We start from the raw sequence: 115,999 nt of genomic DNA, 5'->3' as shown, positions 1-115,999 counted from the left end.
TTTGGTATTTTGGCTTCTTTTTCTGTCTCCAGGCATAATTAATTCCCTCCTTTGCACTTCAGTGGCCTGACCTTCTCCCTAGTTATCTTCCTGCTTTTAAGGCATGTATGAAATGCCTTAACATTACACTCACCAAGTACATTTCCACATCACACTAAGTCATTGAACTAAACAAACATAAAATATTGTTTGTATTAAAGGAACTGTAGGAGATCAAAAGAATTTTCTGAGCTTTAGCTTTATGTACACAGTATCTTAATTCTGTTCATAGAAACTCCATATCGAGGGCAAATATTAATTTCATTCCAAAGTAAATCTATTTTTAAGGTACATTTTCTATTTTTTGATACTTGTGCTTTTTTTATATGGCTCAAGTTGGTTTGCTCTGTGAAGCGTAATTATAGCTACTCATGTTTAAAGATGGAACAAGCAGTAGTGGAACAAAACAAAGCCTGAGTAACTAAGTTATGTTACAGGACAGCTATCTAAATTGTATAAATATGTAATGCAGGACATCTGTGAAGAATGAGAATAGGCTGAAGGTTGCTTATGCTGTATTTCAAGCTGAATTGTAGTCAAATCCCAAAACAGGAAATATATAAATAAAGTTGAAAGAGTACAGAGAAAATTTACAAGGATGTTGCCAGGTCTGGAGGACCAGAGTTATAATGAAAGATTGAAGACTTTATTCCTTGGAATGTAGAAGATTGAGAGGAGATTTTATAGAGGTATACAAAATTGAGGGGTATAAATAGGGTAAATGCAAGCAGGCTTTTTCCACTGAGGTTGGGTGGGACTACAACCAGAGGTCATGGGTTAAGGATGATACATGGGAAACATGAAGGGAAGCTTCTTCTCTCAGAAGGCGTGAGAGTGTGGAACAAACTGTTAGCACAAGTAGTGTATGCAAACTCAATTTCAATGTTTAAGAGAAGCTTGGATAGGTACATGGATGGTAGGAGCATGGTGAGCTATGGTCCCACTGCAGGTTGATGGGAGTGGGCAGTTTAAATGGTTTGGCATGGACTAGATAGGCTGAAGGGCCTGTTTCTGTTCTGTACTTATCTGTGAATCTATGATATGTATTGCATTGCTCATGCCTACCATCCACAGTTTTATTTATTTTCATCTAATAACTTACTGGAATCATTTTTTAGACTCAAAGGAAGGGAAAACCTAACTGAATGTAAATTTGTTTATCACCTACTTCAATCTAGTGGAATCTGTTAAAATTGACATCAAAATTAATTAAATTGTTCATTGTAATTTTGTCAGTGTATATTACACCTTTAATTTCAGACTATGAAAATAAATGGTCAGTAAATAGAAATATGTTAAAATAAATCTTTAATTTAAATTGAATTGAAAAGATATCAAATTATACCTACAACCATTTCTATGTGCATCACCATAACAACCATAAATTTGTTAATTACTTAACAATATGAGAGCCTATGAGAGTTTTCATTGACTTGGCACCATTCCTATTAATCAAACTTAACAATAAAGATTAGAGAATGATTACCAATGAATTTCACAATAGTTACTATAACTGGGTACAAAGTCACTGAATACCTTACTTACTGCCAGATAACATTAATTTATTAACTACTTTTGTCAAATTCTGAATAAATTAGATGGCAACTGGATATTAAAGCCAACAGTTGGACAAGTAGCATATGCTAAAACTTACTGACAGTCAGAAATGAACGAAATATATAACTTATACTATTCTACCCTATGTAGAGCATCTACTGGACAGATATTTCCAAATTCATTCTGTGGACCTTTGATGAATTCCATAATTTTGGAAACCAGCTGCTCCTTTTTGTCCCTTGTTCTCACAGAAACACCACGACACTTTAGCCAGGATTGGAGAGTAGCACTATTTACTTTAAACAGCTGTAGAGACAAATAAAGTGAGATGACCAAAACTATTTTTCCAGTTTTTAAATCATTATCTAATTGTTCAATTGTATAATTAAATTTCAAAAAGGAAAAAATAATTTTGCAAAATTTACATTAAGAGGCTTAAAGAACCTTCAGTGCTCATTATCACCACATATTAAATGGATACTCCACAATATCCAACTTGAAACATCCATTTACCAGAGTAAGTCACTTTTATTTCTCCTCTTTACATCAGTATAGCAATTCTAAAAGTAAATTTTCCACATCTAATATTGAATGTTGATGGAAACTCAAGAAGCAGAGTCATTCAGATTATTTCACTAAAGCTTCCATTGATCTTTTGCTGATTTTGTAATAGAAGTTCTACTTTAAAAACTCCTTGCATTCTACAATGACCTTCAATCACATCCCTCACTCTCCATACAATCCCCTCTAATGTACTAGTCATTGTTTTGCATTAGAACTATAAAAACATTACTCATCCAAGAAAGCAAAACAGCTGTAGCAGCAGCAGAAATGAAAGAACTTTAACCGTGCTTTGCCATTTAACATCGTTATATCATGTGTTCTATGCAGTTTTTCACTCATTTCTCATTCTCTCCAATTCCTTCTCAACCCTATTCTCCTGCTTTCTTCCTGTAACCTGTCAATCTCTGCTTTAAATATACCCAATGATTTGACCTTATTGTCCAAAGATGTTTATTTCCCCACCTTAAATGTACTTTTTATGCTTTAAATCAGTCTGGATTTATAAACTTCGATCTTATTTATTTAAAATACACAAGTGAATAAATGTATAAACATGCCCTTGCATAAAATCAGATAGTTTTTACATATTTTCCACTGCTTTGATATTTTTACTGAAACGAAACAAAATCAGTAAGCTAAATAGAACAGATAACCTATTGCCCTTGCAGTGCATATAGATAGATAGATAGATAGATACTTTATTCATCCCCATGTGGAAATTCAACATTTTTCCAATGTCCCATACACTTATTGTAGCAAAACTAATTACATACAATACTTAACTCAATATAAATACGCATCTAAAATCACCCTCTCAAAAAGCATTAATAAATAGCTTTTAAAAAGTTCTTAAATAGTTTACTAAGAAATACATTGAATGGTAACTTAAGCTCAGTCCTGACCCCGGCACTTTAACATATCCTACCCCTGGCGTTTGAATTGTAAAGCCGAATGGCATTGGGGAGTAATGATCTCTTCATCCTGTCTGAGGAGCATTGCATCAATAGCAACCTGCCGCTGAAGCTGCTTCTCTGTCTCTGGATGGTGCTATGCAGAGGATGTTCAGGGTTTTCCATGATTGACCGTAGCCTACTCAGCGCCCTTTGCTCTGCTACTGATGTCATACTCTCCAGTTCTGTGCCCACGACAGAGCCCGCCTTCCTTACCAGCTTATTAAGATGTGAGGCGTCCCTCTTCTTAATGCTGCCTCCCCAACACGCCACCACAAAGAAGAGGGCGCTCTCCACAACTGACCTATAGAACATCTTCAGCATCTCACTACAAACATTGAATGACGCCAACCTTCTAAGGAAGTACAGTCGACTCTGTGCCTTCCTGCACAAGGCATCTGTGTTGGCAGTCCAGTCTAGCTTCTCGTCTAACTGCACTCCCAGATACTTGTAGGTCTTAACCTGCTCCACACATTCTCCATTAATGATCATTGGCTCCTTATGAGGCCTAGATCTCCTAAAGTCCACCACCATCTCCTTGGTCTTGGTGATATTGAGACGCAGGTAATTTGAGTTGCACCATATCACAAAGTCCTGTATCAGTTTCCTATACTCTTCCTCTTGTCCATTCCTGACACACCCCACTATGGCCGTGTCATCAGCGAACTTCTGCACATGGCAGGACTCCGAGTTATATTGGAAGTCTGATGTGTACAGGGTGAACAGGACCGGAGAGAGCACGGTCCCCTGCGGCGCTCCTGTGCTGCTGACCACCGTGTCAGACCTACAGTCTCCCAACCGCACATACTGAGGTCTATCTGTCAAGTAGTCCACTATCCAAGCCACCATGTGAGAGTCTACTCCCATCTCCGTTAGTTTGTGCAAGGTTTGTGCATATGTACAAGGTTATGCAGTGAGTTAAACAGTTTCTCAAAAATCACTCAAGACAGAAGCTTTCTTCAGGAATTTTAATGAGATCTATCTTGTGAAACTGCAGAATTCAATATAGAATAGTCACACGCCTGAATATAGTAATACTGTTGATTATTCTCACAACTGGTGTGAACCAAGGTAACACACACACACACACACACTTCATAACTATGCTGTGTAAACAAAAGTAAGCTCATAGCGCAACAATATCTTGATAACAGTAAGCAATAAAAACAATACTTCCTTCAAAATATATCTACTAAATGTTTACTAGTATTAGCAAAGCTTAACTCTCACAGATATTAACATAAGGACATAGGAAATAGGAGCAGGAGTAGACCATCTGGCTTGTCAAGCCAGCTCTGCCATTCAATATAGACCATGGCTGATCTGGCCATGGACTCATCTCCATCTACCTTCCTTTTCCCCATAACTCTTAATAGCCCTACTATGCAAAAATCTATCCAACCTTGTCTTAAGTATATGTACTGAGGAGCCTCCACTGCTTCATTGGGCACAGAATTCCACAGATTCACCACTCTCTGGGAAAAGCAGTTCCTCCTCATCTGTGTCTTAAATCTACTCTGCCAAATCTTGAGGCTATGTCCCCTAGTGCTAGTCTCACCTACCAGTGGAAACAACTTTGCTGCCTCTATCTTATCTATCCCTTTCATAGTATTATTTGTTTCAATAAGATCTCCTCTCATTCTTCTGAATTCCAGCAAGTACAGTCCCAGGTCACTCAATCTCTCCTCTTAGTCTAACCCCCTTATCTCTGGAACCATCCTGGTGAACCTCCTCTGCACTGTCTCCAAAGCCATCCTTCCTCAAGTACGGAGACCAGAACTGCACACAGTACTCCAGGTGCAGCCTCACCAGTACCCTGTATAGTTGCAGCATGACATCCCTGCTCTTAAATTAATCCTTCTAGCAATGAACATTCCATTTGCCTTCTTGATAGTTGCACTTGAAAACCAGCCTTTTGTGATTCATGCACAACCATCCTCAAGTCCCTCTGCATAGCAGCATGCTGCAATTTTTTTACCATTTAAATAATAATCTGCTCTTCCATTTTCCTTCCAAAGTGGATGACTTCGCATTTACCAACATTGTACTCCATCTGCCAGACCCTTGCCCACTCACTTAACTTAATCTCCCTTCAGACTCTCCATATTTTCTTCACAATTTGCTTTTCCACTCAATTTAGTATCATCAGCAAACTTCAATACATTACACTTGGTCACTATTGGTACACTACTGCTGTTTTAAGGGCAAATGAAGAGAGAATGGAGATCGATGTCTTTTTACCGTGTGCTTCAAAAATTAATCCAAATTAACCAGCGCAGGCAATTACTTTAAAACAGCTTACGTACTAGAAGTGATATCCATACAAAATGAACTGCTCCTCTGGAGGACCTAACAACCCCACTTCCCCACCCCATCTGGCATCCATAGGATGTCAAGCTTAACGATTGAAATATTGAAAGTAAAAGTCCAAGGATCATTTGATTAAGTCTTTGATAAAGATGGATAGTTTCAAAGACTAGCCTTGAAAACAGTCTTACTGCTTAACTGTTTTCACATCGAAAATACCAGCTTTGATGATGTTCCTGGAAGAGATCAGCAAGAAATACAGGGCCAGTTATCCATGAAAAGAGGGTGAGCTGATCAGCTTGGAACCCTCTTGTGGCATGATCAGCCAGGTTGAGATCAGTAGGAACATAGTTTCATTTGCTCTTCTAAGTTGATTGTCTGACACGTTGGAATTTATTATGTATATGAACATAGAATCTCCTTGTTTCATTAAATATATAACCGAACACAACCTTGTTGTTGGTAAAGAACTTGAATTCATCTATTTCTGTGTCCAGATCTTCAGTTATCATCTCTGTCATCTCAACTGCTAGAACAGCAGCTCCAAGTTCAAGCCTTGGTATGATGAGATCTGGTTTGGAGCAAGCTTTGGCTTGCCCAGGATCCAACTTAACTATACCCAGCAGCATCTGTGACCTTCAGATATGCAACAACACTAATAGCTTTAATTGATGCATCATAGGAAATGTTGACCTCTTTCTTTTGAGCTGCAGATAGCAGAATTGTTGTGCAGGTTCTTGGAATCTTCCAACTTTTAAGATCCTTAAGGGAAGAACACTACTGCTGCCACTGCTCATGTTTCTCTTTAGGGAGTGGGACATGTCTTCCACAAGTGTCCAAGGTCAACTCTCTTAACATGAAACATCCCTGGATACTGACTGGAGCAGCAAATCCAAGAGGGTCAAAAAGACTGTTGATAGTCGATAGTACACCACAACGCATAAAGAGTATTTCAGTATCAGTGACCTGGAAAGGAAGGGTGTCAGTAATGAGGTCACATCCAAGGCCCAGACTATGCTGCATAGGAGGGAGGTAGTATTAAAATCAAGATTCTGTGGACTTTTGGCCAGGTCTTCAGATGGGAAATATTGCATGACCTCTGTGGTTGACACCAAGCTTGGGTGTTTAGTGGACAGTCAAAGATTGTCAGAGGTAACAGAGAGGCTGAGGAAGCAGATTTGTTCCCTGCTGCTTTCACTCATAAAAATGACAACACGAGGCAACAGTAAAAGCAATGCTGCTTTAAATGAAATGTAGCAGGCAGCTTTAAGGAATAAGTTAGCATCCTGGCTCACAGCATGATCACTGCACTGTTAAAATATGCTTTAACCTTTTTGATTGACCTGATTTCTGATACCTTATACACAAGAGATATCAATTGTAATTAGAAAATTCTGAGATATTTAATTACTGCAATTGTCCTATTAATTATATGCAAAAGTCTCTTCTGATCTACATATACTTTCATAGTTGATTAAAGTTTCAATGGAAATTTTAAGTTTCAAAGTATTTCTCAAAAACCTGATCATTTTTTGCATGCTTTTCCACATCAACATCCTGGATAACTGGCTTGGTCTTGGGTTTCTTAGGTTTTGAATCGGATACTTTCTCCTGTTTCTGAGAAACCACAAAAAAGGAAGATTTTTTTAATGCAGGGGTGGGGGTGAATAAATGATGGTTGCTCAGATTAAAGTCAAACAATACTAGAGCTAACATAAATGCTGCTTTAATGAGATTTCAGACTTTATTTCAAGTTAGGACCAACACAAACTACCAGATCGCTAGAACGTAGGTCTGCCAACCAAAAAAAAAGTTTATTTGCCTGTGTTAGACACAAATTAAATTTGTAGAGCAAGTCAAACAAAGTTAGGGCTGGGAGCATAAGAGAATCTGATGGAAACGGAGGAGTCTGGCAACAGACAATAATCAGTGCTGCCGCTTTCAGCAGTGTTGTCAGCTCTCAGAGTGTGATGACAATGTTAGCAATAACAGGAGGAGATGCATGCAGATGGCTGAGATGCTTATAATAATGACCTACTATACATTATCCTCCTATAAATCCAACAATAGCATCAAGTGATACTATGGCAAGTCTAAGCTCATAATCATTATGAACACAACATCATGACTTGAAAGGTTTGACCAGTGTTGGACTATTTTGTGTTTTATTGTCAGCTGAGATGCTTTTGGAAAAGTAATCTCAATTTTGAAATGACATGCAGGATTGCAAACATCAATCCATGCTTCATGTCCAGCTACTTGAGAAATGTCTGCCATTCAAAAGACATTGTTGGGATAAGAATTTCATAAGGTTAGAGATAGACATATCTGCTTATAGCAGATTGTTACATAGGTATAATGTATTTCTTTTATACAATTTTGTGTAAACATTATGACTCATGAGAGATATCAATATTTAATCTTAGGTTTCTAGTTTTACAGACTGATCTGCCAAATGGACTACAATGTTGAGGTACAATTGCAATTTTAAATAAAACCAATGAGTACATTTCTTCATCAAGTGAAATTATCATCATTGACATCTACTGCCTAAGTATTTCAAGAAGAGACTTGAAGTTTTCTTCTGACCTAATTGAACAGCTCTGCTATTTCATTTTGTTCTGTTCATTAATATCCATATTAACCACATCTGGCAATTGAAAAGTCTGGAAAAGTGAAGGTAATACATAGACAATGAGGAATTACATTCATATTTTGGCAAGCTTTGATGTTGATGAAAATCCTGACTAATTATTTGGTTCTAAATAAGATATTTTCAATATCTGCCTGACACTGACAACTAAAATGAGAGTTTCAGCCTGCTGTTTACAGCACAGTGTTTGTGGTCATTTTAAACTTAACTTACTTTCAGTAAACAATAATAGTTTCATTAACACACACAAAATTCTGGAGGAACTCAGCAGGCCAGGTAGCGTCTATGGAAAAGAGTAAACAGTCGACATTTCAGGCTGAGACCCTTCATCAATTTCATTAAGACTGCTCTATAAAGATAAAAAGCAATTAAGTAGTATTATATTAACTGAAGACTATGACACTGCACTTAAAGATGTCTTGCAGGGCATTGTGTATCCCCCTCCAATAGTCTTTGATAACAGGGCAGTCCCAAAAAATATGATAATGATTTACATTTTGATTTCCAGAATTTCTCCAGCAAACAGGGAGGTTACTATCATAATGGGATTTCTGAGAGGGTGTAATAAAATATTTTATCAAGTTTTTCCATCCAAACTCCCTCCATTTCTGTGAACTGGTACACTTCCATTGATACCTCCATATTATTGTCCATTCTTCCTCAGATATAATTATCCCTCCTTCCTTCTCCCATTTTGTTTTAATGTATAAAGTCGAATGCGTTTTAAGATTTGACAACCCCTTATACATGCTTGAAATGATTCTACTACCATTATCTGAATTATATGCTTTTCTAAATAGCTCTATCAAGTACATAGCTTTTTCCTTTTGCTTGTTTTTTCTTTCCACTCTTTTCTATAAGTGTATACCCCAGATAAATACTTTGTGGAGATTTGTGATATATATGATTATATGATATATATGTTCAATGTCTGAAATACATCTTATGGAAATGTTTGTTTGATGATGAACTTCAATAAAAAATTACAAAAAAAGACTATGACACTGCAGTGATTTAAATGACTAAACAAGTGTGATTGATTTTAGAATGGATATGCAAAAGTAGATGGATATTATGGGGCTCAAGTAAAACATCAAAGAAATGAAAACAATCTCTTTTGAATTTAACAGGAAAGGTTATCTGATATTATACAAGTGGGTGTTTATTTATTTATCCATTTGTGTAATGCAAGAAAATAAAATTAATGAGAACTATGATACAGAATGATTTAAAACAGATATGGATGAACATATAAGAGTACTCTATGCTCTTGGGCAATAAGAGAATCTTTACAGAATTTAGAATGGCATAGTAACGTAGTGGTTAGCGTATTGCTTCACAGCGTCAGCATTCACTGATCAGGGTTTAATTCCCACCACTGCCTGTAAGGAGTTTGTACATTCTCCCTATGACTACAAGAGTTTCCTCTGGGTATTCCTGTTTCCTCCCACATTCCAAAGACATAAGGTTAGGGATAGTGGGTTGTGGGTATGCTCTGTTGGCACTGGAAATGTGATGACACTTGTGAGCTGCCCATTACAATCCTCACCAATTTGATTTCATTCAAATTACGCATTTCACTCGATGTTTCAATGTGCATGTGACAAATAAACCCAATCTCTTTAAATGCCATGGAGGCTCTGTTGTTGAGGATATAAACTGATTGGCTCTTTGTCCTGATTTTCTTCTTGCTGCAGTTCCTCCATGTTCCTTTACCCTACAGATTCTGCTGTCTTGGCTGTTGGTTTTATGACTTACCCTATTTTGGCAGGTAATGGTGAGTTTGCTTGATGGTCAAATTATTCAATACACAGATCAGTGCAAGAAAAGACAGCTTGACTACTATGAAGTGTTATGAATGTACCACAGCTCTGATGGGCCGAAGGGTGCGAGGGTAGCCCCCTCCTTTGTGAGAATCGCAAGATCACTATTGAGTCAATTCAGGAGACCCAGGAAATGAGAGAGAGACATGCCGAATCCACAAGGCGTTGGAATGTGCCTTGGCCTCCGAGAGGCGGACCCATTGATGCCGGCTATTGTCTCTTGGAGACGGACTTGTGTATTGCATCCTGGACGATGCATCGACGCCCCAGGCAATGAACCAAGGAGGAGGTTGGTGGAGGGATTGCATCATCCCCAACCTGACTGACACCTGAGCCCCTGTGAGTCAGGATAAAAAGAGGGTCTGTGGGAACAGCCCCTCAGACGCACCAGAAGAAACGCTAGCGATCCCGTAATAGCGGGAAGCCATTTGAAGGAGGCCACGTGCGTTCAGTTCCGTTGCCTGGGACTGGTGGCTGGTACCATGGAAAACGGCTTTTAGCTAACAACGGGGAAACCAACTCCCCCGACTCAAACGGATTGGCATCATAAAAGACCTGGGCAAGTTTAAACCGTCTCTCTTAAACCCAAAACGCTGCAGCTTGAACGAACTAACAGTGACTGTTATATTTCCATCGGACAATACATTATCCCCTAGACGATAGAGCTATTTCTTATTGATTATTATTATACCCGCGCTTTTAGATTTAGTATTGATGACGTATATTATCTGTATGTTTGCATTAATCTTATTTTTGTGCCCCTTTATCAATAAATACTTTTAAAAATAGTACCATCAGACTTCAACGGACCTCTCTATCTTTGCTGGTAAGTGACCCAGTTACGGGGTACGTAACAGGAGTAATAGTAATCATACAGACAACACAAACCATGTTTTCAGCAGCCCTATTGTGGCACTTGGATAGTAATTGTGTGTGTAATATTCCTCGATAGAACTTTGCAGTTGTGAGTATAATGAATATCCATTTAAGGTGGTGGATAACCATGTTCCCCCAAAATCCATCCTTCAAAGGAGACAAAGGTGTGACAAGCTAATAATGAATATTTAGGCAAGATGTCAGTATATCTGGAATTTACCATTAGAAAGGTCCTCTGATGCTCTATGATACAAATTGATAAATTGGTTTATCATCACATGTAATGAGGTACTGTGAGAACTTTTTTTTTTGTATACTATCCATACGGATCATTTCATTATAACAGAAAATTGGGGTAGTGTTGGATGAATGCAGAAGTAGTACAGTGCAGGCCACAATGAGGTAGATTGTGAGGTCAACTGTCCATCTTACCATTGCACAGAGCTATTATAATAATGGGATAGAAGCTGTTGTTGATCCTGGTGGCACATTCTTTCAAGGTTTGTAGCTTTTCCCCAGTGTTTATTTTCTACAGTGCATCTATCAAACATGGTGAGGGTCAAAAGGGACAGGCCAAGTTTACTTTAGGAAGTATTCGAGGAAGTAGAGGCCTTGGTGAACTTTCTGGTTATATTCACTCATAGGAACCTGAAGCTCTCAATGTCAGCAATGCTCATATAAGAAGCATGTGTAATTCTCCCATTCAGAATGTTTGTTGAGAATGGCAGTTGTAATGATTATAAGTAGTGTCTATATTTTGTATTAGTGTGTTCTGTATTACTGTCTGTAATTTGGTGTAGCCTGCAACATCACAAATATCCATGTCTGACCTGGTTGCTTTAAGGCTTCAACTTGTCCCCAGTGTAGCAGTAATCAGCAAATTATGACAGACATGAGCATCTAAGGACTGGAATGATCTTGAGGCTAGAGATTACCCTTGACCATCATAGCAATGCAGGCATGTATGCAACTTGTACTTGAATTAGGAAGTCTAAAATAAAATCACTGTTAACTGTGGAAATTGCAAAGTGTAGAACTTAGCTCCATGAGAATTGTTCATAAGAATATGCCTCCCTGTGAAACCAGGGTGTGAAAGGTCTTGGGTTTTGTGGCTTTATATGCCTTTGGTAACGTGGTGCCTGGAAGGCAACATAATTCTGGAGAAGGACCATCAAGCTTAGGCTATTGCCATTTTAATTCTGCTTTAGTTGCAGATGGAACTGTGAGCAGTATGCAGAGTGCAGTACAGCTGTCTCTTTATTAATGCAAATTTATTGTGATTGAGATGGCCATTCCCCTCAGCAACAGGTATACCCCTTTGGATACTGCTGAGGGAGATGACCTATCTGGGCAAGGCAGCAGCAGCCAGACTAATAGCACTATTTTCGTCTTTGAGCCTCAGAAGGGTAGGGTGAAGTCAGGTGGAGCAATAGTCATAAGGGACTCAATAGTTAGGGGGACAGATAGGAGATTCTGCGGCAGCAAAAGAGACGCCAGGATAGTGTGTTGCCTCCCAGGTGCTAAGGTCCAGGATATCTCTGAGCAATTGCAGAATATACTCTTGAAGGGAAGGGTGACCAGCTGGAGGTCATAGTACATGTTGATACCAATGATGTAAGCAGGAGAGGGGAAGAGGTCCTGAGCAATAAGTTCAGGGAGTTAGGAAGGAGGATGAAGAGCAGTACCTCCAGAGTGGTAATCTCCAGATTACTCCCGGTGCCACAAGCTAGGGAAGGTCATAACAGTAAGATAGCACAGATGAATGAGTGGCTGCAAGGGGCAAGGTTTCAAGTTCTTGGATCAATGGAAACTTTTCTAGGGAAGGGGTGACCTTGTACAAGTGGGGCAGGTTGCACCTGAACTGGAGGGGAACCAATATCCTGGGATGGAGTTTGCTAATGCTGTTGGGGACGGTTTAAACTAGATTTGCAAGGGGGTGGGAACCAAAGTGAAGAGGCAGAGGATAGGGCAGTTGGCACACAAGTAGAGACAGCTTGTAGGGAGGTTGTGAGGAGGGATAGGTAGATGATAGAGCAAAGATACACTCAGTGTGATGGTTTGAGATGTGTCTATGTTAATGCAAGGAGTATCATAAACAAGGCAGATGAACTTAGAGCATGTTTCAATACGTGGAACTATGATGTTGTAGCCATTACAGAGACTTGGATGTCTCGGGGCAGGAATAGCTGCTGAATGTGTCAGGCTTTAGATGTTTCAAAAAGGACAGGGAGGGAGGCAAAAAAGTTGGGGCCATGTCATTGCTAATCAGGGATAGTGTCGGGCTGCAGAAAAGGAGGAAGTCATGAAGGGATTGTGGGTGGCAGTCAGAAACAGAAAGGGGGCAATAACTCCACTAAGTGTTTTTATAGACCGCCCCCCAATAGTAATAGAGACATTGAGTAGCAAATAGGGAGACAGATTCTAGAACGGCGCAATAATAATAGGGTTGCTGTGATGGGTGATATGTCCTAATATGGACTGGCATCTCCTCAGAGCAAGGGGTTTAGATGTGTTGGAATTTGTTAGGTTTATTCAGGAAGGTCTATCACCTTTACCATAGTGCTAGAGAGGTACAGAAGCGGACAACTTGGGAAAACATTTAATTGGGGTAGAAGGTAATATGGTAAGATGGGAGTAGACTCTCACATGGTGGATTGGATAGTGGACTACTTGACAGATAGACCTCAGTATGTGCGGTTGGGAGACTAGGTCTGACACGGTGGTCAGCAGCACAGGGGCGCCGCAGGGAACCGTACTCTCTCCGGTTCTGTTCACCTTGTACACATCAGACTTCCAATATAATTCAGAGTCCTGCCATGTGCAGAAGTTCGCTGATGACACGGCCATAGTGGGGTGTGTCAGGAATGGACAGGAGGAGGAGTATAGGAAACTGATACAGGACTTTGTGATATGGTGCAACTCAAACTACCTGCGTCTCAATATCACCAAGACCAAGGAGATGGTGGTGGACTTTAGGAGATCTAGGCCCCATATGGAGCCAGTGATCATTAATGGAGAACGTGTGGAGCAGGTTAAGACCTACAAGTATCTGGGAGTACAGTTAGACGAGAAGCTTGACTGGACTGCCAACACAGATGCCTTGTGCAGGAAGGCACAGAGTCGAATGTACTTCCTAAGAAGGCTGGTGTCATTCAATGTCTGTAGTGAGATGCTGAAGATGTTCTATAGGTCAGTTGTGGAGAGCGCCCTCTTCTTTGTGGTGGCGTGTTGGGGAGGAAGCATTAAGAAGAGGGACGCCTCACGTCTTGATAAGCTGGTAAGGAAGGCGGGCTCTGTCGTGGGCAAAGTACTGGAGAGTTTAACATCGGTAGCTGAACGAAGGGCGCTAAGTAGGCTACGGTCAATTATGGATAACTCTGAACATCCTCTACATAGCACCATCCAGAGACAGAGAAGCAGTTTCAGTGACAGGTTACTATCGATGCAATGCTCCTCAGACAGGATGAAGAGGTCAATACTCCCCAATGCCATTAGGCTTTACAATTCTACCTCCAGGACTTAAGAACTTTTTAAAGCTATTAATGCTTTTTGAGACGGTAATTTAGATGCATATCATATTTTTTTTTACTGAGTTAAGTATTGTATGTAATTAGTTTTGCTACAGCAAGTGTATGGGACATTGGAAAAAAAAGTTGAATTTCCCCATGGGGATGAATAAAGTATCTATCTATCTATCTATCTATCTATGATACTATTAGGCAAGAACTTGGGAACATAAATTGGGAGCAAATGTTCTCTGGGAAATGCAAGGCAGAAATGTGGCAAATGTTCAGGGAACACTTACATAGCATTCTGCATAAGTATGTTCCATTGAGGCAGGGAAAGGATGGTAGGGTAAAGGAATAATGGCGTACAAAGGATATAGAAAATTTAGTTAAGAAAAAGAGAAAAACTTATGAAAGGTTCAAGAAACTAGGTACTGTTAGAGCCTTAGAAAATTACAAGGGTGCCAGGAAGGAGCTCAAGGATGAAACTGGGAGAGCTAGAAGGAGCCAGGAGAAGGCCTTGGCAAACCCCAAGCAATACTTTACTTCAGTATTCACCAGTGAAAAGAACCTTGGCAATTGTGGGATAGACTTACAGCAGACTGAAACGCTTGAATGTATAGACATTAAGAAAGAGGATGTGCTGGAACTTTTGACAGGTATTAAGTTAGATAAGTTGCTGGGACTGGATGAGATATACTCCAACAACACACACAAAATACTGGAGGAACTCAGCAGGCCAGGCTGCATCTATGGAAAAAAGTACAGTTGATGTTTTGAGCATTTTGTGTGTGTTGCATGGATTTCCAGCATCTGCAACTTTTCTCTTATTTGAGATATACCCCAAGCTACTGTGGGAAGTGGGGGAGGAGATTGCTGAGCTTCTGGCAATGATCTTTGCATCATCAATAGGATGGGAGAAATACCAGAGGATTGGAAGATTGAAAACATTGTTAACCTATTCATGAAAGGGAGTAGAGATAACCCAAGAAATTATAGACCAATGGGTCTTACTTTAGTGGTGGGCAAGTTGTTAAGAGAAGATCCTGAGAGGCAGGATTGATGAGCACTTGGAGAGACATAATCTGATTAGGGACAGTAAGCATGGCTTTGTCAAGGGCAAGTCATGCCTTATGAACCTGACTGAATTCTTTAAGGATGTAACAAAACACATTGATGAAGGTTCCCCAATGTAAGGCTCATTCAGAAAGTATTGAGGCATAGGATCCAAGGAGACTTTGCTCTGTAGATCCAGAATTGGCTTGCCCACAGAAGGCAAAGGGTGGAGGCTGCATGGAGGATGGTGACCAGTGGTGTTCCACAAAGATCTGTTCTGGGGCACCTCCTGTTTTGATTTTTACAAATGACCTAGATGAGGAAGTAGAAGAGTGCGTTAGTAAATGACTCAAAAGTTGGGGGTGTTGTGGATAGTCTGGAGGGTTGTCAGAGGTTACAACGCGACATTGGTAGGATGCAGAACTGGGCTGAGAAGTGGCAGGTGGAGTTCAACCAGGAAAAGTGTGAAATAGTTCATTTCGGCAGGTCAAATTTGAAGAAAGAATATAATATTAATGGTAAGACTCTTGGCAGTGTGGTAAATCAGCGAGATCTTGGGATCCGTGTCCATAGGACACTCAAAGCTGCTGCGCAGGTTGACAGTGTCATTAAGAAGGAGTATGGTGTGTTGGTCTTCATCAACTGTGGTACTGAGTTCAAGAATAGTGAGGTAATGTTACAGCTATACAAGACCTTAGTTAGACTCCACTTGGAGTACTGTGTTCAATTCTGGTCACCTCACTAAGGAAGGATGTGGATACTTTAGAGAGAGTGCAGAGGCGACTTACAAGGAGCATGCCTTATGAGAATAGGTTGAGTGAACATGGCATTTTCTCCTTGGAGTGATGGAGGATGAGAGGTGACCTGATAGAGGTGTATAAGATGAATAACGGCATTAATTGTGTGGATAGCTAGAGAACATATTTACACAGTGAATGGCAATGATTTGAAATCTGCCACTGAAGAGATTTGTAAAAGGAGAAATGGCCAATGATTTTGAAAGTAAATTGGATAAGCAATTGGATAAACCACAATTTAGACTAGGCAAATGGAACTTGGCAGATTGATCTACAGAGAGTCAGTATAAACCTATTGGACTCCTTCACTGCCATAATCAATATGATTTTAACTATTAGAAAAATCTGAGTCACTAATGCCAAACAGTTTCTCAGTGAAGTTGTCTATTGAATGGGAGTCATTGAAGATTCTAAGGTCTATGTCCAGAAGGGTGTGAGAAAAAAATGTTAACAAGTTCAGATGTGAAAGAGAACTAAATGATTGCATTAACACAAACATTCTAAAGATGCTGGAAATCCAAAGCAACACACACAAAATGATGGAGGAACTCAGCAGGCCAGGCAGTATCTATGGAATGAATAAACAGTTGGTGATTCATCAGGGCTGAGAAGGAAGCGGGAAGATGCCAGAATAAAAAAGTGGGGGGGAAGAGGAAGGAGGCTAGCTAGAAGGTGATAGGTGATGCCAAATCAGTGGGAAAGGTAAAGGGCTGGAGATAAAGGAATCTGATAGGAAAGGAGAGTGGACAATAGGAGAAAGGGAAGGAGCAAGGTACTCAGGAGGAGGTGATAGGCAGGTGAAAAAAGGGAAGAGGCCAGAGTGGGGAATTGAAGATGAGGGGAGGAAGAAGGCTTTTTTAAACCAGGATGAGAAATCAATTTTTATGCCATCAGGTTGGAAAAGGAATATGAGATGTTGCTCCTCCACACTGTGGGTGGCCTTGTGGCACAAGAGGAGGTCATGTACTGAGATGTCAGAATGGGAATGGGAATTAGAATTAAAATGTTGGGACACTGGGAAGTTCTGCTTTTGGTGGATGGAGTGACAGTGCTTGACAAAGCAGTCTTCCAAATTATGTTGGGACTCACCAGTGCAGAGGAGGTTACATCAGGAGCATCAGATACAATAGATGAGCCCAGTAGATTCCCAGGTGAAGTGCTGCCTCACCTGGAAGGACTGTTTGGGGCCAGGAAGGGAGGAGGTGAATGGGTAAGTGCAGCACTTCAGCTGCTTGCAAGGATAAGTGTTGGTAGGTAATTAGTAGCAAGGGGAGAATGGAGAAGGGAATCTAGGAGGAAGCAATCCCTATGAAAAGCAGAAAGGTGGGGGAAAAGAGGTAGTATATGTTTGGTGGTACGATCCCTTTGGAGTCAGTGGCTGAGAATGATGTGTTGGAAGCAGAAGCTTGTAAGGTTGTAGGTAAGGACAATAGGAATTCTATCACTGTTAAAGCGGTGGGAAGATGGGGTGAGCGCAGATGTCTGGGAAATGAGATTTGTGTGAGGGCAGTAGCAATGATGGAGAAAGGGGAAACCCTATACTTCGAAGGAGGAGGACCTCTCTGATGTCCTGGAAAGGAAAGCCTCTTCCTGGGAACAGTTGCGGTGGAGATGAAGAAACCGGTGTGTGACATTGGGAACAATGCAGAGATTACACCCGTTGAGGTCCTGCTTTTTAATTTTCTATCTCCCTATATTGAGCTTGCAAGAACCTTGTTGCTTTTTCTTCCATCAGTACCATTCTGTACATTAACCTTTAGCTGGTCACCCTCCCCCTTGATAATGCCAGAGATTTCCATGACACTGGAACCCTGCAGGCAACATTTGCACCACAGCATCTTCTGTCTGTCCCCTAATGGTCGAGTCCCTATAATTACTGCTCTTCTTGAATCCACCCTCCCCTGCTGTGCATCAGAGCCAGTCATTGTGCCACAGATGTAGCTGCTGCTGCTCTTCTGTTACTCAGGGGATTAGTTACAGGGGAATCCTGAAACCTCTTACACCCTCAAGCTTTCCTAATCATCACCTAACCATCTGCTGCCTGGCCCTTCAGCATTACCACCTCACTAAAGCTCCTTCCATGATGTTCAACATCACAGATGCTCCTGAATGAGTTCAATTGCAGCTTCAGCCACTTAATCAGAAAATGCCATTTGAAAATTAAGTAAACAACAAATCACAGGCTCTGTACTTCTCCATCATTACCAATTGCATCTGCATTACTACAGCAGGAAACAGTAATGTATGCATATATACAGTAATTACAAGATGGTGATAAGGATGCAACAAATGGATTTTGTATGAAATAATAAAATAGATATGTCAAGTAGAAAGTTTTACTTGCAACAACAGTGATGTTGACCACAATGCTTACCTGAGAAACCTGAAACATTGCTAAGCACAAGGATAGCAAACTTTGAATGTGCATCAGCCAAGTGTGGGCATGGCAAAATGCAATACTTCAGATTTATTTAGATAGAAAGCCATCTGCCAATCCTCAGCCCATACACTTAGCTGACCAAGATTTCCTTGTAATATCTCCTTAGACACTATCCACAACACTATCTATTTTAGTATCATCCACAAACTTAGGAACTATGCTTGTACATTTACATCCAATCATTTATATAAATTAGTGACAACATAGGCTCTTGTGGCACACCACTTAGACACAAGTCTCCAGTCTCAGAAACAACCGTCAACCATCAGCTTCTGCTTCTTAGTACTGAGCCAATTATGAACCTTGGATCCCATGCGATCTAACTTTCCAGAGTAGCGTGCCATGTAGGGCTTGTCAGAGACTTTGCTAAAGTTTATATAGACCAAGTCTACTACTTTACCCTTGTCAGCCCTCTTGGTTACCTCTTTGAAGAACTCTGAGATTTGTCATACATGATTTCCCACCCACAAAGCTATGCTGACTGTCCCAAATCAGACATCGACTCTCCAAGTGTTGGCTGATCCTGTCCAGACACTGAGGTGGGATTAGGAGTGTGAAAAGGATACGAACACTGACAGAAATATATATATAGATTTGATGACCTGATGGAAGTGGTGAGGACTCATGACCTGGCAAATCAAACGGTATGGGTCTGAACATGGGTAGCTAAGGTTATATAGGGAATCAGAAAGCAGTGTTTCTAGTAGGGAGGAGCTTAGAAGGATGAAGGCGCCTAACACAACTCCTTTACTTGCATCTTCGGGAACAGCTCTATTTCTATCTTTGATATCTCTTTTTTTCCTTTTCAAGGTTCCTTTGAAGACCCTGACCTGGAGTTACACGTGGACTTTGGTTCTTTGTGAAAATGGGACCCGCTTTTGGGGCCTCACGAATGCCAAGGATGCAGCCTGGAAGACTAGTGTGCCTTCAGGATGCCAGATTTTCGTGGCTCTGGCAGGGCTGGTGGACTCAAGGTCAGTGCTGCCGCCTGATGCATCATGGGAGATGGAAGATTGTAAGAAATGAGCTGGCTGTGTGTCCAGAGACCCAAGGGCACAGAGGTCGGAAAAAATGACACAATAAGCCTTTAACACCATAAATCAACGAGTTGCTTTGTTATGTCTCCCCTCTCGCTGTGAAATGGGGACACCTCTTTTTCCCTTATTAGGGAGAGAGAGAGCCTGTGGTATGTCAAATACCAGGCGAACGAGTAGTCTTTGGGGTACTGCAACTGTCATTCATTTGTTGGGGCTCTCCTCCGTTTTCATGGATATTTGCAAAGAAAAAGAATTTCAGAATGAATATTGTACACATTTCTCTGACAGTAAATGTGCCTATTGAAGCCTATTGATGAATGAGCTGAAGGTTGAATTATAGTTCAGAAACTATGAAGATATCATGGTTAGGAATGTGACTGATAATGGAATTGGAGTTGATTTCCAAGATGGCGGCATGACACAGCTTGCAGCGGGCACTCTGGAGCTGATTATCTGTTATTTGTGAAGTGGGGTGTCGTGCGCAATCATAATTGATTGAAAACGGACGTGGGAGCACGGAGGAACATCGGGAAATCTCCAGGAAGACCTTCTTCGTTGCTGCTACTGCTGTGAGGTCCAGGTCTCTGCTGGGAAGAACAGGCCCCCAGACCTCGGGGTCGTGTTGCCGATGGCCGTTGGCGGGGCCATCTTAATACGCTCGGCAGAGGATGGTGCTCGGAGCAGCTGTGCCGGAGTGGATGGTTGTTGGCTCAGAGGTTCGGCGGACTCGGAGTCCGCTGCGGTCAGGTTGCTTTTGGTGTGTGCTGCGTCTGCGAGGCTGAGTCAGGCGGCGCCGTGGAAGTCCATAGCGGGGGTATTCCCTTCTGCCGCCGGCATGGGATGGCGAGTCTGTTGGGACCCTGGGGACTTGTGGAAACTGTGTGGTGATTTCTTTTGAACTTATAGTCCTTTAACATCTTTGGACTATTTTTACTGTGCCCATGGTCTTTTTTTTTATCAATTATGCTATTGTTCGCACTGTTGTAACTATGTGGTTTTGTGCAGGTCTTGTAGCTTTAGTTTTTGGTCTTGATTTGTCTGGTGAATTTGGAGCTCCTTTCCGGGGAACGCGCTAAGACGGTAGTGTGATATTAATACGCAGCAGCCTCTCCGGACTCTGGATTGGGGATTGCCAAACGTTATGTGGATTTTCTGGTGTAGTCTGTTTTGTCATATGCTTTTGTGATATCATTCTGGAGGAACATTGTCTCATTTTTTAACTGCATTGCATTTGTGGTTTCTAAATGACAATAAACTGAATCTGAATCTGAAAACAAAGATTTAAAAGAAGTGATTAATGGAAAACAGTGAGTTGTTCAAATAAGGAATCACAGAAATGGAGGAAATGACGAAGGTTAGATTTGGTAATAAGAGTCAATGAACTATCTTAGCAATGTTGACAGAGGTAGATAGATTCAGATAAGGAGGCCTCATTGAGGGAAAAGATGTTAGGTGATTTCACTGTATAGATTTGGTGAAATCAGCCAAGTTTTCACCAAGTCTATACAGTGGAATCACCTAGAATAAACATTTCGTTTTCACAAATGAATCGACATCTGTAGAGAAGATGCTGGGAGGGCAGTTAACTAATTCCTTGACTGAATCTACTGAGTCAGAAATTGAAGGTTTGAATAAATTGAGAAAGAGATTGTCAAGATTTCATAATGATTAAAAAAAACAATTAAAGAATTGTCACAATAGGTCAATGGCAGTCACAATCTCAATGGCTCTCCATTTGGCTTTAGACCACCTGGACAGCACAAGCACCTACGTCAGGATGCTGTTCATCGGCTATAGCTCAGCATTTAACACCATCATTCCCATAATGCTGGGTTGCAGAACCTGGCCTCTGTACCTCCCTCTGGATCCTCAACTTCCAAACCAGAAGACCACAGTCTGTGTGGATTGGTGATAACATATTCTCCTTGCAGATGAACAAGACTGGTGCACCTCAGGGGTGTGTGCTTAGCACACTACTCTACTCTCTATATACACATGACTGTGTGGCTAGGCATAGCTCAAATACCATCTATAAATTTGCTGACGATACAACCATTGTCGGTAGAATCTCAGGTGGCGACGAGTGGACGTACAGGAGTGAGATTTGCCAACTAGTGGAATGGTACCACAGCAATAACCTGGCACGTAATGCCAGTAAGACGAAAAAGCTGATTGTGGACTTCAGGAAGGGTAAGATGAAGGAACATACAAATCCTCATAGAAGGTTCAGAAGTGGAGAGAGTGAGCAGCTTCAAGTTCCTGGATGTCAAGATCTCTGAGGATCTAACCTGGTCCCAACATATTGATGTAGTTATTAAGAATGCAAAACAGCGGCTATACTTTATTAGGAGTTTGAAGAGATTTGGCATGTCAGCAAATACGCGCAAAAACTTCTATAGTTGTACCATGGCAAGCATTCTGACAGGCTGCATCCCTGTCTGGTATGGAGGGGCTACTGCACAGGACCAAAAGAAGCTGAAGAGGGTTGTAAATCTAGTCAGCTCCATCTTGGGTTCTAGCCTATAAAGTGTCCAGGATATCTTTAGGGAGTGGTGTCTCAGAAAGGCAGTGTCCATTATTAAGGACCTCCAGTACCCAGGGCATGCCCTTTTCTCACTGTTACCATCAGGTAGGAGGTATAGAAACCTCACTCAGTGATTCAGGAACAGCTTCTTCCCCACTGCCATCTGATTTCTAAAGGGACATTTAAGCTTTGTACACTACCTCACTATTTCTATTTTTGCACATTTTTTAATGATCTGTTCAATATACATAATTGATTTACTTGTTCATTTATCATTATGTTTTATTTTACTTATTATTATTTTTCTCTCTCTGCTAGATTATGTATCGCATTGAACTGCTGCTGCTAAGTTAACAAATTTCATGTCACATGCTGGTGATAGTAAACCTGATTCTGATCTCATCTTTCTCTATATTTTCAGTTTCTATGAGAACTACATGCAATCATGTGTACCCAAAACACCAACTATTTATTCCCCTCTATAGATGCTGCCTGACTTTCTGAGTTTCTCCAGCATTTTGTGTGTGCTGCAGTTAGGGTCTTAGTGTCATATAATTTAGGAGGCAATATACAGTGGCATGCAAAAGTTTGGGTACCCCAGTCAAAATTTCTGTTACTGTGAATAGCTAAGAGAGTAAAAGATTACCTGATTTCCAAAAGGCATAAAGTTAAAGATGACACATTTCTTTAATATTTTAAACAAGATTACTATTTAATTTCCATCTTTTACAGTTTCAAAATAACAAAAAAGGAAAAGGGCCTGAAGCAAAGGTTTGGGCACCCTGCATGGTCAGTTAGTAACACCCCCTTTGGCAAGTATCACAGCTTGTAACCGCTTTCTGTAGTCAGCTAAGAGTCTTTCAATTCTTGTTTGGGAGATTTTTGCGTATTCTTCTTTGCAAAAGGCTTCTAGTTCTGTGAGATTCTTGGGCCATCTTGCATGCACTGCTCTTTTGAGGTCTATCCACAGATTTTCGATGTTTAGGTCGGGGGATTGAGAGGGCCATGGCAAAACCTTCAGATTGCGCCTCTTGAGGTAGTCCATTACGGATTTTGAGGTGTGTTCAGGATTATTATCCTGTTGTAGAAGCCATCCTCTTTTCATCTTCAGCTTTTTTACAATGTGATGTTTGCTTCCAGAATTTGATGGTATTTAATTGAATTAATTCTTCCCTCCACCAGTGAAATGTTCCCTGTGCCACTGGCTGCAACAGAAGCCCAAAGCATGATCGATCCATCCCCAGGCTTAACAGTTGGCGAGGTGCTCTTTTCTTGAAATTCTACACCCTTTTTCCTCCAAACGTAACTTTGCTCATTGCAACCAAAAAGTTCTATTTTATCTTCAACAATCCACAGGACTTGTTTCCAAAATGCATCAAGTTTGCTTAGATGTTCCTTTGCAAACTTCTGACACTGAATTTTGTGGTGAGCACACAGTAAAGATTTTCTTCTGATGACTCTTCCATGAAGGTCATTTTTGTGCAGGTGTCACTACATAGTAGAACAGTGCACCACCACACCAGAGTCTGCTAAATCTTCCTGAAGGTCTTTTGCAGTCAAACAAGGGTTTTGATTTGCCTTTCTAGCAATCCTACGAATAGTTCTCTCAGAAAGTTTTCTTGGTCTTCCAGACCTCAACTTGACCTCCACCATTCCTGTTAACTGTCATTTCTTAATTACATTACGAACTGAGGAAAGGGCTTTGCTGTCTTCTTATAGCCCTCCCCTGCTTTGTGGGCATCATTTATTTTAATTTTCAGAGTGCTAGGCAGCTGCTTAGTGGAGCCCATGGCTGCTGATTGTTGGGTCAAGGTTTGAGGAGTCAGGGTATTTATAAAGCTTTGAAATTTACATCACTTGGCCTTTCCTAACGATGACTGTGAACAAGCCATAGCCCTAACAAGCTAATTAAGGTCTGAGACCTTGGTAAAAGCTATCCGAGAACTCAAATCTCTTGGGGTGCTCAAACTTTTGCACGGTGCTCCTTTCCTTCTTTTCACTCTATAATTATACAAAACAAAAATAATACACTAATCTTGCATAAAATGTTGAAAAGAATGTTTTATCTTTAACTTTATGACTTTCGGAGATCAGTTCATCTTCTACTCACTTAACTATTCACAGTAACATAAATTTTGACCGGGGTGCCCAAACTTTTGCATACCACTGTAATGGATGGGAGTGGTATGGAGGGCAATGGTTCAGGTGCAGGTCGATGGGACTTGCATTTTAAATGGTTTGGTACAAAGTGGATGGAGCAATGACTCTATAAAATGGAAACTGCCTTGCTGCATCCTCACACAGTTTCTCTACTTTACCAGCCTTCAGAACAATCATAGCATTTTATAATGTAAAAGAATGTCCATGAGTTTTACCTCCTACATCATATATGTTTGTTATTGAGTGTTTATGATGCTGCCTTCATCTGACCCTTTGGAAAATGATTTGATACAACATGCATTCTTCTGCTCTGGATAACTCTTTGGAGACTCTAATACAAAAACATAAGAAAATAGGAGCAGTAATAGGCTACTAGGGCCTCCCAAGATTGCCCTGCAATTGAAAATGATGATGGCTGATCTATGCTGTGCCAGTTCATCTCCTCAATGCCAGTTCCCCATAACCCTTAATTATTTGATATTCCATCTTAAATATATCTAATGACCTGAACACAACCACCTGTGGAGCAGAATCATCCAGATTCACTACCCTCTGAGAGAAGAAATTTCTGTGCTCCTCAGTTTTAAATAACTGGCCTCTTAGTTATTATCTCTCACTAATGAAAACATTGTAACATATTCTCTGTCAAGACCCATAGGATCATATACCTTTGAATAAGGTCACTCCAAAGAACACAAGAACAAACCGTCTAATCTTCCTTGATTGGACAATCCTCTCATTTATGAATTAGCCTTCTAGAGCTCTTTTAGCCTGCCTCCTATGCATCAATATTCTTTTTTTAAGGTAAAGGATCACAACTATGTGCAGTATTTCAATTGTGGCATCACCAAAACTTTGTACAACACTAAGCTAACCTTTTGTGATACATGTGCTAGAACATCTAGATCCCTCTCATCTTCACTCTTTGCAGATTCACTCCATTAATAGTAACTTGCCACAAATGTGAAATGTGGGTTAACTCCCAAGATTCAGCAGTTTGGCTAATTACTACATTGGAAAGCACAAACTTGATGAAAAGCAACATAATATTCTAAAATTAAATGCAAACATTGTTCAAAGAATGGAGCTTACTTCACATTTCCTTTTTTCTGTTCCTTTATCAGGATAATTCAATGCTGTCAGAGACTTTGAACTGAGCTGTTGAACATGTGTTTGTTTTTCTTGCTTCTTTATATCAAACACACCAGATACCTGAAGCACAAAATACAAATAAATAATAATACATGCTATAAATATTACTTAAAATTTAAAAAGATAGTTGGTGGATCCATATTCAGGAACTATTTGATACTGATTGCCTAATTAGGCTTAAGCTTTGTTTTATTAATTTCTATTTGTCTCTTTCATTTTGCTTCATTTGTGCTTAGTATGATGATAGGTACATTAAGTAAAATTGGGCTAATACAGAAAAATGGTGCTGATACAAAAAGTCATCGCAATGGTGCAACTAGTATAGCAGCACCCTCATTGCACCAGAGGTGAGTTCAGTGCTGATCTCAGGTGTTGACTGTATGGAATTTTCTCCCTGTGACCAAGTGAGTTTATCTTCGGTGCTCTCAATTTTCCCACATCTTAAAAGTATATGGTTTAGTCACCCATCTGCAGAAGATTGGCTATAGGGTGGAAGAGTGGCTGTGGTGGGGGGTGGGGGGTAACCTGATGAAGATACAGGTAAAATAAAAAAAATGGGTTAATGTAGGATCAGTGTAAATGGGTAATTTGATGGTAGGCAGAGATTCAGTGGGTCAAATGGCCTGTTTCAGTGCTGGATGTTTCTATGTCCTTATGAACAGATAATTTGCTTCCCTTTCTTATATTACAGATTGGTCATCTTTGATTCATAAGTTGGAGTTCACATGTTAGCATCAGAGTTTGGTGTTCAGCTGTGGCATCATCTGTAAGGAGTCCATATGTCCTTCCTGTGGAATGCGTGTGTTTTCCCCTAACATTCCAGTTTCCTCCCACAGTCCAACGATGTACCAGTTAGTAGGTTAATTGGTCATTGTAAGTTGTCCTACGATTAGGCTAAGGTTAAATCAGGGATTGCTAGGCGGCACGGCTCGAAAAGCCTGAAGGGCCTCTTCTGCGCTTTATTTCAATAAATACATTTTTTAAATGCTCCATGAATAACAATTAATTACTTAGTCCATATAAAATTTGGGACACTAACAGGTATTATACCTAGAAAATAAAATGGTATATGTTCCATCAGCTTGTGTTTTGTATGTCATTCATTATTTCTTTTAAACTGACAGAATAAATTAAATGATTAATTTTTTCATACCATGCGTTTCATGCAACATAATGTCCAACAAGGACTCTATTACTAAGTGGCCTGCACTCAGCCAATAAATCTAATTGTAGTAAGCATTGCCTGAGTTTAGTCAGAACTCAATTTACACCAGTATGGATTTTCAGATTGTTTTGCTCATGTAATGTACATTTTTAATATACTAAATTAAATATTTCTTTTTCTTTTTGCGTGTCGCACCAGACAGTCAGCCATTCTTGTCTGGTGCATGGTGTCAGGATTGGTCTCCTTTCAGATTAACCGGGTCACGATATGAACATTTCTGACTCGACCCTTGTTTTTTTTTAAACGAGGTCGAGTAGCTAGCTCAACACTCAACCCGGCATGGATAGAAAGCATGCTCAGGGGTGGCCCGCCTTTGATTCGAACTCGGGAGCCTTCGCTCCAGAGTCTGGAGCTGGTGACATTGCACCACCAGCCATTACTGCTAATGTAATGGTTTCTCTGTAGCAGCAGTGTTTGGGTTATGACTAGAGATAATGGGGGCTTAGGAATGTGCGCCATCCAATGAGAGGCATGTTATTTCTTTCTTGTGTGTCTGAGAGAAGGTATTCATGGTCTTTTGTCGGCGAGAGATGAAGAGAGAAGATGTGAGTGAAGAGCGTTGGAGTGAGGGTCCAGGGGTCGACGACGCTCAAAGGAGGTTGATGGGGAACAAATGAAAGGAAAATCATGAGCTCCCATGTGCACTTTAGACTGTTCCACTAAAATGGGCCCTTTTTCTTTTTGTTTTCTTTACTTACCCTATAGTCAAATTAAGAATTATAAAGCTCAATCATTTAATTGCATATGGTGTACTGTCTGATATTTTGTGGTAGGAATTTGTAACTGGGCAACACATCATGTAGCATCCACACAAACAAGATTTCTAAAGTTTGGCTGGGCTGGAGGCTGTCTTCCCCTAGACTCACACAAGCTAGCTGAACCCGAGAATTACAAAAAGAAATAAGAAAATTAAGCTATGGAAATGTTCAACTTCACCTGTATCAAGGATTTTAAAATTTACTAACAATTAAAGTGTGATTTTTAACCATACCTGTACTGATATTTTTATAATAGGTACATTACCAAATAGCTACTTTAAAGTAGTTACTTTCCAAACTTATCTATGAAAAATCTAATTATATATGGATAAGAAATTACTTGCATCATAAGTGCATCTAATTTTATAATATATTTAAAATAGCAAGCAAATTCAATGAAAGCAATAGAAAACTCAAATGATTTGAAATAAGAAAATATCTCACTTGTTTCTGTTCATTTCCCAATAGGTTATGAATCCACTTTGTACACACGTGATCAAAGGTTGTAGGACCTGGTGTTCTTTTATCTCCAAATTGTGTATTTATATTGCTCTGATCTTGGATATTTCTAATTGCTTTAAGTGTTGTATCTCCAGATTTTAGCATTCTTGGATTTGACTTGAGAAGCAAAGTATCCTTGCACATGTTTACCATGGAATCTGAACTTGAATTCTGTACCTGTGTAATAGTTGATGTTGTTACACTTGTATATGTATTTGTCTTTCGCTTTTGGGCTTTGTCAAACAAGTCCACTTTTTCATTACTGCATTCCCTCTCTTGCACATTCATTGGAGTTTTTCTATTTATATTAGCATTTGATAAATGTGATGTCTTTTTGGAATTTTCATCTTGCTTAGTTTTCTTCTCATTAATTCTTGAACTTAAGGAATTACCTTGTTTCAGAAGCCTGCTTTTAAATATGGGTATAATCCTGGAAGCCTGGTTAGTTGAACTAGAATGCATTTCTATCTGATGGTACGTGATTGACCCAGCAACCTGAATTGTTCCTTTTTGCAAATTCTGGAAAACCACTTCAGGTTTCTCTGTTGATTCGAATATACTTTCACATAGTCCAGTAGCATGTATTGATGCTGCATCTAAACTTGCTTTTATATCTAATTTCTGCTCATTGTCTAAAACTGTGGTTTTTTGACTTCCATTAATTGAATAAATAGAAGAGGTTTTACTGATAGTTACTTTGGCAGCTGGAATTCGTGTTAAGCTGTTCTTGAAGGTAGGCTTAGTTGTTAGGTTTGGAGGCCTTGCCTGAACTGCCTTATTTAAAAACACAAAGACAGAAAAATATCATCATGTTAGCCAACAGGTAGACACTATACAAGTATTTATATTTACTGAGATGATTCAGCAGATGAAAATCTACTTGAAGGAAACGTTAGACGAAAGAATAACAATGTTGTTGTAAGCTAAATTGCCACTCCCAGTGAGTAACTATTGATCCCTTCAGTTTAACAAAACATTTAAAATCGATTCATTGTACTGGGGGAAGGTAACTTCAATAAGACAAAGTGATGTGCTGACCTGTTCAGAAAAAGAAGAACACAGGCAGAACACACCAGAAATTCAAACAGCAAATATATGTATATAGAGTGAATGCCACGAGGTTTCCATTGTACAGTTAATTAGTAGCACAACATAATGGAGAGACTGAACCAAGCATTAAGCTCTTTGTTTCCTATTAGAATGTCCAAGAAGAAACTTCAGACATACATATTTTTGGTCCTGGTATAAGTATTTTGTCAAAGATACTGCAAGGGGCCTCCTGCTGTAAAAGAAAAGCTTATTTCTAGTCTTACCTGAGAAACACTGAGTTCATTGGTAGCATAGTAGGGTTTGCTGGTTATTTTTATTGGCAATCCACAGAGACTAGAGAATGTTATTTTTAAGTCAGAAAAGAATGTAGTTAGTACTGATTCCAAGTCCACTCTTGGGTAAAACTGAACAGGTGCATTTCTAATACAACAAAAAGGGTAACTGAATTATTATGTTAAGGATGTTCGCTGTGGAAGTATTTAACACATATTTACGAATCAGATACGTGAAGACGCTAAGTATTTTAACTTCTTTATGTCTACTTATATAACACTTTCTATATTTATGCTGTACTACTCTTCGGTCCATAAATTAACTTACCAAATCAAACAGTTTTCTTCTTTTTAACAGAACTGAATATTATCCTAAGTAGGACATCACTGAAGACCACCTATATCAAGAAGGAAACTTACCGTCCAATTTATCACCAGAGTACTAAAGCCTCATGAAAACACTAGTTAGCAAATCAGTAATAGTAATCTGAAAGTTTACCTAAACTAATTACACCACTATTTACGCTTAACTATAATAATTATGAAATATACATGGCTCTTCATAAACAAAATATTCTTGCTTTCATTTCTTCACACTCATTAGCTACAGGTGAGTTAAATGTCTGACAGGTCATGGTATCATACTCTTCTGCACAATATGGTAGAAGGATTCTATGGTCTTTTAAAACTATGCTGATAAGGGTGGAGAGAATATCTAATAAATGAGCTCGTCTCCTGAATATCAACACAAAACTCTGAGCTAGAAAATTCTGGAGTTAGTGTTCAAACTTTCTAACAGTATTGTCACAGGACTGAAGTCAATTATCAGTAAACATCTAAAGTAAGAACAATTAATACCGGAAGCAGTTAGGTCAAATAGAGTATGCGGAGGCAAGAAGTTACAGTTAGTCAGTCAGATCTTTTGGCAAAACACCGAAGGTCACTGGTCACCTGCCAATGGATCATGTGGTTTCCCAGGCACACTCTCCTGTTGAAAAACTGGATCCCAGCAGATCAGTAAGAGTCATGGGACAATTTGCTGGCTGATATTTCACTTCACTACGTTAGATGTAACGGTGTAACTATGGCAGTCACAAGGGTCCTGATGGGAGTCTCAGAGGAGGCCAGGAGGGAAAATTAAGAAAAGAGATAGAGAGAGCATGAAGGATTGGAACAATTGAAAATGCTCCAGTGAGGGGGAGGGGAGGAAGTTGTCTGAATATGGAATTCAGGAAACGGAATTGCTTCCATTCATGGTAAGTTCTTGGTCTTCTTTGTTGCAACCAATCCTGAAGTCTGACTTCTGTAAACTCAGGCCACCATGGGTCTTTATAAATGGATAAAGAATACCTCTTGTTGCTTATCATTATCTAAACTGCCAGATGATGCAATGCTGGCCAGCAAAGAATGCACTCATCTTGGCTATGATGCTGGTGCCTCGTTAATGCAAATAATGCCATAACCAAAATTGTTCAGACCATTTTGCACTTCTATAAAGGCTGTGTTCTACTAAATATCTTTCAGCATGAACATTATTTGGTTAAAATCCCACAAATCAGCACCTTAGAGAACTACTGAATTGGACAATTTTGACTACTTTCCTTGAAGGAGTTCATTTTATACTTTATAATTTAACAAATAAGTTTTGCATGGATTTGAAATATAAAACTCTATAATTTTAATTTAATTTTTTTACATTAAGGATACGTAAACAGTTTCTCTCCAATTAACTTGAAGTATACAGTATAGTAAAGAGCCATGTCATTATTAATCTCTGGGAGATTATAGCCATACTGCAAATAGAAAGAATAATTAGTACCATTCATTATTTTAGTCAACTTAGAATAAATTTATTATTAAATCAAGTAATAATTTTTGACTTGATTCAGCCCTATTTTGCTGGTTAAGGTAATTTGCAGAAAAATGAAAATAAGAAAGACACTTCTTTCAAGAAACGTAAGTGTGGTTTTTGCTCACCATTAATAAAGGTAAGAAGTCCTTTGCTGCATTACTGTTTATTACTATCGACTATACAAGTCTTTTACAATGGAGTTCTTTGCAAAGACATTCCCTTATGACAGTTAGAAATCAGAAAAATTATTGCTTGGAATAAATCTTTGTACAAATAGGGTAAAACATATTAAACTTATGTTAAAAGTGAATTGAAGTTACTACTGGCTATTATCTAGAAGATAGCCCTCAACTTTGATAGATCTGAACCGACTCAAGCTTTAAATTGTTCAAGAATGGATTCAGTACTGAAATAGCTCCCCTTTATTAGTGCATTCATGGCAACACAACCTATTTACACAACACGACAGTTCTTGTAACAAAAATTGGGTAGAGCTGTTTTTGGAATCAGATGCTGACACTGAAGAGATGCATTGCTAGATGCACTAGTTAAGATAACTTAAGCCAATGATCAATGACACTTCCATTTTCTATAGATGAAAATCAGGAAGTATAGGTCTCAATTTCTTAATGATTTAGGTGATAATCTTTCCACATCGATAACCATTGTGTCAAGAATAAGCTATTTATAAACTTAAACAAGTTACTATTTTGATTACAAAGAATAAACTCAATTGATTTCCAAAAATGCCACCAAAAGCATAATTAATTAATACAAGAAAATTTAGCTAGCCTGATGTTCAACAAAAGGTTTTGGGAAAAAAAAAGCTAAGTGGAGGTTGGAGAGGATATTTCAGAGAAAACTTTGCACCAAAGAGGAAATAAATTGTAAATGAAGCTGGTTGCATGAATATTGTTCAGAACCCAGCATTTCTGTGTGCTATCTATCTATGAATTTGGTCCTTTTTCCTGTTTCTATTCATAATGTCTAATCTTACTAGCAATGCATCACACAGACAATTAAGTACAATATTATTCTAATTGCAGCATTAACTCATTTGCCCTCACACTATCAGAGGCATTCACTTTGTAAATCCATCCTTCCCCCACCTTCTCTGCTTCTTTTATCTAATTTATTTTCTTTCTTACCCACTTCTGAAGAAAGGTCTCAACCTTAAACATCAACAGTTTTTCCTTCCACATACATTACCTGACATGTACCTATAGACTGTTCCTTTTTTAATTTCACATTTCAAACATCAGAAGTTTTTTATTCAAATTTAACATCCCTATGGAGTGTATGGGGTGTCAGGGAGGGGTAGCACCTCCGGTGGGGGAACAGGTCGCAGCCTTATCAGGCAGTTTATCCACCTTTGGTCCCCACCTGGCACTCAGCTCTCACCTGTGGCTCCCTGTAGCTGTTTGCATGCAACAACGGCCACACCCCAGGCAATGGCTTTGACAAGCTGGCTAAACCAGGTGAGGGTAGTTGACAGGTCTCAAACCCTCAGTGAGATAGGGAGTTGTCTATCCCAGCATGTGAAGACAGACTCCGGTGGATTTAGCAGACGAGACCAATGGAAGGTCCAACAGTACAACTCTACTGGTTGTCAATGTAGTAGCAGTGTTTTTATAGCTGCTCCTACTCTACTTAATTTACTGTTTCCAACTTGTTTTGAAAACTTACTTTTAAACGCAATATTGTTTTACGATGAGGGGCTCCAAAGCTACTAAAAAAGAAGAGAACCCTCCTATAACTTTGGAATCTATTATAGAGGCACTTCAGAAGCATAAAAAATGAACTTTCAGAGCAGTTCCAGCAGAAATTCTGGCAACTCAGTACTGAATTTAAACAAACGGATGTAAAATTGGATTCTATTCAAAAAAACTTTAAGTGAACATGATAAATGGATAAAAGAGAATGAAGACACTTTGATGATGTTGGATGCGAAGATTGATGACCTGGAAAAGATCTGTGATAAACATTCAAAGATTAATGAAAAATTAAGACAGAAGATTATCGACTTAGAAAATAGAAGCAGAAGAAATAATTTATGAATTCTGGGTTTTAAATGGAAGGCAATCAGCCTTCAGAATTTTTCGCAAAACTTTTGGCTAACTTATTTCTGAATATTTAAAAATCTCCACCTAAAATAGACCGAGCTTATAGATCGCTAGTACCGAGACCTCCTCCAGAAGAACAACCCCGTTCAGTGATGATCTGTCTTCACGATTTTCAAAGGAACTTTTAATTCGTGAATCTCATTGGAAAGGTATGATTGATTATGAAGGCCAGAAGATCAGAATTGTGGAGGATTTTTCACCCGAGGTGTTGAATGAACGCTTCAAGTTTAAAAAGTTGGTGTCTGAATTGTATAATACAGGTTTTAAACCTTCTCTTCATTACCCCACTCGTCTTAGAATCATTTTGAAAAATGGCTCTCAGAAATGGTTCTGTTCGACTCAAGAGGAGCAGGATTATTTACGGTAATTTCCGAATCAGTACCAGAAGTTTAACTGTTCAATAATTCCCTACATAAATCTACGTTGCATCTGCCCGAGGGATCCTTTTTTTAGAATCAGTAGTCTAACTGTTCATTACTTTCTTTTATGAATAATTGTTTTTTTTTACATTTGGTATACCTTCTTATATAATTTTTCTTTGTACTTTTATTTCTTTGCTTAGAAAATTAAGGATTTAACTTTAGTAAGTTTTCATTGAGTTAATACTTTTCAAGTTAATATGTTCTGAATTTTCTTCATTCTTTTTAATATTTTATACTATATTTTCTCGTGTGGTTTTATTAATAACTTTAATTTTGCTCTATTTTATGTTTTGTCTTGTTGGAAGCAGGTAGCCTTGAAAAAATTTTTGGAGCTCAGCCAGTAGATTGTTTTGGGAGGGTAACGTGGGTAGATTTAGCTGTCGACTGCCCTTTGGTCGACTTTCTCTCTTTGGGTGGGGGGTGGGGGGTGGATTTCTTCTTTTCTATCAGCTGTTTGGTTCTCTTAGCTTCATTTGTTGCTTGGTTACTTTATCTTAAAGCTCATTGTTTGGATTTAATATATATTCCAGTGGTTTTTATTCTAACCTCTTTTTTCTGTAATATTTTAAATGGATCATGCTATTAATTTACTTAGTTTTAATGTGAAAGGATTAAACCATCCTGTGAAACGTAGTGAGATATTTAATTATATTAAGAAAGTGAATGACTCAATTTTTTTTTACAAGAAACACGTTCGTAAATGTGATAATTTATGTCTTTTCAGCTGTTGGAAGGGCTTATTTTTTCTTTTGTCCTTTCAGGCTAAGGCCAGAGGAGTTTCGATTCTTATAGACAATTCAGTTTCTTTCGTTCAACATAATGTAGCATCTGATACCAATGGGCATTTTGTCACAGTCTCAGGGAAATTAGATAATAAATTAATGGTTTTTACTAATTTTTATGCCCCGAATATGATCCAGGTTTTTTTGAACGCTTTTTTTCACTTTTACCAGATATAAATCTGTATTCTCTAGTGTTAGGAGGAGACTTCAACTGTTGTTTAGATACTGTTTTAGATTGCTCATCTTTTAAATTATTGACTTTTAGTAGGTCTGCCTCCTTTATCGAATCTTTTCTGATGAAATGTGATATTGCTGATATTTGGCGCTACTCATTTTTTTTCTCATGTTCATCATACGTAATCCAGGATTGATTATTTTTTTGTTGATAGCCAATTGATTCCATTGGTTTGATCTTGTGAATATAAAGAAACTGCTGTTTCAGATCATGCTGTGTTTTTATCTTTCAATCTTCCAGGTGTCTCCAAAATAAACAGATTTTGGCATTTTAATCCAACTCTGTTATCTGATAAGGATTTTTTTTTAATTTTTGGAGAGACAAATTACTCTTTTTTCTGAAGAGAATATGCTAGAAGAGATTTCTAGTTTTATTTTATGGGATGCTTTTAAGGCTTATATTAGAGGACAGTTTTTAAAAGATAAAAGTCAGTTTTATATTCATGGAGATAAAACGGGTAAACTATTGGCTAACCAATTAAAGACCTTTATAGTTAAACACCAAATTAAAGAAATTTGTAAAGCTAATGGTGATAAAACATCTGATCATTTAGAAATAAACAATACTTTTAGAGAATTCTATTCTAAACTTTATAGTTCTGATCCTCCTAAAGATAATACTGTAATGAATAATTTCTTAGATCAATTAAACATTCCTACTTTCTGATGATAATCAAAAATTGCTGGATCAACCCATTTCTTAAGAGGAAATTGCTGAGTTTGTTTACTCTTTGCACTCAGGGAAGGGCCCAAGTCCTGATGGATTTTCTGGAGAGTTTTATAAGGCTTTTTTGCTTATACCTCACTTATATTCAGTCCTTTTGGACTCTTTTAAATTAGGTAGGTTGCCACAATCTTTTTATGAAGCTTCTATTTTGCTTATTCTTAAAATGAATAAGGATCCAGCTGAATGTTCTTCTTATAGACCAATTTCCTTACTTAATGTTAGTACTAAAATTTTATCTAAACTTTTGCCTCATAGGATTGAAAATATTTTGCCATCTATTGTTTCTGATGACCAGACTGGATTTATCAAAAATCAATACCCCCACATTAATATTCGTTGTTTATTGAATGTTATTTATTCTCCTTCTAAAGAGATATCGGAATGTGTGATATTCTTAGATGCTGAGAAAGCCTTTGATCAGATTAAATGAAATTATTTATTTAAGACTTTAGAAAAATTTAACTTTGGGCCCGATTTTATTCAATGGATTACTTTATCTATCTCCCTCCACTTAGGTTCTTACTAACTCTCAGAATTCTAAACCTTTTAAACTTCAACGTGGAACTAGACAAGGTTGTCCTTTGAGTCCTTTGCTTTTTGATTTGGTGTTAGAACCTTTAGCTATTGCTTTCCAGGAATCTAATGATATCACTGGTATTTTAAGAAGGGGTATTACCCATCATGAAGTTTTGCTTTATGCTGATGAACTTTTGCTCTACATTTCTAATGTGAAGTCCTCTTTACCTTCCATACTTTTTTTACTCACCTGCTTTAGTCAGTTTTCAGGATATAAACTTAACTTTCATAAGAGTGAACTTTTTCCTTTGAATAATTTGGCATTAGTTAACACTACCTTTCCTTTTAAAATTGTAAGAAATCAATTTACTTATCTGGGCGTAACAATTACAAGTAATTATAAATTCCCTTTTAAAGAGATTTTTTTACACTTCTGAATTATGTTAAGAAGGCACTATCAAATTGGTCACCCGTCTCTTTATCGTTGATTGGCCAAATTAATTCTATTAAAGTGAATACTTTGCCTAAATTTTTCTATTTATTTCAGGCTGTGCCTGTTTTTATTCCTAAATCCTTTTTTGATTCTCTGTATTCTATTATATCTTCTTATATATGGAAAAATAAAATTTCTCGATTAAATAAAGTTCCTCTTCAAAAAGCTAAAAAGAGTGGAGGTTTAGCCTTACCCAATTTTAGGTTTTATTACTGGGCAGTCAATATACAGAACCTTACATTTTGGTTGCATTATATTAATCGAGAGGACTGGCCGGTCTGGGTTTCTTTAGAAGCTAATTCTGTTAATAAATTTTCTATCATTTCTCTTCTTGGATCCTCAATTCCTTTATCTTTAAGTAATTTAACTGATAATTTTGTAGTTAAACACACTTTGAGGATTTGGGTACAATTTAGAAAATATTTTGGTTTATTGAATTTTTCACTTTCAAGTCCCATTTTTTCTATTTTTTTTAAACCTTCTATGACTGATGTAGTTTTTAAAGAGTGTAACAGTTTGAGTATTAAATATTTTCAGGATTTTTTTTGTTGGAGATAGTCTCTCTTCATTTGAACAACTGTCAGCTAAGTATAGTCTACCCAAAACCCACTTTTTGTGATATTTACAAATTAGAGACTTTTTGCATTCTCAAGTACAGTACATACATTTCCTAAAATTCCAGGTAAGAATTTACTTGATACAATTTTTAATTTGAAACCCTTCCATAATGGATCTATATCTAATATTTATGGTATGTTGTTGGGAACGAGAAATATTCCTTTAGACAAAATTAAAAATCTCTGGGAACAAGATTTAGATTCCAATTTCTGAGGATACTTGGAATGAAATTTTTAAATTGGTTAATACCTCATCGTTATGTGCCCATCATTCCCTTCTACAATTTAAAATGGTTCATAGGGCCCACATGACTCAAGATAAGCTGTCTTGTTTTTATTCTGATATATCTCCCTATTGTGATAGATGTAACAATGGAGAAGCTTCACTAATCCAAATCATGCGCTAGTCTTAATACCATCATCATCATCATAATGGTGTCGAGGTCTTCATCGATGACGATGGATGAACAACCAACATCTCTATATATTAATCAGATACAATCTATGACCTGAAATTTTGCTTGGATAAATATCTAGTTCAATAGCAGTATTTATGATTCTAATCATAACGCTTAGCCAGTTTTTCATAGATTTTGAGAAAAAATACTTGGAGTTAAAATTTTTCAAAGGGACAAGTACCAATCACTTATTGTCACTTCTTTGCATGTCACATCATGTCATTTTAGAAACTTGACTAGGTATTTTATGAGTCAGAAGCTCTGGGCAGGTCATGAAAGGTACCTTGAGCAGTTTGAAGGATAGCAACAAAGGCACAGAGGGAAGTTGTATGCTTGCTTAAGGGGGTGTCATGGAAAAGAAGTGATAGGAGAGTAGAAAAATCAATCAATACTGAAGAGTTGGGACTAAGATTTGGTTGGGCAGATCTAGAAAGCATAAAATGAAAAGAAAAATAAAATAGATGCCACAGCAGTGTAGTAGTTAAAGCAAGACTATTATAGCTCGAGGTGTCGGAATTTGGAGCTCAATTCTGGCATCCTCTGTAAGAAAGTCTGTACGTTCTTCCCGGAGCGTGTGGTATCTTCCCACAGCCTAAAGGCCTACCGGTTGGTGGATTAATTGGTCATTGTAAATCGTCCTGTGATTAACCTAGGGTTAAATAGGTGGGCTGCTGGGTAGGGTGGCTTGTTGAGCCAAAAGAGCCTGTTCTGCTAAATAAATAAAGATAGATAGATAAATAAATAAATAATCAATCAATCAAATGAATGAATGAATAATTAAATTAATATTTTGGAAAAAATAAGGCTCAATTCCAGAGCAGCAATCAAAACTTGCAAGGACAGGAAATAAAGTCAAGCTACATAGTGTAGTAATTGTGAGGGCAGGTACTGTTCGTTAATAAAAGGAAATAAACAAGGAGACCATCAGATTTCTATGAAATACTCATTCCACAAATTTCCTCCTGACAAAAATAAAGTTAGTTTTGTATGCTTTAAAGTTGTGGTATGGAAATTAATTAACTCAATGGGATAAACATTACATTTACTACAGGAATATTGAAGAAGCCCTGAAAATTATTGACAAATTGTTTTCTATGGAAATAAAAATAAGGTAGCTGTTACCATGAACAATTAACTCACACATGAGTAATAAATAGATATGTAGATAACCCCACTCTTCTTAAGCATTTCTATTTTCAATCATTGTCAAATAAAATAACGCCTACCAGTTATTCAAAATATGTAGCTCAGGAAAACATCAATTCCATTGTATTTTGTTAACATAGCTGCTTTACAGATAATTCTGTACTATTTGTTGATCATCAATGCATATAACGTGGCATGGAATCTTTTTCAAGGTAAATCAGCACAATTAGCTTTAGGGCATACCTTCAGAAGAATGTTGCTCAAAATTATTTTAATTTTGTGCAATAAAAAATTAATAAAATCAAGTAAGAATTTCTTTGAAATAACGTTAAATATGTTGCCTCACCATGTTTTTCCAATGTTTCTGAAAATCTCCATAAGACCGAAAAGGACAGTGTGGTGGAATCTCATGGCCGATGCTGACAATTTGCCCCTTCTTCATACTTCATTTAGAAAAAAGAAATTTGATGGCCAAAATAATCTCATTACTTTCTGAAACACTTTAGTAAGTACTGACACCTGAGAGAAAAGGCAAGTCCGCCTAAACATTCTACTGCACCATTTTGGGACTGGAGGAATAAAAAAGGCTGTGATTAAGAGGCTCAGCCTTCAGGATCATGACTGGTGGGTTGTTGTGATAGGATCGTTCAAAGGATCAAAGGGTAGCTCTTAACTTACATGCATTCTGATCTGAACTGCTTTACTAATACAAGACACGTGAATAATGATTGTCACTTCCAAGACAACTTGGTCTAAGATCAACCCCATCCCCCACCACACCACCCAACATTATCCTGAGGAAAGAAAAAAAAAGGTTAAGTAATTGAATCTCCAGCAGGCATATTTCAATGTTGATCGTTCTGAAGTCCATTAATCTTACAGAAATTTCTATGTTCAGATATCTGTTTTCCGGTAATATAAATGGTTTTAATTTTTATCCAAGGATAAGGGAGAAGTACTTAAGAAATTGGAAATGGAGCTTCGGTTATTACAACTCAGATTGTAGTTCAATCAGATAATAGTTCAGTAAGTGTGGTGACAACAAAGCAACTTTATTTCAGATTATTGATGATATATTATGTATTCGACTGCTTTATTATCTGAGGGCAAGTTTGGTGAAATCAACTTTTATTTAAACAAAGCATCATCTGTTGGATATCTATAGCCACAAGAAATAGCTTACAAGAAACACAGAAGCCAACTTTAAAAGCTTCTACATGTATATAAAAACGTGCCTTTGTTAGCCTACAACCAGTGCAGTAAAAATCTGGTAATATGTTACCTCACTTTTGGGAATCCCAAAGGTTTATCTTCTTGATCATTCCCGCTCACCCTCAGACTCACTGGGGCCCCATTTCCTGTTCCCACTCTGATACATTTGGCTCTAGTTTCCATACTCGCTCTAAACCACTTGGGGATTTGCTATCTACACTCTGTCTGAAATGTCCTAGTTCTGGTGTCATGCCTCAAAGTTTGCATAGTGCTGTTTCCCACTCTCCAATGAAACCTACTGTATTCTGTTTCCTGTGCTACCCTGAAATTTACAAGTTTCTCTGGAAAATGTAGTATTCCACTTTATGAAGAGCCTTGTAGATTTCAACCGCTTTGTGGTTGGAAAAAAAAATTCTTCCTCAAATCTCTTCTAAATATCCTATCCTTTGCCCTAAACCTGTGTACTCTGCTTATATATACTTTTGCTTAGATGAAAGAGTGTTCACTTGCTATGACCTGCATTTTTGACCATGAGAAAATATTTTTCAAGCTTGAATTTATGTTGTATTTTAAAAATGTCCCATGCATTTTATAGACCTTTTCTTTTATATTAAGTGTACATTTTTATCATTTTATTCATCCAAAAAGAAATACAGTGAATGGAAAGCTCAACAAAAAATCTAGAAAATGCAAAGGTACTTCATAAAAAAATACTCCAGTACATTCACAATAACAATTTACTGAGTTATATTGCCAACTTGTAAAACTGATAAAAAATTACCTGGGAAGCACATAGCACCAATTACTTGCAATAAAATGTTTTGGAATTATAGCAATCCTCTTGTTGTGGAAGTTCTTCAGTACTCCTGTTGTTATGTCAAAATCTTCAACCTATAGATTAGGGAAGATTTTCTTATTATAATCAATTAAATATGTAGTTAATCATTGTGGCCCTGTCCACTGTAAATCAGGACTGAATCTAGTCTTCCAGTAAATTAGGCAGTATGGAATAAGGGAACAGTTGTAAAGATACATGACTGGCATTATTTCGGAAGCAGAAGGATACAAAGCCAAGTTATTACTATTTCATAACAAACCAAGTATCAACATCATATGAAAAGGACACAAAAATTTCAAAATGGTTACAGAAATTTATATTGGAAAATATTTATATAAAATATGTCAAATTATAATAAGATTGATAAATTATACATAATAGGGTAATACAAACATATCTTTCATTAATGACTTGGTTGTGAATTGTTGGCAAAGTCCATTTCGTGGGTTAAGTCACCTTTGATTTCATTAGTCAAGAGGGGAAATGCAGGTCAGAGGTAGGTGATCTGATCTTGCTGTGTGCCTCCAGAGATACCACTGAGTCCAGGAGATAGAGGCCTAGGCCAGCCATCAGGGTTGGTTGGAACATATAGTACAATCCTGTTCTTTGAATGGAGTTATTGCCTTTAATTGAAAAGGAAATTTCAGATAGTGTGTATTGTTTTACTTTGTGCTTTAGTTCATTTTGCCTACTTGCAGGTATTTAAGTAAATTGATTCATTAGATTTTTTATTAATAATAATTATTTAAATCTATGTTGTTTTTTGAATTATTCTGATTATCAGAGGCATACTCATTTTTTTCAGAGGCCTTGGACTGTAACAAGCTGTCCTCAGTCTGAGATCAATATACCTCTGCCTCACAAAACAGCTATGGAATTGACACCTTCAGGTTATTTGTAACCACAGAGCTACAAAAAGTGACCAAGGGAGTGTGAGGAGGTGTGTGAAGCTAACAAACTAAATTAAGGCCCAATGTAGACATTATTCCTACAAATGGTTGAATCTGCAAAATGGATAACAGATTTCACTTAGAGGAACTAACTAGGAGGAATAATAGGAATATGTACAATAGTTAAGAAAGCCACATGTGTCATCTATATTCATTCAGAAAAATACAATGATTCCTATTTTTCTTATATGTACATAAAAATGTTTCAGATATACTGTGTGGTAATTTTATTAGGTACACCTGTATACCTGCACATTAATGCAAATATCTAATCAGCCAGCCAAACATGTGGCAGCAACTTAATGCATAAAAGTATACAGATATGGTCAAGAGATTCAGATGATGATCAGGTCAAACATCAGAATGGGGAAGAAATATGACCTAAGCAACTTTGACTGTGGAATGATTGTTGGTTCCAGACAGGGTTATTTGAGTATCTCAGAAATTGCTCATCTCCTGGGATTTTAATACACAACGATTTCTAGAGTTCACAGAGAATGGTGAGAAAAACAAAACCATCCAGTGAAGAGCAGTTCTGTGGGGGAAAATTCCTCGTTAATGAGAGAGGTCAGAAGAAAATAACTAGACTGGTTCAAGTAACTCAAATAACCATGCATTACAACAGTGGTGTGTAGAAGAGCAGCTCTGAATGCATAACATGTCAATCCCTGAAGAGGATGGGCTGCAGCAGCAGAAATTCACAATCATACACTTAATGACCACTTTATCAGGTACAGGATGTACTTAATAAATTGGCCACTCCGTCTATAAAAAGAGCAAGATCCTCAGAGATGCCTTCTAGTATTTACCTCCTGGTCGGGTCATCCATGGTAGAAAGGTCAAGGTGGAGGTTACAGACAAAAAGCGACCCAACTACGACCTCAGTTTTGGAGCTGGCTAAAGATGATGGCACATCACACCATCAGTGAAGGCAGAGGAAGTCAGCAACAGTGAAGTGTCCCCAGTCGTCTTGCACTCCATGCCATCAGATCCTAAACTTGACCTGTTAATTACCATATGGTGGCTGCCCATGCATCAGCCCACAGGTGTTCTCCATTAAGGAAATGCACCCTAATATCCCGGATTAAATCCCATGGTGATCAGCAAGTGGCAAAGGGGCAAGAATTGTGAGGTCTGGAAGCCCCTAGTCATGAACTGGGACGTTGGCCGGTAGGTGTTTGATTCAGTTGGTGGGGTTTTAGTCTGAGGGAGATAGAGCCCTTCGGCAGTTGCACCCATGGCTGAGCAGCCCTATTTAAGATCCACTCTGCTCACCCCACTGGGGGAAGGGGTTGGAAAAGGTGCCCTAAAAATAATCTGCTTTGAAACCTCCTGACTGGATTACTGCACCTAGAATGATCAAAAAGGATCAAAGACAAAGAAATATGACCTTTGGAGCTTGGAATGTGCACATTCTGATAGATAGTGTAACCAGTGATCAACCAGAGAGAAAAACTGGCAATCATTTCAGAGAACTGAGGAGATGCCTGATTGATCAAACTAGTCTTTCTGAAACCCATCTGGCAGACAAAGGACAACTAAGGAAGGAGAAGGGCGGTTGTACCTTCTTCTGGAAAAGGAAGGCAGCTGACAAGCCCAGGATCCATAGTGCTCTCTGAATTTCCAAGGGGGATCAGTGAACATCTCATGACAATCCATTTGTTGCTTGCCAAAAATTAGATGGCAATCATCGTGAGTGCTTATGCATCTACTCAGGATTCACGTGACAATGAAAAAGAGGCCTTCTACACTTGCCTAGATGCGACTCTGTCAAGCATCTTCAAGGAGGATAAGATAATTTTCTTAGGGGACTTCAATGCCAGTGTCAGTCAGGACTTCAAATTTTGGAAGGGTACCATAGAAAAGGAAGGCATTAGCAACATCAACTGAAATGGAGAACCACTTCTCACCATATGTACCTTCATAAACACTCTCTTTGCCAGAAAAACAAATTCAAGGGGTCTTGACAGGACCCCAATCTAAACAGTGACATCACATTATATTCCATTAGACTTATGATAAAGAGGAGAGGTCATAAGAAACAGACAAGGCCAAGACTAAAACTTGAGAGCCTGCTTGACAGTGCCATCCAACAGCACCTTCAGGCTTCATATGAGGAAAACCTCCAATGGGGATATCCGGATGATAGTGAAGAACACCAAGAAGTGCTTAAATCCACCATCCTTGCTACCTGCAAAAACACCCTTGGTACAAGTTCATAAAACATCAGGGCTGGTCTATCCAGCAGATGGTGAAGGAGCTAAATAATATTTGGTGGACTGAGAAAGCCCTAGAAATCAAGATACTGACAGACTCTGGTGACATGAGAGGCTTCATCAGTGCCACGAAAGCAATCTACAGTCCAAGTTGCTGCAGATCAGTTCCCATGGACTTAATGGATGGGAAGAACTTACAAAAAGATCAGAAGGATATTAACGACCAATGGAGAGAGCACTTTCAACAACCTCTTAACTGTGATAGCACTGCTGAACCAAATGTTACCAACCAAATCTTCCAGAGACCTAATGAGAAAAGATATGGGGGAAACCTCCCAGTATGAAAGAGGTCCAGAAAGCCATCAGGAGTCTGAAAAGCAACAAAGCCACTAGTCCTGATGATATCCCAGTAGAAATCCTTAAGGAAGGTGGACCAGCACTCCTGCATCACATACACACACTGTTCATGAAGATCTGGGAATAGAAACAACTGTCCTCAGAGCTCAGAGATGCTTCACTGACCATATTCGAGAACTGAGACAAGGCAGATTGTGACAATTATAGGGGCATCTCCCTCCTATCAACAACAGGCAGAGTCCTTGCATATCTCTTTGTCAACTGACTACTTCCGCGATCTAAGTACTCCCAGAATCACAGTGTGGTTTCCATCCATCTAGAGGTACCGCAGACATGATCTTCACAGAATTCCGATTTCCGAAAAAATGCCTTGTACTTGACTTTCATAGATTTGACAAATGCATTTAATACAGTAGACTGCAAAGCTCTCTGGCATATATATCATGACATGGCTGCCCTGACAACTGCATGATGACATGTCTCAATTGTGTATAGAATGGACAACAGGCTTTTCAATTTTAACCGATTCACGGGCAAGAACAAGGTCAGCACCACCACTATCAATATGGGGATGACAACATCATTGCAACACACTCTGAAGAAGACCTCCAACGTATCCTGAATGACTTTGCTATGGCATATAGAGCAATGGATCCTGTCTTGAATATAAAAGGTAAACAGGTCCTACATCAGCCATTGCCCAACCAGCCAGTTATCTACACCTTCATAAAAGTTGATGACATCACCCCTGAAAATGTAGACCACTTTCTCTACCTTGGCAGCATTCTCTTCTCAAAGGCAGACATTGATTTAGAGATCAACTACTGCTAGTGGAGCCTAAGCAAGATTAATGAAGAATCCTTGAAGACCACAACGTACAGATCCAAACAAGACTTTTGTTCTATAGAGCAGTCGTCTTTCCTACATTACTGCATGAAGATAAATCATGGAGCACCTACAGTAGGCACCTAAAAACTCTGGAACAATACCACCAAAGAGTTTTACGAAAGATTTTGGGGATCAGCTAGAAAAACAGACACACTAACACCAGCCAACTAGCATCTCCACCACAATAAAGTAATACCAACTCCAATGGATAGGTCATGTCATCATGTCATTCAGATGCCGAACTCACATCTCCCCAAACAGATCTTCTACTCCCAATTAAAGGAAATCAATTGAGCCCCTAGTGGGTAAAAGATAGCATCAAAATTAGCCTGAAGAAATGCAACATTATATTTAAAAACTGAGAAGACATTTCACTCAATATATACACCTGGAGGAAATTGGTTCAAGAAGGACCTGCATTACATGAGAGCGACCTCTGCTGTATCGCAGAGAAAAAGCAGCAGCTGTGAAAGGAGAGGTTGAACAACCAAACGATCCAACCACTAACCACAGCCACTACTTACTCATGCCCACACTGCACCAGATTATGTGGATCCCAGATTGACTTGTACAGCCCCGTGAAGACACATCAATAGACAACCCCTTGGGAGAACATCTTATTTGACTTGACTGATCACACGACAATAAGAGCAAGATGATAAGTAAATAAAGAATAAGGCTTTTTAAGATATCAAAAAGGCAACTTAAAAGTGGAAGTTTAAGTTCTGAGCATCACTGTTGATGATAACCAGATGACTGTAATTAAGGAGTGTTAAATATTGCATGGTGTAAATATTAACAACACAAGGACAGGTACAGGATTTTAGAATTTTTGAATGTCTATTCCTAAATGTACGTTGTCCAGACTGGATGAAATTTATTTACTTATTTATTTGTTTGTTTATTTAGCGATACAGAGATACTTCTGGCCCCACGAGCTGCCCAGAAACTCCACCTACTTAACCTAATGACAGGACTATATTGCAATAAACATTTAACCTACTAACCAGTGCATCTTTGGAATGTGGGGGGGGGGGGTGGGGGAGCCAGAGCACTGGAGGAAACCTACGTGTACAAACTCCTTACAGACAGTGTTGGAATTGAACTTCAAACACAGCGGCTCTAAGTATATCCCTGGTTAATAATGGAAACAATAATTGAATCTGTGGAAACTATACTTATTTTTTATCTTCACTGACTACATATGTACCTCCTGAAAACTGGAGAAGGTGAAAAGTTACATTGTTTCAAGGGATAAATGGGCAAAAAATACCAGGAAATTATAGCCTAATGCAAGTGGTGGACAAATTGGTGAAGAAGGCAAATGCAATGTTGGCATTCATTTCTAGAGGTAAGAGCAGGGATGTAATGTTGAGGCTCTATAAGGCACTCATGAGACCACACGGAGTATTGTGTGCGATTTTGGGCTTCTTATTTTAGAAAGGATATACTGACATTGGAGAAGGTTCAGAGAAGATTCACGAGAATGATTCCAGAAATGAAAGGGTTACTGTTTGAGGAACATTTGGCAGCTCTTGGACTGTATTCTCTGGAGTTCAGGAGAATGAGGGGGGATCTCATAGAAACATTCCGAATATTAAAAGGCCTGAACAGATTAGATATGGCAGTTATTTCCCATGGCAGGGGAGTCTAGGACAAGAGGTCACGACTTCAGGATTGAAGGACATCCATTTAGAACAGAGATGCGGAGAAATTACTTTAGTCAGAGGGTGGTAAATCTGTGGAATTTGCTGCCATGAGCGACAGTGGATGTCAAGTCACTGGGTGCATTGAAGGCAAAGATAGATAGGTTCTTGATTAGCCAGGGCATCAAAGTGTATGGGGAGAAGGCAGGGGAGTGGGGATGGCCGGAAGAACTGGATCAGCCTATAATTGAATAGCGGAGCAGGCTCGATGGGCTGAATGGCCTACTTCTGCTCTTATATCTTATGGTCTTATGGTCTAAGTTATCAGAGAAAGTTCTGACTGTCAGTATTAATCATCATTTATATTCCACTATGGTAGATATTGAACAACAATTCTAATCATTCCATGGCTCTTTGTGAAGTTAATTTCAGTTTTTAAAGAGTTCTTAATCTAGATTAAAAACTGTTTATCAATAAAAGAGATCATTGAGGTAACAAGTTGTATGAATCCCCAAGTAGTTCATTAATAATCTTCAATGGAAGATATCCTCCTTGCTTACTTCATGTTGATATATATAATTCCAAGCATGTACCAATCTTTAATAATCAGTCAACCCATTCATTTGTAGCACATTATTACAAAAAAGGGTAGGAGTAAAGCAGATACAAAATCCTGAAGCTATCTAGGTGTTAAGTTTGAATAAGGTGAGTCTATGGTGCAGGCACATTGCTTAAAAGTTTCCTTGCCAGTCACAAACCATTTTAGATATATTAATATTTATCATCATTGCAGGGTGAAGGTCCTACAACTCCCTATTCCAAGTGCTCTCTGGGAGCACATTCACCAGGTTGACAGCTAAAGGCATAAAAAGAAGGCTTATCAACACAGATACAGAATATACTTAAGACATGATGACATTTGCAAAATGCAACACATTTACATTCAAATAGATAACTTTGAACTAATGGATCCCAGAACTCTCCGTCTCCAACAATAAGTCTTCTTCAAGTCTTGGTTTCTTTCAAACCAAACAAAAACATTGATTGATTAACCAATAACTCTCCATAACAATTCTATAATATGTCAACCAGAACTTTCTTATAACAGGAATTCATAGCATTTAGGTTCACAACAGGTCCCTTAAGGTTGTCAAAGCCAGGAGAGGTAGGGAAGATAAGCTCCCACTATCTATTAAATGTTCCCAAAGGCATGTGCCTCAAATAGCCTCTTTTAACCAAGTTCAGTTCCTGGCCTTTGCATGTGGCTTAGCTACTAGGCATGGCAGAACCATTTCTACTGACAGGAGTAGGGGCAAAGGCGGGTTACCAGCTCCTTAAAATCAGTTGCTTCGGGCAGATGTGGTCAGTCGTGGTTGGCAATACATCTAGGAGAAGGAAAACTTACCTCAAACTTCTGCTGCCTTGCAGCTATACCCACTGATGAAGGTTTTGGGAATAACCCAGAGGAAAAGTCTTGAGCTGGAGTTTCTATGGCAGTCTTACATTGAGTTCAATGCTGACAGACAATCCCTGTGATGCTGCTGGTGCAGAACTGTATCAGTCTCTGCCCCTCCTTTGGATTAATCAGCTGCATGCAGAGGAGCTTGCTGCATGGGCAATAACCTGCTCTTCGTATCGTACTGCCTGGCTTATGTATCATGTAGATAGCTAGGATGCAACATCCATGGTCGACATCGACCATAGGAGGGCCTCAAGAAAGGTTCACAACCACAATTTTTGAACTTGAATAAAAATAAGTTTCCCACCTTATTACATAGAAAATAGAGTAACAAATAGATATTCTAAATCAAAGTTAAAGCTCCATTAACTATATTAACATTTAAAAAGAGATAAAGAAATTAATACCTTAGCCAGTGGCAATCGAATAGTAGAAGCTTCCACACTAATGCACACTTGAGTCTCTGAGACATTCAACTCCATAACTGTATTAGGAAGTATATTGTGTCACTGATTAGATTAATAACTGTTTGGTATCATAATTCCCTTACCTATCATAATTAAATTGCTTAGACAGTTCTTAAAATAGGAACAATATTAGTGATTAAGATTTTTAATGTTATCTCAGATTATTAACATACTGAAATAGAGTTATTGTAATCAAGGATATTTTTGGATATTCTGATATTCAGTAATTCAATTACAAAAATATTGCAACAATTTATAGATATTAAGAGCCAAAATTACAAAAAAAAATGACGAAAGGCATGTTGCATTTTAGACTTTGGGCAGGGAGTTCTGTTAACTTGTTACAGAGAGTGGTTGAACATTAGCTTTTATTGTTTTGTAAGCTAATTACCAGAACCATCTCCAAAGACATGCCTGAGAAATCAATTCTATATTTTGAGTGTGGGACCTGGAGCTCTGACAAGTGATTTGCATAATTGCTGATGAACTCTTAAAATCATGTGATGTTAGACAAAATGTGATGTCTTGAAGAAAAACACAATATCTGTGATATTGCTGTGATATTTTTACTCCAAAGTGTAATATGTTCTGGGTATCTGATTGACAAATAAAAGTGAGAAGATATGGATGCCTTATAAAATTACACACTGTAAAAGTTCACCTATCATATGAAGATCTGCAGTAGAAGAGCAGTTCTTCATAGTGACAACAACAAATAATGGCATTGCTTATTGGTTAAAAATTTATCTGTAAATAGAAAGTGGTTTCACTTGAGGTTTTTTTTAATGTTGAACGTCATTTCTAGCAGCCATGTAAGGACCACAAAATATCTCCCATGCAGTGAGGTAACTGTGATGTAACAACTTCAGTGTAAGTGAGGAATTTGTCAATTTTATCCTGAATGCAATGACTGGACAGAATCCCACACATTTATCATTTCAATAATAGTTTCCAAGTTCCTTAAAGTATAGAAGCAACAGATCTTATAAACATAGTGCAAGCTGACCCTTTTTTGAACTACTTTGATTGGTGATGTTTTGTCACAGCAAGTAACAACTACCGGTAGTTCAATTACATTTTCTGGAGAAAACTGCAGGATCTTGCCTAATCTGCCACAGCAGTAAAAGTCATTTTAAAATCCCTGTTATCTTTTATAGTTTCAGCTATGGCTATATTGGTAGTGCACTCAACTATAGTGAGCCGAATGTAACATTAATGACCAAATATCCAGATTGTATATATTACCATAAAAAGAATAATTTATATCAGTGCTGGTTTTATTGGGAAGTCCAGTGATGCACCATTCTCAAAATTTTGAACACCATCAGCTATCAAGCGAATGCAAACCTTGCAAGTAAAAAAGATGTATTCCTTGTTACCGTGAATAATAATTTCAGTAAAAATTAAAAAAGCAACTATAGAACACTTAAATTATACCACAAACATGGTTATAATATAAAAAATATACTAATATACCTTTAACTGTTGAAATCCAGCAATCTATTTTCAGACTGTAAATTCTCATAATTTAAAAGAAATATGAATGAGGATTTATTTTAGAATTGTTCATTAAGAGATAAATATTGGTCAAGACACTTGTTTCAATAAGATAGTGAGACTGACTTGCAATGTCTTCATTTAAAACCACTGGCTGTGCAGTCTTCACTCTGTGCTGTCTCGTCAGCTTGGGTTTTTACTTTCAAGACATCAGAGTGGAACTTAGTTTCACAACATTTAGATCAGAGGTGACTCTGGCAAAACCCTTACTGAAACTACAAAGAAGGATGGGGATTTTAAAAGAAATCACTTTCACAGATTAGATATGTTCTGCATTATTTTTTTCAGAAAATGCATTGAGCTTATTTTACACTATTCAGACAGTCAGGCACTAACAACCCAGGAAGTGGTCTAGGTTGTTTAAGCAAAGCATGTAATGAATAATGAGAGGGCACTCAATGAAAGTTCTGTTCTGCAAATTCTTACTTCTTATACAGTGCTTCAGGATTTAACAATAACCTGTTTTCACTCCAAGTCAGGAAACTGATTCTTTAGATTCTGCATCAGATAAGGCAGGAGAGGAATGATGCAGAAAGTGCAGATGTAACAGACAGACAGACATACTTTATTGATCCTGAGGGAAATTGGGTTTCATTACAGTTGCACCAACCAAGAATAGTGTAGAAATATAGCAATATAAAACCATAAATAATAATAAGTAAATTATTCCAAGTGGAATTAAGTCCAGGACCAGCCTATTGGCTCAGGGAGTCTGACACACCGAGGGAGGAGTTGTAAAGTTTAACGGCCACAGGCAGGAATGACTTCCTATGACGCTCAGTGTTGTATCTTGGTGGAATGAGTCTCTGGCTGAACGTACTCCTGTGCCTAAGCAGTTAGGGTTGTTACGAATGTGCCACAACTCTGAGGGGCCGAAGGGTACAAAGTCACCCCCTCCTTTTCGAGAATCGCAAGATCACTATTAATTCGGGTCTGGGACCCAGGAAATGAGAAGAGAATCCACAAGGTTTGGAATGTGTCCTGGCCTCCGCAAAACAAAAACCCCTGATAATGGCTATTGTCTCTTGGAGATGGAATTGTGTATTGAGTACTGTACTATTCATTGAAGCCCTCAGGAGACGACCAGAGTGGGCTGGTTGAGGGATTGCATCATCCCAACCTGATTGACATCTGAGACCCCGTGAGTAAGGATAAAAGAGGGTCTGGGGAACAACCCCTTCAGACACACCAGGAGAAACGCTAGAAATCCCGTGACAGCGTTTAATAGCGACAGCCGGTGGGGGGGCTCATGTGCGTTCTTTCCCGTTGCCTGGGATTGGCGGCCTCACCACGGAAGGATGGCTTTAGCTAAAGGAGAGGCCACAAGTGAACGGCCACACCAACGGGACTCCCGAAGGATCGAAATCATAAAGGTTGGAAAACCCGTAGCGGTACCTGTTCCCATTCTATTCCTATTTCTCTCTCTCTCCAACAAAGTGCAACACAGTGACAACCAAAAGGCTGCAGCCTGAATGAACTGAGTGACTTTTTATATTTCCATCGGACAATACATTATCCCCTAGACAACGATAGAGCTATTTCTTATTGATTATTATTATACCCGCACTTTTAGATTTAGTATTGATGACGTATATTATCTGTATGTTTGCATTGATATTGTTTTTGTGTATTTTTACTAATAAATACTGTTAAAAATAGTACCATCAGACTTCAATGGACCTCTCTATCTTTGCTGGTAAGTGACCCAGTTACGGGGTTCATAACAAAGTGGGGATCTCATCTCGGGATTTGATACCAAATTGGAGGGCCACTGAATTGGGCTTTTAAGTCCAAACTTGGATCTGGTTGCGCGGGTAGCCAGACAGGAAACCAGCAAAGATGGACGTGGATGAATTTATAGAAAACCCGACTCTGGAAGTGCTAGAGGCTGCCACAAAGTCGGAATTGATAAATATTGCGAAAGGACTAAACCTCGCAGAGGTGAGGTTGTCAATGAAAAAGCGGGAAGTGCGGAGGGCCATAACTCAGTATTATATTGTGAAGAATGTGTTTTCTGTTGAGGTATTGGAAAATATCCCTGAAAAGGTACCAGCCGGTGGGACGACTCAGTTAGAGTTGGAGAAATTGAGGCTGGATGTGGAACAGAGGAAGAGGGAGCATGAGCTCCAGCTAAAGGAGTTAGAGGTGAAAAGGGAGCAGGAAAGAGCTGAGAAACAAAAGGAGCATGAAATTTCTCAGCTGGAAGCAGCTGAGAAAGAGAAGGAAAGAGTTGAAAAGGAGAGGGAGGCGGAGAAACAGAGGCAACATGACTTGGACATGGAGAAGTTAAGGCAAGAGCGAAGAGCTCAAGGGTCAGACCGAGAGGAGCGGTTTAATGTTAGTCGGGAGTTGAGGGTAGTACCTCCGTTTGAGGAGACGGATGTTGATAGTTATTTCTTGCATTTTGAAAAGGTGGCAGTGAGTCAGAAGTGGCCCAAAGATCAGTGGGTGGCGTTGTTACAAAGTGTGTTAAAAGGGAAGGCACAATGGGCATATGCGGCATTGTCCATGGAGGAGGAAGAGTCGGAGAATTATGAGAAAGTAAAGGAGGCCATTCTTCGGACCTACGAATTGGTACCTGAAGCCTATAGACAAAAGTTCAGAAATCTAAAGAAAGGGTGGAATCAGACGTATACCGAGTTTGCCTATGAGAAGGGTGTGCTCTTGGATCGTTGGTGTGCAGCAGAAATCATGGAAGAAGATTTTTGGTGTCTCAGGGAGTTAATTCTGATTGAGGAATTTAAAGGTTGTGTTTCGGATGATATCTGGATGTATTTGAATGAGAAGCCGAATAAGTCCATCTCCGAATTTGCTAGGTTCGCAGATGAATATGCCCTAACCCACAAGACAAAGTTTTCCTCAAATAAAAGTTACCAGAGAGACCGTGGGAATGGTAGAGAAAGCCCACCGGCTGAGGCAGAGATCCCGCCGGGAGCTAGTGGTAAGTGACCCAGTTACGGGGTTCGTAACAGGGTATTGTGGATTCTGTTCATATAAGGCTATAGTTGCTCCTGTTGTGAAGACTCAAAAGATTCTCAATGCTTCTTCTCTATTTTGAATAGTAATAGGCCAGAACTCCTTTTCAATGAGCCTTTGAAAACATCCTTGAAACATTTTATTTCTTGCGTTCATGGAGTGTGGAGTTCTAGTTGGATATGCAGGTCCTGTGACCCACTCTTTGTGGTGGCTTCCGTATGGCCACAACCTCAATATAAGGACATTGAAATTGGTTCTCAATGGACTCGTAGAAATTTCGTGAAGACCACACTGGATGATATTTTCTGGTGCTTCAAGGCTCTTATTGTAGACTGCATAAGGGAGAACAAGGATCAATGTTCCTCAGTACACCAATAGCTTTGTGCTGGGCTTGAAATGTTGGGTATGCTAGGGGACCAGCAGCTATGATGAATTTCATTAATAATGTTTTCCTTCACTGAAACTTGCCTCCTAAGATATGGAAAATAATCTATGTTTACCAGAACCTGGCCTTGGATCCTAACGGTTAGTGGAGGTGTGTGACAAATCAGATTACAGAAAATCTTGGGAACCAAAGGACTGGGTCAGAAAGTGGAGAGATTGAGAGGAAGGTAAGTGTCATGAACACTAGATCTATAAGGAAGGACCGTCAGGAGCAAGGTAATATACATGATGGGGTGAAAGGGACGAGTGTGTTTATGTTAATGCAAGATGTATTAAGAGTAAGTGAAATGAACTTAGAGCATGGATCAATCCATGGAACTATGACGTAGTGACTATTACAGAGACTTGACTAAGAGAGGGACAAGATTGGCTGCATAATGTTCCAGGGTTTCAATCATCAGATGAGATAGAGAGGGAGGTAAAAGAGGTGAAAGAATTACACTACTAATCAGGGACCATATCACAGCTGTACTCAGAAGGGACATAACGGAGGCCTCTTCCACTGACTTGATATAGATAGAACTCAAAAACAAGAAAGCTGCAATCAGTCTGCTCAGGTTATAAGTCAGACTCCCTTCCCCCAATAGACACTGGGATATTAATGGACAGATTAAGGAAAGATGCAAAAATAACGGTTGTGTGGTGGGTAACTTCAACTTCCCCAATACAGACAGGGATTTCCTTAGTACAAAAAGGTTAGATGGGGTAAATTTATTAGGTGCATACAGCAGAGCCTCTTAAATATTGTCTAACTAGAGGAGAGATCACACTGGACTCTGTATTGGGAAATAGGCCAAGCTAGGTGATTGACTTTTCAGTTGAGAATCACTTAGGAAACTATGATCATATCTCCTTGCGCTTTAGAATAAGTACAAGGATAAAAATGGTAAAGTACTAAATTTGGACAGAGGGAAAATTACTGGAGTATTAGGCAGAAGTTACAGAGAGTTAATTAGGTATAGAAGTTTTGGGCAAGTCCATATCTGATATTTGGAAGGTGTTTGAAGACCAACTACAGAGTATAGGACTGATATGTTCTAGTCTGAAGGTAGGTTGAGAATAGCAAGATATGGGAATCTTGGATGACAAGGGAGGACTGACAAACTTATCAGTTGTTCAATATACTCTGAGACTTTAGTGCATCATCTCTCTTAATAATATTGGAAAAATAAAATATATCAGCTAATGTGCATTTTTCTTCATGGTCAATGAAACAGCCATACAACTTATGCTAGATTTTCAAGACTCAAGATTCTAAATTGTTTAATGTTATTTTGACTACACAAGTGTAAAGAAGAATTAAATAATTGTTACTCCAGATCTGGTGCAGCACAAAAAATACAATAATAATGAATACAAATATGTAAGATAAAGTGATGCAAAGCACAGGAGTATATGTACATAAGGTGACTGATAGGAAGTGATGGTTGTGGTGGTTGGGGGTGTGAAGGGGAGTATTGATCAGTCTTACTGCTTGGGGAAAGTAACTGCTTGTGGATGCTATGTAGCCTCCTCCCTGATGGGAGTGGGACAAACAGTCCATGAGAAGAGTGGGTGGGATCCTTCATGACATTACTAGTCCTTTTCAGGCACCTTTCTGTATGTATTTTCTTGACAGCGAGTAGGCTCGTGCCAGTGATACATTGGGTAGTTCTGACTACCCACTCTAGGACCTTCCTGTCCAATGCAGTGCAGTTTCTGTATGATGCAGCTTGTTAGGATGCTCTCTACTGTGCATCTGTAAATATAGATTTGCACAGTTCAGCTCTCTATAGCCTCCTCAGAAAGTAGAGGTAGTAGTTAGTTTTTCATATTGTGTACAACATATTCCGGGACCATGAGAGGTCGTGGAAGGTGATGGAAACTGCTTGCAGTTTCCACTGTTGTGCCACCAAAATGAAGTGGGGTGTGAGAGGTGTGAGTTCTCCTAAAGCCAATAACCTTTATCTTGTTGATATTGAGGAAGAGGTTATTTGCCTGGCACCAGGCCTCGAGCTCTTCCACTTGCTCTCTGTAGGTTGTCTCATCATTGTTGGTGATGAGCCTCACCACAGTTGTGTCCTTGGCGAACTTGACAGTGTGTGCAGCTATGCAGTCATGTGTAAGCAATGAGCTCAGCACATAGCCCTAGGGGCCACCTGTGATGAGGATGATGGGAAGGAGGAGTGATTGTGGATCCTGACTTTCTGAGGTCTGTTAGTTAGGAAATCCAACACCCAGTTCACAGTGGTGCACTTAGACAAAGGAGTGGGGTGGGGGGGGGGGGGGTCACCTGTGTTGCAGATGACAGGGCGGGAGGACAACTGGTGCATCCTGACTATCTGAGGTCTGTTGGTTAGAATATTGCTGCGGAGTATTTAGAGGAGAAAATCTACCTTATTCCAGGTTTCCTGTTATGTTATGATCTACAGAAAAGACACAAAACCTTTTTAATGAAGTTATAGAAATGGTTAATGAGGGAAATGTTGTTGATTTCGGATAAGTGGATTTCCAAAAGCCATATGTTAAAGTAGCATATAATATAACAATCATGAAGATTGAAGCCTATCCTATTGAAGGAATAAAAAAGATGGCAGCAGCATGGATAGAAAATTGAGAGTAGTATGGACCTGGGTAAACAGAGCACAATTTCCAAACTTATGGATGACTCAAAATTTGGTGCTGTAAACACAAGACAATAATAATAGACTCCAAGGAGGCATAAAGTGGTTGGTGGATTGGGCATAGGTGGCAGATGAAGAGCAATGCAAAATGTTACATTTTAGTAGGAAGAATAAGAAATTCACTGCAAAACAGGTGATATAATTTTAAAAGGTAAATAAGAATAGAATTAATCATTGATGAAGGTAGAGCAGTGGATGTAATGTATTTGGATTCCAGTAAGGCATTTGACAAGGTTCTCCATGCAAGACTCCTTCAGAAAGTAAGGAGGCATGGGATCCAAGGAGACCTTGCTTTGTGGATCCAGAATTGGCTTGCCCAGAGAAGGCAAAGGGTAGTTGAAGATGGTTCGTATTCTGCATGGAGGTTGGTGACCAGTGGTGTGCCTCAGGAATCTGTTCTGGGACCCCTCCTCTTTGTGATTTTTATAAGTAACCTGGTTGAAGAAGTAGAAAGGTGGGTTAGTAAGCTTGCTGATGACACAAAGGCTGGGAGTGTTGTGGATAAACTGGAGGGTTGTCAGAGGTTAGAGCAGGACATCAATAAGATGCAGAACTGGGCTGAGAAGTGACAGATAAGTGTGAAAGTTGGTATGTCAAATTTGGCAGTGTGGAGGATCTGAGACATCTTGGAGTCCATGTCCATAGGACACTTAAAGCTGCTGCGCAGGTTAAAAGTGTTGTTAAGAAGATGTATGGTGTGTTGGCCTTTGTCAACCGTAAGATTGAGTTCAAGAGCCGTGAGGTAATGTTACAGCTATACAAGACCTTAGTTAGACTCCACTTGGAGTACCGTGTTCCATTCTAGTCACCTCAGTACAGAAAGGATGTGGATACAAGAGAGAGTGCAGAAGAAATTTACAAGGATATTGCCTGGATCAGAAGGCATACCTTATGAGAATAGGTTAAGTGAACTTGGCCTTTTCTCCTTGGAGCAATGGAGAATAAGAGGTGGACCTGCTAGAGGTGTATAAGATGATGAGGGGCATTGATCATGTGGACAGCCAAGGGCTGAAATTACTAACATGAGGGGCATAGTTTTAATGTGCTCGGAAATAGGTATTGAGGGGATGTCAGGGGCAAGTTTTTCCAGAGAATGGTGAGTGCATGGAATGCACAGCCAGCAATGGTGGTGGAAGCGAATAGGGTCTTTTAAGAGACTCTTAAATAGGTATATAGAGCTTAGAAAATTAGAGAGTTATGTGCTATGGAAATTCTAGGCAGTTTCTGGAGTAGTTACATGGTTGGTACAACATTGTGGGTCGAGGGGCCTGTAATGTGCTGCAGATTTCTATGTTCCAGAAAGGTCTGAGAAAATATGTGCAGAGTTAATTGAAAGAGACTTGAGAAATGGGTAAGAAAAAAAAGTAGAATCCTAGGTTTTATAAACAGAGGCAGAATATACCTTCATAAAAATATAGGTTTGCCCACATCTGAGATGGTGGGTCCAGTTCTGCATGCCACTTTTGGAAATATATAAATACTTTCAAAACATTACAGAAAATATAACATAAATTATTCCTGTTGCTTATGTTGATTAGTTGGAGAAGCTGGGGTTGTTCTTGAAACAAGAGCAGATTAAAAGAAAGTCTGATAGAGTTTTTAAAAATCATGAAGTATAATAGAGAAAGCAAATGCTACCCTTGGTAGAAAGATGAATTAAGGAAAATAGAAATAAAAGCAACTGGCAAAAAAATAAGGAATTGAGAAAAAACAAAGTGTATTGCCAGAGATAATAGTAGAGGCAGTTACAATCACAGTATTTTCAAGAAAGCTGGATGATTTCTTTAATTATTTTTAGGTATCTGAGCAATGATGGCAAGGTCTGAATTTGTTAACCATCCCTAAATGCTCGTTTGAAAGTGAAATGCCTTCTTAAACTGCTGCAGTCTTTCAGAAACTGTTGGATATGGACTACCACAATTTAGACAGTGAAGTTGATAAAATGGCAATGCATTTCAGATTCAGAAAGAGTCTGCTTTGGGGGAGAACCTGAACACGGTGGTGCTCTATCAGCTTGTCCTTTATAGTGGTAGATGTTGTGGATTTGGGAGGTGTTGCTGAAATAGGATAAGTGAGTAACGTCAGTATATTTTTCAGCTTTGATATCAGTGGTGGAAGCAACAAAAGCATAGGGTGGGGGATATCATATCAATCAAGAGGGACTGCCTTGTGTCCGGATTCTTGAGATTTTGGAGCTGCACTCAGCGAGACAAGTCTTGATATTCCAACTTATTCTGGCTTATGTGTTGTAGATGGCGGGTGGTGTTAGGAGTGTCAGGAGGTTCGTCATTTGCTACAGTATGCCCTGCTACAGACTCTCACTTTCAGCCATAGCATTTATGTGGATACTCCAGTTGAGTTTCTGATCAATGGCGAGCCAGAACATAGATGATGGGGGATTGGGAGTGGTATATATCATGGGTAAGTAATTACTCATCTTTAAGATGATCATTGCCTGGCATTTCTATGGCACAAGTATCAGCTGTTGACAAATGTTGTCTCGGTTTTGTTAAATACAGGCCTGGGCTCCTTCATTTGGTGAGAGAACCAAACATTGTGTAAACATCCCTGCATCTGACCGAAGGAAGATCTTTAATTAAACGGTTGAAAATGGTTAGATCTACAACACTACTCTGACAAATTCCTTAGTCGGATCTTCAAGTTGGGATGATTGACCTTCAAAAACCACATGTATGCAGTCCAAAGTGGCTGGAATCCACTGAAACAAAAAAAGGACACACAGAGATGGCTGTGGAATGGAACTAGTTGGTTAGCTTTTCATTTAAACTTGGATGGACTTGATGGGGTGAATCTCAAAAAATTATGCAAGAAATAGCTAAACTCTGACTATATGCTGCTTTACATGTAACAGCAACTGTCTAGGATTTCAGCCTGAAGCCTATATTAATGATAATATCATCAAGATATTCTGGTTTAGCAGAATGCTCTTCCCAGGATTCTTCAATTTCTGCTTTATAGATATCTCTCACAGTCTCCCAACAGTGCCATTCCTATACAAATAACAAATATATCAAAAATTTATGTGAAAGCAACTCACCAACTGCATTCTGTTTTCCTTCATTCCTCAAAAAGTCCTTCCCTTAAGCAAAATTAATGTAACTGAGCAACGCATACAATAGCAATGTTTTATTAATAGCAATCATAATGTTCTATTAACTGTAACCAATACCATCAGTTAGGCAATGCAAATTAGTTTAAATTCTAAGTATGGGACCCCAATATCAAATATGTGTCAATCAAAATCACTAGTAAAATAAACAAATATTATTTTGCCTATAATATATTCTCTGCCTAAACCCTGCGAGTAATAATGGAACAAACAGCATGATACAACATTCTGTTGCAACTAACATTCATGTCACACCAAACACTAATGTTTAGTCACCCTACGTAAAGGGTACTCTCTGCAACACGCTGTGCTTTAATTACAGCTTTTTATTAAACTGATTTATATAAAGGGCTTGATTTTTTATTTTACTGTAAATAAATAGAAAAATCTACTTAATACATACTCAGTGGCCACATTATTAGATACAGGAATACAACCCAGTGTGGTCTTTCGCCACTGTGGAACATCGACTTTAAGGTTCAATATATTATGCATTCAGAGATGCTCTTCTGCACACCACTGTTGTAGCACGTGGGAATTTGAGTTACTGTCACCTTCCTGTCAACTTGAACCAGTGTGGCCATTCTTCTCTGACCCCTCTCATTAATGAGGTGTTTTTGCCCATAGAACTGCCACTTACTGCATGCATTTTGTTTTTAGCACTATTCCCTGTAAATTCTAGAGGACTGTTGTGCATCAAAATCCCAGGAGATTAGCAGTTTCTGAGATACTCAAACCACCTCATTTGGTATCAACAATCATTTTATGGTCAAAGTCACATAGGTCACATTTCTTCCCCATTGGTCTCAACAACAACTGAACCTCTTGACCATGTCTGCATGTTTCTATGCATCAAGTTTCTGCCACACGATTGGCTGATTAGATACTTGCATTAACAAGCAGGAGTACACATATACCTAATAAAGTGACCACTGAGTGTAAGTGAGTCAGACTATTGGTTATATTTTTCTAATTAAATATATTGCTTGGAAACATTGCCTTTTTCTAACCAGATCAAATTAATCAAACAACATGTCCTGGTAATTACCATGAATCAGTAAGTGTCCTGCTTTGTTCCAGCTGGGAGCAAGCCTCGCCACCAAAGTAAAGGACAAGCATATCTGCAGGACTGCAGGAATCACTCTTTGTGGTATATCTGCCTGTCATTATTGAAAAACAGTATTAAATATTTCACACAGACACAGTATCAGGCATTATGCCTCTCATGCATACTCCATTCTTCATTAACAAAGCTGATTTTTTACATCAGTCGCATTTTTCTTAGTATGTTTAAAACCCAAAAATCCTATTAAACTTGCCATCAAAGGTGCCACATGAAACTCAAAATGTAACACAAAATTCTGAACACCTCAATATACTGTAGATGATATTGGCAGAGCTTATCGAACTGAATTCATTTGTGATAACACGTTAGTTCTTTTTACCTCGTCATTTTCCGTGAATGCCCCAATTGAAAATGTGGAAATTGCTACTATTTTGGTAACAAGCTATTAACAAAATCATCATATACAGTTTAGAAAGTATCCTTATGTGCTTCACAAATAGGTACATGGAAAACAGATAAGTCAAGAAATAGTGAGAGTTTAGTTTTGAATGATCAAAATCTAAAACATGTATTTTGTGGCTTAATATGTTTTTCATGTTTGGGAACCTATACTTCTTTTTTTAAAGGGAAAAAGACTGCTTGGCAAAGCAAAGCACCTTTAGGGTGGAAAAATTTAAGACAATAAGACTGGTAACTGGTTATGCCTCCAGTATTACGACACAGCATTATAGCTGGGAAACATAATTTTCAAAAGGTTGGAGAGCACAGGATGTGGTGTCACAAAAGAACTCTCTAATCAAATTCTTTGTGGAGTCTTGATGATTAAATGCTTTGGTCACTGAGGATTTCATAAACCTTTTAAATTATATTTCAAAGTACTATCTGGTTCCATATACTATCATGATAATTATTTTCTTGCATGCATTTGCATGGAAAAAATAAATACAATTTTATGAAAAGCTGGACATGAACACACAAAAACTGACAAACAGCTAACTTGCAAGACAAACTGTGCACATAATACTGAGAACATACATTGTGAAGAGTCCTAGAAAGTGAGTCTGTAGGTCATAGAATTAGTTCAGAGTAGAGATAAATTAAGTCACCAGTTTGGGAATCTGATGGTTGAGGGGTAATGTGTTCCTGAACCTGGAGGTGTGGGACCTAAAGCTTTTGTACCTCTTGACCAATGGTAGTAGCGAAGAGAGCATGGCCTGGATCGTGGGAGCATTTGATGATAGATAAGAATCATGATCAAATTTAATATTACTGGCATATGTTGTGAAATCTGTTGCTTTGTGGCAGCAGTACAGTGAAATATGTAATAAAAAAACCCAATAAATTATAATAAGAAATCTGATGGTGGAGGGGAAGAATCTGTTCCTAAAATGCTGAGTGTATGTCTTCACACTCCAACATTTCCTGGGTGATGGTGATACCCCATTCTCTCACAAAAAAAAGTCCACTTAAAGTATGTTCCTTAATGATGGATGTTGCCTTTTTGAAGCATCACCTTTTGAAGATGTCCTTGATACTGGGGAGGCTAGTGCCCATGATGGAGCAAGCTGAGTTTGCAACTTTCTGCAGCATTTTCCAATCCTGTGCAGTGGCCCTTCCAGGCCTGATGGTGATACACCCAATTAGAATGCTCTCCACGGTACATCTAAAGAAATTTGCTAAAGTCTTTGGTGACATACCAAATCTCCTCAAAATCTTAATGAAATATAGTCACTGTTGTGCTTTCTTTGTAATTGCATCAATATGTTGAGCCCTGGATAGATCTTTAGAAAATGCTCACCCTTTCCATTGCTAATCCCTCGATGAGGACTGGTGTGCGGTTCCTCAACTGCCCCTTCCTGGAATCCACTATCAATTTGTTGGTCTTATTGATGCTGAGTGCAAGGTTGTTGTTGCACCACCACTCAATCAGCTGATCTATCTCCTCATCATCATCTGCAATTCTGCCATCAGTAGTTGTGTCATCAGTAAATTTATAGATGGTGTTTGAGCTGTGCCTACACACACAGTTGTGGGTGTAGGGAGAATACAGCAATGAGCTAAGCACACATCCTTGAGGTGCACCAGTACTGATTGTCAGCAAGGAGATGTTATTTCTGATCTGCACTGATTGTGGTCTCCCAAAGAGCAAGTCAAAGATGCCGTTTTCTTGCAGCAGTATTCTATGTAAATGTACTCAATGGTGGGGAAGGTTTTTCCTGTGCTGCAATGGGTTATAATCACCACTTTCTGTGGACTTTTCAATTCCTGGGCATTGATGTTTCCATAGCAGGGCATGATGCAAATAGGTCAGCTACTTTCCATTACACATCTATAGAAGACTGTCAAAGATTTTTGGTGACATACCAAATTTACACAAACTTCTAAGGAAGTAAAGGCACTGTTGTAGCCTTGTGATGACACTTACTGTATGTGCTCTTCCAAGGAAAAATCATCTAATGTGTTATTATCAAGGAATTTAAAGCTCCTGACCCTCTCCATCTCCATTTCTCTGATGAAGACTGGCTCATGGATCTGCAAGTCGGATAATCAACACTCTGGTTTTACTGATGTTGAGTGAAATAATTTCTTAAACTGATACAAATCCTTTACTTTTGTGATTTTGATCAGGTAACAGAGGCCAATTATCCACTTACTACTTACAAAGATGACTTGCTTCAACTCTACCCAATTATCAACCTTATCCCATAACTGAGCTTGAAATAGTGCTTCTTTCAGTAGTTTGGTGTCAGGTATGCAAACGTGATGGCCAATTCTAGGAAGCCATTTGAGTGTATCAAAATTCACAATGAAGTGAAATGCTGCCTGGGAGAGAAAGTTAGTTTGACAAAATCCTATTCATGGACCATTTTTGCAATTCAGAATCCACCTCTCAGTGATGGAAGATTGACTGTTCACTGCTGTCTTCAATGTGCCAATACAGTCTTTGGTCAAGTGGGGAAAAGGATATTTGAACTTTAAGCTCTTAACACAAAATTCAGTCTATCAGACATCAGTGAATCCTGTCTTTTAAAGTCTCCTGAGATGTGGACCACCTATTGCACTTAAAGACATTACTAATGTCACTTCTGCAATATCCTCCAAATTCAGTGGAACAATAAGCAAACCAATGTCAAGCCAGTTATAGCACTCTGATCCCCAGGTGAACTCAACACAGATTGCATCCTTAAAATGGATTATACCCATGATTTTTTAGTTCATTGAGCTCAGCCATTGACACAAAAGTAGCCTTGGAAAAGTTCTGAAGTTGAGGTTATTGTTGTATGCACAAGTACATGTGTGCACAGGTACAGTGAAAAACTAACTTGCAGCAGCATCATCAACATATGCCATATAAGCAGCATTCATTTAAAAAAACAAATTAAACATGAATAAGACACAATCTTTACAAGAAAGAACAAAGTTAGAACAAAACAATTGAGTGCAAAATAATCAAAGTAGTTATGGTGTTACTAAGGCAACACGAGTGAATCTGCAGATGCTGGAAATAAATAAAAACACAAAATGCTGGCAGAACTCAGCAGGCCAGACAGCATCTATGGGAGGAGGTAGTGACGACGTCGGGTCGAAACATCGTCACTAGCTCCTCCCATAGATGCTGTCTGGCCTGCTGAGTTCTGCCAGCATTTTGTGTTTTTATGGTGTTACTAAGCTCTAGTGATTAAGGTTGCACTGACTGGTTCAAGAACTAAATGGTTGAAGGGAAGTAGCTGTTCCTGTAGTGTGGGTCTCCAGGCTTCTGAACATCCTGCCCAATGTCAGGAGCAAGATGGGCAGGGTCCAGAAGGAGTGCCTGAAACATATTGGGTGGAGTTCACTTCTCTCTGCAGCTTCTCAAGTTCTTGCACATTTGAAATAAGACCATAGCACACAAGAACTAAATTAGAATATTCAGCCCAATATGTTTGTTCCACTATTTTATCATGGCTGATTTATTTTCCCTCTCCATCCCATTCTCCTGTCTTCTCCCCATAATGTTTGATGTCCTTACTAATCAAGAACCTAAAAGTCTCTGCTTTAAATATACCCAGTGACTTGGCCTCCAAAGCCGTCTGTCACAATGAATTTCACAGATTCAACACCCTCTGGCTAAAAATATTCATCATCTCTGTTCTAATGGGAATTCCTTCAATTCTGTGACTGTGCCCTCTGGTCCTAGACTCTCCCACTACTAGAAACATTCTATCCACGTATATCCTATCCAGGCCTTTCAATATTCAGTAGGTTTCAACGAGATCCGTCCCTCCCCTCTTTCTTCTAAACTCCAGTGTCTACGGGCCCAGAGCCATCAAGCGTTCCTCATACATTAACCCTTTCATTCCCAGATTTATTCTTGTAAACTTCCATTGGACCCTCTGTAATGCCAGCACAACTTTTCTTAGATATATGGTCCAAAACTACTCACAATACTCCAAATATGATCTTACCAATGTCTTATAAAGCCTTACCATTACAGTACATCCTTGCTTTTATATTGCAATCCTCTCAGAATGAATGCTAACATTGCACTTGCCTTCTTTACTATCAATTTGACGTTAACCTTGGGGAATTCTACACTAGGATTCCCAAGTCCCTTACGATTACAATATTCCATCTTCTCTTAGATGATGAATTAACACTCCCCCATGAATAAGAATAATTGGAAGTAGTACTTAAGCTAGCAGAAACACCAAGTGTGGTTTGGCGTCACCATCATTCTCAAAGTTGCTCAGGTCCTGAAGTTCAGAGATACCAGATTCAGTCTGCAGCAGGTCATGACCATACACATTTGGAGGGATAAGACTACTTGTATCAATCTACCAATGATACATCCATCCAGGCAATCACCACACAGTTCTTGTGAGTCGAAGTTCTGTCTTACAATCTATAATTGTGCTGTATTGCATAAACAGAATAGATCTGGCAATTCAAACCCGTCAATGCTTACATTTGTTCATTACACCTATTTTATTTAACTGCAGCATTTTGAAGACCTTTTATTTTGCATTGAGATTTACAAAACATGATCCCTATGATTACAGTAGAATATTAGAACTTCAATATACGATTCAATTCCTAAATTCCATGATAAAGAGCTTCACACATGAAAAACGGAAAGAGCAATGGACTGGGACCAATCATACAAAGCAAGCATTAACAAAACAGCAGCAGCCAACACAAGAACAAAAGTACTGTATTATGTAGCATCTTTCATAGCTTTGAAATGCCCCTTTAGACTTTACTTTTGAAGCTGAGCTTTTAAAGTCCTTATCTTGAATAAAGAACTCATGAAGTGCAATGACCAGATAATTGATTTTTGATGACAGTGACTGAAAAATAAATTCCAAATAAACATCCAGGTTAACTCCTGGATCAAGTATGGGCCCGAACATTACTCTTCTTTGAAACATGCTCATAGATTTTATACCCACTGATCATGTAGATCAGGGGTTCCCAACCTTTTCCATGCATGCACTCCCACCATTAACTGAGAGGTCTGTGGAACACAGGTTGAGAACCCCTGAATGGTTGGTTGTTTACTACTTTTTCAAATTTGGCATCTCCAACAGCACAAAATTCCTCAGTGCTCTGCCTTTGTTAGAATTATGTTTGTGTTTCTGCGTTGTCAATTCTCAACCTTTTTAACTCAAAGAATGCTGTTAATTGAATATAAAAGTCCAACTATTGATTGATAATGAGGACTTAAAATGTTGGCATACAAGAGTTAGAGTCTTAGTGCCATGGAGAGATATAACATGGGAACAGACCCCCTCAGCTCACTGCACTGATTATCAGCCACCTACCCACACCAATCCTACATTAACCCCTTTTTTAAATTGTCTCCACATTCTCAACTCTCCCTAGATTCTACCACTAACCTGCATTCCAGGGACAATATATAGTAGCTGGAAACTGGAATACAGTGGACACACACACAGCCACAGGGAGAATGTGCAGCTCAACACAGGCTCAACTCTGACCTTGGAGTGCTGTCTAAGTCTCTGGATTCGCAAGACATCAAATCTGATAGGCGCACCACAGTGTGGCCTTATTTGTAAGTTTCCTTTTTATACAATTATAGCTTTCAAAAAAGGACAAAAGTTGTTGCTAAATTATAGCATTCAGTTCCCTTTTCCTTCACTGTATCAAACCTAAAGTGACAGTGAGCACTGGCATACAGCACTTGAATTGAGTGATTTGTTTCCGTGTAGTATCCTGAGTAAACCTAATATAGCTGGAATATTTACCAGGATATTGCTACCTTATTTAGCGCAAATTAAGTATTACCATGGGATGCTAATGAAAAAATTTCTAGAAGTGGTTATTGTTGCACTATATACAGGAAGCTGGCAGAAACACCTACCTTGTCCACTGCAGCACATGCCATGAACCAAGCACGAATCTAGCAATGAATCAATCCAGGATTTGTGTAGAAAAATTGCCTTGAAGGGTGGTATGGAACTAGCTGGGTCATGCAATATAGGTGCCAAGACATGGGGCGCAGGGCTGCACACTAGGTTCCATAGATGAGAACTGCCAGCACCACCATTTCATGGTAAAAGAAACTAATGTTTCCTGCTTTCTTTGCTTGATCACACTCTTCTCCCAGCTTAGAAATCACAAAATAGTAGCTGAAAACAGCCTCCATCACTTGCAACAAGAGGGGATGAGAGTGCTTACAAATCCCAGAAATAGTCTATGCTCACCAACCCTGTCAGTGTGTAAAATTTGAGTCCCACACCTTAAATCTAAAAGACTATTTTACACACCGGAGTCCACTCAACACATGTCCTCTGTGACTGTCTGATCACACAATTGAGCCACGGGTCAATGCATTACAGTACCAGAGGAACATCAGAAGAGGGGAAAGATTTGTACCAGGTTCTAACATAGCCCTTAGGAGTTATCCTTAGTTTCTTCAATATCTATTTCTGAATCAACATTATCAAAAATGCTTATAGGTCCTCCAATCTGAACCTTCACAGGTGTGTAGCATTGTAATTTTAAAAAGATATCCACTAATGCTACGTGCTGCTATGATGTGTCGGCATTGTGCTTGGCAGATCTACATGGGCTACCACTGTAGCATCCAATATCTGTGAAGCATTGCCAGTAAAATGATGCATACATGAAATACTATTTAATATCTTACATGATTTCAATGATATTCTGCAATTTACCTTTCTTCTGTGTTTTTGAGCAAATGCCTGAATATTTCCACTCCTGTAAAATGCTATCTAAAAAACATGAAAAGCAACTTTTAGCAGTATGGGGAATAAAATATTACTTCTACAGTGTCAATGCCAATTATATCTTTCAGATCTATTGTCGTGCAAGATTAATATGCAATACCTAATTCATCAATATTCCTCAGTCTAGGTACAAACCTTTTGCTCCAAAAGTATACTTAATAAAATATGCAAATATACAATACATATTAATGTGTTCACATTCATGGTACATTAATACATAAGGAAATGAAATTTTACATATATTCTATGAACATCAAGTCTAAGAAGTTTTTATATAGTCCATAATAAACAGCTGGAACTCAAGCACAAAAAGGCAAAGAAAAATGTATCTGGTTTGCAAATAAATCCAATAAAGCAGAAAGGCTCTGAGCTGAATTCTCCGCAAGATGCTGCTGACACATATTCACTAACTATAAATACCTATTTCATAAATGATTTAAAGTATTAGGTCACTCTTGCTATAAATATATCCCTGACATATATATGGTCTACCCTTTCTTTTCATTATATTCAACTCCAAGATAGATACGGGGCAAAATGTAACCATGGAATACAACATGTACTCTTAAAACAAGAACTCCCTCCTGACATCGTGCACATGAAAGGTCACCTAGTTTTATTTGATAAATTAGATCTATGATCGTTGTAATGATTCCTGTGTGTTCTCAATATAAGTAAGCTGGTATCCAATTTTCTCAGTGGCCAACTGTTGACAGATAAACCTAAAAAAATCTTGATACTTGGCTGTTAAAATTTACCAGCTGTACTCTATGTTATTTTGTACCCTCCAGGAACAAATGATTCAGGAAATTTCCTGTACTGTAGTTTGTAAGACAGAATCATAAAGTGACTGTTCCTGAATTCACCACCTTCTCTGGCAATTCATTTCAGATACCAAATACACCCTATGTAAATATTGTACCTCTAAGATCCCTTTTAAACCTTCTCCCTCTCAAATTTATTTATGCTATCTAGTTTTGGACACCCTACCATGGGAAAGAGACATTTTCTATCTACCCATTAAATTCCTCTCATAATCTTACATACTTCAATGCTCGAGAGAACACAAAACCCCATAAATCCTGTTTCTCCTGATAACTCAAACTCTCTAATCCAGGCAACATCCCCGTGAATCTTATCTACATCCTTGCTACTTTAACCATGTCCTTCCTATAATATGGCTACCTAAAGTGCACACAGAAATTACACGTGGTATTGTGCAAAGAACCATTAACATCTTCCCCAGATAATCTATATCTGTGCTTGTTCCCAGGCACAACATCAAAACAATGATCTATATGAGTTTCCAGCCTGGCATCTCCTCAAATTTAAGATTCTCTGCTTTTGTTCAAATTTCTTGCCAGCCTCACTCCAGGCTATATCTGTGATCTCCTAGGTCCTTCAACCCACTGAGAAACATGTTCCTCTAGTTGTAGTCTCCTCTGCATTGCAGTGTTAGATCACTTCATTTTCCAAGTTCTGTCGTCAGTTGTTGTGCCCAATATCATGAGTCCGAGTGCCAAATTTAGCCTGAAGCAGCTTCTATGAAGCTTTTATTTTATTGTGTTAAAAGTAACAATATGCAGAAAAGTAAACCCAATTGGAATTTGGGGATTCATGAAGCTACTATTAAGGTTAAAGGTGAATTAGAGGAGGTTTAAAGAAGGCCTGAGAAATATTGTTTTCACACAAAGAGCAGTTGGTATCTGGAATGGGATTTTCTTTTAAAAAGAGAAATCTTGGATAATTTTGGCAAAGCTGTATTTTACATCCACAGTTTGACAATCCACTGCCTTCTATCCCACTTCAGAGACACGTAGAGCTTGCCAATGCTATATACACTATTGTTTTTGGAGTTGTGATCAGTTTAGGCTTGTTTTAATTAATCAGTTCAGCATTTAAAAAAAATGTCACCATTTCATGTGGCAAATAGGACTCAAATTATTGGAGATATTCATTCTCCACAGGCCCACTCCCTCAGTCAGTTTAGTCACATTTGAGAAGAACCATGTGCAGGATTATCCATGTGTCAGTCTGCTTTTAAAATGTGTTCCAATTTTGACTGTGCTATGTTCATTGATATTGCTTTCCTACAGGCAGATCATATGATAAAAGCACCTCCAAACATGCATCCTCAGTATTTCTTAACCAAAAGGTGAAATTAGGGAATAACTTGCAAATTTTTGGCATTGTTTTCTTAAGTAAATAAAGTGGTCTTGATCACAGGACAATAAAACAGAGGTAAGAGCCATCCAACGATTCAGCAATTAAGAGGCAGGTAAAACAAAGCAATGTCATCTGCACATGCTTTAAGAAATAGAAGTTGATAAATGTATTTACTTATTTACTCCTTTTACCGACATAATTTTCATAAAGCGAATTTCACTCCATATCTCAAAACTTGGATAGTGGTTTGTGAATTTTGCAAGGGCATGGAGGTGATCTATATCGGGATATATTTTCTGTTGCATTCCTGGCAATTATTGAAAGATATAAAGCAATGCAACACTAACATGAGAGTATAGGATTAAAATCCAAGACGTTATATCAACATAAGGTACCATCATGGCAGCCATCTTGGCATGTCTATTGAGATCATTAAGTTTTTGTTGTTTTATCCTCAAGCCAGTTAACAATATTAGTTGTGTTACATAAGTTGTCATCTTCTTCTTGGCATCCTGACCTACAGAGCCAAATGTACAATGGCCTGCCAGGAGAGAAAACTCATTTTCCATCAATAATGCTCCAGTAACAATTCTTCAGCCACATTGGAGAAGCAAAGAACATGGTCTATTCGTTTGGCTGTTGGTTGACATGGAAAAAGGATAACAATCATTTTTATTTAGCATTTCCCAAACATGCAAAAGTGCTCCTTTATATGATTGCAATCTTGTTAGTCTTGCAACTTCACTACTGATAGCCAAGCTAGTAGGTTCTTATCTATTTCTTGCCTAGAAATGCCAAACCATACTGAACTCATGGCTTCTCATACTTCCAACTACAAATCTAAATAGAACCCCACTATTTTTCAAGGAATGGAAGTACCAGAAACAAATTAATCTTTTCACTTATAACTTATATTTATATAGCAAGATGTCCTAAACTATTCCAAAGTATTATAATAACTAATACATCTACGTAGTTTCAATGACTTGATTTAGGTATAAACTTAATCACCTAATTCTTATCAAAGCTATATTTAGTTTTTACAGTTTTACAAATCTAGAGTACTAAGTATGCATACCATCTCTTCAAAATCCATCAAAAATAACACTGAAATTTATACTCACAGACATAATTACAATAATTTCTTTATGTTCTCCTGGAGCAACAAGAATGTCTGGATAAAGAAATAGCAATTCCCTGCAAAAGAGCAGCCTTGGTTCATTAGGTTGGCAATAAAGGACAAACTGACAATGTGGTTGAAAAGGACACAGCATTAATATTTTCATGTTGTCACTGTCCAAAATTTAGAATTTTACAGGAAGTATTTGCATAGGTTATATTTTAATTCCTAGTTGGTTACAGTCTGTCCCTGGGAAAGATGGTTTCTATCTTTATGTCCATAAATTTTGTTCAGAAGTCAGACAAGACAAACATCACTTGATTCGATATCCATACCTCCACTGTACTATAATTAATGGCATCAAATGCATGTTAAGACTGATAAGGAAAAAAAAGCTGTTAAAAAAAGGAAAGAGGAGACTGGTTCTATCATTCATTGGAATTAATTTTTGTATATATGAGACTTAAATTTAATATTATCGGAGCTCATTCATCTGTATTAGTGTTCATAACTGGGATGGACTGCAGAATGGAAAAGGATACTGTCATAGTGCTAAATAGCACGTCTTCTAAGTACTTGACTGAAAAACTCTGGAAATTTTAGACTCTTCTTTGGCTTTTGATTTGTTTATTATACACATACTTTATATGATTAATTCTATGGTAGAATCATTCAACAGTGTATAAGTGTATTTAATATCCAGCAAATTATACTTTAAATCAGGGGTGTCAAACTCATTTTAGGTCACGGGCCGAATTGAGCAAAATGCAGCTTCATGCGGGCCGGATCAGTCGGACGCGTGCGAACGTAGCTTTCGTTGCCTCCGTTTTTTCAGCCTGCTCTCATGTGTCTCAGTCTCTGCTATAACTACAAAGTGTTTCACTTTACAAATTCTGTTTCTTATGAAGACTGCCGAGCAAGACTGCCGCATAAACACTAAAAACCCTGAAAACCTGGTACCTGAATAAACTCAGCATTAGCCATATCATACGCCATAGGCGCTTCGATTACTGGGGACAGCTTTAATAGTAATTAGATATTTTCTTGCGGACCAAAGATAATTCCACCGCGGGCCTTGAGTTTGACATATATGCTTTAAATGAATCTCTAATTGAGAACTGTAAAATTTTAATTCCCCAAACTGTGAGGCACGTAATGTAGTCTTAGAGTTAACTCTCTTTCCACAGAAGCTACCTGAATCTTCGAGCGTTCCTGCGTCTGCAGTTTTTGATTTTCAACAACACAAAATGTATGTATAATAATGGAGAATCTGTTAATTTTAACAGTTCTGTGGCACTGTTAAAAAATGATGCACCATGTACTGGAAGCTACATTTTGATATTTGACTTGATGTTTTACACAAACAAACTGGAGAAGGCTGTTGACTGATATCAATGTCCCTTCATTTGTGGTAGAGGAAGATAGCAGAAGCAAACAAACATGAAATTGCACTCCAATTAGTACATATTATTTTAATATACTTGTTATACATGTTTTCAGACAGCACAGGCAGAAGTAGATTTCATGCCTAATACATTCCTTTTAAAGATCAAAATGCACAGTTTTAGTTTTGCTGTAAACCATGAGAATATTGAGAAGGCCAAAGCATTGAATAGTTTCAGCCCCAGGAAGTAGGTGAAAATTCCAAGTTTAACTACAAATTTACAAAGTTCTCACGATTCAGGCTTGATTTCTTTATATTGGAAAACACTGTATATTAATATGTAGGAAGATGTTAAAACCAAGAAAGTATTGCCTAGTCAGAATGCTCAAAGAACTCGTATTGAGGTACGATAAAGTTCAAATCACAACTCTTCCTCCAGGTTCCATACAAGAATCATTAATTTTCACTCTCTGAATAGAAATCAAATCAATCAAAGTTCAAAGTAAATTTATTCTCAGACTACATACAGTATAAGTCACTATAAACTACTTTGAGGTTCATTTTCTATTAGGCACTCACAGTAGAACAAAGAAATGCAATGAAGATCATTTTTTTTTTAAAACGCACACAAACACAGATGGGCAAACAACCAATGTGCAAAAGGCAAACTGTTGAAGCAAGCAAATAAATAAATAAACAAATACTAAGATTGAGCTGTAGAGTCCTAGAAAGTTAGTCCATTGGTTGTGGAGTAATTTCAGAGTTGAGGTGAGTGAAGTTATTCATGCTAGTTAGTGAGTTTTATGGTTGAAGGATAATAACTGTTTCCAAAACTGGTGGTGTGGCCATTAGGCTCCTGTATCTCCTTCTCGATAGCAGCAATGACAGGAGAGCATGGCGTGATTGGTGGGTGTCCTTGATGGTGGAAACTGCTTTCTTGCAGCAGTGCACCTTGTATATGTGCTCAATGGTGGGGTAGGGCTTTGCCTGTGATGGACTACGTTGTATCTAACACTTTTTGTTGGCTTTTCCATTCTTGGGCAATGGTGTTTCCATGCCAGACTGTGAGGCAACCAGTCAGCATTCTCTCCACTGTGTACCGACAGAAATTTGTCAAAGTTTTAGATAAAATGCCAAATCTGTGCAAACTTCTAAGAAAGGAGATGTGCTAACATCCCTTCTTTGTAATGCTTCTTAGGTGCTAGTCTCAGGTCAGATCCTTTAATATAACACCACCAAGGAATTTAAAGTTACTGATCCTCTCCACCTCCAATTCCCCCCCCCCCCATGAGGATTGGTTCATGGATCTCTATTTGCTTCTTGTAGTCAATAACCAGCTCTTTAGTTTTGCTAATGTTGAGAGAGGTTGTTGTAGCACCGTTCAACCAGATTTTCATTCCCTATTATATGCCAATTCATCAGCACCTTTGATTTGGCCAACAACAGTGATATCATCAGCAAACTTAAATATGGCATTGGAGTTGTACTTACCCACACAGCAACAAGTGTAAAATAATTACAGCAGGAGACTAAGCACACAACCTGGTGGTGCACCTGTGCTGATGGTGATTGTGGAGGAGTTGTTGCCAGTCTGTACTGACAAGGGTCTGCAAGCGTAGAAAGCAAGGACCAGTTCCATCAGGTATTGAGTCCCAGGTGCTGGACCTTAGTGATCAGCTTTGAGGGGATGATAATATTGAATGCTGAGCTGTAGTCAATGAAGAGCATCCTGAGGAATACATCGTCATTGTCCAGAGGTTCCAGAGCTGAGTGAAGAGCCAGTGAAATCATATTTGCTGTTGACCTGTTGTGACAATAGGCAAGTTGTAGCAGATCCAAGTCTTTCCTCTGGTAGGAGTCAATGTTTCATCACTAACATCTCAAAGCACTTCATCATGGTGAATGCAAGTGATACTGGATGACAGTCATTGAGGCAGGTTATCATGTATAATACCTTGGGCACTAATATTATTGAAGCCTAATTGAAGTAGGTGTGTACCTCAGATTGCCAAAGAAAAAGGCTGAAGATGTCATTAAACACTCCATCAAATAGTGTTGGGTTAAATATTCATTATTGACTCCTACAGCAGATTGACTCAATAAATAAAAACAAGCAGAACCAAGGACGACCATACACAACGCTGCAATGACGAGATTCAACATATATTCCTGAAGCCTCGCTTACAGCCAGGAGTGCTTCTTTCAGACAGTGTTATGTCAAGGCTTTATGGAACATGAAATATCTGAGATGATGCATCTGCACACTAGGTACAGAAACAAAGATAACCTGAGGACACCAATGTTGGACATCAACATAACACAATTCCTAAATTATTAGAAACATGCCTCACTGGACAGCCTACCTTTAATCAGTGGTTGCCAAACTGACTATAGTTATGATATTAGTTAACCAGAGGTTGAAAGGATATTAAGCAATACTGGGCACAATGTTGCCCTTGGTGTTGCTACTGCAAAGTAAACAGCACCACACAATCACTCATAATTACTTCTCAAAAGGAATGTAACAATACTTTCAAAAGGAGATGCCTTTTTTCACTACCTATGCCTTAAAGTAAGATGTTTCCTGGTGACCTCTATCCCAGTCGCATGGAGGAGCTCATCACCTTGCAATACAATGATTCATTTAATTCCATGTTTCAGGACCATTGATAAAGCATGACTCAATGATAAGTAATTCTTTTACTTTCCCTTATTCTGACACTTATCCAAATGATGCAATGATTGTACAAATGTTCCTAAATAACTAACATTTAGAATGCAGAAACTCCTGAAAAATTGACAGATTGGTTGAAGTATCCTTTGATGAAAGAACTCCCACATTAGAATCTGCAGATTACTCCTGTAGGGCCAAAACCAAGTGTTTGATGTATTATTGGCATACACTCTAGGTGATAACCTTTACTTCTGATGATGATAGCTCCCTTTCAATGTAATATCATGTGATACCAATATTTTCCGAACTGAATTACTTCACAAAGTACTGATGTGGTCATATCTAATCAAAGCCTTTTTCCAAGAGGCTTAACTTTGAACAAGGCTTCATGAAACTCACTGAAGGGGTTCTTTAGGATTCTGCCTTAGCCCAACAATCTAGATATTCTTTCAATAGCTTTTGTATCCCAAGGTCAGAAATGAGGATGTTCATTGTTGATTTTGCTTTTTGTACCACTGAGGGGCAAATATACAAAGGTTCCCCTCTCTCGCAACATTCCTTAGTAAATTATGACATTATGATAGAATAAAGTCATAGTGTGTAGGCCTAGTATGCAGGCCATTGTTGAATAAGCTGATGTTAGTTAAATCTACAATACTGTAGAACAATGTTTTAGGACAAGGACGATTAACTTCCAACCACCACAGCTACCATTATCTGCACTTGGTACGAGTTCAAACACAAATATCGACATAACACCTAAGGTGTCTTTTATGTCATAATTCAACAAATGCCTCTTTGAAGCCAAGGACTGCTATCCTTACCACCACCTCTGAAATTTAACTAGAGTTCGTTCTTGGATTAAGCCGATGATGTCTGGAGTTGAGTAAATTTGGTAAAATTTATTGCCACCACTAATCTCTCCTACCCCAGCATCTTCTTAGTCGGTCAAGATGACAGAACCTGCCTCTGCTTAAGTGATGCCCTCATGAGCTCCAAAACCCATAGGAAGTTGCATCTCCAAGACCATCTCAAGACAAAACAAGAAGTTGAGAGACTGCACTTCTGAAATTGTTCAGGGGCACAAGTACACACATTAAAAATACACCTTTATTCTTTAACAATTAAGATGTTGAACTAGGTCATCCTGGATCCAGTCCTAAAGGGTCAAAGTGACAGATCTGCAGAAAACAGAGAATATACCGAGACTCAAAGTCCTCCCCTCAAATGCCCCAGCAGTATTTAACCACTTTACCGAAGATTTTTTAATTAAGAACTTCCCATTGTCTCAGATGGAATTATTTAAATCCCTTTGATTACAAATTTTTAAATAAGTTTCACAAATAAAATTGTTTAAAGCATAGAAAAAACACTGATATTACTTTAAGGCTTTTTAAATTACAAGAAAAACATCAGCTTAATGATCTCCAGCACCTACAGATTTTCTTGTGTTTGTGATTCAAACAGTGTACACCATTTTACCAAAGTGGTAGCAAACTCATTCAAACTTGCATTTTCCTTGTCTGCGGTACATCATTGCTCCAACACCAGCCACAATGGTAAGCCCAGCCATAGAAGGGAATCATTGCACATATACACAAGGTCCAAAACATGCCAAGACACTAACAGCACTTACTGAGCAGGCAATCTGCAATCAGTCAGCATGAATTAAACCTATTTGTGGCACTCTATCAGTAACATCACTTTTATTAATTTTCAGAACTTTTTTCAACATGTGTGCTAGTTATTCATTATTTTTCTGCAGGGAAGTAACTCAAATTAGGATGATGGAAGGGGGTGAAGAGTTTGGGGAGAGAATCTAAAGATGTGGAAACTTCCTCCCCAGTGCATGAGTAAACAAGAGTTAAATGATATGTTTTAACAGTTTATCATGAATGTTTGTGGCATCTTCACCTTCCAGAAAAGCTTCTTCTCCTGTCGTCCACAAAGCTGATCATAAGCTCCTTACAGATGCAAACCCCACCTAAGTACAAACCTAATGCAGAGTTCTGCTGGTTTGTTCTGAAGGACAGCTCCTGATCTGTCTCAGGGCCAGGACTGTCTTCTCTATGCCAACCACTTACTAAGCTATCCAGTAGCTGTATCTCACCGGTACTATCAGCCAAATTAATAAGTATTCATTTGTCTCCTTGCAGTCACACCTTAAATGTGCTTCCAGGTGCAAAGTAATGGGACGTTTATCTGGTTTGTGGCAAATGACAGGCACTCTCACAACATGTTACCATTCAGCAATTTGGCAGCACACTCAGTCGCAGCAGGCTCACTGGGTCCAAATAAAGGTGTAATTGTTCATCCTTCACGCTTTTTTGCAATCACAAGACACTGCTACATATTAAGGACATCAAGTACTGCAGGTCTAGCCTATGAGTGAATTGCTCAATAGTGATGGAACTGGACTTGTTGCATACCGTGCTGCTGCCTGCTACAGCCACCCAAGAAGGGAAGTGTCAGAGCACATGTGTGGTCCAACAAACAGTGTCAATGGTTGTCTTGGGCAACTTTCTTGTGATCAGAAGACTCTGTTGGACATTGGCTATGTAGAATAGTATGTCCGATTCACTGGGGGAGCTGCATGTTCTGGGTTGTTGCACTGAGCAGGCCCTCGTGCTGAGGAGGTCACCTGTTGCAGTTGCTCAGGAGAGGAGATGCCAGAACTGATGTAGGAGAGAGCAGAGGTGTGGCGAGTGTGCTGGAGTATATGCTGGTTTTGGGACTGGCCATCCCATCGGTCCTGCCCTCCAGTTTTCGGTTGGCAGGCAAATCAAGCTGGATTGTGTTCATCTGCGGCGGCACTTGCGCAAGTTGAGGACTGCTGCATCCTTATTCATGCAGATCATCTATCTACAGGCTATGACACTCAGGGACTTGGGCTATGTATTTTTGGTAAATATGTTTTTCTGTAGTATTTATATGTACAACATGTACCTTGTGCTGTGTATGACTGTTGGTACTGTGTTTTGCACCTTGGCCCCAGAGGAACACTTGTTTTGTTTGGCTGTAATCATGTGTATGGTTGAATGACAATTAAACTTAACTTGAGAATGAACACTTGAAATGCTATGATTGGATTCACCAGGCTGCTGCCTGAAATAGAGCTGTAGTTATAAGGAGAAATTGAATTGATGGGTGTATTCTCATTGGGAGGCTGAGGGGTAACCTTACAGATACCTAGAAAATTATGAGGGACATAGATTAGATAGTCAGAATCTCTTCCTTCCGGTGAGGAGTAGTTTAGAACTAAAGGGCCCACATTTAAATGAAGATCAAGATTCATGTTTATTTATCATGACCTGCAATATTGAATTTCTCTCCAGTTGAAAACAAAAAAAACCATATAGTGCCCTGAAAAAGTATTCAGCCCCCACAACTATTTTCAGATTTTACCGTCTCATTTTCTAAATATAAAATATATTGAAGTACGACTTTTAAGCTGATCTACAAAACGTACATCATGTCAAACCAAAAGAAAAATTCCAAAACCTGTCAACAATTTACTAAAAATTAAAAACCAAAATTGAGAGGGTGAAAAAGCATTCATCTCCTTCGTAATTACTCTGCTAACTTTCCTCCGGTGCAATACAGTGTACTGCCATACCAACTCACCCAATTTGTTGATGTAGAAAAGGAACATTTGAATAAATAGCCCTTCTCCCTGGGTCCAACAATATGGTAGATTTTCAACAGACCACACCAAAACAATTACGATAGAGCATTCAAGACAAGTCAAGGAAATGATAATAGAGAAGCACTAATCTGGGGATGGGTACAAGAACATCTCACAGGTACTAAATGCACCTCAGAGCTCAGTTCAGTCCATCGTGAAAAAGTGGAAAAAGTATGAAACCACAGCCACACTGCCTAGGTCAGCCATCCCTCTAAACTTAGTCACCAGAGAAGAAAGGCAGTTGTAAGTGAGGCTGCTATAACGCCAACAGTCTCTCTGACTGAGCTGCAGAAGTCAGTGGCAGCAGCTCGAGATGAAGCATGGCTCCACATTCTATAAGGTCTTGAACAAAAAGGGATTTACAGAAGAGAGGCAAGGAAGAAGCCTTGGCTAAAAGAAAGCATATCCTTGCCCATAAAGACTTTGCAAAGCATCACTACAAAAATACTGCAAAGACACGGAAGAAGGCCTTGTGGTCGGATGAGACTGAAGTGGAACTTTGTGGCACCAACACCAAGTAAGGGTTGAATACTCTTACAAGGCACAGTACATAACAGAACATGCCATTAAACAAGTTTTGTCTTTAAAACAATCATACTTCCGTTTAAATTACCTGCATGTTATAGTCTGCAAACTTTTTGCATCAGCATCATCACAATTTAAAACCACAGTTATGCTACACAATTTTCGAAGATCAGGTAGACCAACGAAGAACAGGGACTGAAATCTATAATTCTCTTTCATCTTGTACGGCACTGAACTGTGGTATCTCTGTGAAATGAAAATTTTAAACAATGTAAAACATCTTAAATTTGCTGTACGTATTTATACATTTCTTTACTGAACCATCCTTAGCATTCTTCAGAGGCATGAAAATTAACACGTTGCAATGACCATGGTTTAATTGGTTAGCACTACACTTTACAGTATAGGCCACCTGATTTCATTCCCCCCGCTGCCTATAAGGAGTTTCTACGTTCTCCCTGTGACCACGTGGGTTTCCTCCCACAGTCCAGAGGTTAACTGGTCATTGTAAATTGTCCTGTGATTAGGCTCAGGTGAAATCAGAAGATTGCTGGGTGACGCGGGTCGAAGGGCTTATTCTGCGCTGTATTTTTATAAATAAAAATAAACAATAGGATGAAGCCTTCAACAAACAACATGCTAGAGAAACTCAGAGGGCCAGGCAACTTCCGCGGAGGGAAATGAAAAGTCAACATTTTAGGCAGAGATTCTTTATCTAAAAAGGTTTCTTCGCTGAATAAAATGGTCAAGGAGGGCTGAATTGTAAAGCCTGAGGTAAAAAGCTGAAGGGCATTATTGAGCTGAGGCATGGGTGACACAGTAAAGAAGGAGAAAGGCCCAAGAGGAAACCAGACAAATTACACAAGTCATGAGGCATAAGGAGCGTAATAGGCAGGAAACAAAGAGCCGGATAAGTGAGTGGACAGTACTGGGTAAAAGCTTAAACCTGGGGAGGCAGCAAGGTAAACAAAAGGATTAAAGAACTGCAGGAGGTCCTGATGTAGGGGCTCCCCCCACCACCCCCTACAGATGCTGTTTGCCCGATGAGTTTATTCAGCAGATCGTTTGCTGCTCCAGATTCCAGCATCTGCAGTCTCTTCCCTATCTCAGAAAGGCTTTTTTTTAAAGTTGAGAGAGGGCTGATACAGGATGAAGGCATCCAGTCACAGGTGTACTGCAGGGTCTCTGGCAGTCGAACTGCGTGCTCCCACAGACAGACGGAACGATGACCACATCATTTGCTTTGGTAAAACTAGCAAGACTTTGGTTAAATAGCTGATAACGTTGATCAAGACTAAACCTCGCCTGCAAAACACCCTCGGACAGCCAAGTGAAAACAGAACCTATCCCTGTACAAGTATAACAAGAATCAACTAAAATGGGAAGCAACATTGCAATAATACTACGATCTCCTCGGACTCCTCACACCTCTCACGGACGCCCTGCACAAACGGCGCCACCGCCAAAATCTGCGCGCGCTTCGCAGCACATCACCGAAGTACCGCCCACCTGCGAGCCGGACGGCGTGTGCCTTCCGACCGCGCCTGCGTCGCGACCGGTCCCTTCCGACCGCGCCTGCGTCGCGACCGGTCCCTTCCGACCGCGCCTGCGTCGCGACCGGTGCCTTCCGACCTCGCCGTCCGGGTTTTAGTCTCAGGAAGGTAGAGACGGCCCCCATCGCGGCTGATTTTGTTACACTCGTGAATCCGAGGCTGTTGCACTCGCTAGTTGCTCAAACCGACGGCATTAATCGACCACCTATTATCGCAGCAAAACGCAAACAATAAGGGATTTTGCAGATGATGGAATTCCAGAGCATCAGGCAAAAATTCTGGAAGAATTCATCACGGTCCACTTTCCTCTCCTAACCGGTTCCTTCTTCTCCAGCCTTTTACCTTTTTTCACATTCCACCTCCCAGCTTACTTAATCACCCTTCCCCATCCCCAAACACATGCACGCCTTATTCTGTCTTCCTCCCCCTTCCTTTCCAGTTTAGCCATTTCCATAGATGCTGCCTGAACTGCTGAGTTCCTCCAGGCCACCCTTGGGCTGCTCACTAAGCAGAGGCGATGGAGCAGAGAGAGGTGGAGGTGCGAGCGGCACACGATGCTGGAGGAACTCAGTAGATGAGGCAGCATTTATAGAAATAAAGTGCAGTCGACGTTTCGGGCTCCTCGCCATGACCACCATCTTCAACACTGGTACCCTGACTATCCAGCTTCAGTCGTATAAATACCTGATAGACGCCTCCTTGGACTGTTGCTGCAAATACACCTCATCAACAGGGAGGGTAGGCAATCCATGCCTGAGGGGGTCACACTGAGAGCCAGGAGACCAGAACATGTCTGCCTAGAGAAGCATTGCCAGGGAAGGAGCATTATCTCACCAATGTTGTTGATTATTCACCAGAAATAGAAGTGCAGACACCAATTCCATCACAGTCATGGTCTACACCTGCCCTGGAACATCTCTGACCTTAAGGTCAGCTGCAGTTATGTCAGTGCAGTACAGCACAGAAACAGGCTCTGGGCCCATCTAGTTCATGTTGACTTAGTCTGCCTCATCCTATCGACCGACACCTTGGCCACAGCTCTCCAAACCCCTCTCATTCAGGTACTACCTAAACCTCTTAAGTATTACAGTTGTAACCACATTGACCACTTCTATTGCCAGACTCACTCATTCACTGCAGCCCTTGAGTTTTGTCTCAGATTCTCCTAAATGATTCACCTTTCACCATAAACGTATAACCACAGGTTTTAGTGTCACTCAACCTGAGGAGAAAAGGCTGCGTGTATTCATCCTGTGATTGTGTATCTTTATAAGAACATCCCTCCTGCATTCCACGGAATAACGTCCTAGCCTATTTTACGTCTTCCTATAACTCAAGTCCTGGGAGCATGCTTGAAAATTATCTCTGTACTCTTTCAAGCTTATTGATGCCTGTTCCGAGAAAGATGACCAATTTAACTCAAAAACTCTACCCAAGGGGCTAACAGCTAAATTGCCCGCCTTAGCACTCGAAAGGAAACTGGGACTGGGACTTTGGGAAGAGAGGTTGTGGCGACCCACTTTCTGCGCAGGCGAACTGGCTCACAAATAACCAGCACGCGGGGGGAGATTTTGGTAATGCACCCCTGACGTCATTTCCACCCGGAGAGGGCGGGCGCTAGGGATTAAATGCCAGCGCCGCAAAGTTTGAATAAACTAGTCTCGAAACGACTTACCGACTGCGTGTCGTTATTTCAGCACTGTGTGTAGCACATCACTACAAGGTGGAAGATAGGGCAGAGTGTCAGATCAGAAGGGGCATCGATCCTGATAGTGATACTCCAGTGATTCATGGGCATGTGATGGATGGTCAGGGGAATGAACTGAATGTGTTCGAGGGACCAGGTGAGCAATTACATTTGGAGGCTGGGGGAGGCCTTGCCACACACGTATCCTTTGAATTTGCCACCGTGCATTTAAGTGCACGTCTTCTAGTATTATGACTGGGAAAAATATGCCAGTTGTCTACCCTATGTCTCTCATAATCTTGTAAACTTCTATCAGCCCCCAGTCAGGCTAATCAACCCATGAACCCACTCTATCACTCCCCCCCCCACCCCCACCACACATCATCTGCGGTCACTTTATCTACATCTCTGTATATAGCAGTTAATTGTACATTGTGTTTTATAGTATTTCTTTTATTTTACTTGTTTTTTAATGCTGCTTTGGATCCAGAGTAACAATTATTTTGCTCTCCTTTACATTCAGGTATGAAGTTCAAAATATACATGTGCGGCAAGTATGTTTTTCAATGCAGAGAGTTGTGGATGCCAAGAAGGTGCTGCCAGGGGTGGTGCAGGAGGCAAGTACCACAGAGGTGCTTAAGGGACTCTTACATAGGAGGTGCTGAGAATGGAGGGACATGGGCATTGTGTAGGCAGAATGGTTTAGTTCAGTTGTGGATTTAGACAATAATTTAACATTGTGTCCTGAAGGGCCTTTCCCTGTGCTGCACTGTTTAATGTTCTATGTTATAAGTAAAGAGCAACTGCCTGAGTTGTGTTTCCAGTGCTCACAGAAGCCCACTTTAATTGTGCAAAGAAACACAAGAGCATTGTTAATCAAATACCACAAGACAAAATTTCACCTGACGGTAACAGAAAGTTGGGTTCTGAGTGCACACAGACGGAACTGGGCTGACATCCCGTCCAGTGAACTGGCACCACCTACTGGATTATTATTGAATAATTACAACCCTCTCATTTTAAAGAACATCTCCTGACAATAAGTTAACAATTTCAGTGAAATTTGACCACTCCCCATGAAGCCACCTTTGGGGAGTGAAAAGTGGAACAATACCACGTGATCAAGTAATCAAAGTCAAGTTTATGCACAAGTACATGTACATAAATCCATCTCACTTTTCTATATTATCTCTGTTTTGCACTATTTTAATCTGTTTGATATACATCTATATGCTTACTGTACTTGATTTATGATTTTTTTTCAATATTATTATGTATCGCATTGAACTGCTGCTGCTAATTTAACAAATTTCACGACACATGCCGGTGATAATAAACCTGATTCTGTTGTATAAATAGGAGCAATGGAATTCTTACCTACAACAGTGTCACAGGCACAACACAGCTATGTCTGAATGGTATAAGTGTGAGTTGTGCAGGAACTGGTAATGGAAATTCCAGAGTGGTACAGTTCAGTTAAGAATCTATCATAATCACAGAAATTAATTTTTTATACATGTGTTGAACTAAAAAGCCATTGTAATTAAAACTTGAAGCTAGTTTGTTTCCACATCCCATACAGTAAACGAGTTAGGCTCACTTTCGTAAACTGTATTTTGAGCACCCATTCTAATTTTCCTCAGAAGCTGTTTGGTTTCCTTTTATCCTTGGTTCTCAAGAGATAGTGGATCTACAAGCTGTGCCACTGTGCCCACCCAAGTTGAGTTCAGAGAAATTCAACTCAGTGTCCACTGAGCTGCAACCACCTGCCATAGCTTGCTTGTCTCACTGTGACTGAGCCAGTGAATAGGATTCATGAATCGTGTGCAGCTAATGATGGAGTTGTCATCTATGAGTTTCAAATGATGCCGCATTCTTACTTGTAAACTGCCAGAGAGAAAGTGCTAGATGAGCATGGGCAACATAAACATTTTTTGAGTTCTCCATATGAAGATGGGAATGATTATTTGATGGATTTTAATCAACGTGACTGAGTGAGTGCATGACTAGAGTGACATGCAGCGACGTGGATACACTAAAATGTGTGAAGGTAATCTCAAATCATCTACTTCAAGATGGAGTATTGGTGTAAACTTTCCTAGGCTAGTTAGGTAATTAACGAGCTTCCGGCATTAAACTTAATGGTATAGCTGTGCAACCGAGTGCTTGCTTGTGATTTACTTTGCTACTTCCTCCTTTAACTGGTGAGTCAGTCCACAATCCTCACTCTCCTTTACCAAACATAAAAGGAAACATGTTAAAGCAGATGTCAGCTTTTGGAAATCCCTAACTCCATGCCAAAGTATTCTTACTTACATGCAATTCCAAATTATATGAAGATTAGATTTTTGAATTATTCTTTGGAATGCCAGAATTAAAATTGAATCATCTGTGCATCCCTAGGCATTTTCCTTTAGATTTAACTCAAACATTTAATCACAAACTTGAACAGGTCTTAAAAATGCTAACATTAATAGTGTTAAATGGTGACAAATTTATAGAAAACAAAAAAAAACTGAATTCCAGAAGTCCAAAATTAAAGCAGAAAATCTTAGCAACAAGCCAGACAACATCTACGGAAAGTGAAATAGAATTAATGTTTTGGTTTGATGGAGTGTCTTTGATCTGAAATGTTAACCCTGTTTCCTTCTGATCTGCTGAGTGTTCTCAGCATTTTCAGAAAATTAATAGAACTGATTTTCACAATCAGTTTATTATGTTGTTTGTATTTTAGAACATTGTTTTCAACACATACACCAATGTGATGAAAAATTAGTTTGTATATTCTTTACTATGAAAAACAGAAAGTGCTTTACCCCTTTTTTAAATAACACTAGATTACTGCATGTAGATTTACAAATACACTCATTTATTTGTGGCAACTACTATCATCAAAAGGATGCTTTGGAGATAAGAATGTATAATTGTCGTATGAGTTCTGAGTTAGTCTGATCTCTGAATTGGCATAACTACTTTTATGAAAGAGGTTTAATAAAGCAATAGAAATGTGTTATAAAGCAGAATTAGCATATGAACAGATAGAGCTTGAAGATCACAGAAGCCTCAGGGAAGAGTATTATGTTTATACAGCTGGGTATTTTATTTCTGGCAAAACTTTAGCATTATTGTGGTTTGCCCTTGAAAACATGGTGCAATATTAATTCCTAATAATCTTTGCTGCAAGGGTAATGTGCACCCATGATCCTTTCTTTCCAATCTGTTTCAGTGTTTTAGGCACCATTAGTTCTTGCTGATGTCTACAGATGCTGGCCAGTTCACTACTATCTCATGCAGATGTTCATAGTTCATACGAGTTCTAAAAACGGGTGCTAATGGGCTGAACCATGGTAAAAATAATTCTTCTGTTTCCAAGAAACACATTAATCTCTTTTCCTTTGTTCCAAAATAATGTGTGATTGTCATAAAATTCTCTACTGGCCAGACATGGCCATGTTACTATTTTTCTGTCTGAAAGAACATGTGTTTAAAACAGCCATGTTTGTCTACACTTTTTGCTCATGTCTAACAACTGTAATAAGAAGGTCAACAATGGGGGTTCTGCCCTGGAGCATAGGTTGATTTCTAATGCCAGATTCTGTAACTGATTGTTGCTAACTTTATGTGGACTCCTGTCTGGCAAGGTTAGGTTGCCTTCATACAGTCAGATTCAATATCCTCTACATTAAACATTAACACTCGGGATTGTGGAACACACTGTCTATCCATGTGCATCTTGTGCTTTGAAGTCAACCCTGCACAAACATACCAAATCAATGCCAAATTTACCTTAATACTAATGAAATGAGGAATTAAATTCATAAACACTGTTCAGCAATTTAAATTGCTTTACTTAGTATTTCCTCTACAAGTGTAACAAAAATTATCTGCCTGGCATAAAAGAATTTGATAGAAATGCTATCAATACAGAAATGAATACTGGAATTAGCCATTTCGGACAATTAACTGTTCTAGACTTGAACCTCATATTCCCAATATCCATCTCTTTTTACAAATGAGAAAATCTGCAGATGTTAGAAACACACACACACAAAATGCTGGAATAACTCAGCAAACCAGGCAGCATCTATGGAAAAGAGTACAGTTAAGATGGTGTTGGAGCATGACCAAGTGGTTAAGGCATTGGTCGAGTGATCTGAAGGTTGCTGGTCGGAGCCTCAGCTAAGGCAGCGTGTTGTGTCCTTGAGCAAGGCACTTAACCACACATTGATGACACTGGTACCAAGCTGTATCGGCCCTTGCCCTTCCCTTGGACAACATCAGTGGTGTGGAGAAGGGAAGGCTTGCAGCATGGGCAACTACTGATCTTCCATACAACCCTGCCCAGGCCTGTGCCCTGGAAACTTTCCAAGGTGCAAATCCATGGTCTCTCGAGACTAACAGATGCCTAAAAGATGGTGCTAAATGACCACTCCTTTGCTTGCATCTTTGGAAACAGCTTTATTTCCATCTTTAATATCTTTATTTTTCCCTTTGTGTTCTTTTGAAGACCCTGACCTGGAGTTACACGCTGACTTCGGTTCTTTGCAGGAATGGGGCATGTTCTCAGGGGTTTCAGGACCAGCCGTTGTTCGGCATGCCAAGGGGTCGGCTTACGAGGCAGCCTAGTGTTTGGAAGCCTAAGAATTCAGGGCTCTGGAGACAGGTGGATTGAGGGTCGGTGTCATGGCAGGAGGCTCATGTGTCATCGGGGAGACAAGAAAATCTTTCACTGTGGGCCCGAAGACCAGAGATCTTAACGATCTTCAGGCACAGAGCTCGTAAAAAGTGACAAAACGGACTTTTTAACATTGTAAAACAGCGGGTTGTTGTTATGTCTCCCGCTCGCTGTGAAAATGGGGGACCCCTCCCTCTTCCTTATTAGAGAGAGAGAGAACCTGTGGGTTGCTGAATGCCAGATGAATTGCGATAGTCTTTGAGGTAACTTTGGTCTGTGTCTTTGCTATCACTTAGCTCACACTTGTGCTCGGTAGCAAGTGCGCTTTTTGTTTTGTCGGTGGGGGGAGGGAGGATTGTTGCTCACCCCTGCTTATGCCTGGTGGAGGGGGTACTTTGTCGTTCATTGTTTGGGGCACTTGTGTTTTCGTGGATGTTTTGTGAAGAAAAAGCATTCACACTCTCCCCACTCCCCCAGTACTACATCTGCTCTTTCTTCAAATATCCCTGTGCCTCTGTCTCCAATTCAACTATCTTCCCCCTCAAGTAGACTCACCTCAGGCCCCTGTTTCACCACTCTCCTAGCTCTCTCCCATTTACATTCAATTACAATGAAGGGTTTTGACCTGAAATGTTAATGATTCTCCCACTGCTGCTGTTTGACCAACTAAGTTTCTCCAGCACATTGTTTGTTGATCTAATCTTCACTGGTGTCCCTTTTTATGATTTCCAAACAGGTTTTATACCCCTACCAATACAATGCAATGGTCACCTTTTGGTTTCCATCTGACTGTAGGAAGGAAGGGAGAATCGATTGGCAGCGGCACAGAATTCCTATGCTGAGCTGCTAACCTTTGATCAACTCTCATTTGAGTCCAAGTGTCATATCTACATCTGAGGAAAGAGGCCTAGGGGGAGAACTTTGAGAGCTTGATCACAGGAGAGATTTTGTCATAGGACCTACAATCTATATTCTGCCAATTGGACTTGTAAATGATCAATCAGAGAATGTCAACTACCTGCAAATGCTTAAGTTGAGCTATACTTAACAGGCTTGGAACTGGACTGAAGACTATGATGATTAAGTTTTGAGATAAGACAATATACTCCCTACTCCCTGCCTCCTCATTTTCCTAAAGAATAGCAATCTGCTCTTGCTGGATATTACCTTGCTGTGTGATCATGATTAGCAGACTTCTGCTGCACCCAACTAAGGCAGAAACTTGCTCCATCCAGTGTTATGTTTCTTGAACATCTGGGCCAGCAATCCTAACTGAACCAAATCTGTCTAACCAAGATAATAGCTGTCCGTTCTGATAAACATCAACTCTATTTCAATTTATTTCTCCACATGTGGTGCTTGACCTGCTGAATATCCCAACATTTTAATTTCTATTTTGGCTTTCCTTCCAGCCTTTCTTGTGGCACCTGTCTCTCCAGTGGATTGTGCTCCTAATTTGAACTTCTTCACAGATCTTATATGGTATAATTGCCCAAAGCATTATCATAAACACAAGAAATTCTATAGATGCTGGAAATCCAGAGTGACACTCATGAATTGCTGGAGGAACTCAGCAGGTCAGATAGCATCTTTGGAAATGAATAAAGAGTCAACATTTTGGGCCGAGACCCTTCATCAGGACTGGAAAGTAAGGGGGAAGATGCCAGTTAGGAAGTTGGAGGAAGGGGAAAAAGGACAAGCTAGAACATGATAGGTGAAGCTAGGTGGACGGGGGAGGGTGGTGAAGTAAGCTGGGAGGTGATAGATGGAAAAGGTAAAGGGCTGGAGAAGGAGGAATCAGATAGGAGAGGAGAATGGACCATGGGGTAAAAGAAAGGAGGAGGTGCATCAGAACAAGGTGATTGGTAGTTGAGAATAAGAGGTAAGAGGCCAGGTGGGCCAGAATTTGCAGAAATCAATGTTCATGCCACAAGTTTGGAGGCTGCCTAGACAGAAAACGAGCTCCTGCTCTTTAAAGTGGTCTTGTGGCAGAATAGGAGACCATGGACTAACATATCAGAACTGGAACAGGAGTGGAGATGGGAATTAAAATGGCCACTGGGAAATCCCAGTGGATGGAGTGGAGGCACTCAAGAAAGCAGTTCCCCAATCTACACTGGGTCTCACCAATGTAGAGGAGGCTGTTTCAGGAGCACCAGATACTCCGACAACCCTGGCAGATTCGCAGGTAAAGTATTGCCTCACCTGGAAGGACTTTTTGGGGCCCTGAATGGAGCTGAGGGAGGAGGCGAACTCAGGTATAGCCATGGGCACCCACATAGGCTCCATCTATGCCTGCCTTTTTGATGGCTATGTGAAACTGTCCATGCTCACAACTCTGTGCTACATTAATGACTGCATTGGTGCTGCTTTATGCACCCATGAAGAGCTCATCAATTTTATCAACTTTGCCTCCAACTTCCACTCTTCCCTTAAGTTCACCTGGTCCGCTTCTGACACCACTCTAGAGACAAACTGTCTACCAATATCTTGTATAAACCTACTGATTCACACAGCTATCTTGACTATAGCTGTTCCCACTCTGTCTCTTGCAAAAATGACATAAAATGATATTTTCTTTCCTTCATCTCCGCTGCATCCGTTCCCAGCATGAGGCTTTCCTTTCAAAGAGTCGGGTTTCCCTTCTTCCACTATTGATGCTACTCTTACCCACATCTCCTCTATTTCCTGGACATCTGCACTCACCCAATTTTCCAGCTGCCTTAACAGGGATAGTATGCCTCCTGTCCTCACCTACCATCCCATGAGCCTCTCGATCCAACACAACGTTCTTCGCAATTTCCGCCATCTCCAACAGGCCCCTACCACCAAACACATCTTTACTTCCCCCCCCCCCCCCACTTTCCACTAGGAACACACCGTCCATCATTCCCTTGTTCATTAGTCTGTTCTCGCTAATCTCCCTGCTGGTGCTTATCCATGTAAGAGGCAGAAAGTGCCTCTTCCTTTTGGTAGTGTAGCAGTTAGCATGACACCATTACAGCTTGGGGTGCCCTATAGTTCAGAGTTTAATTCTGGTGCCGTTCTGCAAGGACTGTTCGTACGTTCTCCCCGTGGAATGCGTGGGCTTGTCCCAGGTGCTTCGGTTTCCTCTCACAGCTCCAAGACATACTGAGGAGGGCAACTGGTCATTGTAAATTATCCCATGATTTCATTAGGGTTAATTGAGGTTGTGGGGTGGATGGGATGGCATGACTGAAAGGCCAGAAGGGTTACAGTTTGCACTGTATTGCTAAGTAAATAAACCTTAAAAGTGAATTTTGGCAACATGCACAACATGTTGGAGGAACTCAGCAGGTCGGGCAGCATCCATGGAAACGAGCAGTCAACGTTTTGGGCCAAGACCTTTCTTCAGGACTGAAGAGGGAGGGGACAGGGGCCCTATAAAGAAGGGCCCTTAACAGTGATAGAGTTCCTCTTGTACTTACCCATGAGCCTCCACATCTAACACATCATCCACCAGCTTCAAAGGGATCAGACCACTAATCATATCGTTACTTCCACCCTTCTGCTTTCCACAGGGATCACTACCTCCACGATTCCCTTGTGCATTCATCCATCCTCATTAATTTCCCTTCCAGCACCTGTCCCTACAAGTGCTACACCTACCCATTCACCTCCTTCCGCACTCCATTCAGGGCCCCAAACGGTGAGGCAGTGGATCTGCTGGGATCTGGTGCTCCAAGTGCAGCCTCCTCTACATACAGTAGGTAGAAGAATATAAAGGGGGACTGCTTCGTCAGGCACCTCTGCTCCATCTGCCAAAATTGGAACTTCATGATGGCCAAACATTTAAATAACAATTCCCATTTCCATTCCAACACGCCGGTCCATGGCTTTCTCTTAATTCAAGATGAGGCCATCTCCACTCTCTGAGTGGAGGAGCAACACATTATATTCTGTCTGGGTAGTACATTTTTTCCGACCCCCCTTCCCTCTTCTTCCATTCCCCACTCTGGCCTTTTACCACCTGCATATCACTTCCCCTGGGTCCTTTCCTCCTTCCCTTTCCCCTATGGTCCACTCTACACTCCCATCAGACTCCTCCTTCTACAGCCCTTCATCTTTCCCCACCCACCTGGCTTCATCTATCATCCTCTAGCTATCCTCCTTCTCCCTCCACCTTTTTATTCTGGCATCTTCCCTCCCAGCCTTGAAGAAGGGACTCAGCTTGAAAAGTTAACTGTTTAATCATTTCCATGGATGCTGCCTGACCTGCTGAGTTCCACCAGCATTTTGTGTGTGTTGCTTTGGATTGCCAGCATCTGCAGCTTTCCTCTTGTTGAGGAAAAGCTGTTACGAAACAAAATGATATGCAACTCACTACTATTTAGAGGATGGTGCTCAGGGTTATGGGGAAAGAGTAGGAAAGCAAGGCTGATTGGATTATCCCACAATGATCTAGCATCTACTTAATGAGCTGAATGTCATCCTACAGTACTGTAATAATTCTCATTCTATATCCCCTTCTGGAATTTTGGTAGAAGGTTATTGAAGTAACCGAAGATAATGAGTTCTCAAGCATTGCCCTGATAACCTCCTACAGCAATGTCCTTGTGCTAAGATAGTTGACCTCCAACAACCACAACTATCTTTCTTTGAACAGTGGATAATTTTTGACCATGTTGCTCACTGCCCAGTTTTATCATAGCTCCTTGATGCTTCACTTGCTCAAAACCAATGATATCCAGGGCCGTTGCTCAATCATCTCCAGAATTTTGGCTATTTTCCACATTTGTGATCTTCAGCTGAGCCTTGCAAGGTCTAAACTAAACTTTGGTGAGCAGGATATACAGCTGAGCCTTGCAAGGTCTAAACTAAACTTTGGTGAGCAGGCTATATTGATCAGTAGGGTAATTATGGAATTATTGATCTCAAGGGAAATTAGGGAAGGGCTCTGTCTGCAAGCCCACATCCCATGAATGAATAAAAGTGTTGTTAAATAGCATTGGCAATGATACTCCATTATTGTATTGCTGTTTGAGAATAGATTGAGGTAATAGTAATTCACAAGATTGGATTTCTCATGCTTCCTTTAGACAAGATGTACAGTGCCATGTTAGGGAAATTAATTTGCTAAGGAAATTCAATTGAAGTTAATCACAAGTAAATTAGATACAGATTTCGATGTAAAGAGAGCTTTATTTACGATGTCGTGGGGAGTGAACCTCTAACAGTGGGTTTCAAACTCCAAATAATACAGAGATCACAGCTCCTTTTATACATGTACAAATCAATTGCAAAAGCAAAGGCTGTTCAATTAACCCTGTGAATTAGAAAAGATAAGCTACTGAATAAATATGTAAGGAAATTTCTTTGGAAAGGTAAGATGTCAAGAATATAATTGGAAAAATTGACATGTAAATTTGATTTAGGGGGGTTACAACTTCCAAATTTTAAGAATTATTATAAAGCAAATCAACTTAGATTTATTGCATCTTTTTTTGATGAAGAAAAATCGGCATGGATTAAAATAGAATTAGATAAGATAGGAGGAAATATACCAGAGGATTTTATATATAAATGGGAATCCAAATGGATACGGGAAAAAAAAGAATCTCCTATATTAAGACACTTGATTGATTTATGGAATAAGGTAAATATGGACGATGAGATAAAGAAACCTTTATTAGCAAAAAGAACTTTAATTCAAAATAGGCTTATTCCTTTTACAATGGATAATAAACTTTTACATAATTGGTTCCAAAAGGGGATTAAATATATAGGTGATTGTTTTGAAGGAGGTATATTGATGTCGTTTGATCAATTAAAAAATAAATATAAAATATCAAATAATACTCTTTTCTGTTATTTTCAATTAAAAGCCTATTTACGAGAAAAGCTGGGACAAACAATGCTGATGCCAAAACCTAGTGAAGTAGAAATATTAATTCAGAAAGGGAAAATTAAAAAAATTATATCTTATATGTATAATTTGATTCAAAAGCAAACAATTAAGTTAGGAATTCAAAAATCAAGGCAAAAATGGGAATCTGATCTGAATGATAAAATTGATGGAAAAAATTGGTCAAGATTATGTTCTGATAGTATGAGAAATACAATAAATGTTAGACTTAGATTAATACAATATAATTTTTACATCAGTTATATATAACACCACAGAAAATAAATAGATTTAATTTAAATATGTCTGACCAATGTTTTCGATGTAGTCAAGAAATTGGTACTTTTTTACATTCTACCTGGTCCTGTTTTAAAATTCAACCATTTTGGATAAATTTAAGACTTTTATTGGAACAAATTATTGGAGTACAACTCCCACATAGTCCATTATTATTTTTATTAGGAGACATTGAACGGACAATACCGAAACTTAAATTGAACAAGTATCAGAAAAAATTTATAAAAATTGCATTGGCAGTAGCCAAAAAAGTTATCGCAGTTAGTTGGAAATCTGATTTATATTTAACTATGGATCATTGGAATAATGAAATACATAGTTGTATTCCATTTGAAAAAAATACATATAATCTAAGAAATGAATATGATATATTTTTGAAAATTTGGCTCCCATACTTACAAAAGATAGAATTAAATACACAGGTCCTTTGAAGATAAAATCATAGTAATTGGGGAAAGTAAAAATAAATATCAAAATTATTTTGAACTCCATGGAGCATGTGGGGTCCTCCGATATCCAGGCAATCTTTCTCTTCTTTCTTTTTTTTCTTTTCTTTAGATAAGGGTTAAGGGGGGAGGAGGGTCAACATTATTTTTCTTACTATTTTATTATCACATTTATTCCTTGTAATTTCTAAAATTAAATAAATAAACAAACGAACAAACAAATAAATAAACAAACAAACAAATAAATAAAGAAAAGAAAAGATAAGCTAGGTTCACATGCAAGCAACACACACAAAGTACTGGAGGAACTCAGCAGGCCAGGCAGCATCTATGGAAAAGAGTACAGTTGACGTTTTGGGCCGATATGGGTCAATACTTCAAAAGGGGTCAACCTAGTGGTCCTCTTAATGATTTCTCAAGGTATACAGAACAATCAGCAGCGTCTCAGTCCATTTCAGTCCCACCTTTGGCATACTTCGGCCAGAGTGTCTTTCAGTATCCCATTCGTCCTTCCCACTATTCTCGATTATTGTGGTTGATAGGGAACATATCACTCCCAGGAGAACCCCCGGGCTTGCCCAATGCTTCAGTTAATTTCCCCATAAAGCGATGCCTTACGAGGAATCCCAAATCAGGGAATAAGCCCCTTCATTAGTAATTTAACTACTGTCCTGGTGTCATCTTTTTGTGTGGGAAAGACCTCTATCCACTAATATCTATTATTAACAGATATTTGTATCCCCCAGTGCTGGCATATGTGGAGAGTCTATTAGTCAAAATACAGACACATAAATAGTAGCCTCAGCTAGGATGCAGACTCTAGTGAGAGCAAGCAGCTCAGCTGCTTGCTTAATGTTCCTGAAGGGAGATAACCCACTTCCAATACCTCATGACCAGTCACCAGGGCAGACCCAGCCAGTGTCTCAAAATCACGACCAACCATCAGCAAAAATAATTAGATCTGGGTTATTTAAAGGGGCAGAACTCACATCAGGACAAGAGTAGGTAATGGCTTCCACAGTTAACACACAATCATTTTGTACGGCGTCGTCGTGAATGGTAACAAGGGTGCTCTTTTAAGAAACAAATTTGCCTTTGATAATAGTTTGCCTTTCTGCTGTAAGGTGCAGTTAGCCGCCAAACTGAGGAGTAGCATTACTGCGTCAGGGGTCAATACTGTGCAGAAGTGTTCCGATATTATGGGCGTTGCCTTTTCGATCATCGCTGCTGTCACCGCTGGAGCTCATAGGCAGCCAGGCAGGCCACGTACCACGGGTGGTAATTGAGTGGAGTAATATGCCACTGGTCTTTTCAAGCCACCGTGTTCCTGAGTCAGCACGGTGAGGGCAAATCCCTCCTTTTCATTAGCATATAACTGGAAGGATTTAGAGTAGTCAGGACTGCCCAAGGCTGCTGCGTGGAGCAATTCCTTCTTTAGAGCCTCATATGCCTGTTCCATTTCCAGGCTCCAATGGATTTGCAATGGTGCCTCCTGTAGTACAGCTGCCCATAGCACGGCAACGTAGGTTCTGTATTCAGGAACAGAGTGTCGACGGTAATCAGTCAATCTGAGAAGTGAATCTCTTTTTTTACATTTGCTGGTCTACGAGATTGTACGATAGCAGACACGCGTTCAGGACCAAGTCTCCTAGTGCTTTAATGCAGAACATAGCCCAAATAGGTGGCAGTTGTTTGGCAGAACCGTAACTTAGATAACGAGGCTCGGTGTCCATGGACTGCCAGGTAGTTTAACAGTGTTTCAGTCTTTCTGGCAATCTGCCAGTGTCTTGGAGGCCGGCAGTAGATCGTCAGCATATTGTAAAATGACATAGAAACATAGAAAATAGGTGCAGGAATAGGCCAATGGCTGATCATCCAAATCAGAACCTTGTACCTGCTTTCCCTCCATACCCCCTGATGCCTTTAGCCACAAGGGCCATATCTAACTTCCTCTTAAATATAGCCAATGAACCGGCCTCAACTGTTTCCTATGGCAGAGAATTCCACAGATTCACCACTCTCTGTGTGAAGAAATTTTTCCTCATCTCGGTCCTAAAAGGCTTCCCCTTTATCCTTAAACTGTGACCCCTCGTTCTGGACTTCCCCAACATTGGAAACAATCTTCCTGCATCTAGCCTGTCCAATCCCTTTAGAATTTTATACATTTCAATAAGATCCCCCCTCAATCTTCTAAATTCCAGTGAGTATAAGCCTAGTCGATTCAGTCTTTCTTCATATGAAAGTCCTGCCATCCCAGGAATCAATCTTCTTTGTACTTCCTCTATGGCAAGAATGTCTTTCCTCAGATTAGGGGACCAAATCTGCACACAATACTCTAGGTGCGATCTCACCAAGGCCTTGTACAACTGCAGTAGAACCTCCCTGCGCCTGTACTCAAATCCTTTTGCTATGAATGCCAACATTACATTTGCCTTTTTCACAGCCTGCTGTACCTGCATGCCCACCTTCAATGACTGGTGTAAAATGACACCCAGGTCTCGTTGCATCTCTCCTTTTGCTAATCGGCCACTGTTCAGATAATAATCTGTTTTTCTGTTCTTGCAACCAAAGTGGATAACCTCACATTTATCCACATTAAATTGCGTCTGCCATGAATTTGCCCACTCACCTAACCTATCCAAGTCACCCTGCATCCTTTTAGCATCCTCCTCATAGCTAACACCGCCGCCCAGCTTCATGTCATCCGCAAACTTGGAGATGCTGCATTTAATTCCCTCATCTAAATCATTAATATATATTGTAAACAACTGGGGTCCCAGCACTGAGCCTTGCGGTACCCCACTAGTCACTGCCTGCCATTCTGAAAAGGTCCCGTTTACTCCCACTCTTTGCTTCCTGTCTGCCAACCAATTCTCTATCCAGATCAATACCGTACCCCCAATACCGTGTGCTTTAAGTTTGCACTCTAATCTCCTGTGTGGGTCCTTGTCAAAAGCCTTTTGAAAATCTAAATATACCACATCCACTGGCTCTCCCCTATCCACTCTACTAGTTACATCTTCAAAAAATTCTATAAGATTCGTCAGACATGATTTTCCTTTCGCAAATCCATGCTGACTTTGTCCGATGATTTCACCTCTTTCCAAATGTGCTGTTATCACATCTTTGATAACTGACTCTAGCATTTTCCCCACCACCGATATCAGACTCACTGGTCTATAATTCCCCAGTTTTTCTCTCCCTCCTTTTTTAAAAAGTGGGGTTACATTAGCCACCCTCCAATCCTCAGGAACTAATCCAGAATCTAAGGAGTTTTGAAAAATTATCACTAATGCATCCACTATTTCTTGGGCTACTTCCTTAAGCACTCTGGAATGCAGACCATCTGGCCCTGGGGATTTATCTGCCTTTAATCCCTTCAATTTACCTAACACCACTTCCCTACTAACATGTATTTCCCTCAGTTCCTCCATCTCACTAGACACTCGGTCCCTTACTATTTCTGGAAGATTATTTATGTCCTCCTTAGTGAAGACAGAACCAAAGTAGTTATTCAATTGGTCTGCCATGTCTTTGTTCCCTATGATCAATTCACCTCTTTCTGACTGTAAAGGACCTACATTTGTCTTGACCAGTCTTTTTCTTTTCACATATCTATAAAAGCTTTTACAGTCAGTTTTTATGTTCCCTGCCAGCTTTCTCTCATAATCTTTTTTCCTTTTCCTAATTAAGCCCTTTGTCCTCCTCTGCTGGTCTCTGAATTTCTCCCAGTCCTCAGGTGTGCCGCTTTTTTTTTTGCTAATTTATATGTTTCTTCTTTGGACTTGATACTATCCCTAATTTCCCTTGTCAGCCATAGGTGCACTACCTTCCCTGGTTTATTCTTTTGCCAAACTGGGATGAACAAATGTTGTAGTTCATCCATGCGATCTTTACATGCTTGCCATTGCATATCCACCGTCAACCCTTGAAGTATCATTTGCCAGTCTATCTTGGCTAATTCACGTCTCATACCTTCAAAGTTACCCTTCTTTAAGTTCAGAACCTTTGTTTCTGAATTAACTCTGTCACTCTCCATCTTAATGAAAAATTCCACCATATTATGGTCACTCTTACCCAAGGGGCCTCACACGACAAGATTGCTAACTAACCCTTCCTCATTGCTCAATACCCAATCTAGAATGGCCTGCTCTCTAGTTGGTTCCTCGACATGTTGGTTCAGAAAACCATCCCGCATACATTCCAAGAAATCCTCTTCCTCAGCACCCTTACCAATTTGGTTCACCCAATCTATATGTAGATTGAAGTCACCCATTATAACTACTGTTCCTTTATTGCATGCATTTTTAATTTCTTAGTGTTATGCAACTCTGTCCATATCAATTCCACATCCTCCAGGCTAATGTCCTTCCTTTCTATTGTGTTAATCTCCTCTCTAACCAGCAATGATACCCCACCTCCTTTTCTTTCCTGTTTATCTATCCTGAATATTGAATATCCCTGGATGTTGAGCTCCCATCCTTGGTTACCCTGGAGCCATGTCTCTGTGATCCCAACTATATCATATTCATTAATAACTATCAGCACATTCAATTCATCCACCTTGTTATGAATGCTCCTCACATTGTCACACAAAGCCTTCAGGCTTGTTTTCACAACGCTCTTAGCCCTTATACAATTGTGTTGAAAAATGGCCCTTCTTGCTTTTTGCCCTGGATTTGCCTGCCTGCCACTTTTACTTTTCACCTTACTACTTTTTGCTTCTACCCTCATTTTACACCCCTCTGTCTCGCTGTACTTGTTCCCATCCCCCTGCCACATTAGTTTAAAGCCTCCTGAACAGCAGTAGCAAATGCTCCCCCTAGGACATTGGCTCCAGTCCAGCCCAGGTGCAGACCGTCCTGTTTATACCAGTCCCACCTCCCCCAGAACTGGTTCCAATGTCCCAGAAATTTGAATCCCTCCCCCTTGCAACATTTTTCAAGCCATGTATTCATCTGAAATATCTTCCTATTTCTACTCTGACTAGCATGTGGCACTGGTAGTAATCCAGAGATTATTACTTTGTGGTCCTACTTTTTAGTTTATCTCCTAACTCCCTAAATTCACCTTGTAGGACCACATCCCATTTTTTACCTATATCGTTGGTACCTATGTGCACCATGACCACTGGCTGTTCACCCTCCCATTCCAGAATGTCCTGCAGCCGCTCAGAGACATCCTTGATCCTTGCACCAGGGAGGCAACATACCATCCTGGAGTCTCGTTTGCGGCCATAGAAACGCCTATCTATTCCCCTTACAATCAAATCCCCTATCACTACATTGGTGCCTGGCAACAGTAAAGGCAAATTTATACTTCTGCATCGAATCTACGCTGTAGGTATGGTGTAGTCACGTACCCGACGCTGTAGCCTGACGCGCGCCTCCCCAAAAATGTAACTACACGTCACGGCAACGCAGACCGCAACAACTGTGATTAGTCCACTTGGTAGAATCGCATTTCCAGTTGCTTCTTCTTCTCAGCCAATTTCGAATTGAGAGAGAAGAGAGAAGAAGAACGTGAGTTGTCAAATCTACCTGCCAACATCTGAAAATATTTGAAATGCATTTCCTCATCCATGTCTCTCAGTGGCCGAACAAGCACAGAAAATTCACCCTCTTTCTGCCTCAATCCGTTCAATGGTTGTACATACCATCTCCTCCGACGTCTTCTCTCTTCTGCGTTGCAGTAATTTCAATAGAAGTAACTCTTGTTCATCATTTATTAGCTCCAACTCCAACATGATGCACTCAGTTTCAGTCGCCATTGTTTGAAGTACACAAAGAAGCTCTACACAGTGGCATAGAAACCCCAACGCCAACTAGCGATTTGGCGGTGAATTGCAGAGTGACGCAGACACACCAACGCACAAGTATAAATGCTCACAACAGCGTAGGCCACTTGCGTAGGCTACGGCGAAGAGCCTAGGCAGAAGTATAAATCAGTCTTAATACATTATAATCGCCTCATACTGCAGGGCTCTCAGTATAGCCCTGGGGTAAACTCGTCCAGGTATACTTTTGACCATTATATGTGAAGACAAACAGTTATTAACAGTCGTCATCCAGAGGGGCCGAGAAGAAGGTACACTGCTTTACCCTTTTCTCAGTATGTTTATTCATCGGACCCTTTGTCGGTGGATCGGCAGGCCTCGAGGCTGTGTTTCTTATCTGTGGCACAGCACCGGTGGCATTTGCGTATTTACTTTCATTACTACCCATTCTTACCTGTTAGTTTTAGGTTAACCTGTAATCAAATTTAGCTTTCAATCACAATACAATTTCCTCACCCTTTTCTTGCCAGAATTTATCTCAGTCTTTGAAATCCCTATTGTCCTTTAATTTGATGATTCATTGAGCTCGCTGTGGGTCTCGGACCCCATCTTCTATCTTCCGTCTTGCCCCCCTCCAGGTCACCCCTGGTGACTCAGAGCAGCTCACAGTAAAACGTTCCTACGAATGCTTCCCAAGCATAGCTCACATTGTCAGAGAAATTTGCTATCACCACGGTTCGCTTGGATCCCGTATCAATACTGATCCCATTCTTGTCGCCAAATTGTTAGCAAATTAATTTCTCTAGCAATGGCCACAGCTGCAGCATTGTCTTTGTCAGCTGTTCGCTGCAGTCTTGATATCACATTGATTGAACCAAATTGATCGAACATTGGTTTCTCGTGCTAGTGGGAATCTCAGGGTGGATCAACCAGATGATATTTAAGGCTGTGCTTTGTCTTTGGCAGTTACATGCTGGCTCTGCTTTTGCTGAGAATGAAGATATTCTTGGAGATTTCCACCATCTCTTTATGGTATTCTTCAGTCATTCACACCTGAATGTGGTATTGCTACAGAGCTATGATTTGATGCTTTGGTTGAGGGATTGTTTTGCTCTGTCTTTTCCATTCTGTTTTAGCTGTTAGGCACACATGTTTGGTGTTGCACATTCACCAATTTCACGCCACATTTTATTTTTAGGCATACAGTTGATTCCAGTGAATTGGGACACATTGGGACCTGTACATAGAATATAAGAAATCGGAGCAGGAGTTGGCCATCTAGCCCACCGAGCCTGCTCCGCCATTCAATACGATCATGGCTGATCTAGCCATGGATTTATCTCCACCTACCTGCATTTCCCCCATAAACCCTTACCAGTAAATATATTTAAGACAAGATTGGATGCAAAAATCTATCCAGCCTTGTTTTAAATATATTTACTGAAGTAGCCTCCACTGCTTAATTGGGCAGAGAATTCCACAGATTCACCACTCTCTGGGAAAAGCAGTTTCTCCTCATCTCCATCCTAAATCTACTCCCCCGAATCTTGAGGCTATGTCCCCATGTTGTAGTCTCACCACCAGTAAAAACAACTTTCCTGCCTCTAGCTTATCTATCCCTTTCATAATTTTATATGCTTCTATAAGATCTCCTCTCATTCTTCTGAATTCCAGCAAGTATAGCCCCAGGCAACTCAAATTCTCCTCATACTCTAACCCCCTCATCACTGGAATCAACCCAGTGAACCTCCTCTGCACCAGCTCCAAAACCAGTATATCCTTCCGCAAGTAAGGAGACCAGAACTGCACACAGTTCTCCAGGTGCGGCCTCACCAGAACCCTGTACAGTTGCAACATAACTTCCCTGCTCTTAAATTCAATCCCTTTAGCAATGAAGGCCAACATTCCATTTGCCTTCTTGATAGCCTTCTGCACCTACAAACTAATCTTTTGTGATTCATGCACAAGCACTGCCAAGTCCCTCTACATTTCAGTATGCTGTCAATTTGTACCATTTAAATAATAATCTGCTCTTTTATTTTCCTTCCAAATTGGATGACCTCGCTTTTACCAACATTGTACTTCATCTGCCAGAACCTTGCTCACTCACTTAAATTATCTATATCTCTCTGCATACTCTCCATATCTTCTACACAATTTGCTTTTCCAGTTAGTTTAGTATCATCAGCTGTTACGTACCCCGTAACTGGGTGTCAGACTAGCAGAGAAAGAAGAATCCGTTGGAGTCTGGTGGTACCAAAACTAAAGGTGTTTATTAGTAAACTACACAATACAATATCAAAAATGCAAATATACATATAAAAGAAGTTAGCAGTAATAAACCTAAAAGTGTAGGAATAATAATAAGCAATAATAAACAAGCTGTATCGATGTCTAGGGGTAAATGAATTGTCATAGAAAAGTATAAAGTTCAGTTCAGTTCATACATGCTGAGGTAGTTATGGTTGTTGTGTTGTAATCGTTGGAGAGAGAGAGAGAGAGAGATTAGGCAGCTGCAGCAGGCAAACCTTCTGTGGCTTTCTTAACCCGTCTGTCGTTGTGGCCATTCAGTTATAACCCCTCTGTTCTTCAGCTAGACCGTTCTTCTGTGGTGGACTCGTCACTCTGGCATGAGTGGACACACACACAAGTCCCCACCGGCACTGCAGTAACACTGTGAGCTTTACTGACCGATCTCCTGGTTCGGTCTTCGAAGCCCCCACCTTTCTGTGGGTTCCCAACACTCAGTCAGTGTCCACTGGTGTATCTGAAGGGTGTCTCTCCAGACCTGTCTTTTATCCCCATTGACAGGGTATCAGCTATCAATCAACTCTGAATGACTGTGTCCATCAAATCAGGCCACTCCTGTTGTCTCCTGAGGAATGTTAACAAGCAAAATAAAGTCCTTGTAGTGAAAGGTAAATAATCCAGGAAGAGTCAAAATAAAATAGATCTACAGTCTCTCTCTCCCTCTTATCTGTAGCAGATGTTCTTGCCTGGGCTTCATCTCTCTCTCTCTCTCTCAGTAGCAGCATAGCAACAGCAATAGTTCATAGTTTTTTTTGGGGGGGGGGGAAATGGTTAACTCTGCACCCTACTTCCATCAGGACTGTTCATCACTCATAACACAGAAAACCTAGAAACATTACACTCGGTCCCCTCTTCCAGATCGTTAATGTATATCATGGACAGATGCAGGCCCAGCACATTGCTCACCATTGATTGCCAACTAGAGTATTCCAACTCTCTGCTTTCTACTTGTCAACCAATCCTCTATCCATGCTAATACATCGCCCCAACTCTATGCATCCTTATCTTACGGTTAAGTCTTTTATGTCGCACCTTATCGAAAGCCTTCTGGAAATCCAAGTAAATAATGTCCATCCGTTTCCCCTCTAACCACTGAGCTCATTGTATCCACAAAGAACTCCAATAAGTTTGTGAAACAGGACCTGCCCTTGTTGAATCCATACTACATCTGCCTGATGGGTCCACTTCTTTCCAGATGACTTGCTATTTCTTTTTTAATGACTGCTTTAAGCATTTTCCTAACTACAGATGTTAAACTAACTGGCTCGGGTTAGCTGCCTTTTGCTTATATCATTTTTTGAAGAGTGGCATGACATTTGCTGTCTTCCAATCTGCCAGGACCTGCCCAGAGTCCAGAGAATTTGGTAAATTATCACCAAAGCCTCTTCTATGACTTCTGCCATTTCTTTCAGTGCCCTGGGATACATTCCATCAGGACCAGGGGACTTGTCTAACTTCAGGCCCACAAGTTTGCTCAGCACTACTCCTTTAGTGATACCTATTGTATCAAGGTCCTCACCTCCCATCGCATCCATAACATCTCTCTTTGGAATATTAGATGTGTCCTCCACCGTGAAGACCAACACAAAATACATTTTGGCCAAATTAAGCAGCTTCCCCGATTAGTCGAAGTTTCATGGAAATAGTTAAAAGGTTTAAAAAAGACAAATGACTATTTACTCAGTAGCACATTATGTATTTAAATGAAATACAGAACAAATTAAAACACTACCAATGCTACTGCAGTACCATAGATCTATGTATTAGTTCCTAATAGTTATTGATGTAGGTATTCATCCAGTATATACTGCTGTGTATGGGGTGTCCAGGGAGGGGTAGCACCTCTGGTGAAGGGACCTGTGTCCATTCTGGGGCAACTCACACACCTTTGGTCCCCGCTGGACACTCATCTCTCACCTGTGGCTCCAAGTAGCTGTTTGCATGTGACAGCAGCCACACAGCTTTGCAGGCAGTCTAAACCACGTGAGGATAGACAGAGGGCCTCGTACCCTGGTGAAATAGGGACGTGCATATGAAGTCAGCTTCAGCTGACTGGTCGGATAAGATCACCAATAATGCATGGATGAGATCAATGGCCAAGAAGACGGTTCTGCAACACTTTGTGATAAAGCACAGAAGAAGTCATGATTATCCACCATAACCAAGGAAGACCCCAGTTTGTCACAACTACTTGCACCACTGCACTAGGCTTCTGAGGTCGAGAGTGTGGAACTGTCCCAGTGCAATGGCTTTTCCATTCTCAAAACTTTGCTGCACAGGTTTTGCATTCATTGCCATGTACAACAGACAACCAGCACCTTTGATTGACTGCAAATGAAAATAAATTAGCACAGATACCCAGTGCAGATAATGGACTGTCTTCATACAATGCTTTTGATGACTGCATCCTTACCTTCATTTTCATTGTAACTTTCAAGATGATTGTGATACCTCCAAATTCTTTGTAGTTCCTCACTTGTTAAAGTAGTAAGGTTGTTCCATTTTCACTCCCAGCCATTTCTGGCATCTCAAAGCCTGAATGCTTGAAACCACAGTGAGCAAAGCAACTCTAAATTGCTTTACTATTTGTTTCTCGCCAACTGTCTGTGACAAAAATCACTGCTGTTTGAAGACACTCAAATAAAGCTATTTAAAAACCGTTTACTCTAAGGATGGTGTCGTGTCTAACAGCCACCAAGGTTCACACAACTGACACTAGTTAGAAACTATGTGGCAACAGTCTCGTGTCCCAATTAAGTGGCATAGTGTCCCAAATAAATGAAGGGAATCCTGGCTATTTTATGGATTCGTTTTTCTTCTTTAAGAGTTGTCCTAAGTAACCAGCTGCCCCGATTAAATGATGGACCAATTAACCAGAATTCAGTATACTCAGTACTATTCCCAGCCCACCAGCGCCTTTATTTCCTGAGAAAGCGGAAGAAATTTGGCCTGTCCCCTAAAACCCTCACTAATTTTTATAGATGCACCGTAGAAAGCATTCTTCTGGGGTGCATCACAACCTGGTATGGAAGTTGTCCTGTCCAAGACTGGAAGTAGCTGCAGAAGATCATGAACATAGCCCAGCACATCACACAAACCAATCTTCCATCCTTGGACTCACTTTACACCACACGCTGTCGGAGCAGTGCTGCCAGGATAATCAAGGATAAGTCCCACCCAGCCAACACACTGTTTGTCCCACTTCCCTCCGGGAGAAGGTTCAGGAGCATGAAGATTTGTACGGCCAGATTTGGGAACAGCTTCTTTCCAACTGTGATAAGACTGCTGAACAGATCCTGACCCGGATCTGGGCCGTATCTTCCAAATATCTGGACCTGACTTGCACTAACTTACTTTCCCTTTTCTATTTTTCTAATTACGATTTATAATTTAAATTTTTATTATATTTACTTCGATTTGTACTTCAGGAGTGCGAAGCGCAGAAACAAATATCACTGTGATGATTGTACACTCTAGTATCAATTGTTAGGTGATAATAAAGTATAAACTATCTGACTGAACTAGTTATGTTACGATTTATCTCGTGGCATGATAGTTATTGGTACAATGAAGGATGTGACAAAACAATGTGATAGATTGTGATGAAATATAATTGTCTCATACAGTAGCTAACTAGTAACCCTACACAATAGTCAGCTTTAAACACTGTTTTATTGAGTCTGACTCAATTTGCATAATACTTATGCCTCATGATGTGATAAAGGATTATCTCAGTATAAAATACTTAATGAGCTAAGGCCTGCTGGAAAAAATGTTTTTATTTTTCTGAGAATTTTGAGGTAACTCTCAAGTTCTGAAGATGTCCATGCATTAATACTGCTTGCAAGTATCTATATAAATAAATACTCCTTTATTTTGACCACAAATTGTTTAATGTTAAAATATGTTATTAATATGGGAAACAGTTTGTACTTTTATTCTTTTATCATCTGATTTATAGCTATGAATAACATTGCATTGTAGGTTATATGTGTATTAAAAATTCCAAAGCAGTGAATTCCAATTACAGATTTGTTCTGTAAGGATCATAACTGTACTGCCTTTTTGCAGACGTATTTTCTACTGGAAAGCTGCTTCCAACGATTTGATAACAGTTCAATATCTTGCTCATGAATTCCATAATAGAGCAGAACGAGGTCATCTGATTGCAGTGAAAATGATGAATGTCACAGACTTTTTATTTTCCATATCACACTCACAAGAGCATTGATAAGTTCTTGCTTGTAGAAGTGTTCTTGATACCAGTCCTGAACCTGGTGCCTTTCCAACCACTTGCCTGCTGCTGCAAGGTAACACCTCAAGGTCTTAGATTACCTCCTAAATTTTGCAGCAAAAATAAATTACATCTCTTATTATTCACCTCCTTTAAAACTTTTAATTTAGCTTTTACTCACATTAGAACAGAACATGAAAATAGAACAGTACAGCATAGGATAGGCCCTTTTCCCCATGATGTTATACCAAACTAATTAAACCTATAGGAGCTATGTATCAGCACATTTGGAAAGAGGTGAAATCATCGGACAAAGTCAGCATGGATTTGTGAAAGGAAAATCATGTCTGATGAATCTTATAGAATTTTTTGAAGATGTAACTAGTAGAGTGGATAGGGGAGAGCCAGTGGATGTGGTATATTTAGATTTTCAAAAGGCTCTTGACAAGGACCCACACAGGAGATTAGAGTGCAAACTTAAAGCATACGGTATTGGGGGTACGGTATTGATGTGGATAGAGAATTGGTTGGCAGACAGGAAGCAAAGAGTGGGAGTAAACGGGACCTTTTCAGAATGGCAGGCAGTGACTAGTGGGGTACCGCAAGGCTCAGTGCTGGGACCCCAGTTGTTTACAATATATATTAATGATTTAGATGAGGGAATTAAATGCAGCATCTCCAATTTTGCAGATGACATGAAGCTGGGCGGTGGTGTTAGCTATGAGGAGGATGCTAAAAGGATGCAGGGTGACTTGGATAGGTTAGGTGAGTGGGCAAATTCATGGCAGATGCAATTTAATATGGATAAATGTGAGGTTATCCACTTTGGTTGCAAGAACAGGAAAACAGATTATTATCTGAACAGTGGCCGATTAGCAAAAGGGGAGATGCAACGAGACCTGGGTGTCATTGTACACCAGTCATTGAAGGTGGGCATGCAGGTACAGCAGGCGATGAAAAAGGCAAATGGTATGTTGGCATTCATAACAAAAGGATTTGAGTACAGGAGCAGGGAGGTTCTACTGCAGTTGTACAAGACCGCACCTAGAGTATTGTGTGCAGTTTTGGTCCCCTAATCTGAGGAAAGACATTCTTGCCATAGAGGGAGTACAGAGAAGTTTCACCAGATTGATTCTTGGGATGGCAGGACTTTCATATGAAGAAAGACTGGATCGACTAGGCTTATACTCACTGGAATTTAGAAGATTGAGGGGGGATCTTATTGAAACGTATAAAATTCTAAAGGGATTGGACAGGCTAGATGCAGGAAGATTGTTTCTGATGTTGGGGAAGTCCAGAATGAGTGGTCACAGTTTAAGGATAAAGGGGAAGCCTTTTAGGACCAAGATGAGGAAAAACTTCTTCACACAGAGAGTGGAGAATCTGTGGAATTCTCTGCCACAGGAAACAGTTGAGGCCGGTTCATTGGCTATATTTAAGAGGGAGTTAGATATGGCCCTTGTGGCTAAAGGGATCGGGGGTATGGAGAGAAAGCAGGTACAGGGTTCTGATTTGGATGATCAGCCATGATCATACTGAATGGTGGCGCAGGCTCGAAGGGCCAAATGACCTACTCCTGCACCTATTTTCTATGTTTCTATTTTTTGATCTGTAGGAGTCATGTATCTGTTTTTCGTCTGTATTGTATTTTGTGGCACATTTATTATGATAATCTTTCATGTGGGTTGGGGCTTGGGAGAAACAAATGAGTATAATCCTTCCTCACAAATTGAGCACACCCCTCCTTCTCTACATATTCCTATGTGTATCTAAGAGTCTCTTAAACACTCCTATGCTATCTGGCTCTACCACAATCCCTGGCACTGCATTCCCGGCACACATCACTCTCTGCATAAAAAATCATAAAAACCCCACACATCTCCCTTGTACTCCCAGCCCCAAACTTTAAAGGATGCCTTTTAATACCAGACCTTTCAATCCTAAGAAATAGATACTGGCTGTCTACTCTGTCTAGGTCTTCTAACACATCTCCCCTCAGCCTCACCACTTTAGCAAAAACATTTCTCCAGCTTGTCCAATCTCTCCTTATTGTACATGCTCTCTAATGCATGTAAATGTCTTCTGCATTCTCTCCATATCCTTCTTATAATGAGGCAATTAGAATGGAATACAATACGGTAAATGTGACCGAACAGACTTCGGAGTTTTATAAAGCCCAAAGACAACTTTCAGGCTCTTGAACTCAGTGCTTGGAAGTGAAAAGTTGATTACTTTATTCCAACAGAAGAGGGAATTGCCCCTAACCTGATGCACTCCTGGTGTACAGTGGGGTTTAGGTAAATCTCCCTGCTTTCTCCTGCTCCTTCTGTTTATTAAAGACTTCTCTTAATACTCTTCTCATTGACCAAGTTTCTGGTTATTTGCCAAACATTTTCCTTTGATGGCCCGATATCGAATTTGTTTACCTCTGCTGTCCAACAGTCTATTGATCTCTAACTTGAATAGTTCTTCTCTCATCACAGGTTCTTATTGGCTCCAAATTTGTATCATCAAGCAGATCATTGGAAACTTTATTTCAGTTCGAATTGAATACTTTAAATCTGAAAATTCTTACAAATTGTAATCAAGTGACATAGTTGACAACAGGGCCTTGTTTCCAGATTGCCTCACTGCCTTTTACGCTCACTGGAAGAACCAACTCCCACAGCATCCAATGACCCTGTGTATTTTTGGTATTTTATGGTGTTAACCACCTGGTTCTGTATTGCCAAAAGGAACTCCTCCATTTACAGAAAGAGGAGTCCAACTCTGAGCCACGCATTCAGTGCTTCCTTGATGACATTTAGTCTGCTCAGTTCATAGGGATGTCTTCCATGAAGGGTCATGTTCTTCCATTGCTTAACTTTTTCTTCTATAGTAATAATTTCTTCATTTTTCTGGGTTGTGCTTTCATTTAAGCTTTGTTGTGTGTACTTATCAGAATTGCATATGCTTGTCTGGAATGTTGAATTCCATTTTTGTTGATGAAAATATTCCTTAGAAGTTTTATCTGACTGTTCCTTTTTTTATCTCTGTTATTCCTCTCCCTCCTCCTGTCCTAGGTGGTGTTAGTCTAAGTGCATTCGAGTGTACATAGTGTTTTCTAAAATTTGACATTTCAGTTCTTGTTTTTCTTTGTAAATTTTCTAGATTGGTATCAGATCAAGATATTATGACAAAAGAATACATTAATATGGTTATTGTGTTAGTGTTTATTGCCTATGTTATATTTTTACTGCTGAGCTCTGTTTGGCAGATTTTCTTCAGCGTCGAAGTAAACTCTGTTGAAAGTTTTCCCTTTATTGCACCATGATCTGTTTTCTTTGCTTGTTGATAACCCGAATACTTATATGTTTCATTTTTATCCATCTGTTGTATTGTATTCTGCTGCTCTGTTTTATATTTTAATAACTCTATTGCACCTTTCTTTAGGTTTAATATTATAATAATTATTTTTCTGTATTTTTATAATTGCACACTTTGTCTTTTGCATGCAGCCAGTTGGTGCAGTCCTTCATTGATTCTATTATGGTTTTTGGATTTACTATGTATACCCACTAAAAATTAATTTCTGGGTTGTATACGGTGACATATATGTACTTTGGTAATTACTTTTAAATTTGAACAGTGCTTTTTATTTGCCCATGATAAACTCTACCTGCTGCATTCCAGCTGAAAATTGCTGCAGTCATTCTTCAGTCCATTGATTGGAGTCGACTGTCTCTGTCTAGTACTCTAATTAGATTAAATGTGAAAATGTCATATGATTACTTTACATTTACAGTAGCAACTTACACTGTTGCTGTATACAGTTTGAAATTTATATAAGGATGGGGAAGAAAAGGGATCAGCAAAGAGATATATTTGAAAGCCAGGATGAGAATTGGAAAGTATCTTCCATTTCCCTGAAATTGCTGGTCATCTGCTGTTCCTGCATGGATCCAGAACAGACTTCTTCCAGGTGTTCATCTCCTAGCAATCTGTTAATGGCTGAATGCAGAACAGGGTCTGTCAACACAGATATCTTGCTGGGCTTGCAGAGTTACCTTACTTACTTTTAATGTACTAATATCTCCACCACCATCAAAACAGCATCCGTGACAGAGTTAGGAAGCCTATTGAAGATAACACTGCCCATTATACTCCATAAGGTGCTCAACAGAGACAACTACAGCTGACTGCAGCAAAAAGATGCCTCTATCTGGATGCATTAAGTCTTGGTATGGCAACTGCTCTGCAAGTGACCATGAAAAACTGCAGGGAGTTGTGGACAAAGTTCAGCACATCATAGGATCCAGTCTCCTCTCAATGGACGCCATCTATTATTCTTGCTGCCTGTGTAAAGCAACCAGCGTAATCAAAGACTGCACCCACCCTTAACGTACTTTCCTCCCCTCACCCAGCAGGCAAAAGTTACAAAAGCTTGAAAGCAGATACTACCAAGCTTGAGGACAGCCTCTATCCCACTGTTATCAGACTCTAGAACATACCTCTAGTATGATAAGATGAACTGTTGGCCATGCATATCGATGCAACTATAAAGAAGGCAAGACGGTGGCTATATTTCACCAAGAGTTTGAGGAGATTTAGTTTGTTACCAGAAACACTTGAAAACTTCTACAGATTCTTTAGTGGTTTGATCGGGGCACAACCACAAGCGCATGGATGTCAGTCAGTGAAAACAGCGGGAAGAGTTTAAAAGGAGACACCTTATAGAGCGGGCATCAGAGGAGTGGGCAATGGAGCAGAGGGAGATAGAGTAGGAAGCCTTTAGCTCAATGAGGCTTCGGCGATAATGGGTTGAGGCGAGGTAGGTTGCCTGTGTAGAATACAGACAGGAAGGATGTGAGTGAGGCCGGTTTTCTGTGCTCGGTGTCAGATGTGGGAAGTCTGGGAGACTCCCAGCCTCCCGAACGGCCACATCTGCACCAGGTGCATTGAGCTGCAGCTCCTTAAGGACCACGTTAGGGAACTGGAGATGCAGCTTGATAACCTTCGTCTGGTCAGGGAGAGTGAGGAGGGGATAGAGAGGAGCTATAGGCAGGTAGACACACTGGGTCCTGGGGAGACAGATTAGTGGGTAACAGTCAGGAGAGGGAAGCGCAAGAGTCAGAGGCTGGACAGTACCCCAGTGGCTGTATCCCTTAACAGTAAGTACTCCTGCTTGAGTACTGTTGAGAAGGATGGCCTACCTGGGGGAAGCAACAGTGGCCGTGCCTCTGGCACAGAGTCTGGCCCTGTGGCTCAGAAGGGTAGGGAAAGGAAGAGGATGGCAACAGTGATAGGGGACTCTATAGTTAGGGGGTCAGACAGGCGATTCTGTGGATGCAGGGAAGAAGCACCAATGGTTGTTCACCTCCCGGGTGCCAGGGTCCGGGATGTTTCTGATTGCATCCACGATATTCTGAATTGGGAAGTCAGAGGTCATGGTATATATTGGTACCAATGACATAGGCAGGAAAAGAGAGGAGATCCTGAAAGCAGACTACAGGGAGTTAGGAAGGAAGTTGAGAAGCAGGACCACATCTCGGGATTACTACCTGTGCCATGTGACAGTGAGTATAGGAATAGAGTGAGGTGGAGGATAAATGTGTGGCTGTGGGATTGGAGCAGGGGGGCAGGGATTCAGATTTCTAGATCATTGGGACCTCTTTTGGGGCAGGTGTGACCTGTACAAAAAGGACAGGTTGCACTTGAATCCTAGGGGGACCAATATCCTGGCGGGGCACTTTGCTAAGGCTGTTGGGGAGAGTTGTAAATCTGGATTTACAAGGATGTTGCCAGGATTGGGGAGCACGCCTTATGAGAACAGGTTGAGTGAACTAGGCCTTTTCTCCTTGGAGCGACGGAGGATGAGAGGTGACCTGATAGAGAGTGTATAAGATGATGAGAGGCACTGATCGTGTGGATAGTCAGAGCCGTTTTCCCAGGGCTGAAATGGCTAGCACGAGAGGGCACAGTTTTAAGATGCTTGGAAGTAGGTACAGAGGAGATGTTGGGGTAAGTTTTTTTACTCAGAGAGTGGTGAGTGCGTGGAATGGGCTGCCGGTGACTGTGGTGGAGGCGGATACGATGGGGTCGTTTAAGAGACTCCTGGACAGGTACATGGAGTTCAGAAAAATAGAGGGCTGTGGGTAAGCCTAATAATTTCTAAGGTAGGGACATGTTCGGCACAGCTTTGTGGGCTAAGGCCTGTATTGTGCTGTAGGTTGTCTGTTTTCTAGATGTACCGTGGAGCACATTCTGACTGGATGCATCACCATCTGGTATGGGGGGGGGCGCTATGGCACAGGATCATAGTAAGCTGCAGAGAGTTGTAAAATTCGTCAGCTCCATCATGGGTATTCAAAACAACAGACTACAAAACTTCAAAAACTAAAGATCGGTGCCTCAGAAAAGCGGCTTCCATTATCAAGAATCACCTCCACCCAGGACACGCTTATTGCTACCATCAAGAAGGAGGTACAGAGGCCTGAAGGCACAGTGATTCAAGAACAGTTTCTTTGTCTCTGCCATCCGAGTTCTAAATGGACAGTAAATTGATGGACACTATGTCACTGCTTTTTTCTTAAATTTTTGTTTTTGCACTACTTACCTTAACTATTTAATAGATCCTTTATTAATCCCAAAAAGAAATCACAGTGCCACTGTAACATTTTAAGTGGACGGATATACAAATATCAGAAGTAAGACATTAAGACAGAATAAAAAATAAATTACACCAGTCTAACAGGAGGAGGCCAGCAGTCCCCCAGCTATAGGTTGACTCATTATTAAGCCTAATGGTCGAGGGTAAGAATGATCTTATGTAACACTCTTTGGAGCAGTGTAGTTATCTTAGTTTATTACTAAAAATGCTCCTCTGTTCAGCCAAAGTGGCACGCAGAGGGTGAGAAACAGTGACGAGAACTACCAAGATTTTCTGTAGGGTCCTTTGTTCTACCACAGCCTCCAGTGTGTCCAGTTTGACTCCTATAACAGAGCCAGCCTTTTGATCGGTTTATTGAGCCTGTTGGCATCACCCATGTTGGTGCCATTGCCCCAGTACACTGCTGCATAGAAGATTGGACTGGTGATAACAGACTGGTAGAACAAGTGAAAGAGAGGCCTGCATACTCCAAAGGACCTCAGTCTCCTCAGGAAGTAGAGACAACTTAGGCCCTTCTTGTACACACCCTCTGTGTTGGTGCTCCACTCAGGTCTGTCATCCAGGTGCACCCCCGGTACTTGTAGATCCTCACCACACCCACGTCCTCACCACAAATAGTACAGGGAGCAATTTAGTCTACCACTATCTCCTTTGTCTTAGTGATGTTGAACTGCAGCTGATTCAGCTGGCACCATATGTGTTAATATACATATATGCAGTATACTCATTGTAATTCAGTTCTTTAAAGATATTTATGATGTATTGCAATGTTCTGCTGCCACAAAGTTAACAGATTTCATGGCATATGCCAGTAGAAAAGTAAGTTGTGATACGGATAATAAAATGTCTGCAAAAGCCACATCAGAGGGTTCAGGACTCAATGTTTAATTTTGCAACTTCTGAAAGCGACATCTGAAACAGCAGCAAGAGCAGGAGTAAGCCATTCATTCTCTTGATCCTCATGCTCCATTTTTTTTCTCAGTGCCACTTCCTTTTCAAAGTTTAAAGTAAATGTTATAATCAAAGTACATTTACGTTACCATATATAACCCTGAGATTACTTTTTTATGGGCAGACTCAACAGATTCATAGAATAAGAACTACAACAGAGTCAATGAAAGACCGTCCAACAAGGGCATTCAACCAGAGTGCAGAAGGCAACAAACCGTGCAAATGCAAAAGAAGAAACAATAATAATAAATAAATGAGCAATAAATATTGAGAACATATCGATGAAGAGTCCATTGGTTGCGGGAACATTTCAATGATGGGGTCAGTGAAGTTGAGAGAAGTTATCCCCTTTGGTTCAAGAACCTGATGGATGAGAAGTAGTAACTGTTCCTGAACCTGGTGGTGTGAGTCCTGAGGCTCCTGTACCTCCTTCCTGATGGATGAGAGGTAGTAACTGTTACTGAACCTGGTGGTGTGAGTCCTGAGGCTCCTGTACCTCCTTCCTGATGGATGAGAGGTAGTAACTGTTACTGAACCTGGTGGTGTGAGTCCTGAGGCTCCTGTACCTCCTTCCTGATGGATGAGAGGTAGTAACTGTTACTGAACCTGGTGGTGTGAGTCCTGAGGCTCCTGTACCTTCTTCCTGATGGATGAAAGGTAGTAACTGTTACTGAACCTGGTGGTGTGAGTCCTGAGGCTCCTGTACCTCCTTCCTGATGGATGAGAGGTAGTAACTGTTACTGAACCTGGTGGTGTGAGTCCTGAGGCTCCTGTACCTCCTTCCTGATGGATGAGAGGTAGTAACTGTTACTGAACCTGGTGGTGTGAGTCCTGAGGCTCCTGTACCTCCTTCCTGATGGCAGCAGTGAGAAGAGAGCATGTCCTGGGAGGTGAGATTCCTTAAGGATGGATGCTGCTTTCCTGCAACAGTGTTTTATATACAGTAGATGTACACAATGGTTGCGAAGGCTTTACCCGTGATGGACTGAGCCAAATCCATTATTTTTTGTAGGACTTTCCATTCAAGAACAATGGTGTTTCGTTACCGAGCTGTGAAGCAGTCAGTCACTACACTCTCCACCACACACGTATAGAAGTTTGTCAAAGTTTTACATGTCATGCCAAATCTCCACAAACTCCTAAGGCAGTAGAGGCGCTGCTGTGCTTTCTTCGTAGTTGCACATACATGCTGAGCCTGGGACAGGTCCTCTGAAATAATAAACCAAAGAATTTAAAGTTGCCAACCCTTCCCACCTCTGATTCCTCGAGTACCCATTTCCAGCACTAATTTCAGATTCATTAATGCCCACAAATGTGTTCCTCTCAGTTGTGACTGATCATAGAAAATCAACTTCCATAGCTTAGGGGGTAGAGAATTTTTAAATATTCAATTCTGTGAGTGAAGACGTTTATCCCAAATTTAGTACCCTTATTCTCAGACCATACCCTGTGGCCCAAACACCTAATTCAGGAGAAAATATTCTGCTTACAAATCTTCTGCAAAGTCCATCAAGAGTTTTGTAAAGATCAAAGGGGGCTCCTCGCATCTTCCTAAACTCTAAAGATTACAATCACTATCTGCTCGATTGCTTCTCGCCTTGTAATCCCAGTATCCCAGTCTAATGAACCCTTCTTCTGGTGATGATGGCTGGGTTCTTTGCTTGTGAAGTTCAGGAGGGAAAACTCTATCGCTGTAGGACTTTTCTTCCCACCTGTGTGGGTTTAAAGTGAGGATCGGTGCGCGCTGACCGATTCCTCTCTTTAGGCCAGGGGACGTTTCACAGTGGCACAGTGAGATGCTAGACAGACAGCCTGGCAAGGCTAACGAGTCCCATCTACCCGGGTTTGGAATCGGAGTTGTTTTTCTCCTAGGTTGGCCGCCAACCCAGGCTGTTGAGCCCAGCCTGCCCGCCCAGTTATACTGCTGAACACTCGGTTGCACCGTGACATAGCAAACTCAGCAAGAACAGGGACACCTCGTGAAGGCGTTTCTATGGACACAGTAGTGTAGGAGAGGCCATATGCGAGTGACCTCCTGCAAGGCAAGTCAAAGAGAGGTCCTGCACAATCACTACACCTGGAAAGGGAAGGCTATGGAAGATGCTTCACCCTCCTTAAGTGAGCAGGACATTCAGCTCTGGGCTCACCCATCCCAATCCTTGCTATACTTCTATGGTAAATACCCCTTTTCTCAGGAAAGGAGATCAGAACTGTATACAATAGTCCACTGTTATCTCACCAAGGCCTCATACAAATGCAATAAGA

At 39.9% G+C, this 115,999-nt stretch overlaps 1 protein-coding gene across 1 annotated transcript; it reads right to left on the bottom strand.

Moving 5' to 3' along the window:
* Nucleotides 1-1,372: 1,372 nt before the first annotated feature.
* c1h18orf63 (chromosome 1 C18orf63 homolog) lies at nucleotides 1,373-80,968 on the bottom strand. Its single transcript, XM_073034612.1, has 8 exons — nucleotides 80,800-80,968; nucleotides 80,458-80,639; nucleotides 79,379-79,536; nucleotides 29,239-29,395; nucleotides 28,622-28,699; nucleotides 25,382-25,501; nucleotides 6,939-7,034; nucleotides 1,373-1,902 (listed from the first exon to the last, which is right to left on the bottom strand). Exons 1-8 carry the CDS (start codon nucleotides 80,966-80,968, stop codon nucleotides 1,729-1,731), a joined length of 1,134 nt encoding a protein of 377 aa, XP_072890713.1. The 3' UTR covers nucleotides 1,373-1,728.
* Between the last annotated feature and the right edge of the window lie 35,031 nt (nucleotides 80,969-115,999).

The sequence above is a fragment of the Hemitrygon akajei genome, chromosome 1 (assembly GCF_048418815.1).
Source record: "Hemitrygon akajei chromosome 1, sHemAka1.3, whole genome shotgun sequence".
Lineage (NCBI taxonomy): Eukaryota > Metazoa > Chordata > Chondrichthyes > Myliobatiformes > Dasyatidae > Hemitrygon > Hemitrygon akajei.
The sequence above is the reverse complement of the archived record's forward strand: the minus strand, read 5'-3'. Positions and strand labels throughout refer to the sequence as shown.

What these genes read in the sequence shown, in the direction of transcription:
- c1h18orf63 (XM_073034612.1), bottom strand. Translation starts at nt 80,968, where the DNA reads ATGGGGGCCGTCTCTACCTTCCTGAGACTAAAACCCGGACGGCGAGGT. An exon ending in AGAGACCCTGCAGTACACCT is followed by an intron (nt 79,537 to 80,457) that starts GTGACTGGATGC and finishes TTCATTTCACAG; the next exon opens with AGATACCACAGTTCAGTGCC. An exon ending in TTGCAGACTATAACATGCAG is followed by an intron (nt 29,396 to 79,378) that starts GTAATTTAAACG and finishes TTGTTGTATTAG; the next exon opens with AAATGCACCTGTTCAGTTTT.